Genomic DNA, 144179 nt, shown 5'->3' with positions numbered 1-144179 from the left:
GATAACTGTTAGGGAAAGGATATTGTAGTATCCTTTCTTTGGAAAGGAAATCTCGCCTCGGCCCAAGTGCCATGTTAATTCAACAATCACAAACAAAAGCATACAACGGCTATATTGGAAATCATCCAACGCTCAACTTGTTGACACTTGTCAACATCTTGTTTCTTTATTTTTTTTGCTCTAAAACAGTATAACGGCTATAATTTGTAAACGGTAACTTATTTTAAAAATCCGAAAACACCAACAGTCATAAAATTTTTTTGTCTATAAAATGAGTATAAATTTGCTATATTTTCACAAAGTTTCAGTTTCACTTGTACAATACTCTTAAACACAAATTTACTATAATCTTCTTTTTTTCAAGTTTATTTTTCTCCATTTCACTTCCAATTTCTTAGAGTCTTCAATATGGATCGTAATAATTCTAATTATGGTGGTAACCCGAATTTTCCTAACAATTCAAACTTTCAATTTAACCAATCTAATCCTCCTGTTGACCCTAATCTGTTGAGTAATCCTCAAATTCAAGCTGCATTTTTTCAATGGTGTAGTAGTCAACCAAGACCAACAAATTTCAATAATATTCCACCAATATAACCAAATTTTCCTCATAATTCCCAATCCTATCAACAAGCTTTTGGTAATACCGCTTTTTTCCCTATATCAGAACATTTAACTCAAAATATGAATCAATCTCCAGGTGGAGTTTGTAGTAGCAATGCTACTCCAATAGAGTTAAGTGGTGAACATGTTGAAGAATTAGCGGGAGCACAACATCTTGAAGAGATTGACAATGATGAAGTCGAAATTGTTCCAGAAGTGCAACTCAATACATCTGCACAAAGGAAAAACCAAGCATGGAGTATCGCCGAAGACAAAGCTCTTATATCAGCCTATATAAATGCAGGAGGCGATGTGGAGAGGGGAACCAAGACCAAGAGAAGCGGGTTATGGGCAAAAATTCACAACCAATACGAAAAGGCTAGAGCTGAAAATCTCAATGAGATTAAGGTAAGAAACGTTAAATCTTTGCAAAATCGATGGGATCACATAAATTTACATGTAAGTAAATGGGTTGACGCCTACGGTTATCATTTTCGAACTAAGGGTAGTGGTGAATCTGAGCAAAATTTGGAGAGATTCGCTCACATAGATTACAAAGCAACTAACAATAAGATGTTTTGTTATTTGCATTGTTTTGCAATTATGAGGAAATACCCCAAATGGGATCCCTCCTTGTCCAAAGTTCAGTCCGATATGTTACCGGGTGGTCAAGCATCTACAGATAGTGGGGGGAGCGGTAAAAGATCCCAACCCGATTCACAGTGTGAGGTTGGCGGAAGGGCTAAAAGACCTCTTGGCATAAAACAGACAAAGATGAAAGGTAAAGCATCAAGTACTTCGTCAAGTGTAAATCTTGACTCTTTAAATACAAATTTTAATGACATGGGAGAGAAATTGGGTCAATTGGGAGAGCGACTACTTGATCAGATGAGAGAACGAGATGAAGAACAAAAGGCCCGGGTAGAAGAAAAGAAAAGGCAGAAGGAGGAGGCCATGAAGTTCAGAATGTTAGAAAGGTTAATGCAGAAGCTCGTTCTTGATGACAAGGAATTAGCAATGTATAACAAACTAAGAGACGAATTTAGTAGTAGGTTTTCGCTTTAATTTCATTTTAGTATTTGCAATGTTTGTATTTTAATTAAGTATTGTAAGGTACGCAAGTTATTTTTTTTTAAAATTGTTTGTGCTACTAGTAATGTTGATGTTTATGTAGTGTTGTTATTGTTGTTTATGTATTAAATTAATATTAGTGTATTTTAATTTGTTTTTAAAACTATGATGTCTCTTTTACCTTTTGACAAGACTCATGCATGCATTGGTAAAAAAACTGACCTTACAAAATTCTGCATGCATTGGTCATAATTCTCACCATACAATCCTTATCTTATCCATATCTTATGTGCACCAATTATGTTTTAACAAAATCTTATCTTCTGACCAACAATATCCTATTTTTGTCTATTTAAAGTACATGATTTCTATCTTCTAGTGTCACAAACAAACACACCAAAAATAAAACACCAAACACAATATGAGCTTAGATTCAATCTCTTCAAGTTCTTCAAGCTCTTCCTCCTCAAGTATAACTGATAAAATTTATGATCACATGGTCATGAATTTTATAAATGAGAGTCAACGTTTAGTTGCGATGCAAAATTCAGTGCTTAATTCATTACAACCTGAAAAGCAAAAACGTCCGAGAAAACGAAGGGTAATTGTGCCTAGAAATCGTGAAACGGCTCACGACAATCTAGTTGCAGATTACTTTAGTAATCAACCGGTATACAATGATTCCGTATTTCGAAGGAGGTTTCGTATGAGGAGACCCTTGTTCCTTCGCATTGTGGACACATTAAGTGCAAGTAATCACTATTTCCAACAACGTCCCAATGCTACCATGCGTCTTGGTGCTTCACCCCTTCAAAAATGCACCGCGGCTATACGTATGTTAGCTTATGGTTGTTCAGCTGATCAAGTAGATGAATATCTAAAGCTTGGTGAAAGTACTGCTAGAGAATGTCTTTCACAATTTGTCGATGGAGTTATTGCTCAGTTTGCAACTGAGTACCTCCGCAAGCCAACAATGGAAGATATCCAGCGTCTTCTAAGAGAAGGGGAGGATAGAAACTTCCCCGGCATGCTAGGAAGCATTGATTGCATGCATTGGGTATGGAAAAATTGTCCAGCTGGATGGAAAGGAATGTATCAAGGCCGATCTAAAACGGCCACTGTTATCTTGGAAGCGGTTGCATCTAGGGATTTATGGATTTGGCACGCCTTCTTTGGGACTCCTGGGTCGTGCAACGATATTAATGTACTACAACGTTCTCCTGTGTTTGATGATATAATAAATAATCGTGCTCCACAAGTTCTGTTCACAGTTAATGGAAACACTTACACAAAAGGATACTATCTCACCGATGGGATTTATCCAAAGTGGTCGACATTTATAGATGCGGTTACTGCCCCTCAAACAACTAAGGATACGTTATTTACTGAACGTCAAGAGAGTGCGAGAAAGGATGTTGAGCGTGCTTTTGGTGTGTTACAAGCTCGTTTCGCAATAATCAGGAAGCCTGCTTTGGCTTGGAGTGTAGATCTGTTGTGGAAAATTATGATGACTTGCATCATTATCCACAACATGATTGTTGAAGACGAGCGTGATACATATTTAAATTATAAGGATCCACTCGAGTTTGCCGATGAACAGCCTGAGAATATGCCGGGGTCGTCCTCAACTAGGAATGCAGCAACATTCACCGTAACTCCCGCACAGTATGATCCAGATAATTTCGGTAGATTGATAGCTTCGAGAGGGGAAATTCGTGATAGAGACGTCCATATGGCTTTGAAGAACGACTTGATCGAGCATTTATGGGCACAGTCTATGAGGTCCGATGAAAATTAAACATTTCAGTTATTTTTAAACTTATGTTTGTTATTTTCTTTGCTATTTTTATCAACGTAATTCATATTTTTTTATTCGTGTCGTTTAATCAATGTATTTCATGTTTTTAATCAATGAATTTTATGTTTTTGAATTCATCTCGTTTAATTAATGTGTCGGTTAATAGAACGATCTATTATTAATTATTATTAACAACATTTTCAACAATAATAATAATTAAGTATATTAATAAATATATGTAATTTGAAAAAGGAATAAATGGTGGGGTGTATGTAAGTAGGAGAGAGAAAGTGGGAAAGGATACTCATTGATGTTGGAAATTTTTAAGGGAAAGGATAAGTAAAAGGATGGAAATAGTGGGAAGTGATGTGGAGGAAAGAGAAAGTGATGTGTCAAGTATAGGAAAGGAGAGAGAAACCGGGAAAGGATATAAGTATCCCAACACTAATGATGCTCTAATATAAAGTATTTTTATACATTGTCTCTCACCCAAAGCAAACAGTTTTTCTTCCTCACAAAATTTCTGACTGTCAGTGAGTCAGTTACTGTTACCAACCTGTCACTCAAACTCCCAAAACCCAATAAAAAAAAAAAAAAAAGGTGTTTTTTGGACCCACATTTCTTCTATATTATGTCGACACCTACTCAAAATATTTTCCCGCCTTTCCACTCAAAAACCTAATTAAAATATTATTTCAACCCCAACAAAAAAAAAAAAAAGTAAAATAAATTCCATGAATTTGGGGCTGAGTATTTTTTATTTTTTACTTTGGTAGATAATTTAGAGAGAGAAAAAAATTTGAAGAGAGAGAAAGTGAGAAGAATGTTGAAGAGCTTTGAATGCTCTTCTTCATTTTACTACCATGGATACACCTGATAAGTCAACTGATCAACCTAGTCCTTCATCTTTTCTGTCCAAATTTGAGGTATTTTTATATTTTTACTGTAAATTTATTGTTTTTAATTTCTGGGTTTTGTTTTTTGTTGCATGAATTAAAAAACCCATTATTTATTTTTTGGAATTATTGGGAAATTTTATATGATTTATGTGGTCGTGCTAGAGATAAATTCTTGGTTTCGACCCTGTTGTTTCGGGTTTTATGTGGTTGTTGTTAGGAAAAATAATCATATTATGTATGAATTTGTGGTTGGTTCTTAACTGGGTTTTAGATCTGCATGTAAAATTATATTGTGGGTTTAATTTAATAATTTTTTTTGAAGGGTATGTATTTTCTGCAATTTTCTAGGGTTAATTGAAGAAGGTAAAAGGGAGATTAATCGATTATTATGATTGAGAATATTATTATAAGTGTAATTTAATGCAATTTTCATGTGTAATTCAGTAATTGTAACTACAAAAATTTATTTATGAAATTGGAAAGTATTTTTTTAGCGGACATTGGCTGAGGTGGCCTAGGATTGGTCATCTTTGGCCATGTTCCTGTCCCAAATCATTAAGGCCATGTTTGGGAGAAAGCTTATTGGGGGTATATTAGCTTATTTGACTAACTTTAGCTGATTGACTAGTCAAACAAGCTAATACAAGTGTTTGGTAGTAAGCTTATTGAAAGAGCTTATTCCACTAAATAAGCTCTTTTTGAAAAAGCTCATTTTAGGAGCTTTTTCAATTAGCTTATTCATTAATTATTGTGAAATGACACTTATAACCTCATTTAATTTAAAATCCTATCTAAACTACCTACCCCACAATTAGCTTATTGGTCATTTCACATGCTCAATCACTTTTAAGTTATCAGCTATTTACCAAACACTTTTATAAAATCAGTTAATACAATAAGTTAGTCAAATCAGTTAATAAAATCAGCTAGTCAAAATCAGCTAACTCAATCAGCTTCAGCTTTTAGCTTTCTCCCAAACAAGGCCTAAGTCAAGTTCCTTATTCTTAAATTGACAGGCCGCAAAATGCAAGGAAAATGAAACATTTGTCGGGCAATTTTTTTAATAATAGTAATTTTTTTTTTTGTTGTCTCCTATTCCAAATATTTTTATAATGGCTAGATTGGATACACTACAATTTGATTTTATCCAATAAAATATTTTTTTCAAAAAAAAAAAAAAAAAAAAAAACAATAATATTGTTATTCAATTTTCAAATTGGTTGTGTTTAGCGTGACAAGAAATCTTTTGGGAATTCTTATTGTCGTAAAAGAGTACTTGTGGAATTAACTGGTGGTAAATTTTGATGGGTGGTTTTGATTTGTGGATAAGATGTTGCAAAATGTGTGGTGAGGGAAAGAATTACTCTGTATTGTTATGAATTGAGCTAGATGACTGAGTTTTGATGAAAAAAATGAGTTTTGCTGTCAATTGAAGGGGAATTTGTTAATGTATTTTTGTCGTAGTTTTATGCTCTTTTCTACTGAGATTTTTCATGGACTATGAAGTACAGTAAGAGTCTTTGGCATGTGTTGTTATTACTTTATCCATATATCCGGATTATATTAATAAGAACATTGGAGTGATGCATTATAGGAACTGATTTGCACATCTGCTTTAATTTCTGTCTTCCCTAAAGGGGTCCAAATAAGAGATGATCTGTGTGGTCCTAGCTTGTCATGTCGGAGGATAGCACGTGTAATTCTCCAATGTCAACGTAAGAGCGTTTGTTAAGATTTAAAATTTGAATGATTGGTAGGAAAACATAAAAGCTAAAGACAATCATGATAAGCCACAACTTCTGTTACTGTGCGCCTTACAACAACCGGACTAGGCCCATAAGTTTATTCTATGGTTATTTTGATAGTTTGTTACTCCAGTGTAATGTGCCATACTATGTTTAATTCAATTATGATCATATGATATAGTATGCTTTACAGCTGAAGAAAAGGTTTAGTGTAGCACCTTTAGATAGAATAATCTCCTAGGGTACTCATCACAGTTGGTGTGTTTTGTCAATTATTGATATTTCAAACAGGACATAATGACACTTATTACTTCTTACACCTTTAATTGATTTTTTAAAATCAGGATACTTATTATGGATTGGTACCAATAAATTTTTTTATTTTATTTTTTTAAAAATAAACTAAAGGAAAACACCAAATAAACTTTAATTTCAAAGGTAGATGGTTATAAATGTGTTTGAATTTGTTAGTTTCAGTTAATCATGTTTAATGTCATAAGTAGGTAACATAAAGGGGTAAAAGGTTGAAATTACTTGAGTGGTGTTTTAGATTTTCTCAGAGAAATTATGAAGGGTAAATAAAATGACCAAAATGCCCCTATATGAGTGATAATTGTGAGCTGGAATGATATATATTGTGAGATAATGCTGTTTATGATGACAAAGGTAAAATAGGAAAAGTTGAGTAAATGTTTGTACTGGAAATGTAGATCAATGCTTATTGACAAAAGAAAAGAATTTCTGATGCAATAGTAGATAGAGATGAGTAATATTTGGTATGTAGTGTACCAGTCAAGCCTTGTTTGCCATATTTAACTGTTTTACTTTCAAAAGTCAGAGGTCTGAGGTTGGTGATGTTAGTCTCCGTGTTGTAGGCTTGTCGGAGATTTCAGGTGCTTGTCTATTTCGTGCCAAGTTTCCAAATAGTATTATCCTGTCATCAGTTTGGAATTACTGCAGTGTAGTAAGAGTTTATTCACTATATAGATTCCTTAATATTGACGCTTTTAGGAAATTTGGGCAATTCCTTTTGAATCTTTTCTCCCTTTTTTTCATTCATTTCTGCAAAGAAAAGATTATGATACTTCTTTTGCTCTATATGAATGAAATAAAATTGGATCATCAGACTTTTTACTTATTGTCAAGTAGCAGTTGTTAGTTTGTGGCCTTTTTGCTCCAGATCAAGGGACTTTAATAAAAAAAACCTCTTTGATCTCCTTGATTCCATCGTGCAGCCTTGGGAAGCATCCTCTTTAGAAGCATTGGGCTATATACTTATATTTATATTTGAGATCTGGCTTCTTTCAAACAGAGTAAAAATAAATTTGAGATCTGGCAAAATGGTTAGTTAGACCATTTAGTTTGAGTAACTTAAGGTTTGGCTCCGTATCTGGTCAACTATTAGGTCTAATATGTTGCTGCTGACTTGCATGCACTTTTTTTTTTCCCAGTCATCATGGTCTAGGAAAGTCAGTTTTCTCATATCTGATGGTTCATTGAAGCTCACAATCCTCACATATTATATTTTTGCATCGTACTGTAAATTTCAAATATGAGCTGCTTACAAATTACGTTCATTTGCAGGATTCTCCAGTCTTTAATTACATCAGCACTCTGTCACCTATCAAACCATTTAGCTCGGGTCACAGCACACAGCCATTTCACCTTCTTAATTTTTCTTCTCCTCAAGCCTTTAAGACGCCTCCAACTTGTCCAAGGGAACCCAAGTTTCCAAGGTGATTACATATGCTTCTAATTGATAAATAACCTGTACTGTGTACATACAGGATGGGTGTATTTACATTTTTATTTCCCTCATCTCAGGCCATGTCATGTTTCTGAAGTACCTAAGAATAACTTCTCTCAGAATGGCAGTGAAGGTAAAAACGCAGAAGCCTCATCTGCAATAGAGCCAACTGATTTGCATACTGAAAAGGTGGACAAAATCGACAGTTCGGTGACTGTCAGCACAACTGATGAATCCTCAAAGCTGGTCTCTGGGATTCCGAGATCAATGAAATATGAATGCAGTTCTCCTGAGAATAATGTGGTCAACTGTGATGTTTTGAAGACACATAGTGAGTTTAATGTAGCTGGAACAGAATTATTCACTGCTAAAGTCAAACAAGATAATTCTAAAGAAGCAGACTGTTCATTTGGAAATGAAATGGGACTGCTGGCAAATCCAATGACACAGAATAAGGAAGTATGTGACTGGGAGAAGTTTGTTTGTGAAGCTTCTGGTATGTCAAACTACCATTCACCTACAGATGAAAATTATCAAGATGGGTCAGATGATAGAAATACAGATTCGGGGATGTTGTCTTTTGTTGCAACAGTTTTGCAGCCCCCAAATGAACATATTAATGATCCACAGAAATTGGGCCCTGAATGTCCTATTATATCTGAAAACCATCATATGGATGTTCCTATGAATAAACAAGGAGAAATTGGAAATTTGAATGAAAGAAACCAAGTTACAGCTGGTGATGCTTCTGTACTTGCTGAGGAAGTTGTCCATTATTCAAGGACTGAAATTGGTGACAAGGTATAACTTCTCTTAAGCAGTGGCCATCTCTTTGTTTTGCACTTTTTCAAGTTTTAATATATGATTTCTTAATGTGAGTAGTAGTAACAGCAACTTAAACCAGTGCATTGACATGTAGGGAAGCATAATTATATTCAACTTCAAATTTTTCTGGTACTTAGCTTTATACTCTTTTCTTAGTGGACTTGGGTACTGGCTGGGGAACTAATTACACTAACATATACAGTTCAACAAGTGGAATGGAGGGGACATGTAATAATCTGCATTGATTCATAACTTTACAAGACTACATAGTCTAGTTAATAGATGAACGAACTTGTATAGTCAGCCTCTATCCTGCCTCTCAAGCCATAGAAGAAATCCAGCGGCAACTGCTAAAATACCACATCTGTGTTTGGCTGTAGACTAGTATTTTTGCATCACCCTTCTTATTCTTTACCATTAACTTTTGTCTTTAATGTTATGCATTGTTCCATGTTGTCTTCAGATGTTTCTGACCTTAAGGGATCATTTTCTAGCAAATGGCAAATTTATTTATCTATTTCTAGCTTGTCAATACGAAGTATTATTTTTACTTGTCCACTATCCACTTTTATGCTTATTGCGGGGTATTTTTTTCCTTTTATTTTTCCTCATTTGTTGCTTTGATATATTCCAATAATAATATAATTTCTGTTTTTTATTTTATTTTATTATTTTTTTTTTTTTTTGTGTCTTAAGTCTGGTTCACAACAGCAGCAAACAACAAGAAGGCGTTGCCTAGTATATGAGATGTCTGGATCTCATTACAGGAAACTGTTAGCTGATTCAACAGGCAATTCTCCAACCAAACCGGCTGCTAGTTCTAGCATCTTAAATGATAAGTGTCTGATGGTCAGCAGACCAGGGGGCAATAAATTTTCATCAACACTCCCTGGTATTGGTTTGCATTTGAATACTCTAACTGCTGGTGCTAAAGATAAAATAATTGTCAAGAGACAGACTTTGACTTGTAGAAGGCAATTAATAACCTCCCAATGCACCACATCTGCTATCGGGTCTCTTAATTCTAATACAAAACCCATCACCACCCAAATAACTCCAACTCCAAATGTAGTGAAAAGAGAACCTGAAGAACAAACAGAAGTAGTTCAGGTGTCTGGAGATGGAGATGTGTCTGAGAACTCAATATACGGTGAGGGTATTGAGTTTCCTCAGAATTCTTTCAAGAAGAAACGGTATATACTTCTACTGTGATGTGTGTTTTCCTTCATTGTTTCGTATTAAGATTTAAACATATAAAAGTAGTTACCTGTGGCCCTTGCCCACCACCTCCAAAGCTAAATGCTGCTGAAAAGAGTTGCTAGTATTGTCATCAGTTTAATTTTGTGTTTCAAATTTTACAGGCAGAAGGCTGAAACCATAGGAGAAGCTGATTCTTGCAAGCGCTGTAATTGTAAGAGGTCAAAATGCTTGAAGCTGTGAGTACAGAGATAGATTCCTATAACTTTATTTACATTCTACTTGTTTATTTATTTTGTAATACTATGCATAATTATCAAATGCTAAATACAGATAGGACATAGTTATTCCTTGACATTGGATAAATATTTAGTGAGGGAAAGAACTGGATATTTGAAAACCCTTTATAGTATCGTGCCCACTGTTCATCACATAATAAATACTGAACAAATTCAGCTATATAAAAACAGAGTGTCATTGAAGGTACATTTGTAAATTGGTAATCGGTTTTTCTTGCTTGTTGGGTTTTTGAGCATTTCAACTTTCTTTCTGGATATATTGATTTCCTCAGTTGCTAATTCCTTGATGCAGCTACTGTGAGTGTTTTGCGGCTGGCTTATACTGTGTTGAGCCTTGCAATTGCCAGGATTGCTTTAATAAGCCTGTTCACGAGGAAACTGTGCTTGAAACTCGTCGACAGATTGAATCACGCAATCCTCTTGCTTTTGCTCCGAAAGTGATTAGGTGTTCTGGTACTCCAAACAATGAGGTAAAGGTGCTTTACCAACTTTGTTTCAGTGATTCCACAAAAATATATTATGTAATGAATTTCTGCATTGTCTTCTCACCATAGGAAGAGTTGATCAAAACTCCAGCTTCAGCTAGACATAAAAGAGGGTGTAACTGTAAAAAGTCTGGTTGTCTGAAGAAATACTGTGAATGCTTCCAGGTTTGTTCTCTCATCATTCTCCTTAGTCACTAGTATTCTTGCTGTTTAAAAGAGTTGATGAGGGTATTGGGTTATATGTTTTCAAGGGTGGTGTTGGATGTTCATTCGGCTGCAGATGTGAAGGATGTAAGAACACGTTTGGTCGAAAGGAAGGTAAGTTGCTATCTAAGTTTGTAGGTTTATTTAAATAAGTTTTATGTCTAATGTATCAAATAATCAGATAGGTTCAGGTTGTCCAATTCAGTAATGATTTCAGCTAACTTGAGTTCTGGAGTTTCTGGACTAATAGATCTATACAAGTTCAGGGATATTGATTTCAAATAAGTTCAATATAGGAATAGGAAGATCATATCTTAGTAAAGTGCGATGTGAGTTTGTACTTTGGAAGGACCTTTCTTCTTCAATAGCAGATTGCATTTTCCTTGCTTTCCCCACCTCAGTTCAGGACTCAAAAAGTTCATTCCTAAGCAGATATAAGTTCCATTTAGGGATTAGTCAGGTAGTTTAAGGCTAAAAAGGAAGATAAGTTCAAGACTCGAAGGAATTAGGGGTTTAGTCTAACTTTTATTTTCAACAAGCAAATTTATACTGATGCTACATGTGTTCTTCCTAAATCCTTTTATAAAGATTTGCCTGCACTCTTAAAAAGCTCATCATAAACTCACACGACAGTTCCTTGGTTGTAACGGTAACAGCAAAATGTTGTCTTTGCTGCCTCAAAATCAATGCTTTGCTCATAAACTGAAACAAATTTCTTGATTACTACTTTATAGGAACTGAAAGTATTTTATATCAAGAAACAAGATTCCTCCAAAGGAATGCATCCGATGTAAGTTCGCTTAATGATCTTCCCATAACGAATGAGGAGGATCATGATCAAGAAACACCAGAGATTTCAATGAATGCGAGGTACTGAATTTAATATTTTGGCTGCCATTTAGAACTGTAGAAGTTTAATTTTTTTCCCTGTCACTCACATATCTTTAGAATAATTTCAATCTACTGAACTTTTTTGTGACCAGGCAACCTGTGCGGCAGCCTTTTCACTTTGGTGGAATGGTCCCACGTTTTCCTTCGCTTTCTAGTGGGCCTTTCCTTCAATCATGCACATCCCAGAATATTGACAATCCAGATCAAGCAGCCTTTGATGAAGATATCAAGATAGGAGCTCCAGAAGATGATGCCTCTGAGGCATTGACGGGTGAATATTCGCTTCCTACTACTTGTGTTAAGTCTGCATCTCCTAATTGTAAAAGAATTTCTTCTCCTCACTGTGACTTTGAAACATCTCCTGCTTGGAGGAGCTGTAGGAAGCTGATTCTCCGGTCCATATCATCATTTCCAACATTGACTGCGGAGAAAGAAAGCACACAGCTGCATGGAAAGCTTCAGTGAGATAGTTACAGTTTTTTCGGACATGAGAAATTATGATGCATGGCTTGGCTGCTTGGAGCACTTTATTGCTTGCTCCTTTTTAAGGAGATCATCAAGGAAGTCAATCATAAATGCCTGTCTGCTGTCTCTTGCGTCTCCTTCAGATATACTAGTCCTTATTAGTATAATCTTGTTTTCCTAGATATTATTAGATAAAGTTGTTTCTTTAGGCGTATTGTACAAAATGTTTTGTAGTATACTGTGCTATGTTATGCATTTACTGTGTAGATCAATGTATTATACGTATCGCTGTTAGTGTTGTAGCCATAAGAAAGCTTCTCTAGATGCTTAAGTTTTCCTTAGAAAGTTAGGCTGCCCTGCAGGCTGGAGCTGTTGCTGTCAGCTGGGATATATTTCTATATATCAGGTCATATTTTTTCAATGTCTTATAATGGGTGCTGTGCTCTTTGTGGTTAGCATTTCATAAGCTGAATGCTTCAATAGTGTGAAGCTTAAGATTTCATATAATAATAATAAGCCAACATTGGAAATGAGTTATTTATTTCTTTGTTAATTTTATTTTTTTTGAAAAAGTAAGAAGAAAAAAACATTAGGAAGCTTTCTTTACGAGGGGAATTCCTAATGCATTAGAAGAAAGAATAGAAAACAAACTATAGTTATTACAATTATCAATCAATACTATGTACTAAAAGACACACCGGTAATGACACGTGTCATCTCCTGGTGTGTCTTTAGTTATTATTTTTTATTAAAAAAAATACTTATTAAGGAAACAAATCATTTATAAAAATAATTTTATTTTTGTATACATATTCCATATTAATGTAGTATCTATTATCATTAATATAAAAAGATTTCACAAATCTTTTTAGTTTTGGCAACTACAAACCCAAAAATATATTCTTAAAATAATATATAACTTGTTTTTGAACGAGAAAAAAGATTGCTTGAATTTTTTGCCTACTTTTGTTTTAGTTGTATATTAGAAACTCGTGCAAATACAAATCAACATATCACATACTTTTATTATTCCTCGACTAATATATGATTATAATACTTAGGGCGTGTTCTATTCACCTGATTTTCACTGATTTGAAGTTATCTTAACTTATCTGAACTTATTAAACCTTATTTTAGTTGTAATTTATACTTGAGTAACCCTTATCAGAATTTATTAAACCTGATTTGAACTTAACCGAACTTATCTAAATTTATTACACCTCTAAAATAAGTGAAAATAAGGTGAACAGACCTTTATCAATCAATAATATATAACTACATATAATTATAGATCACCGTGCATGGCACGGGATCTAACCTAGTATCCATACTACTACATACTAAATGGGCTACATTAGCTATCTAATCCGTTGCACGATTTGCCTCTCGATAGACGTGCTAAATACTCCAATTGCGAAACCGAGAAAGGAGAGAGCGAGTGTCTACGATAATATGTTCGATCAGCTAAGGACTGCCCAAATGCCTTTTATTGAGTTGATGACTAATAAATTATCACCTTTAATTTCAATGTACTCAATACCGCATTGAAAATGAGATATAATGTGAAATTCTTTCCACTCTAATTCCACCTTTAATTTCAATGTACACCCTAAGTATATCTGAATTATTTAGAATAGTTAGACAATTATTTTGGAATAAATAGGGATCACAGTACACACATATAGCATTGTACTATGCTATGTGATGTCCATTATAATTGAATCTACAAATCTACAATACACTAATTAAGCTCGATTATCACATAACATATGAATTATAGGCACGCACAAAGTGGTCCATTTTCATGTCCTTTAATTTCTGTCTTGACTTTTTGATGGTCCTTGAAAACCTCTCAACCATGTATGTATGCATCATGATTAATAATATATGTTTAGTTATTTGTCACCTTTCACAAACATCAACTCAAACTTAAGCATCAAATATCTCCATCTTATGAAAGCACGCACAAAAGAAAGAGTACATAATCCATGTGATTAAGTTTTCTTTAAGCATTGAATTTAACAAAGACTTCTTTCACTTTTGCTCCCCACAATTTTAGGGTTAGGCTTTATGACTACTACAAAAGTTTGTTGGCCTTTTTAGGTAAATTACTTTGGCATATGTGTAATCACAAGCAATAACTTTAATTTTTTTAAAAATGAGATTAGGAATCTTTGTCACAAATTGTTATATATGATATCTACCTAGCTAGAAATGTTCATTGATATCATTGTACCTCATATATGTCCCAACAAACTATTTCTCAACATATCAAAGAATTGCGAAGTAATTTCAAAATCCTTTGAAATCAGCTCCTTAAATAATCGCCTCCAAGTTTTCTTATGTTTTAAGAGGTTTGTATTGCCATATAATATAATATATACAACATCTAATTTATTCATCTTAGGAATTTTTTTTCTTAATAACAACTCAAGAATTTGGAAATTAAAAAAATTAAGGGATCTGATCTCTCAAGAGTCAATATCGATAAGGCTAAATCCATGACCTTAAGGCTATATAATTCAATGCACACATCTCATTTGCAAATTACCATTATACCAAGACAAGCTTGGTAATTAGGGATCATTAAAATAAAGATTCATAACTAGACTCAATTGCTTGCTCTACTATATAAAATCTATATACTTGTTTCTTAATTGTAGCAATGTAGGTTTCTTATTTCTTGTTGCTTTAATTTGTCAAAATGTTTGCCGTTTTTTCTACTCATCAAAGTCTTGTGGGCTTGACTACCGACACCATAACGTACATAAAAAACACAATAAAAAAAGCCAAAATTATATATCGAATGTGCCCTTTGCATTAACAAAGAGTTAGGTGGTACGTAGTCTCTATCATTTGTTTTTGATATGTTAAGACGTAAGATATTATAGTACTGTCTTTTATTTTTTAATTTATTACATACAATGCACTTGTATATTTCTTGAAAAGATGGCTAACGTTTTTCTCTTCTTTGTTTTTTTCTTAATCAAATTAGGTCTATAGGAGTATGAGGAAGATTTTATTTATGTCCCTTTCTAGCCTTCTCCCTGAAGATCTAAGAAGAATCATGAATATAGCTAGGTCTATTATTGATATAAGCTAGGAACATTACAATTATATATGATTATATATTACATCACATGATTTAACAAAAAATATACATAACAGTTGTTTGTGTCACAATAATTATAATTAACTAGATAGTACCAAGTCATGCTTGATGTTGTATGAAAAGTAACGATGTATAAGATTGCGTGTGCACATGCACACGTGCTATCTACTCTATTCATACTCATTTACTCTAAATGCGAGCCCAGGCAGGGCATTTAATTAATAGAAATGAGCAATAAGTTATATTAAGAAAAAGAGTTCATGATATATCTATTACGAATTGAAGTAGATAATATTAGGAAAGAGCAAAATAAATAACCTATATAATTTAAAAAGCGTCCTATTATTGTATGTCAGTTTTTATTAGAGTAGGATATGAATAGAGTAACTAATATATGGATTTAGAATCAGAATTGGATACAAAAATTGTGACGACACATTTGTTGTGTTTAAGGGTTGGGGCAATGTTCCTATTCGAGGTAATGTTCTTGTGAATTGGAAGTGCCAAAAAAATCGAAAAATGCCTCTTTTATTATTTGGTTATGCATGATCGGTCGATCACGAGCAAAAAAGTTCATTGAGATAAGTATGTTATTGTAAGTACGATGTAGGTTAAGGTTATTATGTTGGGTTTGACACTTTGAATTGCTACAATTTGCGTGGGAGAGTTGCATGGAGTTTCAAAAGTTGGTTAAATTGGTTAGGTAGTGGAGTTTTGTTCCTTTTACTTTAACGAGTATTTTATCTTTTGCGTGTAAGTAGCTGGATTCGCCAGCATATATACATGTTTTAGCCCTATTAAGTGGTGCCTAATTATTTATTTTTCAGGATAATTAACAACAGTGGATAAATGGATAAGTTTGTGACTCTGAGTGGATCAACACTCTTCGGATCTACTAATTTACATTCAGCTTGTGTTGTGTGTAGGTCACACCGTGTGATCGCTTATAAAAGAACAAAAATGATCCATATAATATTAATCGAGTAACCCCTGTAACACTGATCGAGTAATCTCTTCATCACTGACTGAGTAACTCCTATAACACTAACGAAGTAACTTTTATAATGGTTGGCCACATATAAGAGTTTGTGATTTACATTAAATTGTATCCGTGTTATTACATGGGGAATATTTTCAACAATCTTAGATAAATTAATAGGAAAGTGATTTTTTTTTATTTTTTATTTTTTATTGCTTGTGGTGTTACTTGTCATTGCTAATTGGACATTATTATTTAAAAATAAAAAATAGTGTGTGAAATAGTGAAATTAAAATACAAGTATTGAGAATTTTGAAAGTGTGATTATTAAAAATTACGTATAGTCTATTATTATACAAAGTATATGAAGCTGAAGGGAAAAACATTTAACAATTGTTAGTGATGCATCACATAACCCTACAAGGCTTATAATCTAGCTAGATTGTATACGGAGTAGTAAGTAATTCATCACAATTTTTAATTAAAAACAAAAAAGTAAACCCAAAGGCTTTGCTATATTTGGCATTCCTTGCGCCAAGCTTGTAGATTTTTCACCTTTTTTTCATTTCACTTTATGGCCTCCCAAACCACATTCAATGATATTGTTAATCACAGAATCTTATATATGGCTGGCTACACCGTGTGGTAGAGGTTACTTTATAGTGTAATAGGGGTTATTTGATCAGTATTAAATGGGTTACTTTGCCAGTGTGATAGGGTTACTTGGTTAGTGTTATAAGGGTTACTCAGTCAGTATTATAGGGGTTACTTGATCAGTGTTATATGGGTTACTTTTACTCTTTTATAAGTGATCACACGGTGTAGCTAGGCACACACAAGATGAACTGATTGTTAATTTGTTATTGAGCTTGCTTTCAATTTTCCGGTCCAACTTCATACATTGATACATGGATTGTAGACGAGGAGGATTACATTGACTTATCTTTTCCTATGCTAAAAAATGTAAAAAAAAAATAAAAAAATAAAATACAAGATTAAGTATTTCATTCTTCTCTAAACTCGAACCTAACATATTACGATAAGATCAATCAACCTCATAAAATGTAACATTGGACCGAGCTGTAACAATACATTAATGCATTTATTTGTAACATGATAGTATTTATAAAATCGTAATTACATATCGTATACTTTTACACGTGTTAGTGTGAAAACACAGAAATACTTGCGTGGACCTGGTCCACAATAATATTATTGTGGACCCGAGCTTTATACACATGCAACTGACATTACATTGAACATAGTGACCCTTATTTTCAACATAGTAACCTTATTTTTAACATAGTAACCTTTATTAAAAGTTGTATAACGTTTAATACTATTGTGAACTTGAAGTCCGACGTTATGATCCTAATTTTATCATAGTGACCTTTATTATTTATATTGACCTTATAAAATATATCATTAAAAAAATTAACCTCTTATAGCCTATATATTACAAAAATGACTTTTATTTTCAACATAGTGACCTTCATTTTATCATAGTGACTTTTTTTTTATAAATAAAATAATCATAGTTTCTCTAATGTTAGTGGTCCACAATAAATTAGTGTGAACCAAGTCCATTTAAGAATTTGTAGTGAAAACAAGACCTATTGAAGTCAATTAGATAAACCATACTATACACAAAACACAAGACAAGAAAAAGGATATAAAAGAAAAAACATAAAAGCAAAGTGGCCGAAAAAAAAGACACAATCATATTTCATAAAAGGTTAAAGCCTTAAAGGTAGTGTTTCTTCCTTTCACTCAACATCAAAAAAAACTTTGGCTATATATTAAGCTTTTTTGTCACTTTGGTTTTTATTTTAACAGCTAACAAGCAACAACACAAATTCTTTCACAACTTGTGCTTCCTTAGTTGAAAATTATTGCCTATTTATAATTGATCATAACCTATTATCTTTGTATAATATTGTTTTTCATTATAACTCCCAATTTTCGCCCACTTCAAATTATCCTAAAAAAAAGGTTCATAAAGTTTGATGATTAAATATTAATTAGCTATTATCATCATTAAATAAAGAGAATAATAATTCAGGTGTGCGTGGTACTATTGAAGGAGGACTTCACTACACTAAGCTAGCATCGCTAGCATCAATGTCTGCTAAAAAAGGTACTAAACAGTGTTTTTCTTTTGTTATTTCCTCATTCCTCTTCAATCTAACATTTCCAAACTTTGCTCCTTTCGTTTTATTCCCAAAAATATGAATGCCACCACCACAAAAGGATCAATTTTGAAATCAACTACACAGTCACTCGGTCTGTGATGATATATTTGTCACATTACTCGTTTAATTGATACTGTTGATGTGACTATTTACTTTAATATGTACGGAGGATGAGGAAGTGTAATTGTAATATATAATTGCATAATAATTTTTTTAGATTTACAAACTATTTTATTCATGGTTCTTTATTTATTTATTTATGTATTTATTATTATTTATCAATATCTTAGACATATCTCCCAAGTGTAGACTATGATTGAAGTATATATACATATTAAAGTTTTATATATCACACTAATTATCTAATAACACATGATTGTATGTAATATTTATTTTAGTGCTAGCCCTCCAAACTAATTGATTTTATTTTGAAATCCGATGACAATCATGCCATGTTACATTTAGAAATTAAAAAATTATACTATCTATTTGATTAGGACAAAATTTTGGAAATATAGCTTGTATCTTAAAAAAATATTGTAGAAGTGCATAAATATTATGAAAAGGCGACATGATTATTAATTAAGGTTTATCTTAATTATTACTCATTACTTAGGACCTGTTATTTTCAGCTTAATTTCAATTGAGTTCAATTCCTAATTTCCTTCTCTCATATACAATTCAGTTTATCCCAATTCAGTTCATTTCAGTTCATCTCAGTTCAGTAAATCAGAATAGACCCTTAGTTTCAACAAATTTTTTTGTTGGATAAATTAATATTTCTGTGGAATATATAGGTGATAAGAAGAAGGCATTATACAGTGAAGATTTCCAAGCAATGTTAGAGAGATTAGAAGAGGAAGACAATGCAGATACAAGTCGACAATTGATGAAAAAGAGCAGATTATGCTTAGAAAAAGTTAAGGCTTTAGAGAAGCATTTTGAAGTGGAAAACAAGTTACAACCGGATAGGAAAGTTAAGATAGCTGAAGAAGTAGGGCTTGAGCCAAGGCAGGTAGCCATTTGGTTCCAAAATCGTCGTGCTCGATGGAGGGCTAAGCAATTGGAGAGGGAGTATGGTGATCTTCGCGCTAGTTATGATGCTCTTAAGCATGATTATGGTTCCCTTGAACAAGAAAAGGTTGATCTACTTGGCCAGGTACATGTTTTATATACGTAGTAATTTTACTATTTTAATAATTATACGTCACAAAAAAAATGACAATAAGATTAGGCATGCAATAATAGGTCTAGTCTGATGGCTAAGTTGGTTCAATAAAACCAATAGAACTGCAAATTGGCTGATAGCGGATCTATTAGTTGAACCATGAGCCACCCTAGCCAGTTGGTAATTATACGCAAAATTGACATTGTGTATTAATTAGATATTAGTATGGTATGTATGTGTTTCTACATTCTAATTATAGCAACTCGAGCGAAGTGGACAATACTATTTTTAGTGTGGATAATCAATTATATTCTTTGTATGTTGTGGTACAGTGAACCATAAGTCCGTGCCACATCAAGTCATGATAATTAAGTTGCAAGAGCTTGGGTTATAGTAATACGTATATCTTATGAGCTTAAACTACATGTCTTACATTTAGATATGTAATTAACACAAAGTAGGAGGTTATCTAATCTTCATTCATTTTAATTATAGCAAAATATGAATAAATCACAATATATACGTACATTCCTCAAACTAGCATGTCAAGCTAAGATTTGGTATTATTCATTTAAGACTTGGATATGTAATTCAAAGCCCACATTTTGGAAATTTGTATTAGTTGTCATAAGAAAGGTTATTTTAAAGGACAAATAGAATTTTCCATGAGGAAATATATATGGTTTGTCGCTACTTAACAATGAACATAAATTCCAATTCATTATTATCACCAAGTCAAAACAAACATCCTTTTCTAATTAATGCCAATGAGAAATTGGGGATCCTCATTCATGACTTTATAGTGATTACCATCTACCATGAGAAACATTGGTTGAGCCTTAGCTTTGCTTTGACACCATTGTACATAGGCATGAATAGTAGATTAGACGATTTAATTTGTATGTAGGAACATCGATATACAATCCAATCAATCGATAGACACTCGTGTGGTTGGGAGTATCGTCCTGTAATCAACAAGGTTTGATAGTTTAATTATTTGATTCTTATCTAATTTATGCGGCTTCCTAGCCTTAAAGATGATGTTTGAAAAAAAAAAAAGAAGGTTCACATGAATTTAATTAAGACTCAATGGTTAATATACAAGTAACATGAATTAAGGACGGGTTTGTCAATTACTAAAATTCTTAAAGGTGTCATCAACTAACTAATATACTCCGTATAAGGGCCTGTTCTAATTGACTGAATTAAACCGAACTGAACTAAACTGACTTTATTGGAGCTGAAGTGAACTAAACTGAATATTTTATGAGAGAAAGAAATTAAGAACTGAACTGAACTGAACTAAACTAAACTAAACTAAACTGAACTGAACTGAACTGAATTGAACTGAAAATAATCTGAAGAGAACATACCCTAAGTTTATATAAGAGAGTTATAGGCTAGGTTTTAATTTCGACCAATACCTAAAGATGTAGGAAAATTAGTATAGGCGATTATTGATTTACCGTTATTGTATTATTATTATCCTATATATCGCACATGAAAGTAGAGCAGTTGAAGTTTCTACTTATTTCTTGCAGCTTAACGACTTGAGATCAAAGATTGAATCAAGAAAATCTGAGATGACAACTACTAATACTCTTTCAAATCAAATCACGATAAATTCGACCAATATCATGAATGAAGGCACTTGTATGAATGTCCCATTACAAGCATCTCCAACTCCTTCATGTAGGACGTTGGATCCATATGATATGCCATCATCGACGATGACTGCAACAGCTTTATCATTGGATGGACTTCAGTTATGCAAAGCTTATCAAGACCAAATAACAAAGATGGAAGAAATGGGTCTCCATAATATGAACAATGTCATTTCAGGCAATTTTTTTTCGGTTGATCAAACCCCTACCTTGCATTATTGGTATAATAATAGTGATCAGTTTAACTAGATTAAAGCAAAATATAATGTTTAATTTATATGGTAAGCCATATAAATATTATAGTTAGATATTAGCATGTAAGGTACGATTTTATAAGTTTATGTGTATTGACACCTAGTACAAATCATATAATCTGATACTTTGTATAACGTAAATATTTTGTCGAGTTTTATGTGCATGCATGGTGCATTGGTGCATATGAATGTTTTGACTTGTGGCCTTATTGGTACAAGGCTCGCGTTTGTCTATATATGATTATCAAAAAGCTTTTTGTAAATACATACTAATGTTCAATTTCTATTGGATATTATTTATTATACCTAACTAATCTATACTATATATTAAAAGGCGTTCCTTTTTCCTTTTAAGGGAACAGTGCCATGTGACACTCTTCAAAGTATTTGCGCCATGTCACAATGCTACGTCACTATCTAAATTATGTGCGCCATGCAAACTTGTCACTTCATTTAACAAAATAAAATATGGATTGAGCTAGAATTGAATCCATAACCTCCAATACATAAAGGTAGTACATTTATCATTTCAACCAACTTTTATTAATGTTTCAAATTTCACATAATATTATATATTCCATTCACTTATTTTTCAGAAGATTATATAAATACATATGAGGTTAAAAAAAAAAAAAGGTGACACCCAAGACAACGCCTGAACCACTACACACTAACTATACAAACAATCAAACATGATTACTAAATTAAAGAAGTACAGAAACTAGCAAAGCGGAATTCCGCCCGGGACACACACTAGTTATCAATGAAAAATAGCTTCTCCAGTTTATTACTCCCTACAATTTAATGTTTTTCTCTTTCAAGAGGCAAATTAGCTTCTCAAATTTACGACGATTTAATGTTTTTACCTTTTAAGAGGCCAATTAGGCATCCGATTTAATGATGTAATGGTTTGTTTTTTGTTCCTTCATTCAAAATGATCAGTTAAGTTTATGTTATGTTAGAGGCTAAGCTACTAGCTAGTTTTTATTCCACTAAAAAGAAGAGAAAAACTTCGAAGTAGTAATTTACGAGAATATTTTCATTTACATGTGCTTTTTCTTGTTGTTGTTTACTGTATTAACCTACATGCGTAGCTATTTTTCCAAGAAGGTTATTTCATTCCAATAAAAATCAGGCAAGCAAGAAAATTAAAGTTGTTTAATCTTGATCTCAACCTAATTAACATCTAGATAGAATTATTGTAATTTAAATTGACAATTTTGTAGCAATATTTGTTTTCACTTAAAATAAGTAGTATCTTTGCTGAAATTTGAAAGTTGAGTTCATTTTTTTTTTTTTGTGGTTACATTAGCTTAAAAGTTTAGTTTAAACAAAATAATCGTGGATATTAGATTAAAAAAAAAAAAGATTTAGTAAACCTAATTAATTTTGGATTATCTCAATACTGATTTGATCAACTGATTAAGTATATGCTATTCAAAAAAAAAAAAAAAAAAAAAAACTGATTAAGTATACTATACTATATTCACAATTGTTAAATTTTTCATTCTACTCATTACATTAATCTCTATATTAGCATGTATTTCTTTTAATAGACAAAGGGAGTATTTCTATACCGAAAACAACAACAACTACAATTGCAAAATGATAAAACCTAATTTAGATCTAAGTTTAAAGGATTAGGACAACGAAAACCTTCTCCCTTGAAGGAAACATTATATCATGAGGTCATGTAGTAGTTTAAAATTATCTTGTCGTCACCTACAAAAATATACATTACATCAAATCAAATTTGGTCCAAGCGAAACGTGTGATAATACGATCATTTAAAATTGGACACAAAATTAGAGGTCAAAAAAAGCAACTCCAACCCTTGAAATAATGTTGTTGGCTACTCTTACACTTCTAAGCCGTATTTATTTCTTTGCATTTCTATGAGTTCGATTTAAAATAACCACTTTAAAGTGTGAGGTACATTGTTATTGGTCTCCCTTTATTTTTATGTCATTTTCTCTTAGATGGATAAGCTTACTCATAGCTTCACAACTTAACAAAACACAACCATTGCATCAAGAATATGATCAATAGTTGTCAAGTATACAAGGACATTCATTTATTAATGTGCATATTCTTAATTAAAAGAAACAAATAAGGTTTACCTATATCATCCTTGTTTCTTTCTCTTTATAAAAATGGAAATGGCTAGTTTGTTTAGTTGTTTTTTTTTACTCTGCCTAAAATACCCTTTTATCGAAAAGTGAGTATATAAAAATAATCAAAATAAGAACAAGTTAAATTTTCGCCTGAAATAAGATTTTCTCATTTTTTTTTCCTTTTAATTTCTAATTTGATCTTATATATGTATGGTCCTCTAATTTAATTTGAGTGAGCTTTGATCTTATATATATATGCTAATATAATACGGAGTATATATACAAAGAGATAATGGAATCTTGTGTATCTTAAGGTGTGTTTTAAAAAATCTAACTCCCATCTTTTCTATTAAATATAAATAAAAAAATGTTTATCATAAGACCCCAAAAAAAAAAAAGAATCTACTCTAATCAATAAATTGAAAATTGATAAAAGGGAATAAGACTAGACTACTTTTTATTAATTACAAACTACCTATACAAAACTCAACTTCGATGGCTCGATTCAACATATTAAGTTGCCACAAGTTCAAAGCAGATCAACTCACCTTCTTGTTATTATAAAGTAGGTCGAATCAGGCGGTCACTTGTATTCATTTTTTGTTAGAAAATAACAAAATATACGTTGAATATGTACATTATGTGTGGTTGAAATCTACACCACCAAATTAAAATATAAGTCCTAAAAGATTCGATAAAATATAAATGAATGAATAAAACAAATATTGCCTATTTACAATAAACGAAATACAATACTCCGTACATAATTATACAAAGTACATGCTTCTTTAGTGGATATTGTTGGTAAACTAGTTCAATGGGTCAAGTTAGGGGCGGGGCGGGTCAATTTTTAAATGGTAGGCCAGGTAGGGTTGAGATCTATCATTTTTGCCCCGACCCTTTTATTTTTGAAAAATAATAACATTAATTTTCTTTCTTCTCAATTGATAAACTTTTTTTTTTTGACAAAACTCAATTGAGAAATTTGTATGTGACTCTTTAACTTTCTACGTCCGTCATGTTCTTCCACCATGGAGTGATATAACTACATGTTCTTTACTAATTAACATCATGTTCACTCCGCCTTTTAGATTGTTGATTGGGGTATGCGTTTTACATAATAAAGGTCGTCGTTTTGGGCCGGGTGCACCATGGCACCATTCTCATGATGCACCCGGAGGCACAGATCACTAATTAATAGAAATATGCTACAAATAAGTAAATTCTTAAATTTTAAAAGTATCCAATATAATTGACCCGACCCAACCTGACCCGATCCATTTATTTATTGGACGGATCAGACCCAATTATAACTGAGGTGGTTTACGGAAATGGGGCTCCAACAGTCCAACCCATACAATTGCGAAGAAACAAAAAACAAGGACGGATGAACAATTGAACATAGCCCTGCCTCCTCCTTTCCTCTCTCTCTGAGTTCTCCATTGAAGCGCACTCAACATCGGTAAGCAGTTGTTTCTTTTTGTAATCAATTTCACAATCTTGGGTTTAATTTAATTGTCAGTGCAGTAAGTTTTGGGTTCGAAAATCTCAAGAAAATTATGAGCATAATTTTATAATTGAATCAAAGTTTGTTGCTAATATATATGTATTGCACTACCCTTTTAATGTTAGGATTCAACTCTGAAATTAATTAGATTTCTTCTGATTGAATTCTACCTCTAAAATTGTATTTTGGTACCAGTTTTGTACTACTCAATTCCCAATTTACAACAAACTCAATGGCCAAACCTAGTGTTCTGGAGATAAAATTATCTAAAAAGGTTACAACTTTGAACTAGATTTATAGGCATGTGTATTTTTTATGAGCCAAAAGAGTCTTGGCTTTGATGAATGGCTAGTCTTGTGAGTTATGCAGGCATAAATCTTTGTGAGCTTTCAGGGCTCTAGTATACTTGTCACATCGCTTAACATGAGCCACAATGATTGAGAGTAGTACTAGGATGGGTGACCTTCTGGGAAGTCCTCGTGTTAGTTCATGTAGCCGACCCAACTTATGGGATTAAGGCGTTTAAGCAGCAGAAGAAGAAGAGTATACTTGTGTGACAGGGGTTTTGCTATCAATGATTATTAGACACTCAGACCTACCTTTGTAATACCATCTGTAGCCCCTTATATTTTTCGAGTTCGCCTTCATTCTCCATTTTATTTTTTTCCTTGACAAGAAATTTTTGTTAAGATCTTGAAACTCGGATTCTGTGTTCTCTGAAAGCCAATTTTTTACATGAATTCTCATAATTTGCTGAAAGTCATAGTGGCATTACTTTATGATCTGAATCAGACATTAGTCTGTATTATCAAACTTTGCGGTTTATTAAATTTACTGTGTGTCCTAAAATGATTGTCATTTTAGGGTATGCAAATCTCTTAAATTTTTTCTTGGCACAAAATTGAGTACAGTATAGGATGGTTGATTTGGATAACTAAGTAGCATTTTCATCATGGGATCTAGGTGCAATTAATACTAGAAGAAAGGATGCCTCTGGGATTGTTACTTGGGCTTGGAAGGTCAATGCGCAGGAAGCGTACATCATCACTTGATATCCTTTCTTCAAAGAGGGCGCCAAGGAATTACTATAAGGGAAAGAATTGCAAGCCCACTGGATTTCACACCCGCAAAGGTCTGATCATTCTTTAGTCCTATGTGTTTTTTTGTCCTTGATCATTTGTGTGGAACTTGATTTATTCCCTGCTGTACACAATCATATTCTGGCTTACCTTATCTAAGCTTCCAAATGGATTATTCAGCAACCTGTATTTGTCTGTGTATGGTTCCTTTGGTTGTCGTAGTAACTTGAATTTTGTTACAGGTGGCTATGTTGTGGTGCAAGAAAAGCTGCCCAACTACGTAGTACCTGATCTTACTGATTTCAAGGTACTGTTCGTCTGTATCTAATCTGGACTAGCAAATTTTTTTTTTAATCTTTTATTGAAGAATTTTGATCCTTTCCAATAACAAACCCATGCCCTTGTGGAATGGGGCAGTGGCGGATTTAGTATGGGTTTGTTCTAGATCCGGAAATAATTTGATCATTTTTAAGTTTTTCAGAAATTAGTTAAAAACAATACTGCACGTTTCATTTCTAACAATTCTTTCAGAAGTCTAGCGGGCAGGAAGTCTTACTTTTATACCAAAGGTCTTGTTCGAGTATTCCCAGCATCCATTTACTTTGTTTTCCCCCTTTTTTGGCTTTAACTTTCCTGATGCTCCAATAGTTAACATCCATTACCATGAATTCGTTACCCAATACATCAACAAAACCTAACCATGAATCCATCTCTCACAAACCATGAAAATTTAGTCACATTTATTCAGATTTTTCCCCCAGTTTAGGAAGATGATGTGATAGATCGTTTGCAAAGCTTGAAGACTCATCGAGTTTTTTTAACATGTGCACACCTGTATTTTTTATTGTAATTGTATTATGGCTTATGCTATTTGATTTTGCTGCATGTGTTTAGTGACTCCAAACCCAGAACAAAAATTTTATGGATTCGCCATTGGAATGCAGCAAGGGCATTATATTATAAGGGACCTCATGTCCATCTTGCATGTTATTGATGAGTAGCTTTATCCCGTGATGCTAACTGATATGTGTGTCAAATCGACTCAAATGATGTAGAAATTATGAACTTTCAAAATAGTTTCTGGATTAGTGGTTAGAGATTAATTTGGTGAATTTGTAGATTGAAGGCTAAGATGGGAGCTAAATTAGAAGCTAAGCTCAATCTTTCTTATTGTATAAAATGATAAATTTAATAAGTTGGAATGGTGATTAATCTGATGATGCAGTAGGATTGATGATGATGCCATGAAATATGTGAAACTCCTTTGTAGATCGCTGTACCTTTCTTTTGCCGTATAAGAGTCTGGCAACATTTCTTCCTTTTAACATTGTCAAGTGCCTTGTCTCTCTGATTCATCTGATATTGGCACTATGCCAATAGAAACTGCTACTGTAAAATACAATCCCACAAATCTATACCTCTAATAGAAGTCTCTTAAGTATTAATTGTTATGATGATCTACTCTTCCTATTTTTCTAGCAACCATCTTTACAGTTGCATTAAGGCCCTTGTTTGCATTGATTTTTCTTAAGTGTCTGTAGTGCAGTATTTGACCTCTATCATGTGTTGGCCTGTGCTCATATTAATGAAAAGCCTCTATGGTAGAAAAATATTATTTTGCAAACATAAATTTACTAGTCCTTCTAGAATAGTGAACTTTGTGCTTATATCTGGTTGTTGGAAGTTATTTGCATTATTGATCCAATCTTTGACTATTGTGAATAACTATGTTGTAAAATCAAAACACAAGTTTCCAGCAACTTTTCTTTTCAGATTTCATGTTTCCAGCCTCTCGGCTGAGCTCATAACATTTTTTTTTTAATTTTTTTTTTGCAGCTGAAGCCATATGTTTCTCAGTGCCCACTGAACGCCAAGACAACTGCTAATACTGATGTATCAACATATTGACAACACTAGAATGATCTAAACCTTCATGTTGTTTAGCTACTTCGCAATCAACAATTACTGGATATAATGTTTTCAAGCAAAGACCTCAATGAAGCTGGATGTAGAATTGACTGTCTTGTTTGTTTAGCCATCATTCTTGGTTTAGAAAAACACAAATTGTATGAAAACTGATGGTCTAAAGTGTTCCTGGTTTGGTATTAGAGTAAAAAACATTTCAAAGTTTATTACCCTAATTTCTTAGGATGTGTGCAATAAGGTATTCCATCCATTTAGAATTAATAATTGAATATACCATTTTGAGGCTCTAGCATTGAATATTTTTACTAGCTTGATTTCATAATATTTGCAAATTGCAATTTTGTTTGTCAAAAATAGATGCTACACATTATTTGCAACAAATGTTTTCCTTCCTTTATAGGTTGTCATTTCTCTCTATCTCTTGACTCACTACATGCATCCATATTTTCTCTCTCTATTTTATACTCACAAATAAATTTTACCTAAAAGTCCGTGCGTCTTCGAAAATTGCAAATAAATGCAATAGATCGAGGTAGTACTATTTGCTTGTTTGACTGTCGCACTGGAGTATTTTTGAAAGTAGGAAATTAGTCCCCAACCCACCAAGCTACCCTGTTGAAAGGTCTGTACACAAATGATTTGTTTTCAACACGGTAGCTTGGCTGCTTGGGGACTAGTTTCCAACTCATTGTTACCAGTAAATTGAGAATGAAGCGAATAGGTAAACGGACGACAAGTAGAGGAGACGACGGTGGTGGTGTTTGTGATCTAGGAAGGTAGAAGAATAGAGTATGGAATTCAAAGAAGGGAAGGAAAGGGGGATCTGGGGGGAGAAACCAGCAGAATTGGCAAACCCCTGAGTGTGTTCTACACTTGTAATATTTAGCACATACTATGTAACATGGTACTCCCTTTGTGGGCCTGTCCTGTTTATATATTGTTATTTCAACTTTTAAAAAAACGGAAGTTACTATTTATTTACTTTTTAAAACAAGTTCTTTAGCTAAAGAATTAGCTTTATATAGTAAAGATCGATTGGCTTTAAACGGTATTTTTTTCAACCAGTAGTTTTTTTATATGCATCTTTATTAATGAAAAGACATACGTCAAGTGAAAAAGAAATTTGGATCTTACTCACCAAATTAAGTCTTGGAGAACAATAAAATTTGTTTTGATTTTAACTATGTAAGAATTTTGTTTTATTCATTTATTTAGTCTAAAATTGATATTTGTTTTGATTCTGCAATGATCTTTACCAATGAATCAATTTGCATTGTCATAAACTTATACAAATATGGTAATGCAAGATAGAGAATGGTGAGGGTGTTTATAAACATGTCATTAACGCAAAATGTGTAAGTCTTTATCACTGTTATGTTATTGCGGATGGATAGAGCTGAGACTAGCAAAACGGCCCATTGTTTTTTGTTCCTCAATTCCAGCGGCCAGCAAAACATAACCCCACCCTTGAAAGACAAATAACAAACAAAACAGACTACATGCATAGCTTGTAAAGTTATTATAATTGACAGACAAAATCAATATTAAAACAAGAAAAGAAAATGAAAAAAAGTCTAATTTCAAAATATAGTTGAAACTGTTTTCAGCGTAAAGCGACCAAAGAATTGAAGCCAAAGAGAGAAACGAGGAAGAGGGTGTGGAAGGGAAGGGAGAGAAACAGAAAAAGAAGGGACCGAAAAACTCATGAATATTGAATAGTGTGCGCTACAGTTGTAAACTTTAGCGTATACTCGGTAATTTGGTAGTCCTTTGCAACATGGCATCATCCTATTATTGCATGTGTTTTGCAATTGAAAAAGTAATAATTCCCCAAGTAAAACAAGCTTATTTGGCAAAAATCAGTTGTATTTATAAGATAATTTTAAACAATACTCGTAATAATAAGTGTGTTACAAGCTCGTTTCGCAATAATCAGGAAGCCTGCTTTGGCTTGGAGTGTAGATCTGTTGTGGAAAATTATGATGACTTGCATCATTATCCACAACATGATTGTTGAAGACGAGCGTGATACATATTTAAATTATAAGGATCCACTCGAGTTTGCCGATGAACAGCCTGAGAATATGCTGGGGTCGTCCTCAACTAGGAATGCAACAACATTCACCGTAACTCCCGGACAGTATGATCCAGATAATTTCGGTAGATTGATAGCTTCGAGAGGGGAAATTCGTGATAGAGACGTCCATATGGCTTTGAAGAACGACTTGATCGAGCATTTATGGGCACAGTCTATGAGGTCCGATGAAAATTAAACATTTCAGTTATTTTTAAACTTATGTTTGTTATTTTCTTTGCTATTTTTATCAACGTAATTCATATTTTTTTTTATTCGTGTCGTTTAATCAATGTATTTCATGTTTTTAATCAATGAATTTTATGTTTTTGAATTCATCTCGTTTAATTAATGTGTCGGTTAATAGAACGATCTATTATTAATTATTATTAACAACATTTTCAACAATAATAATAATTAAGTATATTAATAAATATATGTAATTTGAAAAAGGAATAAATGGTGGGGTGTATGTAAGTAGGAGAGAGAAAGTGGGAAAGGATACTCATTGATGTTGGAAATTTTTAAGGGAAAGGATGAGTAAAAGAATGGAAATAGTGGGAAGTGATGTGGAGGAAAGAGAAAGTGATGTGTCAAGTATAGGAAAGGAGACCGGGAAAGGATATAAGTATCCCCAACACTAATGATGCACTAATATAAAGTATTTTTATACATTGTCTCTGACCCAAAGCAAACAGTTTTTCTTCCTCACAAAATTTCTGACTGTCAGTGAGTCAGTTACTGTTACCAACATGTCACTCAAACTCCCAAAACCCAAAAAAAAAAAAAAAAAAAAAAGTGTTTTTTGGACCCACATTTCTTCTATATTATGTCGACACCTACTCAAAATATTTTCCCGCCTTTCCACTCAAAAACCTAATTAAAATATTATTTCAACCCCAACAAAAAAAAAAAAAAGTAAAATAAATTCCATGAATTTGGGGCTGAGTATTTTTTATTTTTTACTTTGGTAGATAATTTAGAGAGAGAAAAAAACTTGAAGAGAGAGAAAGTGAGAAGAATGTTGAAGAGCTTTGAATGCTCTTCTTCATTTTACTACCATGGATACACCTGATAAGTCAACTGATCAACCTAGTCCTTCATCTTTTCTGTCCAAATTTGAGGTATTTTTATATTTTTACTGTAAATTTATTGTTTTTAATTTCTGGGTTTTGTTTTTTGTTGCATGAATTAAAAAACCCATTATTTATTTTTTGGAATTATTGGGAAATTTTATATGATTTATGTGGTCGTGCTAGAGATAAATTCTTGGTTTCGACCCTGTTGTTTCGGGTTTTATGTGGTTGTTGTTAGGAAAAATAATCATATTATGTATGAATTTGTGGTTGGTTCTTAACTGGGTTTTAGATCTGCATGTAAAATTATATTGTGGGTTTAATTTAATAATTTTTTTTGAAGGGTATGTATTTTCTGCAATTTTCTAGGGTTAATTGAAGAAGGTAAAAGGGAGATTAATCGATTATTATGATTGAGAATATTATTATAAGTGTAATTTAATGCAATTTTCATGTGTAATTCAGTAATTGTAACTACAAAAATTTATTTATGAAATTGGAAAGTATTTTTTTAGCGGACATTGGCTGAGGTGGCCTAGGATTGGTCACCTTTGGCCATGTCCCTGTCCCAAATCATTAAGGCCATGTTTGGGAGAAAGCTTATTGGGGGTATATTAGCTTATTTGACTAACTTTAGCTGATTGACTAGTCAAACAAGCTAATACAAGTGTTTGGTAGTAAGCTTATTGAAAGAGCTTATTCCACTAAATAAGCTCTTTTTGAAAAAGCTCATTTTAGGAGCTTTTTCAATTAGCTTATTCATTAATTATTGTGAAATGACACTTATAACCTCATTTAATTTAAAATCCTATCTAAACTACCTACCCCACAATTAGCTTATTGGTCATTTCACATGCTCAATCACTTTTAAGCTATCAGCTATTTACCAAACACTTTTATAAAATCAGTTAATACAATAAGTTAGTCAAATCAGTTAATAAAATCAGCTAGTCAAAATCAGCTAACTCAATCAGCTTCAGCTTTCAGCTTTCTCCCAAACAAGGCCTAAGTCAAGTTCCTTATTCTTAAATTGACAGGCCGCAAAATGCAAGGAAAATGAAACATTTGTCGGGCAATTTTTTTAATAATAGTAATTTTTTTTTTTTGTTGTCTCCTATTCCAAATATTTTTATAATGGCTAGATTGGATACACTACAATTTGATTTTATCCAATAAAATATTTTTTTCAAAAAAAAAAAAAAAAAAAAACAATAATATTGTTATTCAATTTTCAAATTGGTTGTGTTTAGCGTGACAAGAAATCTTTTGGGAATTCTTATTGTCATAAAAGAGTACTTGTGGAATTAACTGGTGGTAAATTTTGATGGGTGGTTTTGATTTGTGGATAAGATGTTGCAAAATGTGTGGTGAGGGAAAGAATTACTCTGTATTGTTATGAATTGAGCTAGATGACTGAGTTTTGATGAAAAAAATGAGTTTTGCTGTCAATTGAAGGGGAATTTGTTAATGTATTTTTGTCTTAGTTTTATGCTCTTTTCTACTGAGATTTTTCATGGACTATGAAGTACAGTAAGAGTCTTTGGCATGTGTTGTTATTACTTTATCCATATATCCGGATTATATTAATAAGAACATTGGAGTGATGCATTATAGGAACTGATTTGCACATCTGCTTTAATTTCTGTCTTCCCTAAAGGGGTCCAAATAAGAGATGATCTGTGTGGTCCTAGCTTGTCATGTCGGAGGATAGCACGTGTAATTCTCCAATGTCAACGTAAGAGCGTTTGTTAAGATTTAAAATTTGAATGATTGGTAGGAAAACATAAAAGCTAAAGACAATCATGATAAGCCACAACTTCTGTTACTGTGCGCCTTACAACAACCGGACTAGGCCCATAAGTTTATTCTATGGTTATTTTGATAGTTTGTTACTCCAGTGTAATGTGCCATACTATGTTTAATTCAATTATGATCATATGATATAGTATGCTTTACAGCTGAAGAAAAGGTTTAGTGTAGCACCTTTAGATAGAATAATCTCCTAGGGTACTCATCACAGTTGGTGTGTTTTGTCAATTATTGATATTTCAAACAGGACATAATGACACTTATTACTTCTTACACCTTTAATTGATTTTTTAAAATCAGGATACTTATTATGGATTGGTACCAATAAATTTTTTTATTTTATTTTTTTAAAAATAAACTAAAGGAAAACACCAAATAAACTTTAATTTCAAAGGTAGATGGTTATAAATGTGTTTGAATTTGTTAGTTTCAGTTAATCATGTTTAATGTCATAAGTAGGTAACATAAAGGGGTAAAAGGTTGAAATTACTTGAGTGGTGTTTTAGATTTTCTCAGAGAAATTATGAAGGGTAAATAAAATGACCAAAATGCCCCTATATGAGTGATAATTGTGAGCTGGAATGATATATATTGTGAGATAATGCTGGTTATGATGACAAAGGTAAAATAGGAAAAGTTGAGTAAATGTTTGTACTGGAAATGTAGATCAATGCTTATTGACAAAAGAAAAGAATTTCTGATGCAATAGTAGATAGAGATGAGTAATATTTGGTATGTAGTGTACCAGTCAAGCCTTGTTTGCCATATTTAACTGTTTTACTTTCAAAAGTCAGAGGTCTGAGGTTGGTGATGTTAGTCTCCGTGTTGTAGGCTTGTCGGAGATTTCAGGTGCTTGTCTATTTCGTGCCAAGTTTCCAAATAGTATTATCCTGTCATCAGTTTGGAATTACTGCAGTGTAGTAAGAGTTTATTCACTATATAGATTCCTTAATATTGACGCTTTTAGGAAATTTGGGCAATTCCTTTTGAATCTTTTCTCCCTTTTTTTCATTCATTTCTGCAAAGAAAAGATTATGATACTTCTTTTGCTCTATATGAATGAAATAAAATTGGATCATCAGACTTTTTACTTATTGTCAAGTAGCAGTTGTTAGTTTGTGGCCTTTTTGCTCCAGATCAAGGGACTTTAATAAAAAAAACCTCTTTGATCTCCTTGATTCCATCGTGCAGCCTTGGGAAGCATCCTCTTTAGAAGCATTGGGCTATATACTTATATTTATATTTGAGATCTGGCTTCTTTCAAACAAAGTAAAAATAAATTTGAGATCTGGCAAAATGGTTAGTTAGACCATTTAGTTTGAGTAACTTAAGGTTTGGCTCCGTATCTGGTCAACTATTAGGTCTAATATGTTGCTGCTGACTTGCATGCACTTTTTTTTTTCCCAGTCATCATGGTCTAGGAAAGTCAGTTTTCTCATATCTGATGGTTCACTGAAGCTCACAATCCTCACATATTATATTTTTGCATCGTACTGTAAATTTCAAATATGAGCTGCTTACAAATTACGTTCATTTGCAGGATTCTCCAGTCTTTAATTACATCAGCACTCTGTCACCTATCAAACCATTTAGCTCGGGTCACAGCACACAGCCATTTCACCTTCTTAATTTTTCTTCTCCTCAAGCCTTTAAGACGCCTCCAACTTGTCCAAGGGAACCCAAGTTTCCAAGGTGATTACATATGCTTCTAATTGATAAATAACCTGTACTGTGTACATACAGGATGGGTGTATTTACATTTTTATTTCCCTCATCTCAGGCCATGTCATGTTTCTGAAGTACCTAAGAATAACTTCTCTCAGAATGGCAGTGAAGGTAAAAACGCAGAAGCCTCATCTGCAATAGAGCCAACTGATTTGCATACTGAAAAGGTGGACAAAATCGACAGTTCGGTGACTGTCAGCACAACTGATGAATCCTCAAAGCTGGTCTCTGGGATTCCGAGATCAATGAAATATGAATGCAGTTCTCCTGAGAATAATGTGGTCAACTGTGATGTTTTGAAGACACATAGTGAGTTTAATGTAGCTGGAACAGAATTATTCACTGCTAAAGTCAAACAAGATAATTCTAAAGAAGCAGACTGTTCATTTGGAAATGAAATGGGACTGCTGGCAAATCCAATGACACAGAATAAGGAAGTATGTGACTGGGAGAAGTTTGTTTGTGAAGCTTCTGGTATGTCAAACTACCATTCACCTACAGATGAAAATTATCAAGATGGGTCAGATGATAGAAATACAGATTCGGGGATGTTGTCTTTTGTTGCAACAGTTTTGCAGCCCCCAAATGAACATATTAATGATCCACAGAAATTGGACCCTGAATGTCCTATTATATCTGAAAACCATCATATGGATGTTCCTATGAATAAACAAGGAGAAATTGGAAATTTGAATGAAAGAAACCAAGTTACAGCTGGTGATGCTTCTGTACTTGCTGAGGAAGTTGTCCATTATTCAAGGACTGAAATTGGTGACAAGGTATAACTTCTCTTAAGCAGTGGCCATCTCTTTGTTTTGCACTTTTTCAAGTTTTAATATATGATTTCTTAATGTGAGTAGTAGTAACAGCAACTTAAACCAGTGCATTGACATGTAGGGAAGCATAATTATATTCAACTTCAAATTTTTCTGGTACTTAGCTTTATACTCTTTTCTTAGTGGACTTGGGTACTGGCTGGGGAACTAATTACACTAACATATACAGTTCAACAAGTGGAATGGAGGGGACATGTAATAATCTGCATTGATTCATAACTTTACAAGACTACATAGTCTAGTTAATAGATGAACGAACTTGTATAGTCAGCCTCTATCCTGCCTCTCAAGCCATAGAAGAAATCCAGCGGCAACTGCTAAAATACCACATCTGTGTTTGGCTGTAGACTAGTATTTTTGCATCACCCTTCTTATTCTTTACCATTAACTTTTGTCTTTAATGTTATGCATTGTTCCATGTTGTCTTCAGATGTTTCTGACCTTAAGGGGTCATTTTCTAGCAAATGGCAAATTTATTTATCTATTTCTAGCTTGTCAATACGAAGTATTATTTTTACTTGTCCACTATCCACTTTTATGCTTATTGCGGGGTATTTTTTTCCTTTTATTTTTCCTCATTTGTTGCTTTGATATATTCCAATAATAATATAATTTCTGTTTTTTATTTTTATTTTTATTTTTTTTTTTTTTTTTTTTTTGTCTTAAGTCTGGTTCACAACAGCAGCAAACAAGGCGTTGCCTAGTATATGAGATGTCTGGATCTCATTACAGGAAACTGTTAGCTGATTCAACAGGCAATTCTCCAACCAAACCGGCTGCTAGTTCTAGCATCTTAAATGATAAGTGTCTGATGGTCAGCAGACCAGGGGGCAATAAATTTTCATCAACACTCCCTGGTATTGGTTTGCATTTGAATACTCTAACTGCTGGTGCTAAAGATAAAATAATTGTCAAGAGACAGACTTTGACTTGTAGAAGGCAATTAATAACCTCCCAATGCACCACATCTGCTATCGGGTCTCTTAATTCTAATACAAAACCCATCACCACCCAAATAACTCCAACTCCAAATGTAGTGAAAAGAGAACCTGAAGAACAAACAGAAGTAGTTCAGGTGTCTGGAGATGGAGATGTGTCTGAGAACTCAATATACGGTGAGGGTATTGAGTTTCCTCAGAATTCTTTCAAGAAGAAACGGTATATACTTCTACTGTGATGTGTGTTTTCCTTCATTGTTTCGTATTAAGATTTAAACATATAAAAGTAGTTACCTGTGGCCCTTGCCCACCACCTCCAAAGCTAAATGCTGCTGAAAAGAGTTGCTAGTATTGTCATCAGTTTAATTTTGTGTTTCAAATTTTACAGGCAGAAGGCTGAAACCATAGGAGAAGCTGATTCTTGCAAGCGCTGTAATTGTAAGAGGTCAAAATGCTTGAAGCTGTGAGTACAGAGATAGATTCCTATAACTTTATTTACATTCTACTTGTTTATTTATTTTGTAATACTATGCATAATTATCAAATGCTAAATACAGATAGGACATAGTTATTCCTTGACATTGGATAAATATTTAGTGAGGGAAAGAACTGGATATTTGAAAACCCTTTATAGTATTGTGCCCACTGTTCATCACATAATAAATACTGAACAAATTCAGCTATATAAAAACAGAGTGTCATTGAAGGTACATTTGTAAATTGGTAATCGGTTTTTCTTGCTTGTTGGGTTTTTGAGCATTTCAACTTTCTTTCTGGATATATTGATTTCCTCAGTTGCTAATTCCTTGATGCAGCTACTGTGAGTGTTTTGCGGCTGGCTTATACTGTGTTGAGCCTTGCAATTGCCAGGATTGCTTTAATAAGCCTGTTCACGAGGAAACTGTGCTTGAAACTCGTCGACAGATTGAATCACGCAATCCTCTTGCTTTTGCTCCGAAAGTGATTAGGTGTTCTGGTACTCCAAACAATGAGGTAAAGGTGCTTTACCAACTTTGTTTCAGTGATTCCACAAAAATATATTATGTAATGAATTTCTGCATTGTCTTCTCACCATAGGAAGAGTTGATCAAAACTCCAGCTTCAGCTAGACATAAAAGAGGGTGTAACTGTAAAAAGTCTGGTTGTCTGAAGAAATACTGTGAATGCTTCCAGGTTTGTTCTCTCATCATTCTCCTTAGTCACTAGTATTCTTGCTGTTTAAAAGAGTTGATGAGGGTATTGGGTTATATGTTTTCAAGGGTGGTGTTGGATGTTCATTCGGCTGCAGATGTGAAGGATGTAAGAACACGTTTGGTCGAAAGGAAGGTAAGTTGCTATCTAAGTTTGTAGGTTTATTTAAATAAGTTTTATGTCTAATGTATCAAATAATCAGATAGGTTCAGGTTGTCCAATTCAGTAATGATTTCAGCTAACTTGAGTTCTGGAGTTTCTGGACTAATAGATCTATACAAGTTCAGGGATATTGATTTCAAATAAGTTCAATATAGGAATAGGAAGATCATATCTTAGTAAAGTGCGATGTGAGTTTGTACTTTGGAAGGACCTTTCTTCTTCAATAGCAGATTGCATTTTCCTTGCTTTCCCCACCTCAGTTCAGGACTCAAAAAGTTCATTCCTAAGCAGATATAAGTTCCATTTAGGGATTAGTCAGGTAGTTTAAGGCTAAAAAGGAAGATAAGTTCAAGACTCGAAGGAATTAGGGGTTTAGTCTAACTTTTATTTTCAACAAGCAAATTTATACTGATGCTACATGTGTTCTTCCTAAATCCTTTTATAAAGATTTGCCTGCACTCTTAAAAAGCTCATCATAAACTCACACGACAGTTCCTTGGTTGTAACGGTAACAGCAAAATGTTGTCTTTGCTGCCTCAAAATCAATGCTTTGCTCATAAACTGAAACAAATTTCTTGATTACTACTTTATAGGAACTGAAAGTATTTTATATCAAGAAACAAGATTCCTCCAAAGGAATGCATCCGATGTAAGTTCGCTTAATGATCTTCCCATAACGAATGAGGAGGATCATGATCAAGAAACACCAGAGATTTCAATGAATGCGAGGTACTGAATTTAATATTTTGGCTGCCATTTAGAACTGTAGAAGTTTAATTTTTTTCCCTGTCACTCACATATCTTTAGAATAATTTCAATCTACTGAACTTTTTTGTGACCAGGCAACCTGTGCGGCAGCCTTTTCACTTTGGTGGAATGGTCCCACGTTTTCCTTCGCTTTCTAGTGGGCCTTTCCTTCAATCATGCACATCCCAGAATATTGACAATCCAGATCAAGCAGCCTTTGATGAAGATATCAAGATAGGAGCTCCAGAAGATGATGCCTCTGAGGCATTGACGGGTGAATATTCGCTTCCTACTACTTGTGTTAAGTCTGCATCTCCTAATTGTAAAAGAATTTCTTCTCCTCACTGTGACTTTGAAACATCTCCTGCTTGGAGGAGCTGTAGGAAGCTGATTCTCCGGTCCATATCATCATTTCCAACATTGACTGCGGAGAAAGAAAGCACACAGCTGCATGGAAAGCTTCAGTGAGATAGTTACAGTTTTTTCGGACATGAGAAATTATGATGCATGGCTTGGCTGCTTGGAGCACTTTATTGCTTGCTCCTTTTTAAGGAGATCATCAAGGAAGTCAATCATAAATGCCTGTCTGCTGTCTCTTGCGTCTCCTTCAGATATACTAGTCCTTATTAGTATAATCTTGTTTTCCTAGATATTATTAGATAAAGTTGTTTCTTTAGGCGTATTGTACAAAATGTTTTGTAGTATACTGTGCTATGTTATGCATTTACTGTGTAGATCAATGTATTATACGTATCGCTGTTAGTGTTGTAGCCATAAGAAAGCTTCTCTAGATGCTTAAGTTTTCCTTAGAAAGTTAGGCTGCCCTGCAGGCTGGAGCTGTTGCTGTCAGCTGGGATATATTTCTATATATCAGGTCATATTTTTTCAATGTCTTATAATGGGTGCTGTGCTCTTTGTGGTTAGCATTTCATAAGCTGAATGCTTCAATAGTGTGAAGCTTAAGATTTCATATAATAATAATAAGCCAACATTGGAAATGAGTTATTTATTTCTTTGTTAATTTTATTTTTTTTGAAAAAGTAAGAAGAAAAAAACATTAGGAAGCTTTCTTTACGAGGGGAATTCCTAATGCATTAGAAGAAAGAATAGAAAACAAACTATAGTTATTACAATTATCAATCAATACTATGTACTAAAAGACACACCGGTAATGACACGTGTCATCTCCTGGTGTGTCTTTAGTTATTATTTTTTATTAAAAAAAATACTTATTAAGGAAACAAATCATTTATAAAAATAATTTTATTTTTGTATACATATTCCATATTAATGTAGTATCTATTATCATTAATATAAAAAGATTTCACAAATCTTTTTAGTTTTGGCAACTACAAACCCAAAAATATATTCTTAAAATAATATATAACTTGTTTTTGAACGAGAAAAAAGATTGCTTGAATTTTTTGCCTACTTTTGTTTTAGTTGTATATTAGAAACTCGTGCAAATACAAATCAACATATCACATACTTTTATTATTCCTCGACTAATATATGATTATAATACTTAGGGCGTGTTCTATTCACCTGATTTTCACTGATTTGAAGTTATCTTAACTTATCTGAACTTATTAAACCTTATTTTAGTTGTAATTTATACTTGAGTAACCCTTATCAGAATTTATTAAACCTGATTTGAACTTAACCGAACTTATCTAAATTTATTACACCTCTAAAATAAGTGAAAATAAGGTGAACAGACCTTTATCAATCAATAATATATAACTACATATAATTATAGATCACCGTGCATGGCACGGGATCTAACCTAGTATCCATACTACTACATACTAAATGGGCTACATTAGCTATCTAATCCGTTGCACGATTTGCCTCTCGATAGACGTGCTAAATACTCCAATTGCGAAACCGAGAAAGGAGAGAGCGAGTGTCTACGATAATATGTTCGATCAGCTAAGGACTGCCCAAATGCCTTTTATTGAGTTGATGACTAATAAATTATCACCTTTAATTTCAATGTACTCAATACCGCATTGAAAATGAGATATAATGTGAAATTCTTTCCACTCTAATTCCACCTTTAATTTCAATGTACACCCTAAGTACAAATTTTTTTATAACATCATATCTGAATTATTTAGAATAGTTAGACAATTATTTTGGAATAAATAGGGATCACAGTACACACATATAGCATTGTACTATGCTATGTGATGTCCATTATAATTGAATCTACAAATCTACAATACACTAATTAAGCTCGATTATCACATAACATATGAATTATAGGCACGCACAAAGTGGTCCATTTTCATGTCCTTTAATTTCTGTCTTGACTTTTTGATGGTCCTTGAAAACCTCTCAACCATGTATGTATGCATCATGATTAATAATATATGTTTAGTTATTTGTCACCTTTCACAAACATCAACTCAAACTTAAGCATCAAATATCTCCATCTTATGAAAGCACGCACAAAAGAAAGAGTACATAATATAATATATACAACATCTAATTTATTCATCTTAGGAATTTTTTTTCTTAATAACAACTCAAGAATTTGAAAATTAAAAAAATTAAGGGATCTGATCTCTCAAGAGTCAATATCGATAAGGCTAAATCCGTGACCTTAAGGCTATATAATTCAATGCACACATCTCATTTGCAAATTACCATTATACCAAGACAAGCTTGGTAATTAGGGATCATTAAAATAAAGATTGATAACTAGACTCAATTGCTTGCTCTACTATATAAAATCTATATACTTGTTTCTTAATTGTAGCAATGTAGGTTTCTTATTTCTTGTTGCTTTAATTTGTCAAAATGTTTGCCGTTTTTTCAACTCATCAAAGTCTTGTGGGCTTGACTACCGACACCATAACGTACATAAAAAACACAATAAAAAAAGCCAAAATTATATATCGAATGTGCCCTTTGCATTAACAAAGAGTTAGGTGGTACGTAGTCTCTATCATTTGTTTTTGATATGTTAAGACGTAAGATATTATAGTACTGTCTTTTATTTTTTAATTTATTACATACAATGCACTTGTATATTTCTTGAAAAGATGGCTAACGTTTTTCTCTTCTTTGTTTTTTTCTTAATCAAATTAGGTCTATAGGAGTATGAGGAAGATTTTATTTATGTCCCTTTCTAGCCTTCTCCCTGAAGATCTAAGAAGAATCATGAATATAGCTAGGTCTATTATTGATATAAGCTAGGAACATTACAATTATATATGATTATATATTACATCACATGATTTAACAAAAAATATACATAACAGTTGTTTGTGTCACAATAATTATAATTAACTAGATAGTACCAAGTCATGCTTGATGTTGTATGAAAAGTAACGATGTATAAGATTGCGTGTGCACATGCACACGTGCTATCTACTCTATTCATACTCATTTACTCTAAATGCGAGCCCAGGCAGGGCATTTAATTAATAGAAATGAGCAATAAGTTATATTAAGAAAAAGAGTTCATGATATATCTATTACGAATTGAAGTAGATATTATTAGGAAAGAGCAAAATAAATAACCTATATAATTTAAAAAGCGTCCTATTATTGTATGTCAGTTTTTATTAGAGTAGGATATGAATAGAGTAACTAATATATGGATTTAGAATCAGAATTGGATACAAAAATTGTGACGACACATTTGTTGTGTTTAAGGGTTGGGGCAATGTTCCTATTCGAGGTAATGTTCTTGTGAATTGGAAGTGCCAAAAAAATCGAAAAATGCCTCTTTTATTATTTGGTTATGCATGATCGGTCGATCACGAGCAAAAAAGTTCATTGAGATAAGTATGTTATTGTAAGTACGATGTAGGTTAAGGTTATTATGTTGGGTTTGACACTTTGAATTGCTACAATTTGCGTGGGAGAGTTGCATGGAGTTTCAAAAGTTGGTTAAATTGGTTAGTTAGTGGAGTTTTGTTCCTTTTACTTTAACGAGTATTTTATCTTTTGCGTGTAAGTAGCTGGATTCGCCAGCATATATACATGTTTTAGCCCTATTAAGTGGTGCCTAATTATTTTTTTTTTCAGGATAATTAACAACAGTGGATAAATGGATAAGTTTGTGACTCTGAGTGGATCAACACTCTTCGGATCTACTAATTTACATTCAGCTTGTGTTGTGTGTAGGTCACACCGTGTGATCGCTTATAAAAGAACAAAAATGATCCATATAACATTAATCGAGTAATCCCTGTAACACTGATCGAGTAACCTCTTCATCACTGACTGAGTAACTCCTATAACACTAACGAAGTAACTTTTATAATGGTTGGCCACATATAAGAGTTTGTGATTTACATTAAATTGTATCCGTGTTATTACATGGGGAATATTTTCAACAATCTTAGATAAACTAATAGGAAAGTGATTTTTTTTTTATTTTTTATTTTTTATTGCTTGTGGTGTTACTTGTCATTGCTAATTGGACATTATTATTTAAAAATAAAAAATAGTGTGTGAAATAGTGAAATTAAAATACAAGTATTGAGAATTTTGAAAGTGTGATTATTAAAAATTACGTATAGTCTATTATTATACAAAGTATATGAAGCTGAAGGGAAAAACATTTAACAATTGTTAGTGATGCATCACATAACCCTACAAGGCTTATAATCTAGCTAGATTGTATACGGAGTAGTAAGTAATTCATCACAATTTTTAATTAAAAACAAAAAAACCTTTTTTTCATTTCACTTTATGGCCTCCCAAACCACATTCAATGATATTGTTAATCACATAATCTTATATATGGCTGGCTACACCGTGTGGCAGAGGTTACTTTATAGTGTAATAGGGGTTATTTGATCAGTATTAAATGGGTTACTTTGCCAATGTGATAGGGTTACTTGGTTAGTGTTATAAGGGTTACTCAGTCAGTATTATAGGGGTTACTTGATCAGTGTTATATGGGTTACTTTTACTCTTTTATAAGTGATCACACGGTGTAGCTAGGCACACACAAGATGAACTGATTGTTAATTTGTTATTGAGCTTGCTTTCAATTTTCCGGTCCAACTTCATACATTGATACATGGATTGTAGACGAGGAGGATTACATTGACTTATCTTTTCCTATGCTAAAAAATGTAAAAAAAAAATAAAAAAATAAAATACAAGATTAAGTATTTCATTCTTCTCTAAACTCGAACCTAACATATTACGATAAGATCAATCAACCTCATAAAATGTAACATTGGACCGAGCTGTAACAATACATTAATGCATTTATTTGTAACATGATAGTATTTATAAAATCGTAATTACATATCGTATACTTTTACACGTGTTAGTGTGAAAACACAGAAATACTTGCGTGGACCTGGTCCACAATAATATTATTGTGGACCCGAGCTTTATACACATGCAACTGACATTACATTGAACATAGTGACCCTTATTTTCAACATAGTAACCTTATTTTTAACATAGTAACCTTTATTAAAAGTTGTATAACGTTTAATACTATTGTGAACTTGAAGTCCGACGTTATGATCCTAATTTTATCATAGTGACCTTTATTATTTATATTGACCTTATAAAATATATCATTAAAAAAATTAACCTCTTATAGCCTATATATTACAAAAATGACTTTTATTTTCAACATAGTGACCTTCATTTTATCATAGTGACTTTTTTTTTATAAATAAAATAATCATAGTTTCTCTAATGTTAGTGGTCCACAATAAATTAGTGTGAACCAAGTCCATTTAAGAATTTGTAGTGAAAACAAGACCTATTGAAGTCAATTAGATAAACCATACTATACACAAAACACAAGACAAGAAAAAGGATATAAAAGAAAAAACATAAAAGCAAAGTGGCCGAAAAAAAAGACACAATCATATTTCATAAAAGGTTAAAGCCTTAAAGGTAGTGTTTCTTCCTTTCACTCAACATCAAAAAAAACTTTGGCTATATATTAAGCTTTTTTGTCACTTTGGTTTTTATTTTAACAGCTAACAAGCAACAACACAAATTCTTTCACAACTTGTGCTTCCTTAGTTGAAAATTATTGCCTATTTATAATTGATCATAACCTATTATCTTTGTATAATATTGTTTTTCATTATAACTCCCAATTTTCGCCCACTTCAAATTATCCTAAAAAAAAGGTTCATAAAGTTTGATGATTAAATATTAATTAGCTATTATCATCATTAAATAAAGAGAATAATAATTCAGGTGTGCGTGGTACTATTGAAGGAGGACTTCACTACACTAAGCTAGCATCGCTAGCATCAATGTCTGCTAAAAAAGGTACTAAACAGTGTTTTTCTTTTGTTATTTCCTCATTCCTCTTCAATCTAACATTTCCAAACTTTGCTCCTTTCGTTTTATTCCCAAAAATATGAATGCCACCACCACAAAAGGATCAATTTTGAAATCAACTACACAGTCACTCGGTCTGTGATGATATATTTGTCACATTACTCGTTTAATTGATACTGTTGATGTGACTATTTACTTTAATATGTACGGAGGATGAGGAAGTGTAATTGTAATATATAATTGCATAATAATTTTTTTAGATTTACAAACTATTTTATTCATGGTTCTTTATTTATTTATTTATGTATTTATTATTATTTATCAATATCTTAGACATATCTCCCAAGTGTAGACTATGATTGAAGTATATATACATATTAAAGTTTTATATATCACACTAATTATCTAATAACACATGATTGTATGTAATATTTATTTTAGTGCTAGCCCTCCAAACTAATTGATTTTATTTTGAAATCCGATGACAATCATGCCATGTTACATTTAGAAATTAAAAAATTATACTATCTATTTGATTAGGACAAAATTTTGGAAATATAGCTTGTATCTTAAAAAAATATTGTAGAAGTGCATAAATATTATGAAAAGGCGACATGATTATTAATTAAGGTTTATCTTAATTATTACTCATTACTTAGGACCTGTTATTTTCAGCTTAATTTCAATTGAGTTCAATTCCTAATTTCCTTCTCTCATATACAATTCAGTTTATCCCAATTCAGTTCATTTCAGTTCATCTCAGTTCAGTAAATCAGAATAGACCCTTAGTTTCAACAAATTTTTTTGTTGGATAAATTAATATTTCTGTGGAATATATAGGTGATAAGAAGAAGGCATTATACAGTGAAGATTTCCAAGCAATGTTAGAGAGATTAGAAGAGGAAGACAATGCAGATACAAGTCGACAATTGATGAAAAAGAGCAGATTATGCTTAGAAAAAGTTAAGGCTTTAGAGAAGCATTTTGAAGTGGAAAACAAGTTACAACCGGATAGGAAAGTTAAGATAGCTGAAGAAGTAGGGCTTGAGCCAAGGCAGGTAGCCATTTGGTTCCAAAATCGTCGTGCTCGATGGAGGGCTAAGCAATTGGAGAGGGAGTATGGTGATCTTCGCGCTAGTTATGATGCTCTTAAGCATGATTATGGTTCCCTTGAACAAGAAAAGGTTGATCTACTTGGCCAGGTACATGTTTTATATACGTAGTAATTTTACTATTTTAATAATTATACGTCACAAAAAAAATGACAATAAGATTAGGCATGCAATAATAGGTCTAGTCTGATGGCTAAGTTGGTTCAATAAAACCAATAGAACTGCAAATTGGCTGATAGCGGATCTATTAGTTGAACCATGAGCCACCCTAGCCAGTTGGTAATTATACGCAAAATTGACATTGTGTATTAATTAGATATTAGTATGGTATGTATGTGTTTCTACATTCTAATTATAGCAACTCGAGCGAAGTGGACAATACTATTTTTAGTGTGGATAATCAATTATATTCTTTGTATGTTGTGGTACAGTGAACCATAAGTCCGTGCCACATCAAGTCATGATAATTAAGTTGCAAGAGCTTGGGTTATAGTAATACGTATATCTTATGAGCTTAAACTACATGTCTTACATTTAGATATGTAATTAACACAAAGTAGGAGGTTATCTAATCTTCATTCATTTTAATTATAGCAAAATATGAATAAATCACAATATATACGTACATTCCTCAAACTAGCATGTCAAGCTAAGATTTGGTATTATTCATTTAAGACTTGGATATGTAATTCAAAGCCCACATTTTGGAAATTTGTATTAGTTGTCATAAGAAAGGTTATTTTAAAGGACAAATAGAATTTTCCATGAGGAAATATATATGGTTTGTCGCTACTTAACAATGAACATAAATTCCAATTCATTATTATCACCAAGTCAAAACAAACATCCTTTTCTAATTAATGCCAATGAGAAATTGGGGATCCTCATTCATGACTTTATAGTGATTACCATCTACCATGAGAAACATTGGTTGAGCCTTAGCTTTGCTTTGACACCATTGTACATAGGCATGAATAGTAGATTAGACGATTTAATTTGTATGTAGGAACATCGATATACAATCCAATCAATCGATAGACACTCGTGTGGTTGGGAGTATCGTCCTGTAATCAACAAGGTTTGATAGTTTAATTATTTGATTCTTATCTAATTTATGCGGCTTCCTAGCCTTAAAGATGATGTTTGAAAAAAAAAAAAGAAGGTTCACATGAATTTAATTAAGACTCAATGGTTAATATACAAGTAACATGAATTAAGGACGGGTTTGTCAATTACTAAAATTCTTAAAGGTGTCATCAACTAACTAATATACTCCGTATAAGGGCCTGTTCTAATTGACTGAATTAAACCGAACTGAACTAAACTGACTTTATTGGAGCTGAAGTGAACTAAACTGAATATTTTATGAGAGAAAGAAATTAAGAACTGAACTGAACTGAACTAAACTAAACTAAACTAAACTGAACTGAACTGAACTGAATTGAACTGAAAATAATCTGAAGAGAACATACCCTAAGTTTATATAAGAGAGTTATAGGCTAGGTTTTAATTTCGACCAATACCTAAAGATGTAGGAAAATTAGTATAGGCGATTATTGATTTACCGTTATTGTATTATTATTATCCTATATATCGCACATGAAAGTAGAGCAGTTGAAGTTTCTACTTATTTCTTGCAGCTTAACGACTTGAGATCAAAGATTGAATCAAGAAAATCTGAGATGACAACTACTAATACTCTTTCAAATCAAATCACGATAAATTCGACCAATATCATGAATGAAGGCACTTGTATGAATGTCCCATTACAAGCATCTCCAACTCCTTCATGTAGGACGTTGGATCCATATGATATGCCATCATCGACGATGACTGCAACAGCTTTATCATTGGATGGACTTCAGTTATGCAAAGCTTATCAAGACCAAATAACAAAGATGGAAGAAATGGGTCTCCATAATATGAACAATGTCATTTCAGGCAATTTTTTTTCGGTTGATCAAACCCCTACCTTGCATTATTGGTATAATAATAGTGATCAGTTTAACTAGATTAAAGCAAAATATAATGTTTAATTTATATGGTAAGCCATATAAATATTATAGTTAGATATTAGCATGTAAGGTACGATTTTATAAGTTTATGTGTATTGACACCTAGTACAAATCATATAATCTGATACTTTGTATAACGTAAATATTTTGTCGAGTTTTATGTGCATGCATGGTGCATTGGTGCATATGAATGTTTTGACTTGTGGCCTTATTGGTACAAGGCTCGCGTTTGTCTATATATGATTATCAAAAAGCTTTTTGTAAATACATACTAATGTTCAATTTCTATTGGATATTATTTATTATACCTAACTAATCTATACTATATATTAAAAGGCGTTCCTTTTTCCTTTTAAGGGAACAGTGCCATGTGACACTCTTCAAAGTATTTGCGCCATGTCACAATGCTACGTCACTATCTAAATTATGTGCGCCATGCAAACTTGTCACTTCATTTAACAAAATAAAATATGGATTGAGCTAGAATTGAATCCATAACCTCCAATACATAAAGGTAGTACATTTATCATTTCAACCAACTTTTATTAATGTTTCAAATTTCACATAATATTATATATTCCATTCACTTATTTTTCAGAAGATTATATAAATACATATGAGGTTAAAAAAAAAAAAAGGTGACACCCAAGACAACGCCTGAACCACTACACACTAACTATACAAACAATCAAACATGATTACTAAATTAAAGAAGTACAGAAACTAGCAAAGCGGAATTCCGCCCGGGACACACACTAGTTATCAATGAAAAATAGCTTCTCCAGTTTATTACTCCCTACAATTTAATGTTTTTCTCTTTCAAGAGGCAAATTAGCTTCTCAAATTTACGACGATTTAATGTTTTTACCTTTTAAGAGGCCAATTAGGCATCCGATTTAATGATGTAATGGTTTGTTTTTTGTTCCTTCATTCAAAATGATCAGTTAAGTTTATGTTATGTTAGAGGCTAAGCTACTAGCTAGTTTTTATTCCACTAAAAAGAAGAGAAAAACTTCGAAGTAGTAATTTACGAGAATATTTTCATTTACATGTGCTTTTTCTTGTTGTTGTTTACTGTATTAACCTACATGCGTAGCTATTTTTCCAAGAAGGTTATTTCATTCCAATAAAAATCAGGCAAGCAAGAAAATTAAAGTTGTTTAATCTTGATCTCAACCTAATTAACATCTAGATAGAATTATTGTAATTTAAATTGACAATTTTGTAGCAATATTTGTTTTCACTTAAAATAAGTAGTATCTTTGCTGAAATTTGAAAGTTGAGTTCATTTTTTTTTTTTTGTGGTTACATTAGCTTAAAAGTTTAGTTTAAACAAAATAATCGTGGATATTAGATTAAAAAAAAAAAAGATTTAGTAAACCTAATTAATTTTGGATTATCTCAATACTGATTTGATCAACTGATTAAGTATATGCTATTCAAAAAAAAAAAAAAAAAAAAACTGATTAAGTATACTATACTATATTCACAATTGTTAAATTTTTCATTCTACTCATTACATTAATCTCTATATTAGCATGTATTTCTTTTAATAGACAAAGGGAGTATTTCTATACCGAAAACAACAACAACTACAATTGCAAAATGATAAAACCTAATTTAGATCTAAGTTTAAAGGATTAGGACAACGAAAACCTTCTCCCTTGAAGGAAACATTATATCATGAGGTCATGTAGTAGTTTAAAATTATCTTGTCGTCACCTACAAAAATATACATTACATCAAATCAAATTTGGTCCAAGCGAAACGTGTGATAATACGATCATTTAAAATTGGACACAAAATTAGAGGTCAAAAAAAGCAACTCCAACCCTTGAAATAATGTTGTTGGCTACTCTTACACTTCTAAGCCGTATTTATTTCTTTGCATTTCTATGAGTTCGATTTAAAATAACCACTTTAAAGTGTGAGGTACATTGTTATTGGTCTCCCTTTATTTTTATGTCATTTTCTCTTAGATGGATAAGCTTACTCATAGCTTCACAACTTAACAAAACACAACCATTGCATCAAGAATATGATCAATAGTTGTCAAGTATACAAGGACATTCATTTATTAATGTGCATATTCTTAATTAAAAGAAACAAATAAGGTTTACCTATATCATCCTTGTTTCTTTCTCTTTATAAAAATGGAAATGGCTAGTTTGTTTAGTTGTTTTTTTTTACTCTGCCTAAAATACCCTTTTATCGAAAAGTGAGTATATAAAAATAATCAAAATAAGAACAAGTTAAATTTTCGCCTGAAATAAGATTTTCTCATTTTTTTTTCCTTTTAATTTCTAATTTGATCTTATATATGTATGGTCCTCTAATTTAATTTGAGTGAGCTTTGATCTTATATATATATGCTAATATAATACGGAGTATATATACAAAGAGATAATGGAATCTTGTGTATCTTAAGGTGTGTTTTAAAAAATCTAACTCCCATCTTTTCTATTAAATATAAATAAAAAAATGTTTATCATAAGACCCCAAAAAAAAAAAAGAATCTACTCTAATCAATAAATTGAAAATTGATAAAAGGGAATAAGACTAGACTACTTTTTATTAATTACAAACTACCTATACAAAACTCAACTTCGATGGCTCGATTCAACATATTAAGTTGCCACAAGTTCAAAGCAGATCAACTCACCTTCTTGTTATTATAAAGTAGGTCGAATCAGGCGGTCACTTGTATTCATTTTTTGTTAGAAAATAACAAAATATACGTTGAATATGTACATTATGTGTGGTTGAAATCTACACCACCAAATTAAAATATAAGTCCTAAAAGATTCGATAAAATATAAATGAATGAATAAAACAAATATTGCCTATTTACAATAAACGAAATACAATACTCCGTACATAATTATACAAAGTACATGCTTCTTTAGTGGATATTGTTGGTAAACTAGTTCAATGGGTCAAGTTAGGGGCGGGGCGGGTCAATTTTTAAATGGTAGGCCAGGTAGGGTTGAGATCTATCATTTTTGCCCCGACCCTTTTATTTTTGAAAAATAATAACATTAATTTTCTTTCTTCTCAATTGATAAACTTTTTTTTTTTGACAAAACTCAATTGAGAAATTTGTATGTGACTCTTTAACTTTCTACGTCCGTCATGTTCTTCCACCATGGAGTGATATAACTACATGTTCTTTACTAATTAACATCATGTTCACTCCGCCTTTTAGATTGTTGATTGGGGTATGCGTTTTACATAATAAAGGTCGTCGTTTTGGGCCGGGTGCACCATGGCACCATTCTCATGATGCACCCGGAGGCACAGATCACTAATTAATAGAAATATGCTACAAATAAGTAAATTCTTAAATTTTAAAAGTATCCAATATAATTGACCCGACCCAACCTGACCCGATCCATTTATTTATTGGACGGATCAGACCCAATTATAACTGAGGTGGTTTACGGAAATGGGGCTCCAACAGTCCAACCCATACAATTGCGAAGAAACAAAAAACAAGGACGGATGAACAATTGAACATAGCCCTGCCTCCTCCTTTCCTCTCTCTCTGAGTTCTCCATTGAAGCGCACTCAACATCGGTAAGCAGTTGTTTCTTTTTGTAATCAATTTCACAATCTTGGGTTTAATTTAATTGTCAGTGCAGTAAGTTTTGGGTTCGAAAATCTCAAGAAAATTATGAGCATAATTTTATAATTGAATCAAAGTTTGTTGCTAATATATATGTATTGCACTACCCTTTTAATGTTAGGATTCAACTCTGAAATTAATTAGATTTCTTCTGATTGAATTCTACCTCTAAAATTGTATTTTGGTACCAGTTTTGTACTACTCAATTCCCAATTTACAACAAACTCAATGGCCAAACCTAGTGTTCTGGAGATAAAATTATCTAAAAAGGTTACAACTTTGAACTAGATTTATAGGCATGTGTATTTTTTATGAGCCAAAAGAGTCTTGGCTTTGATGAATGGCTAGTCTTGTGAGTTATGCAGGCATAAATCTTTGTGAGCTTTCAGGGCTCTAGTATACTTGTCACATCGCTTAACATGAGCCACAATGATTGAGAGTAGTACTAGGATGGGTGACCTTCTGGGAAGTCCTCGTGTTAGTTCATGTAGCCGACCCAACTTATGGGATTAAGGCGTTTAAGCAGCAGAAGAAGAAGAGTATACTTGTGTGACAGGGGTTTTGCTATCAATGATTATTAGACACTCAGACCTACCTTTGTAATACCATCTGTAGCCCCTTATATTTTTCGAGTTCGCCTTCATTCTCCATTTTATTTTTTTCCTTGACAAGAAATTTTTGTTAAGATCTTGAAACTCGGATTCTGTGTTCTCTGAAAGCCAATTTTTTACATGAATTCTCATAATTTGCTGAAAGTCATAGTGGCATTACTTTATGATCTGAATCAGACATTAGTCTGTATTATCAAACTTTGCGGTTTATTAAATTTACTGTGTGTCCTAAAATGATTGTCATTTTAGGGTATGCAAATCTCTTAAATTTTTTCTTGGCACAAAATTGAGTACAGTATAGGATGGTTGATTTGGATAACTAAGTAGCATTTTCATCATGGGATCTAGGTGCAATTAATACTAGAAGAAAGGATGCCTCTGGGATTGTTACTTGGGCTTGGAAGGTCAATGCGCAGGAAGCGTACATCATCACTTGATATCCTTTCTTCAAAGAGGGCGCCAAGGAATTACTATAAGGGAAAGAATTGCAAGCCCACTGGATTTCACACCCGCAAAGGTCTGATCATTCTTTAGTCCTATGTGTTTTTTTGTCCTTGATCATTTGTGTGGAACTTGATTTATTCCCTGCTGTACACAATCATATTCTGGCTTACCTTATCTAAGCTTCCAAATGGATTATTCAGCAACCTGTATTTGTCTGTGTATGGTTCCTTTGGTTGTCGTAGTAACTTGAATTTTGTTACAGGTGGCTATGTTGTGGTGCAAGAAAAGCTGCCCAACTACGTAGTACCTGATCTTACTGATTTCAAGGTACTGTTCGTCTGTATCTAATCTGGACTAGCAAATTTTTTTTTTAATCTTTTATTGAAGAATTTTGATCCTTTCCAATAACAAACCCATGCCGTTGTGGAATGGGGCAGTGGCGGATTTAGTATGGGTTTGTTCTAGATCCGGAAATAATTTGATCATTTTTAAGTTTTTCAGAAATTAGTTAAAAACAATACTGCACGTTTCATTTCTAACAATTCTTTCAGAAGTCTAGCGGGCAGGAAGTCTTACTTTTATACCAAAGGTCTTGTTCGAGTATTCCCAGCATCCATTTACTTTGTTTTCCCCCTTTTTTGGCTTTAACTTTCCTGATGCTCCAATAGTTAACATCCATTACCATGAATTCGTTACCCAATACATCAACAAAACCTAACCATGAATCCATCTCTCACAAACCATGAAAATTTAGTCACATTTATTCAGATTTTTCCCCCAGTTTAGGAAGATGATGTGATAGATCGTTTGCAAAGCTTGAAGACTCATCGAGTTTTTTTAACATGTGCACACCTGTATTTTTTATTGTAATTGTATTATGGCTTATGCTATTTGATTTTGCTGCATGTGTTTAGTGACTCCAAACCCAGAACAAAAATTTTATGGATTCGCCATTGGAATGCAGCAAGGGCATTATATTATAAGGGACCTCATGTCCATCTTGCATGTTATTGATGAGTAGCTTTATCCCGTGATGCTAACTGATATGTGTGTCAAATCGACTCAAATGATGTAGAAATTATGAACTTTCAAAATAGTTTCTGGATTAGTGGTTAGAGATTAATTTGGTGAATTTGTAGATTGAAGGCTAAGATGGGAGCTAAATTAGAAGCTAAGCTCAATCTTTCTTATTGTATAAAATGATAAATTTAATAAGTTGGAATGGTGATTAATCTGATGATGCAGTAGGATTGATGATGATGCCATGAAATATGTGAAACTCCTTTGTAGATCGCTGTACCTTTCTTTTGCCGTATAAGAGTCTGGCAACATTTCTTCCTTTTAACATTGTCAAGTGCCTTGTCTCTCTGATTCATCTGATATTGGCACTATGCCAATAGAAACTGCTACTGTAAAATACAATCCCACAAATCTATACCTCTAATAGAAGTCTCTTAAGTATTAATTGTTATGATGATCTACTCTTCCTATTTTTCTAGCAACCATCTTTACAGTTGCATTAAGGCCCTTGTTTGCATTGATTTTTCTTAAGTGTCTGTAGTGCAGTATTTGACCTCTATCATGTGTTGGCCTGTGCTCATATTAATGAAAAGCCTCTATGGTAGAAAAATATTATTTTGCAAACATAAATTTACTAGTCCTTCTAGAATAGTGAACTTTGTGCTTATATCTGGTTGTTGGAAGTTATTTGCATTATTGATCCAATCTTTGACTATTGTGAATAACTATGTTGTAAAATCAAAACACAAGTTTCCAGCAACTTTTCTTTTCAGATTTCATGTTTCCAGCCTCTCGGCTGAGCTCATAACATTTTTTTTTTAATTTTTTTTTTGCAGCTGAAGCCATATGTTTCTCAGTGCCCACTGAACGCCAAGACAACTGCTAATACTGATGTATCAACATATTGACAACACTAGAATGATCTAAACCTTCATGTTGTTTAGCTACTTCGCAATCAACAATTACTGGATATAATGTTTTCAAGCAAAGACCTCAATGAAGCTGGATGTAGAATTGACTGTCTTGTTTGTTTAGCCATCATTCTTGGTTTAGAAAAACACAAATTGTATGAAAACTGATGGTCTAAAGTGTTCCTGGTTTGGTATTAGAGTAAAAAACATTTCAAAGTTTATTACCCTAATTTCTTAGGATGTGTGCAATAAGGTATTCCATCCATTTAGAATTAATAATTGAATATACCATTTTGAGGCTCTAGCATTGAATATTTTTACTAGCTTGATTTCATAATATTTGCAAATTGCAATTTTGTTTGTCAAAAATAGATGCTACACATTATTTGCAACAAATGTTTTCCTTCCTTTATAGGTTGTCATTTCTCTCTATCTCTTGACTCACTACATGCATCCATATTTTCTCTCTCTATTTTATACTCACAAATAAATTTTACCTAAAAGTCCGTGCGTCTTCGAAAATTGCAAATAAATGCAATAGATCGAGGTAGTACTATTTGCTTGTTTGACTGTCGCACTGGAGTATTTTTGAAAGTAGGAAATTAGTCCCCAACCCACCAAGCTACCCTGTTGAAAGGTCTGTACACAAATGATTTGTTTTCAACACGGTAGCTTGGCTGCTTGGGGACTAGTTTCCAACTCATTGTTACCAGTAAATTGAGAATGAAGCGAATAGGTAAACGGACGACAAGTAGAGGAGACGACGGTGGTGGTGTTTGTGATCTAGGAAGGTAGAAGAATAGAGTATGGAATTCAAAGAAGGGAAGGAAAGGGGGATCTGGGGGGAGAAACCAGCAGAATTGGCAAACCCCTGAGTGTGTTCTACACTTGTAATATTTAGCACATACTATGTAACATGGTACTCCCTTTGTGGGCCTGTCCTGTTTATATATTGTTATTTCAACTTTTAAAAAAACGGAAGTTACTATTTATTTACTTTTTAAAACAAGTTCTTTAGCTAAAGAATTAGCTTTATATAGTAAAGATCGATTGGCTTTAAACGGTATTTTTTTCAACCAGTAGTTTTTTTATATGCATCTTTATTAATGAAAAGACATACGTCAAGTGAAAAAGAAATTTGGATCTTACTCACCAAATTAAGTCTTGGAGAACAATAAAATTTGTTTTGATTTTAACTATGTAAGAATTTTGTTTTATTCATTTATTTAGTCTAAAATTGATATTTGTTTTGATTCTGCAATGATCTTTACCAATGAATCAATTTGCATTGTCATAAACTTATACAAATATGGTAATGCAAGATAGAGAATGGTGAGGGTGTTTATAAACATGTCATTAACGCAAAATGTGTAAGTCTTTATCACTGTTATGTTATTGCGGATGGATAGAGCTGAGACTAGCAAAACGGCCCATTGTTTTTTGTTCCTCAATTCCAGCGGCCAGCAAAACATAACCCCACCCTTGAAAGACAAATAACAAACAAAACAGACTACATGCATAGCTTGTAAAGTTATTATAATTGACAGACAAAATCAATATTAAAACAAGAAAAGAAAATGAAAAAAAGTCTAATTTCAAAATATAGTTGAAACTGTTTTCAGCGTAAAGCGACCAAAGAATTGAAGCCAAAGAGAGAAACGAGGAAGAGGGTGTGGAAGGGAAGGGAGAGAAACAGAAAAAGAAGGGACCGAAAAACTCATGAATATTGAATAGTGTGCGCTACAGTTGTAAACTTTAGCGTATACTCGGTAATTTGGTAGTCCTTTGCAACATGGCATCATCCTATTATTGCATGTGTTTTGCAATTGAAAAAGTAATAATTCCCCAAGTAAAACAAGCTTATTTGGCAAAAATCAGTTGTATTTATAAGATAATTTTAAACAATACTCGTAATAATAAGTGACAAATTGTAGCATGTGTGAATGTGCTTGGCAATCGTTGGAAGATGTGGAATAATTGATATTGAATAATAAGGGACAAAGCACAAGTTCGCCAATATGGTTTTTAAAGAACTTGTAAATCATTCATAGATTTTCAACGAAAGGCGGCACAATTCGTGCAAGACAACCATGATTTTACATATCCATCAAGATTACATCGAATCCATTCACAATCTATGAGATTGCTAACCACGGTATGGTCTTAAACCACTACCGGATATTCGGGGTTATATCAATCAAGGTCTTAATCCCATTATGGGGTCGGCTACATGAACCAGAAGTGATTATTCCGTGTAGTCATCGACAAAAATCTTCCTCCTCCATCCCTTATGATTTAATGCTCATGCAAATCCATATGCTTCATATCCTTCCTAACTGATTTTAACCAAGTTAAGGTCTTCCTCGGGGATAGATGAAGGAACAAAATTGATTTAGGATGTCAAATTTGCCCGTATTGACCACTACTCGGTTCTTATAAAGACATTTATTATTTGCAATTGAAAAGACTTATTACTCAATTTGCTCTAAACTAAATTATGCTAAGTCGGTTGAATACTTGAATATATATTAAATGCATGTGTAATTGCTATTATTGTGATTACTTATTAAACAACATATAATTAATTAATGGGATCCTATCTAACAAATTGTCCTTAATTATCTTATTAGCTAAGGTGTGATATTCAAATATCGATCTTGATTCACATGCAATATTATGATCGATTAAACAAATAAAGAAATAGAAAATATATATAGCTCATAGAATATGTGACAAATCAACATAGGAAGCAACCTAACATAATTTTAATAGTTAAACTAGTGCGTATCCCGGGCGCTGCCCTGCGTTGCTAGTTTGTGTACTTTTTGCTTTAATTTAACAATTATGTTCGACTATTTGTATAGTTAGTGTGTGTAGTGGTTCGAGCGTTGCCTCCGATGTTTTTTTTTTTTTACATCATACGTATTTATATTTTAATCTTGTGAAAAATAAATAAATTATATTACCTCTAATTTACTTAATAAATGAAAGGAATAGATAATATTATGTGAAACTTAAAACATTAATAATAGTTAGTTGAGATGGTAAAAGTATTAACCTATATGCATTGAAGGTTATGAGTTCGAATCTTGTTGAAAGCATATTTTATTTTGTTAAATGAAGTGGCTAGCTTATGTGGCGCATATACTTTGGATGATGATGTGGCGTTGTGACATAGCACACATACTTTGAAGAGTGCCACGTGGCACCGTTCCTTTAAAAGGAACGCCTTTTAATATACTTAGTATAAATAAATCAATTAAAATTTAGATGATTAAAATCTAAAATAAATGTTCTTAAATATCAAATTGCCCATTATAACTATTATATGTTTAATTGATTTCTTTCCCAATATTTCATACTTTTTACTACTAAGTCTATTTATAATATTTATATCTATTATTTTTGGTAAAATTTATTGTCATTAGAATTATTTAACAACCGTGCATTGCACGGGGTTTAATCTAGTTAATAACTAAAAATCAAAAGAATTAAATCAAATTAAATAAATTAAAAAGGTTAGATCACCCTCAAGATTATACCTTCGCGGCTCACGCCTGGTCGAAAGGTAAAACCTACGGATCTTAAGGATTCGAATTGCTTGAATAGGATTAATAATATAGCTAAAAAAAATGGCATGGTTGTTTAACCGTTAGGTTATTGTGAAGCCTTATCTTAAAACTCACCTAGATCTTGGCGAGTAATCTTCAAAGCTTTTGCGATTATGCATGGGGCCTTATCTTAATTCATTCGTCTCTTTTTGTTTGTTCCATTAGAGTCATTATTATACTTCTTAAATTTGTTGGTTGGAAAGAATTGGTTTAATAATTAATAAGGGTGGCTTGGTAAGATCTTTTGGAATGAGTTGGAATGTTTCATTCATTTTATTATTTCGTTAGGCTTTTTAGAGTAGGAAGTTCATATCTAGAGAATTATAATTACACTATTTCCCTAATATTTACCACGTTCCGTTAATGAATGTAGAAACAATTTCAACAACAAACAATTTCAAGCTAGTAATCCATATCTTTTTTGTGTGAAATTTCATATCAATTCATGTTATTTTAACGAACCAAACGACTCCTAATAGAATTGAAATGGTTGTCCTATTTTTTTTTTTATAGAATAATTGAGCTATACTTGACAATCATTCAAATGGCCTGGGGTTGATGGGCAGGTATTTAATCTTTTAAGAGAGAAAAGATGAAGAAGTAATTATTTCATGCCAAAATAGAATTTGTTGCAACCACTAAAACATCAAACAAATGAAAGAAGCAATGTGGTAATATCAGTACTCGTACCATAAATCTTTTTATCCTTATCTTGTCACGATTTAAATAAAAAAATTCACTATTTGTTTCACATTATATTTTCTACTTTATTTATAAGGTTCACCTTATTTTTATTTATAAAGTTAAGGAATTTTACTTAACTTATTTTTATTGAAATGAACAATACCTAAGTTTGAAAACATTTGATTCAATTGATAAATGTAACCTTATTCTATCAGAATTTTAGCGCCATAACACAATCACACAATGTCTAGCATAAGAACAATAGAACCCTTTCAAATTACTAGTTGTCTCAAAACTAGCTAGACATGGGCCTTATTTTCAAACTCGTACGAGAAGGATTGAATCATTGGCTGGGTTGAAACACTCTCCGATGGTTCTGCTGCCTTCGGAGTCGTTGTCGAAGGAGCTACAAACTCTATAGCTGGTTTAAAATAGACCCCGATGGAGTTGATGCGATCAGAGTCACAGGTTCCATGAAAACCGCCGAATTGATTGAACCCTCCTAGATCATACCAGAACCATTTCTTATCATCGGATTCTGATGCTTTTCCGAATAAGTATGTCATCTTGTTTGTTGAAACTGTTAGTTCTTCTACACCCGAGTCGCTGTACCAACCTCGTACCATTGTTATGTACTCATTTGGATAGTCCAACTTAATCTGTAATTCACATAACAAAATCCAATGATTATATTCAACATGAATTCTTGAATTAAATTACAATAATTTGGTTTTAACTTTTTATTCCTTCAAAATATCAATTTAAACAATTTTTACTATAACTTAATAGAGACATTAAGAGTTTTAAGAACTAGCTAGGGTTTTGATACAAATTTTCAACAATCCTAAAACAAGTAGTCGAATCTTGCTCTGGGTCAGTTTGACATTAATATGGTTTTCTATTTACTGGTTTTTGTTTTTCAAAATCATATAATGAATTTAAAATTGATCAAATCTATTATAATAATAATAAAAAATAAAAAATAAATTTTATTTTATATTTTTGGTTTTATTGATTTTTATTTTTCAAAATCATATAATAACATAAATATAGTTTTCCGTGAAACCACTTGTGTTTCATTTTTTTGGTTTTAAAAAAATAAAATAAAAAACGATACTACCAAACAAACCCTAATTTATTACTTATTTTCATATAAGTAGGGTTTAGGTTTATTAATCCAAATATATGTTTCTTCTAGATAAATAAATGTCATGAATATGAATATGATATAGAAAGAATTAAATTAGATGATTCATAGTAAGAGATCGAACTGCGCAAAATCCAGATCCAACGAACTCGGGGTTGCCGAACACCTCAGACAACTTCAACCTCCCATTGTCATCTTCATCAATGTAGTGAAACTGAAGTGAGTTAATCTTTTGAGGTTCGTACGAGACGATGAATTGAACGATGGCATTACAATCTTTAAGGTCCAATACTTTCCCTTGCTTGTTGCCGGATGGTCCAACTTTGTTCATTACTTTTGACGTTTTCATGTTAATCATATAAGAACTCGCGAGATTCTTGAACTCTAGAAGAGCTGAGGTTTTTCTATTACGAGAGATGGAATATGATGGATGGGAACGGGAGAATAATTTTCAACCCCTAGTGTTGTATATATAGACAAATTAGTGGGCTTTTAGATTGGGTTGGTTAAGGAATTAACTCTTTGTGTTAATGAATTTTCGGCCCAACTTGCAATTTTGAATAATCTTTTTTTACGAGAAAAAAAAAATTATTCAAAACTCTTTATCTATATAAAAATAAATTTAACAATTTTTTTTTTTAACTTTTATCCATTAGAATTTGTTATATACACTCGGGTGTACCATACAAGGTTTGGTTTGTTCTTTATTTGATGATTAAATAAAAAACAATCATGAAAAATGAGAACAAAATACTTATGGGTGTACGATACACCCGGATATATATAACAAGTTTTCTTTATCTGTAGCACTAAAAAAAAAATAAACACAACAGAATATGTTTGACTGTCTTTTTATTTTATTTTATTTATGGAAAGATTAGATAGTTTTGTAAGGGTATTTTTGTCAAGAGGATTTTCCCAACCAAAAAGGGGTGTGCTCTTTATAGATTATCATAGATCGTGGAATTATGCATGCCTTGCAAGTATGTATGTTTCTTATTTTTCCAACATTACTGAATTGTAGTTTGATTCAATAATGTCGATTATTGGCTTCAAAAAATTTGTTGTTTGGATTACTTTTGATTTGATTTGACTATGTACTCCTTCTGTATTTTATTACTTGCACCATTTCTCCATGCGCAAAATTTTAGGAGAAATAGTACAAAGTAATAAACGGTTAACAGCTAACCTTATTTAGTTTAGGATCGAATCCAAGTAAAGGAAGTAGGGTTGGTGGAAGAGTGAAGCTAAGTACGATAGCAAATTGGAGAAATAATTTGAAAATTTTAAAGTATGATAGTTGATAGGTGAGAGAATTTGAAAACGTTAAAATATGATAATTTTGGGTCCACTAGAAGAGAATAAATTAGTAAAATATTATGAAAGGTTTTCAAAAAAGGAAAATGGAGCAAATAATAAAATACGGTCGCAATAGAAAAGTAGTGCAAGTAATAAAATACAGAGGGAGTACTATTTAATTTTTATTTTTTAAAGTTAATTATTTTCCTTTTACCAAATTTTGTAAATTTAATGATGTTATATAAAGTATTGATTGTATGTTTTTGGATTCAACTAGTATTTAGCTTTTGTGATGCACGGGTTAATCTTTTTGACTAAGGGCTTCTTCACATTTACAGAATTGAGCTAAACTGAACTGAACTGATTAGAGCTAAACTGAACTGAAATGAATATTTTATGAGAGAAGGAAAGTAGGAGCTGAACTGAATTGAACTGAAATGAATATTTTATGAGAGAAGGAAATTAGGATCTGAACTGATCTGAACTAATTGGAGCTTATCTGAATTGAACTGATTGGAGCTGAACTAAACTGAACTGAAATTAAGTTGAAGTGAACATGCCCTAATTATATGCTTTTAATTGAAGAATTATACTATTGTGTATTTGAATTAGTTTTTAGATTTTTTTTTAAATCAAACATGTAAATATTATTCTTTTTTAAGTAATGGAATTTTTGTCTTTTGATGGGTTAAAGATTATGTGGTTTCTTTAATTAATTATTACTAAAACAAAACATTGCTGATATCATCACCCCTTAAATTATCCTACGTGTCATTCTAACATAAAAAGTTTTCCTCCATTTCTATTGATGATGTCATTATTAAGATATTTTTTTTTTAATTTACACTATACATTTTTAAATAAAAAATAATTGCCGCTCATTCACACAAATGATAAAATTAATAATTTTTATACATGATAACAAAATTATTTCATATACATAATAACAAAATTATTTTAATCGTACAACACACGAGTTTATTCTAGTTTTGTATTTATTTAGGGCCTGTTCACATTTACTTAATTTCAGTTCAGTTCAGCTTCAATCAGTTCAGTTCAGTTCACTTCAGCTCCTAATTTCCCTCTCTCATAAAATATTCATTTCAGCTTACTTCAATTCAGTTCAGTTCAGTTGAGTTCCAATCAGTTCAGTTCAGTTCAGTTTAATAAATGCAAACGGGCTCTTAATGGATGAGAATTGTATCTTTTTACACGTATAAGGTAATATCTTTCCAAACCCACCGCTCCCTCAATCCCTCAGAATTTTTGAGATACACCAATAATAACAGAACTTTTTTTTTTTTTTTCGTTTTTCGTAAAAAAAATAAAAATAAAATCAAAACTTTCCTTTCCTTTTGTTTTATCACCTCACACACTCTCTCCTCATTTTTTTTTTTTTTTAAATACAGCAACATAACCCGCCGCTCCCGTATTACACTTTTCTAAAATTCACCGCCATAAAATATCTTCATTGCTTGTATTCACAATGGAAGATCAAACCATAAATTTTCCCGAAGATTTCTTAATCGGTCCAATAACCAAGAAAAGAACCGGAGAGCAGAAGATTGAAAAGAAGCCTATCATCAACAAAGCAAGCAGACAAGTTACATTTACGAAGCGGCGAGGCGGGTTGTTTAAGAAGGCGGCTGAGTTATGTGCTTTATGCGGTTCCGAGATTGCCGTCATCACTTTCTCCGGCGCTGGGAAACTCTACTCGTTCGGTCATCCCAATGCCAACACGATTGTTAATCGCTATATAAATTATACGGCGGGAATAAATGGCGGTAATAGGAACGAGAATAATTACTTTGGTACGGGTGTACCTCCTGAGCAGTATAAGAGGGTTTTAAGTAATATTGAGGTTGAGAAGAAAAGGACCAATGGGAGTAGTACACGTGGTGATAATTGCGAGGTCGGGTTTTGGTGGGATAAGCCGATTGATAATTTAGGGCTTACGGAGCTTGAACAATTGAAAGTTTCGCTTGAGGGTTTTCGTGATCAAGTTTCTTCTAGGGTTAATTCGATTAATAATAATAATATTAATTGTTCCAATTCAACTAGTCAATTTTCTGACTTGGTTTAATTTTGATCGAAGAAAATTAGGGTTTTATGTAAGATTGCTAGTAGTATTACTATTAGATATTTAGCGGTACAATAAATATTCTATAGTATCTCAATTTTAATGGATCAATTTAAAGTAGTAAATTAGCATTATATTATTACTACTATAAATTTGATCAAATTTTTGTAACCTCGGCAATGAGATACAATTTAGTATGTTATATCTATCTAAATCATTCGATCTATGGTTGCGGTGATATTAATTTCTCGAGTGGTCGTTAGATTTATCATCGTGTAATTGATTGATGTTTCTATTGATACTTTGATTGTGAGTAAAATGGTATATCGATCAGTTTAGCACTTGTATTCCATTTTAATTAATGGTCTGAATTAATACAACAGATGAATAATTTGCTGTTTTTTTTGTTCTCGGACAAATTTACACCAAAAAATTAAAACAAATATTGCCTTGTTTGTTTGTTCTTTTTTTTTTTTTTTTTTTTTTTTTCCCCCTCTTTTTTTAGGGTTGAAATTTTTGTAGGATATTGTGTTCTGCCGCCATTAGTTTTGTGTTTTACGCCGTCATAGATTTATGTAGATCTTTTTTGTTGGTATTTTTGTAGGAAGTATATTTGTAAAGGTCATGTAATAAGGGGTCGTGTGATAAAGAGTCGTGTTATTAAAAATGTTCAAGTGCTAAGAAGCCTAAATTGGAGAGCCTATTTAGTACACTCGGGGTTATATGTTAATTTAACCAACAAATGAGTAACAAAATTAATAAATGAGTAAATGACCCCGGGTGTAAGGTACACTCGGGTGTATATAACAAAATTTATCTAAATTGCCAATTAATAAGAGGTGTTAATTAATTTAGGAAAATATGTCAAGAATAAGCAAACCTTTGCTTGGTCTTCCCAAAATAAGCAAACCTTTTGATTAACCCAGAGTAAGTATCTTCTCAAAATAAGTCATGATCGGTTTGTTTTAAATGTAACTGGTTAATTGGGTTGTTTATGCCACATGTCATTGTGTGGTTGGTCAGTTTTTAAAAATTTAATTAAAATTTATTATTTTAATTAATTTTTGAAATTTTGTTAAAAAAATAATTTTTTTAAAAAACAATTTTTTATGATAAAAAACCCTTAATTTTTTATATACCCCCACTACTACAGCCAGCACCCCTCCCCGCCCTTGCCTCGTTAGCTACCGTCGATACCACCCAGAGCATCAAAATAGCTACACCTCCCATCCCCACCACCGATACCACCATCCCTCTGACCCCCACCCTCAAAATCCCCACCGAATCCACTATCCCTTGCCTTCCCCACCACCAAAAATCGCATCACATCCCCACAATCGAAGTCGCAAATCTACATAACAACAACGAGGTGGATGTTGGGTTTCGAGGTGGGTTTGGTTGGGTTTCAAGGTCGATATGGTAATATTCTGGTGGTTATGGTGGCTAATCGAGGTATGTGGTGGTTTTTGAAAGGGTATCTGTAGGTAAAATGGAGTTTCGAGGTGGGGTGATTCAGGTGGGTTTCGGGCTTTCTGCGCGGGTTAGGATGGGTCGCTGGCGCTCAAGGAGGGGAACAAAGGGGTCAGGGACCCAAGGAGGCCGGAGGGGGAGGTGGTTTGGTTTGGTGGCTGGTGGGGATGGGGGTGGAGTGCTGGTATGTGGTTTTTTTTTTTTTTTTTTTCTTCTTCTTTTAAATACAATGTAATTAATTATTAATTATAAAATAAGAAAAAAATTAATTAGAATTAGGCAAAAAAAGTGACCTATTTGGTAGGTTGTAGGTCATTTGACTTATTTAAAGAAAATAACCCATAAAGGTCAACTTACTCTGGGTTAATCAAAAAGTTTGCTTATCTTGGGAAGACGAGGCAAAGGTTTGCTTATTTTTGACAAATTTTCCATTAATTTATGGTCAACAGATTAAGCTATTTTATAATTAGTGTTGTTTAAAGCCAATTGGTTTTTGATGTAAAAAGCACATATATATATTAAGATGATTGAAATCATATTAATAATAGTACTGATGAAAAGACACAAAATTAGATTATCCTTGTCAACAAAATTAAAGCATCGTCATTAAAATAGTCTCTTAAACTAAAATTGTTTGCAACGTTATTGCTTAGGAACTTTGCGTTAAAATATTGATGTGATTTATATCATCGGGGTTTCAGTAAAAGAAAGAAAAGACCATTTGCAATAATAGTTAAGGCATATGAGTATATATCATTATATCATCTCTTCATGGAAAAGTCAATTGAATAAAAAGACAATTTTGCTCGTACTAGCTTGTACTTGATTATTATAATGATTTGCAACCTAAAACACATGAGGTAAGGTATAAGAAACAATCTTCCTACCATAAATCCTATAGATTTTTCTCGTAAAAAAAATATCAATATAATATCACACGTATATTATTTGATATTTAATTAATTTCATATCTCTAACACAGTACATTTAAACATCCTCTTTACCTTCGTTGCCATCATCATCATCATCATTTTCACCGTTGTTATGAGCGTCAATGTTGTTGTCCTCATCATCAACACCATCATCATTAGTACGAACTCGTTTTCGCTTAGCAACGACGTTGTTTTGAGTACCAAAAGCAATAACCGGCGTAAAAGTAGTAAAAGGCTTGAAATAAACACCGATTGAAGAGAGATATTGATCATCACTGGTGCCATGAAATCCAGCAAATTGATTACGTAGCCCAATGTATATGTTTCTCTCCTAGTAAGGTTCACGATAGATTGTGCCAAACGGTCCGTAAGTGGCTTTGTTTGTATGAATTGATAATCTATTCATGTAAGAGAAGCTGCATTCTACGGTAACTCCAATTATCTTCTCTAATGGAAAATCAAGTTGCACCTAAATTTTCCAAAAAAAATAAAAATTAAAAAGTATAAGAACAAGTGAAAGGCAACTAACTATGTCGTGCAATAGGGGAAAAAAACAGGTATAGTGTTCCTTCAAATTAAGGTTTTCATGTATGTCTAACTTATTTAATAAAGTAGGCTAGATGCAAAATAGAAATAAAAATACAAAGGAAAAATTGTAAATAATAATCCCAACTTTGTTCCATTTTCTTTTAATAATCCCAAATTTGGATTATGCTAGAATAATCCTAACTTTGGAAGTGCTGTTTACTTTCTTCAATCCCAAACCGGTCAACAAAAGTCAATGACCTGTTATCATAAGTTACGTGACATATTGTGATTGGTCCAAAAAAGAAAATAAATTAAAAAAAATGAAGCCCCTACCCAACCCCTCCACCACCGTCTACCGAAATCCCAAACCCTAGCCGCCCCAATCCCCCTTACCCCACCGGAAAACCTACCCTAATCCCCTAGCCATTACCTCACTGGCGAACCCACCCTAACCCTCCTGCCGACCAGCCGCCACCTCCTCCTTTCCCGTAAACCCCTTCCTCTCCTCAAAACAACCACTAAAAACCTCCCTCGTCTAGTGGTTATTTCGAGGAGACAGAGGGGGTATATGGGGATGAGGGTGGTGGTTCATTCAAGGGAAAGGAGGGAGAGGGGCGACGAGAAGGGAGGAGGAGGTGGTTGGCTGGCAGGAGGATTTGGGTGGATTTTCGGTAGGGTAAGGGGGGATTGGGGTAGGGGTGGCTGGGTTTGGGATTCCGGTGGGCAGTAGGGCTGGGTGCCTGGGTGGTTAGGGAAGTGGCGGGGGCTAGGTTAATTTTCTGATTATTTTTGTATTTTTTTTATAAATATTTTGGGCTAATTAGATCTCAACACATGGCATTTATAAAGAAAAAGGAGAGAAATAACCTTTTTCATCGGTAAAAGGGATTGAAGAAAGTAAATAGCCTCCAAAATTGGGATTATTCTAGAATAATCCAAAATTGAAATTATTAAAAGAAAATGGGGCAAAGTTGGATTATTATTTATAATTTTTCCTAAAAAAATTAACTATGAATCTAAGATGCAAGTAAAAAGACTTTCTATATCATATACTCCGTATATCACTAATAAATAAAGCTGAATCTTGCAACCAGGCAACGAGACAGCGACACTTGACATTTCAGTTTTTCGCCAAGCTTTATGCCACATAAACAAAAAATAGTATTATTGTGTCCCATGTGATTTTAAGTAAGCAAATTTTGGATAAATTTGTATGATAAAATTATTGTAGAGTTTTATTATCAATATATTTCTAATATTTCATATATGTACAAAATTAATCAAAACACTTAATAATTTATATATCATATAACTTGGTTCTATTTCCATTATAAAATTCATTTTAATAAAAAAGTTCTTTAAACAAAATAAGATCTGTCGATTCTTACCGGATATTTCCCTTATAAAATTCGTTTTAAAGAGAGTCTTCCAATCAGAGATTCTTGCCAAAAATCTAATAGTTGTTGGCCAAATTTCCTAAAAAATTACAAATTATAAATTGTAAATGTTAAGAATTTTTTTTAGACAGAATAAGATCGATCTAAGTTCTATAATTTTGCCCAAAATGTTTGAACATGAAAAAGGAATGAATAAAATCTCAAATAAGTTAATACGAATAATTGAAAAGGAGAAAGAGATCCAAAAAGAACCGTTTGAAATGAAGATCCATCAAAAGAAGAGCTGTCATATAATGGTGAAAGGACTAAGGCTCCATTTTCAACATGTTGAAAGCAGATGGAGTGTACATACATGCTTCCATAAGATATGAAGATTTGAACAATATCAGAATGACCTCTTAAATCCCATTCTGACCCTGTTATCTGGCCCCTTGGTGGTCCAATTTTGAATATATTTTCTACAAACATGAAAATAATCGTGAGATTTATCGTTAGATTGCCAATAAATCATATACTTCCTTCATTTTTCTTTAATAATATATTGCATTGACTTTTTGGGATAGTAAAACAAAAATAAAATAGAATAGTACAAGGTAAAAAAATATAAGGTATAAAGATAAGTACTACCTCTGTTAAATGTTTTTTGCAACTTTTACTATTTCGGGATGATCAATGTTATTTGCAACTTTCTGTTTTCTTTCTATTTTTGGTATACAAATAATTTGAAAATTACATATTTACCCTTACTTAAAGTTTTTTAACTCTTTAACTTTACCCTTACTTTATTTTAATCCCATTTCATTAAACTTAATCTGATTTCATTAACTTAATGACTCCCTCCATATTAAAGCACAATTCCCCCCAACTTCCTTCATTTACTGATCTTCCCAACCACCCAAAATTAATTGGGATGGCTAGGTTTCTTTATTTCTTCTGGAGAATTCTTCAGAAGAACCCTAGTTCTTGTTATTCCTCTGTCTCTTTCCTCTTCTTCATTCGTCTTCTCAACTTTCTCTCTCTAGATCTGTCCATCCTTTCTCAATTTTTTGAGAAATTGAGTCCCCCTATAACATGGTGAACTTTGACCCCCTTCACGACGCTTTTACATCGCCACTGATGATGATGGTGAGGGGAAGTTGATCCTCTCCCTGATTCAATCAATTGAGATAGGCTCACCGTTTCCTCGTCAATTCTATGAATCCAGTGAGGCAGGCCCCTACTGTACTTCCACCACCTACAAAGCCCTTGGTAAGGTTCTTGAAAGCGTAGAAGAAGAGGAACGTTTGAAGAGACCTGAGAGTGAGGGTGAGTCCAAAGGCAAGAAATCTCTTGATTTTAGTGAGGTTGGTGTAGATCTAATGGCGGAAAGTGGTGAAGGGAGTTCCGTACCAACAAAAATGTCCAGATCTAAGAGGGCTCGTCCTCCGACCAAGATCCGGGCTCATAGGAAAGCGGCGCTGAGGGCCCTAAGGAGGATTTGTGGGTTGCCTGATCATGAGGTGATACTTCTTTCTTCTGATGATGAGAAGGAGAAAGAGGAGGAACCAACTACTTCTTCTAAGAGATCTGCCACCAGCGCTCCTCCCTTGTCCAGATCTGACCAGCCAGGCCCTGCTTACAAGCACTATGTGAGGAGGATGAACCCTAGGGTTTAACCCTCCGAGTGATCCCTTGCATAATGATCACTAACCCTTACTTCTCTTTTTCCTGAATTTTATACAGATTCATTGATTATTACCTTTGATTGATGGCTATTGTCTTCGACTGACTTCTAGCATGCTTAATTGTTTGTTGTGGTGATTTTTTGAGTCCCTGGGTTGATGGATCTGTTGGATATTGTTGGATTTATGAATCTGATTATGGTTGTTGTTGGATATTTGTTGGACTTTGTTGGATATGTCTTGTGGATATTGATGGACTTTGTTGGATATTGTTGGTTTAAACAATTCCCTTAACGGTTGTTGTTGGATAATGTTGGATTTTGTTGAATATTGTTTAATCTTTGAATCTAATTATGTTGCCTTGCGGGGTTTGCATTGGAGACATTGTGATGTATGATTTTTTTTATTTTATTTTATTTTATTTTTTATTTTTTAACAAGGGATTATGATTGATGAATGATGACACTTGAGTATGCTTTGGTGTGTTAGATTGATTGTATGGTGATTGTAAAGTTCTCAGTGATCATATGTTGTAGAGAACTCTGCCTGTCCCTATGGGTTTGTGATAATGTTCATTAAAGAGTCCCAATTTTATGTTCTATGATACAGTCAAGGTGTTGAGTCCCCCTTCTTGTTTATAAAACACTTGATTGCTGTGTTTTTTGTCCATATGATGAAGGGATTCCATTGAATTTCACTTCAAATATGAGTTTTGCTCCAACAATTTCTTGTATGAGATTGTTGTTGAGGTAACAATGTTGTGGAGTGTTGTATTCAACAAACTTTAATAACTTCTGATGGATTTCTTTGTCACACCCAAAAAATACTTTTTCTTTTTTCATTGCATTCATAGTGTGAGTACAAAAGTTCATGAACAAGATCAAAAGACATTACATTTGACTGCCTAACATGTTTGCTCATTATGAATCAACAAAATACACCTAACCACCTATTCAAGAACAGAAAACCTAAACTAAAACTAAGATAAAGAGTTAAGTGGTTATGTGTGGCAGTCCATGTTGTTCATGTGCATTTGCTTTCTTGGTTGGGGTCCCCTAGTCTGCATCAACCTCCATATCTTCTGCTGTTTCTTGAGTCCCCTGATTTGCTAGCCTAAACATGGTGTTTAGATACTCCACACTTCCCAAGACTATTTCCTTTTGTACCTCTACCTTGTCTGGCAGAATACCCAAATTTTCCAGCTTCTTTTTGTTCATGTGAGGAATTTTGTACTTGTTCCCCCCTTCTGTCTGCAGTATCTTGATCATGCACTTTTGCAAAATAATCCAAATGTACTTGTTCACCTCAGGTTTGAATGTGTCAAAAGACTCAATGACCTTCTCAACTAGCTCATCTAGGTTGCTAAGAAATGATTGATACTGTAATGACTGAATAGAGCTAAATAAGTCTAAATCAAGCACATTCAAATCTGGTGACTGTGGTGGTTGGAAAACAAGTTTAATGTTAAATACATTTAATGTTGTTGCTGCAATGAATTCTTCATCTCTAGGTATCTGATGTGGTCTTGCATTTTCCCACTGAATTGTGACATTTTTTGGTAGACTTTCTGGCCATTTAGAGATAATTGCTGGTATGACCTTTGTGAGCAACATCTCCCTAATCACCTCTCTGTTTACATTTTGGACTACCTTGGTTTCCAAGGTTCCTGCAGGTCTGTTTTTGCTTGATTTCTTAGCTCTCTCCTTGACTGTGAATGGGAACATGCCATACTTCCCATCATGTAGCAATGCCCCATTTCTGTCATACAATGGCTTCCCAATAACTACCATAAACATTGCCTTCAGTTTGAATCTTCTTGATTGTTGTACCCTATGTGGATCTTTTTCACTTGGAAGGAGCTAGATAAAATCCTTTTTTATCAGGGTTGAGATAGAACTATTTCTCATCTATGTGGATAACATGGTTCATATCCTCAAAAGTGGGGCCTTCATTTGCCATGATTGGATTTATGTGTGACAATATCCATTTCAGTCTTGCAACTTTGTGGTCTGATGTGAGTGCTGACTTGTTACTGCTTGTATGTGTTCTTAGCCTGCTTTTTTTCTTCAAATTGTGAAGGGTAACATGAGAAATTTTCAGAGCAGCTGCATAACTTCTTTCTGTGTGCCTAAGGTGCAGAGGCACTAACTGTAGGAATTCATCAAAGAATTCCCTTGGTTTAGGACCAGTTTTGCCAAACTTTTTGGACCTGACATCAATCATATTACCTTGTTCCAACTGCTTTTTAATGCCTTTGAATACCCTTGTGATTATTGACTTGTGAACACTGAATTGGAGTAACAGTTGTTGCATGTAACCCCTTGGTAAATTGCCATTTTGCATTTTAAGTAACATTGCATCCACGATTTCCCTCTTCTTTTGCAAAGTAAGTTGTTTTCTACTTGTAACTTCATTGTGGACTTCATTTTCTTGCATTTCTTGATTTTGTTCTTGTGATCCTTGCTGCCCATTATTTTCAAGCTACTCTTCTTGCATTGCTTCTTCATCTGAATCATTTTCATCCATGCCATAATAATCTTGCATCTCTTCTTGGAAGTCATAGTAAAGCTCTGCCAATTGTTCCTCACTTAACAATTGATCAACATCCAAAAACTCACCTTCATCAAATTCAGCCATGTGTTGTTGTGCTTAATTTGTTTTTTTTTTCAGCTTAGGATTGATGTAACAGGGCTGGCTGTTGCTTGTTTTTGTGGAGAAGAAGCTGCCCTGTGGGTTTCTATGGACGGTGGAGGTCTCAAGCCAGTGAAACGTCTGATTTGTGAAGATGTGCAACACTAATTGTAGTTAGGGGATTTTTTTGGGTATTTAAGGGCTAACCAAGTGTATTTAGTGCTAACTTTTGGAAAACTTTGTTATGTTTTGAATATTCTCATAGCTTGTACTTTTGTGAAAACATTGAATGCTTGTACTTAATAGAGGCTGCTTTTATATGCCTCATAAATGAAGAATGTCACTTGATAAAACAAGTGAGAAAAAAAAAAAAAGAAGCAAGCTGTTTTTTTTTTTTAAAAAAAAAAAACAGGTGGGAAATTTAAAACTCCCAAAATTCAAAGTTTTTAAAATTTTGGTGAAATTTGAGAGGAAAAAGGATATCCCTCTTTGTTGACAAATTTCCTCACTAAAATGCAAGTGGAGGGATCTTACATTCTCTCTCCTAAACATTTAATCAATTCCCTTAACTTTCTCTAATATTTGCCCCTTAACTTTTATATCGTAAACCGCAAACCCTTTCAAAGTTGCAGAAACATTTAACGGAGGTAGTAAAAAGTTTGTATTAGGTATAAATGATACCCCTCTCCATTTCATTTTATTTGTTGCATTTGAATTTTATTGTTTGCAATGCTTATCTTAGACAACGAATATTTTCAATTAAGTATATGTAAAATTTTAAACAATTGATATTTTACAAATTTTTATTTTATTTTTTTTTTCTTAAAAAAAAAAAAGATGAATCCAATCTATTATTTGTTTTTATATTAGTGTATTTTTACAGTCAAGTTTTAACAAGTTGATTACAAAAGTCAAATGCGAAATAAAAGAAATCGAGATATTAACAAATTAAAACCAACATTAGTTTGATATTTGTGAAACATATCTTTGAATCTATCATAATCGAAGAAAAGTAATTGTAATGCATCTAACGGAATTAAAATCAAATTATTCAACAAGTTTACATACCTTCGACTACACAATTGTTATGATTAGACGACATACTAAACTATGAGCTTGGATAAATAAAAGATTGATCAATGACTTAATGAAGCTAATTTATAATGAGAATAGCATTAACAAATTATAGTAGATATTGGATCTTCATTTGATGGTTGGTTTCTGAAATCTATATATTAGAGATTTGTAGAGTTTTAGAAGAGTTGGTTGACTTTGGTTGTTTATTTGAAGCATGGTTGACTTTAGTTTTTAGAATATTACTGTTTACGAAGCTTCTCATGGCTTCGGCCTTCGGGATTCCATCAGTTCATGGCACACACGGTAGTATTAACAAAACTTTTATGAAATAAAATATCTCAACTTAGGGTCTGTTCAGTTCATCTTTAGTTCAGTTCAGTTCACTTCAGCTCAGTTTAGTTCAGTTCAGCTCTTAATTTCCTTCTCTCATAAAATATTCATTTCAAGTTAGTTCAGTTCAGTTCAGCTCTAGTCAGTTCAATTCAGCTCCATTCAATTCAGTTCAGTGCAGTTCACTTCAGCTCAATTCAGTAAATGTGAACAAACCCTTACATAATTTTTTATATGCGACCTGTTGTACCGTGCGGTAGGAGTTATTTGAGTTACTCGGTCAAGGGTTACTCGAGTTATCGGGGTTACTCTAATTGCCAGGGTTACTCGAGTTTCTTGGTCAGGGGTTACTCGATCAAGGGTTACTCGAGTTTCTCGATCAGGGGTTACGTACTCAAGTTACTCGATCAGGGGTTACTTGAGTTACTCCTAATCGAGTAACCCCTCGAGTAGCCCCTGACTGAACCCTCAAGTAACCACTGATCGAATTCCTTAAGTAACCCTTAATCGAATTACTCAAGTAAATGACCGAACTCCCCTGACCGAGTAACTTGAGTAACCCCTGACCGAGTAACTCCTCGAGTAAACCCTGACCGAGTAACCTTTCGAGTAACCCTTAACCGAATAACTCGAGTTACCCTTGAAGGATGAACCCCTCGAGTAACCCCTGTCCGAACTCCTCATTTGACCCCTAACTGAATAACTCGGGTAACCCCTAACAAAAAAACTCGGGTAATTCCCTGCCGCATGGTGTGACCTGTTGTATCAAAAAGTTGCTGCTCAACTTATAGGTGCAAGTGGACCAACGACTATTGATAATAAAAGTGGCAAAAACTATATAATTTTAAGACCCGACAATATAAGTTTTGTTCAACGTCTATACTTAGTATTTAAAAACTTAAAATAAGAAAGACACATGTCCTCAAGTTATTGCAATTTCTTATCATTTTTTCTAACCTAATATACCATGTCGTTTTATATTTTTTAATTTGAGCTAGAGGGTCGTTGCATGTTGATGCTACACTTTTGGTTGATGGCTTTGTGGTTTTTCATTATTTGTTTTACGAAAAATTTTAAATTTTTAAATTACCACCCAAAAATGTATCTAGTTTTAAAATAACAATGTGTTTGATTTTTTATTTTATTTTACCATTTCTTAAATTAAAAATTACTCAAATTATCACCCATTTCAAAATTTCGGTGGATTTATGTTATGTGGACCCACCCAACGGCTAGTAACGACTATGTCTAACCATTACAATAAGTCCTGTCTTCACTCTCCCTCCCCCTTAAACTAGTTTATTGATTATAAGACAATTTAAAACCAAAAGAAAACAGCTAAAAAAACCAAAAGCTTGCTATCTGAATTGCCACCAATATTGATCATCTTCTTCTAGTCACCACTAAGAGTCGTTGGGTGGGGCCCACATAAGAGAAATCTACTGAAATTTTGTAATGGGTGGTAATTTGAGTAGTTTTTGAATTTAAGGGGTGGTAAAATAAAATAAAAAATTTAACGGGTGATTATTTTAAAAATGGATACATTTTTGGTAGGTAGTTTAAAAATATTCCTTTGTTTTATTTTATTGAAGATCAATGTTGCTGTTGGTAAAGTCCCTTTGATGCGTCATCACCTGATCACCACCATATACTTAACTAGATGAAACTCGTGCAATGCACAGTTTATTTGAATTTTTTTTTTAATTTATGTGCTAAAATTGGTTATATATCTAGATAAAATTCCTAATATCTAAAGATAATATTTTATATTTAATTAATTTAAATTTAAAAATCTCATTTGCCAATTTTGCTTACGTGGCATTTGAATTATTTAATTATAAAAGATTATAATAATCTCTTATTTAATTGGCTAATACTAAGATTTATAATCCTACGTGGCACATTAAGAAAATTAGATCTTACGTGGCTCTCTAAAAACTCGGAAAAAATTTTAAAATCTCATTTGCCAATTTTGCTTACATGGCATTTGAATTATTTAATTATAAAAGATTATAATAATCTCTTATTTAATTGGCTAATACTAAGATTTATACTCCTACGTGGCGCACTAAGAAAATTAGATCCTACGTGGCTCTCTAAAAACTCGGGAAAAAACTCCCCTTTAAATATATATATTAGATTACATTAACAATCAAAGAATATTAACATATGATCTTTTCACTCTTTATATATATATATATTAGATTTTTTTTTTCCAAAAAACTAAAACTTTAAATTAATTTATCGGTATTATACTCACTCGCAAAAATTGAACATTGATCTACAATTTTGTGTTTGAAAAACAATAAAGCAAAAATTGTGACCAATAATACAACTTTTGGTCCTTTTTTTTAATTATACAACTTTTTTTTATTATTTTTGAATAATATAACCTTTAGGGAATGTTATTTTAAACAAGACCAAATTGAATTTTCGGTGGATTTTGAGGTGGGAGAAGAGGAGGGGATAATCCCCCCTTCCCCATCCCCCCATCAAATACTCATCTCCTCCCCTTTCCTAACCTCAAATTCACCGAAAATTCGATTTTGTCTTGTTTAAAATTAATAGGAGGAGTTAGTATAATATTTAAAAAATTGTTCAAGACAAATTCTATGAATTATCTGCTTTTATATTAGTGTAACTAGGTTAGAACCCGTGCGATGCACGGTTTATATAAAGCCTATTTTTAATTTGTACATTTTAAAAATAAATCGCTATATATTATACATGAATATAAATAAGAATTACGTATATTTTGCAATTTTAATATTTTTAATTTTAATCAAAATTATGATATAGTATCTGTTCAACGTTGTCTAATTCATAGTTCAATGTAGGAGGTCATTTATTAGTGTGCTATTTTCAATTTCCTACGATAAATTGATAAATTTTAGTTGTAATGTAGAAGCTTTCAATATTTAAATTCCAAAAATGTAAATATAATAGCTTTCCAAAAAAAAAAAAAAAAAAAAAAGAAAAAAAGATGACATTATCATTGCATTTAGGCGGGAAATTTTTTATTGAGAAAGCGACACGTGGGCAATGGTGATATCAGCAACTTTTGTTTTAGTAATAGTTAATAGATTTTATAGTCAATGTTTTTAAAAGCTGACCACAAAGTCAAAATGTGAAATGAAAAGAATCAAAATCTGCATTAGTTTGATTAATAATTAATAATTACTCCCTCTGTCCCTAAATTACTTTCCTACTTTCCTTTTTGGGGGTTTTAAAACTAGATTCCTACTTTTCTTTTTTAGTAAGTGAATTTTTATCAAATTAGCCTTATTCTCCTATTTTATTCCCCAAAATGTCCCCAAATTATCCCTAAATCAGTGTGATGTGGCATTACTTTATTCACTTTTCCATTTGGCAATTAGTAGTTGCACAAAAATCATAATTTGATTAGTCTATGTGAACAATAATTGCAATCCATGTGCAGCACAATAAATGAATTTGATTGGTTCTTTTACTTTTCATACACAAATGTGATTGGTCCTTTTTCTTTTCAAAGGATTGATGACATGTGTAGGCATTTAATATCATTCTATTTTATTTTATTAAAATACAGCAATAAATGTCTTGAAATTCCCATTATACTTTCTAATCATGGGTTTCAAGGTTACTCCAAGTTCCTTAATTCCGGTATAAATTTAGAAATCGTAATATAATTTAGGAACGGAGGGAGTAATAATTTAATAATTTATAATTAAGAACTAAGAATTAATGATTAATAATTAATTTAGTAATTAGTAAATACGAGTAGTAATTACTAATTAATAATAATAATTAATTATTAAATTAATAAATAATTAGTAGTAAATAATTAATAATTAGTAATTAATATTTATAATTAATAATCAATAATTAATAATTAATAAATTAGTAATTATTAGTACTTAATAATTAACATTTAGTAGTTAATAATATATACTCCCTCCGTCTCCAAAACTTCGACCATTTTGGGTTGATTTCGCTGTTATTAAGAAACTTAAATAAAAAGAAATAAAAACATATTGGAAAGATAAATTTACATGGGGTTTGTAAAAAAGTAGAGAGATAAAGTATTAAAAATACGTGAAAAAACAAAATTTTATATGGGGAAGCTAATTTTTTATTGTAAATTGGTGGGTATTTTAATGCAAATGGGTCGATTATTTTGGGATTAAAATTAGGCAAAAAAGGTCAAAGTTTTGGGGACGGAGGGAGTACTTTTTAATAATACTACCCTTTTTTTTTTTTTAATGAGTTTTCATCTTTTTCTTTTTCTTTTTCTTTTTTATTGTACAAATTGAACAAAGCCTTTATTTTGACATAAATTCTCAACACTTTTACTCTTCCCCTCTTCAATAATTTCCAACTACTTTTTCTTTTTCTCTTTCTCTTCTTTAACCCCACATGTAAACTCCCAATCATTAATTTTAATTAATCTACAATCTCCTTAATTCCCGTGAAAAAACTCAAATAAGCTTTGTAACATGAGATGGAGGATAAAGTAATAATGTCTCTTACAATTCAATGACATATTCAGGAGAAGTTTATTTTGAAATTATTAACATATTTAAATTGTGTTATGCTACTTTTTTTTTTTTTTTTTTTTTCATTTTATATGTTAAAAAATATGGAACTTACAACAAAATCTGAACCCACAACCTTAAACTTAAATTCTAACATATAATGTTAGCCACTAAGCTATTATCATACTACTTGTCATTCTATCAATCCTATTACTTAGTATTATATAAACTTGGTGGCTCTTTATGCTTAAGTAACATGGATTTTAAGAATATGCTAACTGGTGGGTTGTTGGATTGTGTAGCAGTAGCACATTAAACTTAATCATCCTTCAACAAACACCCTTTAAGCTAATTAAGATCAACTTGTTTGAAAACAAGAAGAGATTGGACAGAATTATAAGAGTTGTATGTAGACCACAAAAAACCAAATAATCTAGCATTCTAGCCAATCACATGACACTACACTATCACCAAAACAAAAATAATCAGGTGTGTGTACAGAGAATTTTGCTCCAAGTATAGAGCTAGGGAAAGATCTGTACAAACACGACACGAATCACACAACTGTGTGTCGCGATTGCTAGAAAGAAGATGGTTGTTCCGATTCATAAATCAGCCCTGCAATAAAAGCATCAAATCCCTTCCTAGAAAAACAATTCAGACAATAATAAGTACCAGCTCAAATAGCAGAAAAGATAGATTGTACTTAAAAGTACATTTCAAATTCCAAACAGTACAGCAAACATAAATAAAAGAAAACACCAAATTAAACAAGTCTGCAGTCTTCTGCTGCGAACATAAAACAGAAATTAAAACACAAATTAAAGGATGCTGATATCCAGATTAAATCCCGATCCTAGAAAGTGCAAGCATTGGGAGGTATTGGCTGATTGACATCATGAAGGCAATAAGTCAGCTCGGCGAGCCTAAGCCACTCCAATCTTCTATGCAGACTGAACCTTTCATCATTCCGATAGTCAATGTGATCAGTTTCCGGGTCTATATAGCTTAATCCATCAGGCGACTCAAATGCGCTATCAGTTGAGAATCTAGCATCTTCATCATCATTTGCAGCATTTTCTTCTGGTATCAGCACAGTTTCTCTAGATGTAACCTCTTCATCTTCTCCCTGTGGTTGATGTGGTTGCTGTGATCCTCCTGGCGCGTTGTCAGCCTGTCGTCTGCGCTCTCTAAAAGCTATTGCTGCTGGTGCTGGTGGTGGTCGGCGAACAAAGTTTGCAATAGACATCAGACTCTCTGTATACCCAAGGATACTCATGTCTCCAGGGACATAAAGTGATCTCATTTCTCTTGTAAGCAAATCATACCAAGTTATTACGTCTAAGTCGGCGTAATTGCTGAACACAATCTTCCTGTTCTTCCACAGCACCATCTGAAGGCTGAAGCTCACCACATCAGGCAGAGTGATATACTCGCGCTTTTCCCAGTACCCTGTCGGACCATACTTCTTCAAGACCCATACATGCATACCTCTTGTATGCTGGATCATGTCATCTAAATAATACAAGGTAGGGTACACATTGTTGGAGCCCTGATCCAAGAACCCATGACAGTACTTTGTGTCATCAGGCAGAGGGGTTTCGACGAACTTCTCATCAACCATGTCAAATGAGAGAAGATTCGCGAATTCATAGGAAAAATCACAAACAATCCAGTGATGTTTGCGGCCATTAGAGGTAGAAGGAGTACCGTAAACCACAGACTTCCTACCAGGTCCAAAGCAAAACCCGGCATCAACATGCCTCCAAGAATTCGCAGCAAGAGAGTACAGCAGTACAATGGCAGTAGTAGTCGCCTCAGTACGATTAAAACACACAACCTTATAATCATTTGTGACATCATCATACCCAAAACCAACATAGAAAAATCGAAAATGTTTTACATCAGGAAGACTAAAGACTTCCCTAGTAGCAGGGTTCCACAGCAAAAGCACATTTTCATAGGCTTTGGTCAATTGTATCAGAAAGAGGCCGTTACAAGGACCGTACACATAGCAATCTGTAATGATATCGCGATGGGAAATACCAAAGCTAGGTGGTTCAGGTTCAACATCAGAAGGACTGAACTTAAACACGGCTTTTAGGGTAAGGTTGTCATAAGATAGGATTGAAATCGAACATGCAGGGAAAAATGTAGTCAACAGGGCATCACATTCTTGATGAGTTTTTGACAATAGACGCAAACGAGTTGCATAATGAATGGTTGCAAAATCAGTTGAACGAATGATGGATAGCCAATACTTACAGACAGTACTAAGGCGAACCAATGATTTTACAGGCAACCGCGAAATTATCTCTATCAACACATCCTGTGACAATTCCATTTCCCCTGTTCAATTGCAGACCTGCAAATTATAAGAGTTCAATTTGTTAGAACCAAAAAAAAAAAAAAAAAAAAAATTCCACAAAAAAAACCATATTGGCTTTTACCACCTACTTTATTATTATTATTTTAGTTTACCACAAAAAAAAAAAAAAAAGTCTTTTTACCACCTGCCGCCAAGAACCTTTTATTAAATCTAACTAGAGGTGATAAAAAAATAAAGCCGAGGCGGGCCTTAACATAATTTCTCGTGCTCAGACCCTCATAAAAGTGGTGGGTTTCTCGGACTAAAGCGGGATTTTTGGGTTTTTTTTTTAACTAAAATTGCGGTTTTAGGCTTGCCCAAACCTGCCCTATTTTCGGGCTGGGATAGCAGGCCGAGCCGATGTTAATCACCTATAAATCTAATATAATTACAAATTTTCTTTTATTTTCGTGTCAAAAACATAGTTTCATGAGATTTTGGGGTTATTTCATCGATGAAGAATTCGATTTGATGTTGAAATTGACAAAAAAAAAAATCGAATGTGCCTCGATTTGCGTGTTTCGCACAAATCGAGATATTTTTAAATAAGCAGAACGAGACACTTTCGATATTTTTTGTCAATCTCGACCTCAAATCGGACCCTTTACAACCAAATTAAAAATGACCCCAAAATTTCTAAAGACCATGTGTTTCACACGAAAATAAAAAAAAAAATTAAATTAAACCATTACATTTAACAGATTTCCTGAAGGATGGTGGTGAAAATCAATTTTTAGATTTTTTATAATTGTAAAATAAAAGAAAAAAAATAGTAGATGGTAAAAGCTAATATAATTTTTATTTATTTATTTTTTTTTTTTTGTGTTTTGTGGTAATAATCAAAATTACCAAAAAAATTACAGAAAAATAAAAAACTGCAAAAACAAAATGCAGTTCTTAAAATGAGATGAATGAGAACTTGGATAGTTACCAGTGAATTGAAAATGAAGCAAATCGGTACACAGAAGACGAATGGAGGAGACGACGGTGGTGGTGTTTAGGATCTAAAAGGAAGAAGAATGAAGGAGTATGGAATTGAGAGAAGGGAAGGAAAGGGGGAGAAACCACCAAAATTGGCAATCCCTCGAGAGTGTGCTCTACACTTGTAATGTTTAGCACATACTCTGTAAGATGGTACTTCCTTTGTGGCTCTGTCCTTTTTATATAGTGTTATTTTCAACTTTAAAAAATACGGAGTTACAACTTATTTATTTTGTAAAATAAGTTTATTAGCTAAGAATTAGCTGTATATAGTAAAGATCAGCTTTAAACAGCATTTTTTTAAACCGGTAAATTTTTTTTAATACATAAATAATTACTTTATTAATGAAAAGACATCCGTCAAGTGAAAAAAAAACTTGGATATTACAAATACACATCCAATTGAGTCTTGGGGAACAATGAATTTGTTTTAACTTAGTAAGATTTTCCTTTTATTCATATATTTAGTCTAAATTTTATATTTGATTCGATCCTGCATAAATCTTTACCAATGAATTAATTTGTCATACAATTGATTCAAATAATCACTAATACAATATGGTAATGCAAGATAGAGAATTAATGGTGAAGATGTTTTTAAACGTGTCATTAACGCAGACAAAACGTGTAAGTCTTATCGATGTTATCTTAATGAGGATGGATAGAGCTGAGATTGGCAAAACCGCCCACAGTTTTCTTCTCCTCAATTCCAGCGGCCAACAAAACATAACTCCACCCTTGAGAGACAAATAACAAACAAAAACAGACTACATGCATGTCTTGTAGATTTATTATAATTGACAGACAAAGGCAATATTGAAACAAGAAAAAGAGTAAGTAAAAAATCTAATTTGAAAATAAACGAAACTGTTTTCAGCGTAAAGAGACCAATGAATTGAAGCTAAAGAGAGAAACGAGGAAGAGGTGTGGAAGGGGAAGGGAGAAAAACCGGAAAAAAGGGACCAAAAAACTCGTGAATGTTGTATAGTGTGCACTACACTTGTAAACTTTAGCGTATACTCGGTAAGCTGGTAGTCCCTGCAACATGGCATCATCCTGTATTTGTATGTATTAATTGCAATTGAAAAAGTAATAATTCACTTAGTAAAATAAGCTTATTTGGCAAAAATCAGTTGTATATGATAAAGATAATTACTTTAAACAATACTTGTAAAAATGAGAGAAAAATTGTAGGTGTTCTAGGAAGTGCGCCTACCTTAGCACATATGAATGCACTTGGAAATCATAGGAAGATGTGGAATATTGACATTGAATCGCGAGAAACAAAAGACGAGTAAGGAGTCACTAACAAGTTTGTAAGGAACTTGTAAATAATCATTCATGAAGTTTAACGAAAGCGACAAAGGAAACTACGATTTTTATTAATCCATGAAGGTTAAACATCATTGTAACACTCTAGAAATTCCTTTATTTAAAAATACCTGTTTGCTCTGTTTAAAACTCAAATTAGGAAAATATAAGATATTACCGCCACCGTGAAAACGGCTAAGGCAACTATCAAAGACACACAGCGGAAGACTCTCCTTGAAAATATTTAAAAACGACTCAAGTTAAAAAGTCAACCAACAAAAGTAAAGTCAAACCTACAACTTGGAACCATTGTAGGCCCTTAACAAAACCAAATCAATTTCAAATTCATTACGTTAGTCTCACAACAATAATATCATAATATAATTAAAGCATTAACACATCATAAACTTGTGGAAACTAACATGATTCGCTCTTCACTCATGCCCATCATGAATATGCTTCATCACCTAAAAAGCTTCTCTCTACCTATCAATACACAACTTACTTTGTTTCACCTGTTTTCAAGCACACAACATACAACAAAACTTCTCAACTAAGTAACTAAATAATTTATTTAGTTTTGATTACACATCGAACGAGTTACCCCCCTAACCTGCCCCAATAAAGGGGTACTAACACGGGAGCTAACCGTGCCAGTATAAAAGAACCACTCGTAATTGGCGGAATTCCTGCGCATAATAATAAAAGAAAATATAGCATCCTGTACTCCCAGTAGAAGTTATGATTAAATATAAAACCCCATAACTCCCCCCATATGTTCATACTCAAGGTATATACGTTTTAAGAGTTTTGGTGCGTAATCTCTTTCACTTTACGTTATTTACATATTATTAAACTTGGTGATGACTCTCAAACCATAATCATACAATCATAATAATTATTCAAACAATAATTAAACACTACAATTTAATTCTTGAATAATTAGTGACCACATAATATTTAATGTTGAACCCTTTTTAAATATACCTCGATGTCAAAGACACCTTAAACGCTTAATGCGCCAAAAATGCTATCCCTCGGTGTTAAAAACACCTTAAGTGCACTAAGTCACCAACATACAATTTATTCCTCGTGTACATAAACACTTACATAGTTCATTTCCCATGCTTATAGCATCAATAAAAATTATATGAACCATAATAAAATTCTCTTTTAATATTCCAAACCAAATTAAACATTTAGTTTAATTAAACATGCTTTCTATCATGCCATAAATAAAAGTGTGGTTCATATTCAACATGCCAAACGATTATTTCCAAATCAGTAATCCATCACAAATAAATCATGCTTCATAACTTAATCACCAATAACAACTAAACCACAATTTCCAATCATAATCTAACATGATACTACTAGGAATTAATTAATCACATCTAGCATGCCACTATATCATCAAAAATATACTAAGTACGCGAACGTACCTTGTATACGATCTTAATATCGCCACGACTAATAGAAATCACTCACTTCAAAGTCTCCTACAAATTAAAATCATAATAGAGCATTAAAATCCACTCTACACAAATTTCCAGCAATATATATATACTCTTATTAAACCACTCATAATTTAATTAAAACAAGCTGAAATTTTATTTAAAACCTCATACTTTAATCCCAATTAATGGGTAATTAAAATTCTTTAAAGAAACTTGATTTTTAGCATATTACCAAAAATTCCAGCAATACATATTAATAAAAACTTGCTGTAATAATGCTTTAAGACCTTTAAATTAAAGGTTTAAACCACCCTAAATCATAATCCTTCAATAATCAATTATTTATGAATCTAGGGTTTTCTCCACTCTAGGCAAATTTTAATTTGCCCAAGTGTTGAATATTTATACCCCTTTCTCTGGAAACCCTTCTTACCTAAACTTTCCCTTTTTACTCTTTCTTAATCCCTTTCCTAATTAAACTTTGTTAAAATAAAACTTTCCTAAATTAAATTCCAACTTAATTAAATAATTAATCAAATAAAACTTTTCTTATATAAAATATTTTCAAACTTGTTTAAAATAAATAATTAAAATATCATAAATAATTCATTTTAAATTATTTAAATACCCCGCAAAATACTTATTTTAAATAAAATACGTATAAAAATACGGGGTATTACAATCATCATTCACAATATATGAGATTGTTAACTCCATAATATTCCTGAACCACAGTACGACTAGATATTCAAGGATTAAGGTATGAAATTGAGTCGGGATGCCAATTATGCCCGTATCAACCTCTACTCGGTTCGTATAACGACATGAATTATTTACAATTGGAAAGACATATAAAAAATTATTCAATTTGCTCTAAGCTAGATTATGCTAAGTCGGTTGGATAATAAATGCAAATGTAATTGCTAGTATTGTGACCACGTGATTAAACATCATATTAATGGGATCCTATAAGTTGTCCGTGATTATCTAAATAGGCGTGATATTCAAACACCAGTCTTGATTAACACGCAACTTATGATAAAACAAATTAAATAATGCAATTAAAAATCATATATACGCAACACTAAGAACGTGACAAATCAATATAGGAAGCAGCCTAATATGATTTTAATACTTCCTCCGTTTTTTAAATATTGCACCACTCACTTGTCTTTTAAGAAAGTTTCACAAATATTGCACCATATCTATTTTAGGAAAAGAAATATCTATGTTCACACTTAAAAAGCCTAAGATACCTTTACTTTTCAACACTTGATTTTATAGCTTATGCATACAATTACATGAACAATTTTGTATATTTACTTTTCTCTCTCATCCTTTTTTCCACTACCAATATTCTTGTGCCCAACACATATGGTGTAATAATAAAATCAACACTTGATTTTATAGCTTATGCATACAATTACATGGGCAATTTTATATATTGGAAAATGATATCGGCTATTTCACCAAATGCCACCGAGTACTTAAAAAATTCACCAAATGCCATCAAGGTTTTCAAAATTCACCAAATGCCATCGAGCTTTTAAAAAATTCACCAAATGCCATTAACGACTAATGGCCGTTAACTCCATTAGTCATTAAGATTAAATCTTGACACATGTCATAATATGATTGGTTCATTTTAATTATTTATTTTAATTAATAAAAATAAATTTTTTTCTTCATTTTCGTGGCAAAAATTGCTCGGGTATAGTTTCGGGGGTCATTTTGACCCTTTATGGGTACAAATTAAGCTCGAAATTGACAAAAAAAATAACGTAAATGCTCCATTTTGTGTGTTGAAAAATATTTCGATTAGCGTGTCCTAATTTTTTAACCATCAAAATTGATCAGGTAAGGTTTTGGGGGTCATTTTGATCCTTTATGGATACAAATTAAGCTCAAAATTGACAAAAAAATAACGTAAATGTTCTGTTTTGTGTGTTGAAAAATATTTCGATTAGCGTGTCGTTATTTTTTTTACCATCAAAATTGATTGGGTAAGATTTTGGGGGTCATTTTAATCATTTATGGGTACAAATTAAGCTCAGAATTGACAAAAAAAATAACGTAAATGCTCCGTTTTGTGTGTTGAAAAATATTCCGATTAGCGTGTCGTTATTTTTTAACCATCAAAATTGATTGGGTAAGGTTTTGGGGGTCATTTTGATCCTTTATGGAAACAAATTAAGCTTGGAATTAACTAAAAAATAACATATATGCCCCGTTTTGTATATCGATATCGTAATTTGTTTTTCGGAAAAAAAATGCAAAACAGGGTATTTACGTTTTTTTTGACAATTTCGAGTTTAATTTGTATCCATAAAGGATCAAAATGACCCCCAAAACCTTACCTGAACAATATTCGTCACGAAAATCGAAAAAAAGTATTATTTTATTCATTAAAATAAATAATTATTGTGTATTAATTTTAAAAAGTAATGGCATTTGGTGAAATAATTTTCCAAAGTAATGGCATTTGGTGAAATAAGAATTGCATTAACAGAAAACTAACGTCCATATGCTATTAGTGGTACGAGGTGTCATTGTATTGTTTGTTAGTGGCATTTGGTGAATTTTGAAAACTTTGATGGCATTTGTTGAATTTTGTAAGTACTCAGTAGCATTTGGTGAAATAGCCGAAATGATATACATAGCCCTAAGGGCTATATATAAGAAGCGAAAAAGGGAAATAATGGGAAAAGACTAACATTAATTACACCGAACTGCGCGTGATTTTGTCATGAATTCCCAACTTAATTCCATTTTAGGAAGTATACTCAATGCTTATATATAGCCCTAAGGGCTACATATATCATTACCCTATTTACCTTTCTCTCTCATCCTCTTTTCCACTACCAATATTCTTGTGTCCAACACATATGGTGCAATAATAATAAAATGAAGGAGATAATTAAATTATCCTTAATTTTATGATACTAACCTTTAGGCCGTCTAGGTTTGAAACGTAATTGTTGCATTCGAAATCCCGTCCCAAATATCAAAAAAATAGGTCGGTATAGATTAGAAGCGAAAAAGGATTAAAAAAAAAGGAAACGTGCCGCAACACATGAAGAAGCACTTCGAGACGATGCAAAGTGGCCTGCCATGCTAGAATGGGCGTGATACGCTGCAATTGGTGCCACGACAAATTTAGGCTGAGACTTTTCAAGTTTTATTTTGTTGTTTTTCTTTTGTTATAAATTTTGATGCCAACTGTTAGATAATGTGAAACTCCTTAGCCTGGAGTGTATTCCATTGATCGTATATAAAGGGTTACAATCATGAGATCTAATTCTGTTAAGAATCTCAAAAGATATTTACAAATGTTCACAAGATATATCTCCTACTATAACAAAATAACTAGAATATCTATCGTAGATTCTATCACATCCCCGCAGTCATAGCAAGAGGACGTACGCTGAGACTGGATCTGAACTCCAAAAATAGTTGTCGAGGTAGGCCTTTCGTGAAGATGTCTGCAAACTGATAACGAGATGGAACATGCAGGACCCGTACTTGCCCCAACGCCACCTTTTCTCGAACAAAATGAATATCCATTTCGACATGCTTGGTGCGTTGGTGCTGTACGGGATTACGAGATAAATATATTGTGCTGACATTATCACAATAAACAATAGTAGCCAGCCGCAAAGGACATTGTAACTCCAGAAGAAGATTACGGAGCCAACAAGCCTCGACAACAACATTTGCGACGCCCCTGTATTTTGCCTTTGCACTTAATTTAGAAAGAGTAGGTTGACGCTTCGAAGACCAGGAAATAAGATTGTCCCCTAGAAAGCAACAATAACCTGAGGTCGAACGACGAGTGTCCGGGCACCCGCCCCAATCAGCATCAGTATAAGTAATCAAGTTTGTAGGAGAAGAAGGATATAAGTGTAACCCGTGATCAATGGTACCCTAAATGTATCGCAGGATGCGTTTCAATGCATCATAATGAGGTTGTCTGGGATCATGCATGAATAGACAAACTTGCTGAACTGCATATGTTATATCAGGGCAAGTAAAAGTGTAACACCCCCAAAGCTCCCTCTACGGAAATACCATTATAGTACATATAATTATACCGTAGAGATAGACTTAGGCGTATTACCGCCGCGTGATTATGCAAGGCTACCCAACTTACTAAAAATAAAACCAACAACTTGCAGCGGAAACTTCAATACTCTTTCTTTATTAATAATAAACCATAAATAATAACTATTGTCATGAGTACTCAAATAAAATATAAAAACCAACATTTCCTAATCTAGGTGAAACCATTCCCGGGACTCCATATGCTCAATCATTGACTTCACCTGAAATTAGTCAACACTGCTTACCATTACGGTAAATAGGGCGAATCAAAACAAAATAAGAAAAGTGGTATCACAAAATATGCTAAGTACGATAAGTGCAAGATAATTAAACTCAACTTATTAGCAAACTTGTTTTTAAAACCAATTCTAATAATAATCCAACAAATTCCAATTCATGATTCCAAATTCCATTCTCAAAATATTTAAAAATACTCAATACTCAATAATAATGATTTATAAAATCAATTATTTTGAAAACTCAATAACCATTCAATTTACTCAATCTCCTCTCTAATTTAAGTGTGCACACCCCCCCTCCCCAAGCTAGTCTCCTAGGCTATTCTTGGAGAAAGAGTAGGTCATACAAAGTTCATAGTCTTCAATGAATCCGCATAGTGGGATTAATGAAATAAACATGCTTGTAAAGCTTGTTAAATAATCAATAACTTCTTTAATTCATAAATTCCAACAAATTTCTCAAACTCCTTTTTAATTAAATTCAGTATACTTTTAAAATCAAACCTTTAAAACATGATAATTAACTCAAATCATGATATAAAAATCAATACTCCAATTTATTTAATAAAACCAATTAATTAAACATGCTTTATTCCATAATTCATATTTCAATTCAATTTAATTCAAACACCAATAAAATCATATCAAACATGTTATTCAAACCAATCACTTTCAAGGTATCTAGCTACCTAAACGTACCTTGATCCTTGCTAGCAAACCACTCAAAAGAACACTTCAAGAACCTTGATTGAAAACACCCTACAATTAAATATAACCTTAATTAATATAAGGTTAACAAATAATCACAACAATTAAATTAAAAACCCCCAACTCTATGTACATGAACCTTTTAAATTATTTTCTCATAAACATCATTAAAAATCTGATTTTATTTAATTAAAACTAGTTATAATAATTTTTATAAATTTCTCATAATAATTATAATTAATTAAATAAGAAAAGAGAAGAAGAAAAGATAGAAAACCAAGGAAAATAGAAGAATTGGATTTGCGTTGGAAAGAATAGACATAACTTACAGAGGCTGTAATTCCTTTGATATAACTCCGAATTGGGTGATTCTTGAGCCTAACCTCAAGGATTTTTTGAGAGAAACAATTTTCCGTGAAATAGAAAAACCCCAAAACTGAACAAAAGTGCCCGAAAATTAGCTCCAAAGATGTACGGGCTGATTTTCTTTAGAAAAGAGGAGAAGAAGAGTAAGAGAAGAAGAGAATTGGTGTGAAGAATGTGAGAGGTATGAAGGGGTATTTATAGGCTAGCTCATGCAAGAATTATGGCAAGAAAATGTGGAAAGAATTATGGTAAAAAGAATTAAGGAATTACTTGGAGAAGAGAATGAAAGAAATATGAAAAGTTTTGATATTAAGGTGATTGTGCATAATAAAAATATGGAAGGTATGTTGTCATAAAAGATAATATGGCAAGGAAGATTACTTGGGGAATAATCAAGAGAAATAAAAGGTAGGTGTAGCCCAAAAGTGTCTCCCCAAAACCAAACCAGGTGATGAATACCTTTCACGTCGAATCAAAATCGAATGAAGTGAAAGTGTGGAAAGTCTAGTGTTGCGGTTAGTTTTTTATTTCTTTTCTTTCTCTCTGTTTTCGAAAACCTATTTTATGAAAACAGCCAATCCAGTTTAGTTTGTTCCATGGCAAGGGTCCAATAATAGTGTAGTTGAATTGGGCTCGAAAAGAGCTTTCCAACAATATATTATAAGCCCAATTCCGATGAATAATGAGTAAGTTATGGCCAAAATACTAAACTGGGCCCGGTTTGACCTTTATATGCGGCCCAATGATCTAGGGGAGGGCCCATTATGATTTATGATTCCTAATGCAATTAGGATTGATTATAGTCTTTTAGAATTTCTAGAAGGTTCTTTTGAATCCTAATGTGATTAGCATTGATAAATGAGTTTTGAATAAAAGAAGTGTTTTAAATAAAATTACAATTTTACCCTCATACGCTAAATTTTATCAGAAATAGGAAAACGTGTGGAAAAACTGCCTGCAGCGCCGCACCACACACCGTCGCCTGGCGACAGGCCTGTCGCGCGGCGACAGAGGCTATTGCGGCGACAACGTCGTGTTTTATTTCTTTTCGAACTCTGATTCTTTTTATCATATCCCGGCTGTTTTCATTATAAATAGGGTCCTTAAACCTCTGTTTTTAATCATCTACAATCAACAATCATCATCTCTCTCTTTCTCTCTCTAAAGCTAGAAGCTTTCCTTGTCTCTCTATTCTTTTTCTAAACCTTCCTTCTTACACAATTCCTCATACATTTGCACTAGACACACCTAGCCAAGTTCGAAATTGCCTTCGCCCTAGACGTGAAAGGTTATAATTTCTGAGGGTTTGGTCACAAATTCCTATTTCAATTATTTAATTTAATTCTTTGATTTTATTATTTTCCTTGAAGTTACTAACACATGTATTTTGTTATTAGAAAGAGATACGAGGTATCAAAGTATGTAGTCTTAATGCTCTATTCTTGTAGAAAGCATGTTTATTATTTATTAATTCCTAGCATCATGCTTAGGATGTTATTATTGCTTTCTAGTATCATGTTTATGGTGCTTCCTATGCTTTCTAATATCATATCAATATCATGTTAGTATCATGTTAGGAATAAAGCTTTGATTTTTATTATTTAGTGACATGCTAGGGTTTGTTATTAATCTTGTTAGTATCATGCCTAGGATCTTGCTAATGATTATTTTAATTATGATTATAATTATTATAATTTATTATCATGTTGCTTGATGTTTGTTATTTATTGTTGTTGCTTGATCACGCCTTTTATGCATGTTTAAAGGGAATTGATACTTGTAATCACGCTTAATAAGATAATTAATAATCTTGTTAGGGTTAATTTGATAATTCAAGTGATCGCCAATAATAGTTTTATTTGTGCATTAAATTCAACCAACATAGATAAACAGGTTAAGGATTAACCTAATGATTGCATGTTAGTCAGAAAGCGCACATGAATACTATAAGAATAAAGTAGAGGCCTATTATTAGGGCAGGTTCTTTCTCTTTTAGGTTGAATTTGTACCTTCATCCCCGAACTTCCAGTCATGGTTTCAGACCTATTGGAGTTGACGATCTCATGGATCGTTAAGGGGTGTAACCTTCACCCTGTGAACGGTTTACAAGTTCCTAAAACTTGTTGGCGACTCTTTTGCTCTAGCTTCCTTCCCTTTGAACGCCACCATGCTTAAGTATATGATCACAGTGTGGTTCAAGTTTGGGGTAATGCTTGAAATATTCCCTACAGTAGGAAAATTTGATGATCAAATATTAAGAAGATGGAAAAATGGAATTAAGGAAAATAATAGATTTTTGGGAGATAAATAAAAATACAATTTACCAAATTAATTTCCCCCAAAATAATACAAGAGGGCTGAAAATCTTGAGCTTCCCATAGCTCAAATTTGGACTTCTTAGTAATATTTAGGAAGATTTTTGCTCGGTTTTAAGGAATAAAAATAATTGTGTAAATAATATAGAATAATTAATTAATTAAATACCAATTATTCACCAATAAATAACTAAGAAAATCAGATTTTCTATACATAGAAAATCCGAAATTCTTAGCTAAATAAATGGGATTTTTCGGACTTCTTAATTCATTAATAAAATATGATTTTTGCTTTAACTAAAATATCCGAAATATATAAATAATCCGATTTTTAAAATAAAATAAATGGATGATAAATCTTATCCAAAATCTAAAAATAATAATTAGGTTTCAAAGTATTTTTGGCGCCAAAAATTCAAATATCATTTTGACTCCAAAATTCAAATAGTAAGTTAATTTACTAAAATACCCTTTTTATGAAAAAATAAATAAATAATTAATTAGGAAAATACGTATGAAAATATGGGGTATTACAAAAAGTGAGGTACTGTAAAGCACCTGTAAGACTGCGATAGAGTGTTGGATCATGAAATGGAGGTCCACAGTCTGCACTAAGTTTGGATTGAGTATCTACTAGAGTTGCCGCAGGTTTACAACTGCCCATACCTGCGCGCTCTACAATTTCCTATGCATATTTTTGCTGAGATAAAAACAAGTATGAAGGAGTACGAGTAACAGCAATTCCCAGAATATAGTTCAAAGGACCTATGTCAGTCATCGGAATACCTTTCCGTAAGTGAGAAATAATGCTTTCACGAAGCCGATATGAGGATGTAACCAACACAATATCGTCAACATATAGTGGTAAATATGCCATATCATTCCCATGTGGGAAAATGAATAAATAATTGTCACTCTTAGCAATGACAAACCCCATCTGCAACTAATAGTTAGCAAATCGCTGATACCAAGCTCGTGGAGCTTGTTTTAGGCCATAAAGAGCCTTGTGAAGTCTGCACACATAACCTGGAAACCTCTTGTCAACAAACCCGGGGGGTTGATGCATATAAACACACTCATTCAAGTCACCATGCAAAAAGGCATTTTTTACATCAAGTTGGTGAATAGACCACTTACAAGCCATAGCCAAACTAAACATCGTTTGAATGGTGGACGGTTTAACAACCGCGCTAAACATGTCATCACAGTCAACACCTTCAACCTGAGACCTGCCATCACAAACTAGACGAGTTTTGTGTCTTTCAAGATCACCATTAGAATTTAATTTGTATCGAAATAACCACATACAATTGACAATATTCACCCCCGTTGGCCTAGGAACCAACTCCCATGTCCCTGTTTCAATTAAAGCACCATATTCATCACGCATCGCTGCATTCCAATTTGGGTCAGAAAGAGCTTGTTTGTGATTTTTGGGTAAAGGAGAACGATCCACTGTGGTGCTAGGAGTGGAGGTGGTTAAGCAATATTTGGGATTTGGTTTGAAAATCCCATGCTTGGATCGTGTTTGCATTTTTGGGGAATTTGGAGGTGGTCTAGTTGGTGAAATTGGTGTGAGGCCTCTAAGGGGAGGTGGAGTATATGTGTTTGGGCTTGTAGGTGGGGAAAGGAGAGTGATGGGTGGGAGATCTAGGCCGAGAAACTGATTGGGTTGAAGAAGAACTAGCAGGCACTAGGTCAGGTAAGTTAGGGGCCTAGTGAGTTTCTGTTTGGGTCGTGTAGGCGTCGTTCGAAGTGCGCCTACATTAAAGCATATGTGAATATGCTTGGCACTCATAGGAAGTGGGAATTGACATAATACGATTAGGGACAAGGAAAGTAGGGAGCCGCCAACAAGTTTTTAAGGAACTTGTAAACCGTTCACGGATCATAAAAGGCAACCACGATAAAGGGACAACGATAGGCAACAACGATTAACCCATGAAAGTTACACCCCATTTATAATCCATGAGATTACTAACTCCATATGGTTTGGAACCACGAAAGGAGGATTGGGGATGATGGTATGAAGTAAGTCATGGAGTCACATTCGTCCGTATTGGCCTCTACTCGATTCTTATAGTGAGAAGTGATTCCTACGATCTCAAAGGCATGCAAACAAAGATTCAATTTGCTCTAAAATATTATTAGGCTAAATTGGTTGAATATTAATGCACCACATATTCTAAAATATTAGTGATCACTTGATTTAATAACAAGATTAAAAAGAAACCTAAACCGGTTGTCCAAATTATCTTATTAGGCGTGATTTTCAATTACATATTCCCTTTAAACATGCAATATGGTGATCAATAAATATAAAATAGAATAAATATTAATATTAGAAGCAATTTAACAATAAATTGTTAGTAAAATCAAATATAAATTAACCTAATCATGATACTAGCAATATAAAAATAAGTAATTAAATTAATTATTCACATTCCGTGTGTTCCTTAAAATTGCTACATCATGAATAAATTTTTAGTAACTTCAATAAAATATAAATCAAATTGAAATTAAATTAAATTAAAAGTAGAGTTGATTTGGTCCAAACCCTCAGTCAATTATACCTTTCACGCCTTGGTTTAAGGACGGAACCTCGGGTTAAGTATGGACTCCTTGGAGTGCTTAAGGAAAGAATAATATAATTAGAAATACATGTTTAAGGTTTAGAATATGAGAGAGAGAAGAGAATGATTTTTGGTGTAGAAGAGAGGAAGAGAGAATGATTTTTTTGTGCCCCCGAACTGTAGAAAGGAGGGGGGTTATTTATAGAAAATATGAGCTGAGGGAACACACGGAACCCTGAAAAGATAAAATCCTAAAAAAGGTTGTCGCGACACATCAGCAGTATGCCGCGACACGGCAAGAAATGTCATGACACGGGGGAATTTAGTGTGACGCGGGAAATATTTGACCTATAGAGGATAAAGCACGTGAAGTCTGACACATGGGAAAACACGGGAATTTCCCGTGTCACGGCATGAGCACTGTGACACGGTATAATTTGCTGTGATGCGGCAAGTTTTCCCGTGGCGCAGCACCTGTTACCGTGACACGGTGGAATTTATTTCCATTTTTATGTCCAGATTCATTAGCGCGTGAGAAAACGTGAAAAAAACACAGAAAAAGCACCGTGACACGTTGAAAATTACCGTGTCATGGCACTAGGCACCGTGCCACGTCAGATTTTGCCGTGACATGGTGTTTTTACACCGTGTGCGCGGTAATTTTAGTTTTTTATGCGTTTTTAAAACTACGATAAATTTTGATCCGTAACTCAGAATAAGGCATATAATATATTATTGGAAATCTTATCAAGTATACTTTCCAACCCAATTAGAATCAGGTCAAAATCATTTTTAGATTTTAAGATATGGTCGTTTTAGTGAAATGGTGTCGGTTTTGGGCCGAGTTCAGTAGTTTGGAAAGCTTAATCAGTTTTTCTCGGTTTTGTGATGTGGACACGAAAAGAGGAAAACAAGTTATGGTGTAGGGAAATGAGCTAGGAAATGGATTGGTTTATGAAATGTATTTAATGGAAACATGGATTTAAGCACTCCAAAGATTAAATACTCAACCCAACCAATAATGGCGGTGAAAGGTTGTTCATCATCGGGTTTGGTTTTGGGGAGACATTTTTAGGTGTCTACAGGCTGCAGGAAGCCCAACGGGTACTTCTTGGCTATGTTGAAGCAGAGGGGTCCGCATGCTAGTTGCGGGGGATTGATTTGGGCCGCGGGTCCCCTGCGGTGTGGGCTGCCCATGGTTTGAATTAGGTATGTGTGTCATGTTTTGAAGGTGAAACAAGGGGGAAGGATCACTATTATCCAAAAAATCATAATCTGAGGTGCGGAATTGTGTGATGTTCCGATATGGAAGAGTTTGCTCATCAAAGGTAACATGACGCGATATTATGATTTTATTGGTAGAAAGATCTAAGCACTTGTAACCCCTATGTTCGGAAGGATAGCCAAGGAATACACAAGGTGTGGATTGAGGTGCTAACTTGTGTATGGCCGTGGCAGAAAGATTAGGAAAATAGAGACACTCGAAAACATGAAGGTGAGTGTATGATGGAACAATGCCAAATAAAGCTTGAGCAGGAGTACGGTTGTTGAGTGTTTTTGTAGGCAAAAGTTTCAACAAGTAAGTAGCCGTTTCATGGGCATGACTCCAAAATGAAGGTGGGAGAGAAGCATGAAATAAGAGAGTACGTTTAATATTATTAATCGTACAAATCATGCGTTCGGCTATGCCATTTTTTGATGATGTGTGTGGACAAGAAAAGCGGAAAACCAATCCATTTTTGACACAAAAAAGTTTGAACGGGTCATTATCAAATTCATGACCATGGTCACTTTGAAACGACTTAATGGGATGTTCAAATTGAGTAAGTACATATTGTCGAAAATTAAGAAAGGTTTGAAAGGCTTAAGACTTGTAAACAAGAGGAATTGTCCACATATAATGAGTGTAATCATCTAATAGCACTAAATAGTATTTATGACCTTTATCACTACAAATGGGAGAAGTCCACAAAATCAGCATGAATAATATCGAACGCAGAAAAGGTAGTACTATTAGAATTATGAAAAGGCAAACGATCATGTTTTCCCAATTGACAACCAGCCCATTGAGGTTAGCCCCGTTGTGGTGGTCGTTGCTGTTGCTAGGGTTGCTACTGCTGGGGCCCTTTACCGCACCCCTGTCGCGGCCACGGCCATGACCACCCGAGCCACCACCACGGCCAGTCGGCTGGGTCTGTTGGTGATGTGATGAAGATGCAGCGGCCTGTTGTGTGGAGCTGCTAGATTGCGCCTCAAAGGATGAAGGTGCAGTGGTATGTCGTTGGCACGACGTGATTCCTCAAGCAAGAGTCTAGTTCTTGCGGTTTCAAACGAAGGTAACGGTTCCATTTATTGAATCATAGCAGCCACTTGTGATCAAAGTCAGTATTCACGAGCCCCGAAACTCCCTCAAATAACTAATTTTTGCTCCGACACGGGTTGATCAACATTGGCAAGTTGATCTTTCGAGTTCTTGAATTCTCGACAGTACGAAGAAATGTCCGAAAAATTGGAGAGATGTAGGGAGTTGAATTGATTTTCAAGATAGACGGCTCTAGTAGTTTTATTATCTTGAAAAATTGCCTTGAGTTTGTCCTAAATCTGCTGAGCCATATCCCCTTTACATAGAACCCTTCCAAGCAAATCCTTGGATATAGCGCCATAGATCCAGTTCTTGACAACAGAGTCAAGATGTTTCCACATGTCATCCGATAAATCTGTCGCTTTAGGTGTTTTAGGGTCAATGTGATCAAGAACATTGTACGCGTGTGCATGACACTCAAATAAGTCAACCCAATTAGAATATTGCACGTTCTCTCGATCAAGAATAAGAGGAATAACATTCTTGATATTATTAACACCTAAAGCGGGGTGATATTCAGAAGAAGAAGAAGTGGAATTGTCGCCATCTTTGCCTATGGTGGCAGCAAGAAAGTAGGTACACCAGAATTAAGTATTAAAGGAATTAGGAACAAATAATTAATTGAGAAACGAATCAATTAAGGGAGTGGAAAGATGACAGGTGCACCAAGGCAATTGTTGCCGAGTAAAAATGGTAGACAAAGAAGGTTAAGATGCCGGCTAGAAAAAAAATAAATAAAATTTACGGAAGCTAGATCGAAACCTAAAGCTGTGATACCTTGTTAGATAATGTGAAACTCCTTAGCCTGGAGTGTATTCCATTGATCGTATATAAAGGGTTACAATCATGAGATCTAATTCCGTTAGGAATGTCAAAAGATATTTACAAATATTCACAAGATATATCTCCTACTATAACAGAATAACTAGAATATCTATCGCAGATTCTATCAACTAGGGGTGTGCAAAAATGGACCTGGACCGAAATACCGGCCGGGACCAGACCGAAATTGGACCGGACCGGCCTGGACCGGTTGATTCCGTTCCGGTCTTCGATCCTCACAAATTGGGGGTTCCGGTCCGGTTCGGGTAAAAATCGGAATTTTTCGGTTCGGACCGGAAAGTGTATTTTTGTAATTTTTTGGGTGAAAATTTTAAATTTTATGTTTAAATTTCTAAAAAAACTTAGGTACAAAACTTGTAATTTATAAATTCTAGGTGCAAAATAGGAAAGCACGCAAACAAAAACAAGACGTTAAAAATGTATGTATATATTTAAGATACTAAAATGAAAATAAATAAATAAATAATGTAACCGGTCCAAAACCAGACCGGTCCGGAATAAACAGGTATGGACTGGAACCCGGACCGGTTGATTACAGTCCGCTCCCGGTCCCCAAAAAAATACGATTTCGGGTTCCGGTCCGGTTTTAGACTGGTGCACAGCCCTACTATCACCAACCTTGAAATGAGGAAAATATATCATTGGAAAGCTCTATGCCTGTTCTCTTCATCTTAATTTCAGTTCAGCTCCAATTAGTTAAGTTAAGTTAAGTTAAGTTCAGTTCCTAATTTCCTTCTCCCATAAAATATTCATTTTAGTTTAGTTCAGTTCAATTCAGTCCAGATCAGCTCCAATCAGTTCAGTTCAACTCAATTCAGTAAATCAGAACATGCCTGTACTTTTAATCCAATTCCAATTAGAATCAGATCAATATCATTTCTAATTCAAAAGATGTATTCAAAATAGTGCAAGGGATGGAGTCGGGTTTGAACGAGTTTATTATTTTATTCATCTCTTTTGCTTTATATTGGAATTGGACTTAAGGTATATCATTGGAAAGTTTTTTCCAAGGAAAATCCAACCATATAGGAATTGCATAAAAATTATGAGGTGTGAAAACCAAATTAGCTCGGTTTCGGACTACGATTATGAGAAGAAAAAATTGAGTTAAGGTTTGAGCTAGGAAAAGTGCTAAGATTATATATTAAGATGGTTTAATTTGCTTATGAAATGATAGTATATATATTAGGATGAAAGGATTATCCAAGTAATTCTTTAACCCTGTTTCAAAAAGAAAAAAGTAGAGTAATTCTTAAACCCATCATGCGAGTGTTCACCCGTATTGACTTAACTAGTTTCATTCTATTATTGACATGTAAAATTAAAAGTATGATTTTAGAATAGAACCACAAACATATTATGTTGGGGACAGAGCAACAAATTAAATAAACACAATATTGAGAAGAATAATATAATACGAAATGACAAAAACACAACACAATTATTACGTGGAAAATCTCTCCACAACATTACAATAAGGGAAAAAACCATAGTCCCCAATCTCTCGGGACAAAAGCAACTTCAATAGCTATGTTTAGGATTACAATGACCACAACCACAAATACAATATCAAATACAATGTATAATAGCATAGTCTACGTTAAGTACCCTTAACATTGGTACTTATGCTGAATCTAAATACCCCTGGCCTCACACTAATATTGTATTGTCTCTCCATCATTGCCTTTGGTAACGGTGCATTAATTTACAAACAAGTTTGCGCTTCCAACACGAAGACATCGATGACTTCAAACAATAATTAAGATCGATAATAGAGAAATTCTGGTACAAGAAGAAACTACAAGACTGTTGAGAAATATGTTAATTAACCAGTCACAAACACTTGTGTAAAACAACAACAATTCTTGCTAGGCAATACATGACATAGTCACAAACCCAAAACATAATACATGCATACAAATTGCCAAAACATTCCAATAGGTAATATACTTCTTGTACTTGGCATATGCATGATTTGTCTCCAAGATAGATTAATAACCATCATCGTATTCAAGCTCATTATCATACGTTCTCTGTCCAAAACTGCGATGATGATCATCTCCTCGAACAGTCATCGTCGGATCGACAGCAACGAGAGGATAAAAATAGACTCCAAGTGATGTAAGAAAGTTGGAATCATGGCTGCCATAGAAACCACCAAACTGATTCTCAGGACCAAATTGGAACTTGAAATCCTTCATCTTCCAGTTGTACTCAAAACATCCTAATTTTCCGTGGCTGCGCTTATTTGTTATAAATTCTATTGCTTCAATACAGGTGGAACTGAACCTCCCTTCAATGCCAGTTATATACTCTGACGGATGATCAAGCTTAATCTGCGAATTAAGTTAAATGCATATTATTATGATTAATCTCGTATTAAATAGCTAATACCGTATTTGTTTTAAAATTTTAATAATTATTTTTTTATGGAAAAGAGTGTAGTTATAATGTCAATAATTATTTTTGAAAGAAGTATTTAATTAGTCTTGGAATTTAGGAGGGAAAAAGTGGATTAAAAAAATGGGAAAATTCCCTATTTCTCATATTGAGAAACGAAATTTGTTTCTTATAGGGACATTTTCGTGAATAAGTGTCTGTTCATATTTATTGAGCTGAGTTAAACTGAACTGATTGGAGCTGAATTGAACTAAACTGAGCTGAAATAAATATTTTATGAGAGAAGGAAATTAGGAGCTGAGCTGAACAGGACTGAATTGATTGGAGCTGAACTGAGCTGACCTGAACTGACATTAAGTTTAAGTGAACAGGCCCTAAATCAACAACTTTTTCATTACTGTGGGCTCCACAATTGAATATAATTGAATCAAGTTGCTGGTTTATTTACAAAAATGCTATGTGAGAAACAAATTTTGTTTCTCACTATGAGAAATCAGGGCATCCCCGAAAGGATGGTGTTAAAAATACGTTAGACGGAAAAATATTTCATAAGAAGTATCAACATGGCCTGTTTAGTAAAAAAATTATGTAATATTTAAGATTGAAAATTTAGGTTAAATTACTACCCGTGCAATGTACTTATAAACTCCATCCATCCGTATTTTGTTGGCATAGTTTAAAAGGCACAATGTTTTATAATCTCTCCGTCCCTTCATTAGATTTCTACTTCCCTTAATTAGATTCCTACTTCTAGTATTTATTCCTCATATAACAGAGAGAAGTAAGAATCTAATTAAGAGACGGAGGGATACTAATTTAAATGTTTTTTTTTATTATTTTGCAATAGTTAATAATCAAGTTCCTTTTTTATCAAACAAACATTATAGTTATTGAATAGTAATGTTATTATTATTATTATAAATAATCAATAAATCAAATAATCATATCACTAATCTATGAACTCGGTCTCGCAATCAGACTAGAGCTGTCAAAAACTGACCCGACTCGAAATACCGACCCGAACCCGATTATTAACCGACCCGAACCCGATTATTAACCGACCCATCTGAACCCAAAAGTTGGTGACCTAAACCCGACCTGACCCGACCTAAAACCAACCTTAGACCCAAGTTGACCCGAGTATGTGAGACCCGAATCCGATCATGAACCAACTTGGAGATAACCCGACCCGAATGTAACCCATAGATTATTAACCTGAACCGAACCCGACTTGAACCGTAATTGACCCAAACCCGTTTTAACCCCGAATTTAACCCGACTTGTTACTAACCCGACCTAAATTCAACCCGACTCGTTCCTAACCTGACCCAAATTTAACCCGACCTGTAAGAAACCCGACCCGAAATCAACCCGACTTGTTATTTACCCGACCCAAATTCAACCCGACTTGTTATCGACCCGACTCGAATTTTACCCGACCTATTACTAACCCGACCCAAAAATTCAATTCGATCTGTTACTAACCCGACTCGAAATCAACACGATTTGTTATTGACCCAACCTAAATTCAACCCAAATTGTTCATGACCCGATTTCAAATCACCTTAAATTCAATTTAGACCACCTTATTATTGTTGATCAAAGCATTTTGTCTAGGGTGACCAAGTCGGTCCATGCCAGCAAAAGAAAGGAACATCATCCCCAAATTTAAGAGTTAAATATAGTATATATTTATTGTATGGTCAAAGGAAATAATTATCTTCCTAAATTATAGACTATAGTTCCCTAGTATGTTTCCATATATATTATAGTCAAAGGAAATAATTAGCTTGATAAAACTGATAATTATCTATCTATAGTTAGTTGAACCCGAATATGACCCCACTTAAAAATGACCTGACTTGATTGTAACCCTCAAATTATTGACTTGAACATAATCCGACTTGAACCCGAGAATAACCGACTTGGAAATGACCCAACCTGATTATAACCCGCAAATTATTGACTTGAACCGAACAAGACTTGAACCCGAGAATGACCCAACTTGAAAATGACCCGACTTGATTATAACCCGCAGATTATTGACTTGAACCGAACCCGACTCAAACCCAAGAATGACCCGACCTGATTCTAACACGCAAATTATTGACTTGAACTGAACCCGGCTCAAAGCCGAGAACCCGACTCGAACCCGAGAATTACCCTAACCCGTGAAAATCCGAATTATACCCGACCTATTGTTCACCCGACCCAAATATAACCCGACCTGTTATTAACCCAACCTAAACCCGATAAGATGTATGACCCGACGTGACCCGACTCAAGCATGACCCAACCCAAAACCGACCCGCATAGGTTACGACATTAACCCGAATTGACCCGACCCGAGTTGACCCGACTCACTCTTACCAGACCCAAACCTGACCCGTTTACCCGAATTGACAGCTCTAAACCAGATTATGAGACAGCAACACTTGGCATTCCAGTTTTTCGCCAAGTGTCACGCTACATAGGCGATAAATAGATATTATTGTGACACATATGATGCTAGGTAAGCGAAGTTTAGATAGATTTTTACAGATAAAAATGTTGTATAGAGTTTTATTATCAATATGCTTCTAATATTATATATATATATATATATATATATATATATATATATATATATAATTAATTAATTAATCATAACTTTTAATAAATATCTTATAACTCAGTATTATTTCCATCCTAAAATTCGTTTTAAAAAGTTCTTTAAAATAAGATCCATTCATAATATATCTAATTTATTTATAAAAATAATAGGGAATCAGTGAAAATAAGTTTAAGTTAGGAAAAATAATTTTAGTTTTGGTATATAAAGTCGGTCTCGCAACCAGACCACGAGACAATGACACTTGACATTCCAGTTTTTCGCCAAGTATCACGCTACTAGGCAATAAATAGGTATTATAGTGACACATATGATGTTAGGTAAGCGAAGTTTAGATATATTTTTAAAGATAATGTATAGAGTTTTATTATTATCGATATGCTTCTTATATTTCATATATACAAAATAAATCATAACTTTTAATAAATATCTTATAACTCGATACTATTTCCATCCTAAAATTTGTTGATAAACTTTTAAATAAATCGCATGTACAATAAGTATTGTACATTCGTTATAAAATTACCTTAAAATAAACAAATGTTACCCTAATATGAATAAAAATTACCCTGCTATAAATAAAAGTTATGAAGTATTTATGCTTTATTGATAAAAGTTACCCAAAAATTGTAAAAGTGACCCTAAATTTGATAAAAGTGATCCCCGATGTACAATAAGTTACTGTACATCGGATGTATACAAAAGTTACTCAAATTCGTTTTAAAAAGTTAAAAATAATAGGAAATCAGTAAAAATAAGTTTTAGTTAGGAAAAATAATTTTAGTTTTGGTAGAAATACTTTCAGTTCTGTACGTCTAAATATCATGCATTATCAAAAGAGATTATATGATAAATTATATGATTGTATTTAACATTCAATCCAAACTTTTATCAACCATCTAGGCATTACCCAGACACAAAACTAGTATATATTAAAAGCTGGTGAAAATCCTGGTTGGAGATGAAACAAACTTTTAAAGAAGTAAAATACTAAGTAAAATGATAGTATGTTATTCTTAATTATATATATATTACCTTATACGCAGTATATGTTTGTTATTTGTTGAAAAAATACCTAGGATAGAATTTTTCCCTCCAAAACTACTCTTTTTGATCTTTTCTTGCCAAAATCTTTTTGGAAATAATTGTATAATATGATTTCCTATTTGGCTTTCTAATTTCTTCATTTTCCGTTTACTAAAACATCATTCTAAATCTTTTAAGCTTCATATTAATTTTTTGGGAAATTCTCAATGGTGACCCCCAATTTGTGCTACACGTCGGAAATGATGGCCCTCTTGAAATTGAATTATACGAAATGATCTTATTTAAAATTTTTATCCCACCTATAACCTTATTTCATTAAATTGTTGATTAAATTTTTTTTAAAAAAGTCAATATTATTAAATATACATAACTATGAATCTAAAATGATCATGTATGACTGTTTTATCATAACTATCGAATATAAATTTCTATAAATCTAGTCAAACTAGCGTTCGTAAAAAGTTTTAAGTCAAAATAGGTCAACTTAAAAAGAATAAGCGAATGACGTAGTAATAATTAAAATCGTATAATCTCTATAACAATAATGGCATGGAAATAATTAAAATTGTATAATCTCTATAACAATAATGGCATGGAAATGGATAAGAGATCGAACCTTTTGGAAGCTATATCCACTGAAGCAGGAATTGCCAAAAATAGGAGACATAACAAGGCGCCCATTATCAACATACTGAAATTGTATGGAACTTATGCCATCTCCATAAGAAATAAAGATCTGAGCTATTTCTGTTTTTCCTTTCAAATCCCATTGCTCCTCTTCAGCTTCATTTCCTGCCGGCCCTAGTTTGTAGCATAAGGTTTCTACAAAGTACAAACACGTGTAGTTAGTCACTTCCTATACTTACTTCCTGTAATGTGTTGTGATGATTTAACTGTCACATTATTAGTTTAAATTACACTATTAGCGACACTTTAAATCTAAATGGAGAGCCGTATATCTTAGAATAAAAGTTAGTGAAATAAATACTAGTAACAAATTTAAACTAACCTTGTGATGGACTACTTGGATCTGCCATTTAGTTGTTGTTTGAGCTCCAACAAGAGTACTCAGTAATGCTTTCAAAGTCAAGAAATGATCTGATGCTCTAAGTTGAACAAGTTAAAGTAAACGGGAGAAAAAAGGGACAAAAGGGGTTGACTTTGACGAAACTTCCCCTAACTTCACATTGCAACTTGAGCCCCTTTTTTTTACTGAAATGGTTTAGAATCTTGCAACTTCTATGTGAAAAGGATTTTGAGTCAACTTTGAAGGCGCAAAAATGCCAAAAATGGGCTAAAATAGTCTAAAGTGTTTAACTTTATCTGATATTATATTTATATACACGCGATCGCGATGGGATTCAAAAAAAATTATGTATATTGAGGTTTGCCCCTCTCTTTCACCCAAAAATAAGAAAAAAATAAAAAAAAATCATGTATACTATACTTTTTTAAATATAAGCAAAATATAATAAAATTTATTTATTTTGAAAAGATATTACTATTTGTTAAGAAATAGTGCCTTGAATTGGGAGCTAGGAAATTCAAGAGCTAGGAAACTTGCGTTACATAGTTGGGACGTTAGAACAAGACACATCCATGTCTTAGGTAGGCATGGGCATGCCTCAACGACGAAGCTGGGAAGATGCAGTGAGACACAGCCATGCCTTAGGGAGACATGGGCGTGCCTCAATGGAGAATATGAGCACTCGCACTGACACGCCCATGTCAAAAGCTGACATGCCCGTGTCGTTTTGTTTTCAAGTTACTGCTTTGCTTCTGATCTAGGACACGCCCATGCCCTGTATGACACGCCCATGCCTGGGGGGTTTTTGCCGATTTTGAGTAGTTTATTCGTGGGCCTTATTTCCTTAATTAAGGCCTTTCTTTCTTAGTGTAGGGGTTATTATAAATACTCTTAGGTTATTTTCTAGCCATGACAATCATTAGTTGAGTGATTATTCAAAAATCTGAGAGTCTTTTGTGTAATTCTCATTTGTGAGTTCTGAGAGAGATAACATTAGAAATCAGAGAGACAATCAATTTGTTTTTTGTGATTGGTCTCAAATATGTTTTGAATCTGTAATCTGTATTCCCCAAGATTAATAAAAACTATTACTGTCGCCTGCCCGTGGACGTACCCAACTCATTATTGGTGAACCACGCACGTAAATCTGTGTGTTATTTATATTGTTTTGCATTCTTTATTTGTTCTTTCTCACATCCGTTACAACACTATCTCGTCCTTGACTTATATAAATATGAAGTAGTGATATTAGTTGACCAAAGGTTATGATTATTGTTAAACACTGCAAGGCACTATTTTTTAGAGCTACTCTGTTATGCTCTGTTGGCACCTGCTTTGCAGAAATTTGTTATGCTCTGCTGAAATCTACTTAAAAGCTCAAAAGAACATAGCCTAATATACTTAACTCCCTTTCTTTTGTTACATTATTAGACAATAGGTGAATGATTGGTAGACCTTGTAAACCACCTTGTGTACACTTTTATGGACGACTGCTTTCCCTGCCTAATCAGCTTCACTATGAAGCGTATTGTATGTCCAAGTAGTAGAAGAGCCATTAAGCACTCCCATACAATCAAAGATAAATAAAAAGTCTTCCAATGTCCTGGTGTTACATCAAATTTTTTCGTTTTATAAAAGTCTACATCAAAGATTAGTAGTATTGCCATAAGGTATGTAAATGTTGTGGCTGAAAGTGTGATCCACATGGTAAACATCAAAATCCCGATGAAGAGTTTCTTGTAGGAGAGGCCGCTTATGAGGAGGATGATCACAGTTAGAGATGAAACAAGGCCGATTGCGTTACTAATGAGTAATACATTGTATCTACCGGGAGCCTTGGTAGTCAATACGGATGTACCAGCAATGTGTAAATTTGTATCATCCTGCCAAAGACCTCCTGGGGGATTTATTCCGACTTGGAAAGCCATTGTTGCTATCAGAGATGCTACCACTAGTAAAGCACTACGTTGGTTCTCCAGCCAATTCAATTTTGATTATTTTTGTTATGAAGTTTCAATGTGTCCTTAGCTTGTAATGCTTTGGCTACTTTGAGGGAGCGCGAAATCTCCTCATCATCTCTTGAATCCTTCGTATTTTGAGTTTGTATATCCATTGCAGTTAGCTTATTTATGTTGAGGGCATTTATTTCGATACTTGTGTTTCTTAGTATACAATCTACCATCTGCATTACAGTGAAGAGCCAAATTGAGATAAGCAAAATGTTGTTACTTCCTTTAGGTCTTGTTTGGCAATTGGTTGTTAGCTGTTGACTACTAGCTATTTAGGCCTTGTTTGGCAATTGGTTGTTAGCTGTTGGCTACTAGCTATTTAGGCCTTGTTTAGCAATTGGCTGTTGGCTGTTGGCTGCTGGCTGTTTAACTTGGCTTGTTTGACTGGCTGTTAGTATTGGCTGTTTGTAGTGGCTGTTTGACTATTTATTGTATGTAAACATGTTTGGTAAAATCAGCTGTTAGATATTGGCTGTAACTATGCAAAACAACCTTAAAGGGCATTATTATGTATTCTTATACATTTATTATCAGTATTATTAATTATTAATTACTAATACAAAATATTAACTACTAATTTATAATTACTTATTATTAATTATAAACTACTAGTTATTAAGTACTAATTACTAATTATTAAGCACTTAATATTAATTACATATTACTAACAATTGTTAATTACTAGTTATTAATAATTAAGTACTAATAATTACTAATTTCGGAGTACTAACTATTAATTTTTAAGTACTTATAACTACTAATTTACTAATTATTAAATAATAATTATTAATTATTAATTACTAATAATAGATTATTAATTACTAATTATAAATTATTAATTACTAATTTTTTATTAATAATTACTAATTATAAATTATTAATTAATAAGTATTGATTATGAATTACTAATTATAAATTATTAACTATTGATTATTGATTATTAATTACTATTTATAAATTATTAATTACTAATTATTAATTACTGATTACTTATTATTAATTACTAATTACTAATTATTAATTATTAATAATTAATTATTAATTACTGATTATTAATTATTAATTATAGATTAATAATTATTAATTATTAATTACTGATTACTGATTATTAATTATCAATTATCAATTACTAATTACAAATTAATAATTAATTATTAATTAATTACCAATTATTAATTACTAATAATTGATTGATAATTATTAATTATTAATTATTAATTACTAATTATTGATTGATAATTATTGATTGATAATTATTGATTGATAATTATTAATTATTAATTATTAATTATTAATTATTAATTATTAATTATTAATTATTAATTATTAATTATTAATTATTAATTATTAATTATTAATTATTAATTATTAATTATTAATTATTAATTATTAATTATTAATTATTAATTATTAATTATTAATTATTAATTATTAATTATTAATTATTAATTATTAATTATTAATTATTAATTATTAATTATTAATTATTAATTATTAATTATTAATTATTAATTATTAATTATTAATTATTAATTATTAATTATTAATTATTAATTATTAATTATTAATTATTAATTATTAATTATTAATTATTAATTATTAATTATTAATTATTAATTATTAATTATTAATTATAAAAAGTAATTTGTTTAATGAAAAGCCAAAAGCCAAAACCAAAAAGCTAGTAACACTAGCTTTTTGTTTTTGGCGGAAAAGCCGGCTTTTTCACCTAGCTGAAAAGCCATTTACCAAACAAGTATTTTGGCTGTTTGACCAAAAGAAAAAGCCAAAAGCCAACCAAAAAGCCAACTAAAAGCCAATTACCAAACAAGGCCTTAATTTGACTTGTTTGACTGACTGTTAGTATTGGCTATTTGACCATTTGTTGAATGTAAATATGTTTGATTAAATCAGTTGTTAGTTGTTGGCTGTAACTATGCAAAATGGCCTTAAAGGACATTATTGTATGTTCTTATTCATTTATTATTGATTACTAATAAAAGTTACTAAATTTTTTATTATTAATTACTAATACAAAATACTAACTATTATTAATTATATATTACTAATTACTAATTTTTAATTACTAACTATTAATTATTAAGTACTAATAATTATCACTGATTACTAACTATTAATTATTAAGTACTAATAATTACTAATTTATTAATTATTAATTACTACTCCGTAATTATTAATTATTAACCACTAATTACTAATTATTAATTACTAATTATGAATTATTAATCACTAACTTTTAATTACAAATTAATTAATTATTAACTATTTATTACAGTATTAATTGATTATAAATTAGTAATTATTAATTATCAATTATTAATTACTAATTACCAATCATCAATTATTAATTAAGGATAAAGAAGTAATTTGTTTGATAAAAAGCCAAAAGCCAAAACCAAAAAGCTAGTCTTACTAGCTGTTTGTTTTTGGCGGAAAAGTCGACAATTTAGTTAACTAAAAAGCCATTTACCAAACATGTATTTTGGTTGTTTGACCAAAAGAAAAAGTCAATAAAAAAAGCTAGCTAAAAGTCATTTACCAAATAAGGCCTAAATCTTCTTTAGTCTTCACATCCACATAAATGTTATTAAGAAATTTATTTAAAAAATAAATAAAAAATAAAAAAGGAGGATAAGTAATTAGTACTTTGATCATACCTCAGGTTGTTTAGTAGCAACAGCAAGGTGCAAAACCGTATTACCATCCATATCCTTGGAGTTAACTAATTGAGCATCCATAGCATCTAACAAGCACTTGAGGGCCTCAACCTGACTAAATTTCACGCACAAATGCAAAATAGTTTCGCCACCATTCGCCCGCTCCCTAGCTGCCTGCAGCCTAGCCCGAACAAGCTCACCAAGGACATGAATCTGACCATTTATGGCTGCGACATGAACCGGGTTCAGTCCATCTTGATCGCGAGCAAAGCACATGTTAGGGTTCTCCGTGTGCAAAGCTTGTGCAATCTCTAGGTAACCTTTCGATGAGGCTATGTGTAAGGGTGACCATCTTTTTGAGAATTCAAGCTCCTCTGCTAGTTCAGGCTTTTGATGTAAAATTTCCTTGGTAAACTCTAGGTGCCCCAAACTAGTTGCTATGTGTAATGGTGATTGTGAGAAACGGCCCGGCTTTTCGAGGATGTATCGATTGAGGATGAATAGATCTTCTCGGAGCAAGTTGAGCAAGGAAGGCAAGTCACCCACAAGGGCTGCTTCATATAACTTTTTTGTAGCTAGTGATTTTCTTGATATCTCTGCTTCTCCTTCCATTTTTATTTTGTATTTTTTCTTTTTGTTTGTTGCTCACAATTTATATAATTTGATAGTGCTCATTTAAATCTCAGTTAAGCAATCCGTATAAATTATGGTTGAATATGACCTGATTGTTTTGGGGCAACCTAGGGCGTGGCCCCAGCAGTATAGAGAAGGTTTCTAATGCGCTCACCATATCTGTCTTCTACCTTCAGTCTAATATAGTCAAAATTGATGCACTTATCAATATATACTACTTCCTCCGTTTCTTATTATTGTATTTGACACATTTCTTTAGTCACGTTTGCCAATGCATAAATCCAAACATTAATATCTTTAATTATTGATAAGCAAAAATTATAAAAAAAATTGATATTTTGAAAATATATACCGTGACGAATCTAACAAAACCCCACATGACTATATTTTTTATTACGTATAAATCACAAAACGCGGTCAAAGGAGAGTGTGTGAATAGTGCTAAAGTAAAAACGTGTCAACTAAAAAAAAACGGAGATAGTATATACTAATTTGACCATTAATATACCTAAAACATTTTATATGATTACATTTTTTTTTAATTGATAAAATTAATAATATCAAAATAAGTGTATAAAAATGTAAAAGTCAAACTGTTGCAATTAAGTTGAAGTAGAGATAAAGCATAATCCAATAGTACTATGATTAAAGAATAACAAAGGGGTAAATAAGTACATTGCCGCAAATTGGACTTTGAATACTCAACATTGATATACAATTCCAAGGACTGTGTAAATAGTTAAATACGGAGTATTGGACTCACTCAACCTTTTTTTTTTTTTTTTTTTTTTTGAATAGAGAGACTCACTCAACCTTAACAAGAAGTGATTTGACCAATTCAATTCCTTCACAACAGAAACTATCCCATGTGATTAATTTAAGGTACACAAGTCAAAAATGATTACTGTTATACACGGTCTACAATTCATGATTTTCCTTCTCTATATATATAAAGCGTACGCTTGCAAATTTCATTATATTGATAAATCTTACGAAATATAAATCACACCAATCTTTAGTGTCATAACAAAAAATTTAAGCAATCGAATATACACTCGTATAATTCGTATAGACAATTTTTAGTTACACAATCGAAAGATATGGAACCTGCTCTAAAGGCCTTCATCATATTATCAAGTGTCATGTTTGCAGTAGTATGCATCTTCGCCATTATACGGGTGTTGTGTTACCGATACTACGGGGTGCCGGATGCCACTATTGTTGTTGAGTCTCGCCCCTCAGGATGGCATGGACATAACAACCACCATCATCACCACGGCCACCATCACGCTATGGCACACGATATGCACATGAATGCTGCACATAGTGCCGCACATATGTCTGCAACCAGTGCTGTCTAAAGAGATCATGTTGAATTCTACTATGTATAGTCTTATTCTTTAATTAATTATTGTTTTCATTAATTTCAATGTAATTATTTAATCTTTATTTTATTTGAACTTGTGTAAATGAAATTAGTACACCTTTTTCAATTCATGTTTGTAATTTTGTTTGAGCATGCAATCTTAATAACGCAATCCCTCTATTTCATAATGTTAGTCTCATTTAGAATCTTTTGACTATTAAAATTAGAGGAAATCTTCTAAATTTCTTTCTCTATATAACAACAAACATAATAATATGATATATAGTATTATTCGTCTCGATTAGTACATTATTAATATCTAAATTTTTTGGATCAAAAAAATTAATATCTTAATTTTATAATTTTTGCTAGTATGAGGTTAAAGATATTTGCGATAAAAAATTTACATTGATATACGTAAAAGGGACTAACATTATGAAACGGAGGGGAATCACTTACATCTTTCATGTTCTCTTACATTACTTTTACTGATTAAAGTTATTTAGCTGAACTAAAACTATTTGTGCTAAACTGAACTTATTGTTACTAAATTGATATTATTTTCATTGATTGTTATTTTAAGGTGAAGAGGACCGGGCTTAACTAATAAAGAAAAGGGTAATTGAAGATAACAAAGTATTATGACTTATTCTCTTCTACCGAAATAAAGTGTGTTCTAATCTGAATTATTCTAGTATGTCATGAACTCATGATATATTGACGTGATTAAACTTTAACCTTGTCTTTAAAATATTGTTCAACTAGATGTAAGCCCGTGCGATGCACAGTTCTAGTGAATTATTTTATTTAATTTAAAATTTTGTATATTTATGAAGATCATTCATTAGATATACGGAAAAAATTCCTAATATCATAAGATAATTTTTTAATTTTAACACTAAAGTTATTATTTGTTGTTTTATTTATTTTACGTGACGCTTGAATTTAAAATCCCAAACCTTATTCATTAATTTTGCTTATGTGACAATTTAAATTTTTAATTCAACAAATTAAAAAAATGACAAATCTCGTTTTTTGATTGATTAAAATAAGTCTTTTGCCTATGCGTTTTTTTAATTACTCATACAGTTTAAAATGTTAGTCTCATTTACAATCTTTTAACTATATATTAAAAATTATAGGGAATTAGTCATATGAGATTTAGTTTTATTCGTCTCGATGAGTACACTATTAAAATCAAACTTTTATAATATTTGCTAGGGAGAATTTAAAGATATTTGTGATAAAAAAATTTGCATCATATATGTAAAAAAAAGATAATTATTACTTTTTTTTTTTTGAGAGAAGATAATAATTAGTTTTTTTAAATAATTTAAATTTTAATTAATCACTATTCGTTGTTTTTACCTATGTGTCAAAATTTTTAAATCTTATTCGTCATTTTTGCTTAGGTGGCGAGTAAATTTTTTAATTCTAAAATAAATCATTAATCTAACTTTTAATTGGACAAAATAATACCTTTTCTTATGTGGCATGTCGAATTCTCCCGAAAAAGGCCTACTTTATTTATATATATTAGATTAAGAAAAAATAATATTACTCGTAAGTCAATTTTGTTGGATTCATCTCAGGATACATACTTTCAAAATATATATATATATATATATATATATATATATATATATATATATATATATATATATATATATATATATATGCAATTCAAGAAATAATTTTTGCTGAATTTAAATTATTTTACTAAACTAAAATTATTTTTACTTAATTTTTTTGTAATAAATTACTGATTTTTACTCAACTGAAATTACTTTTACTGAACTAAATATTTTTTGCTGATTATTTTTTTTTAAGGTGAAGACTAGACATTTAAAATGAGCCAAAAAATATTAAATAAACAAAAACCATTGTATGCACCATACGATTGGATATATATAAAAAATTTCTAAATAAAATAGGGCCTTAGCAATAAGCAAATAAAAATTAGAACATGTAAATTTCTTACCTAAACTAATCTATCTTACTACATAAACCCTCTGTCTTTTTTAGTGCCCCATTGGAACTTGACACACATGTCAATGCAAAATTTTGATTAATAATATTTTTAAATTAAAAATCATTATATATACAATAACTAAATATTGATTAATCTATTCAATGAGATGATTCCAGCAAAATAAGTATTTACAAGACTATATTTTTTCTTGCGTATAATTTCCACACATTGGTCAAAGTTAGTCAAACGAATAGTACAAAAAGTGTAAATGAAACGCTTGTAAAAATTTGATGGGGAGTAGTTGGGCTTGTTTGGTTACATAAAGAAAATGGGGGAAGTAAAAAAATAATGGGAATTTAAAAATGGATGAGTTGTTTGGTTGATAATAAAAAATGTAAATGAGGGAATTTCAAATTCATGGGAATTGTGACTTTCCACATAACATAGAAAGCTATTTACCCGACCTTCCTAGGTAAGTCAAAATTCCCATGATTTGCAATTTATTTCATCTCAATCAAACAACTTAGGCAATTTCTAGGAATTAGATGTAAGTACTTAATTCCCATGAAATACAAATTCTTATGGGAAGTAAATTCTCATATCAAACAAACAACACCTTTGTTTTGACAAAAATACGTACTACGAAGTACTTTTTTTTTTTTTTTTTTTTTTTTTAGGAAACGTACTACAGTACAAAGCACTTAGTAGGGAGTATTAAGTTATTTTATACTCCCTTTGTCACATAACTAGAAACCTGTATTCTATTTCAGGGTAACAAAAATTGCATGCATATTTCCATTTAAAGAATACTTTTTGACAATATTCCACTCTTTTGTCATCATTTTTCTTTTATTTTTTTTTTTTGTACTTTTGACATCATTTTACAATAAATTCTTTCTCCATTTATTCAATATTACCTTTTCAATCACTCTGTCTTTCTTTGTAACCTCGTATGCATATTTGTTCTTCCTAATCGTGTGTTTTAAAAAATTTCCAACTTTCTTAATTCCCGTGAAAAATATGAAATATGCTTTCATTTATGTGATGGATGTAGTAACAAAATGAAACAAGTTGAACCAAACCGTTTCTTAACCTTCAACTTTGCTTAAACCAAGTTCAACTTCAATAGTACTCCCTAATCCCTACAAATCTGCCCCTCGACCCTCGTCCCTAATGGTGGGCACGGGCCGTGCCGGCACGCGGGCGGCACGGGCCCGGCACGACGCCGGCACGGCGGCCCACCAGTGGGCCGTGCCGTGAACATAAAGTTCGGAAAATGGCACGGGCACGGCGGTCAGCACGGTACCCGGCACGTGGGCCGGCACGACGGCACGGCACGGCCCGTGCCTAGCCGTTGGAAGTAGCCGTTTTCCAACAGCTATAAAACGGCTATAAAACGACCATTTTTCCCACCCAAAATCCCTATAAATACCTCATTTCTTTCTCCAAAATTTTCACAATTCATCAACTTATCTCTTCTCTCTTATTCTCTAATTTTCTTATTCTCTAATTCCTACAATCTTACTCTCTTTCTCTTTTGTGCAAAGAAAAAAAAAATTTCTACTCTCTTATAAATTTTACATTTTTACTTTTATTAGTCTACTACTAAAATTATTAAAAAAAAAAAATTCTTATATTTACACTCGGGAAATTATAAATTCGGGATCGGGAAATTATAAATTTGGGAAAGCAATTGAAGCATCATTGTAAGATCTAACTCAACTTTATTTTAATTTGTTATTATTATTATTATTATTATTATTATTATTATTATTATTATTATTATTTATTATTTTATTATTATTATTATTGTTGTTGTTGTTGATGATGATGTTATTATTGTTGTTATTGTTTTCTTGGAAGTTGGAACAACTTAATTATATAAAAACTACTTTTTATTTTTATTGTGGATAATTTAGATTGTTAGTGAAATCTGTCTAAGGCGGGACTTGGGCTCTGGACAACGTCGTTCCTAACCTCTCCTACCTGGGATCTCATTGACCTAAGTAATCTACTATTATTATAATTATTTTTGAAAACTTAATTTATATAAAAACTACTTACTAATTCTTATTGCTATCGTTATTATTATTGTTGTCAATTGTTATTATTATTGTTATTGTTAATTTGTTATTTGTATTATTATTGTTGTTGTTATTATTATTAAATATTATGGCAACAAACCCGAACACTTCCTCCTCCTCTAGAAAAGCCAAGTCAAAACGTAGGGAATCACCAAACCCAAACACTTCAATGCCCCCCAACACCTTTCCCTCCCCTAACATGCCCTTTCACTCCCCTAACATGCCCTTTCCAAACACTTCCATCCCTTTCTTTCATCCCCAAACCACGGGAGGGCACGAACAAATGGATGATATGGCTCCTTGGACTATGCCTAGTTCAGGATTTCAACAAACCCATTTCTCACCTCATTTATACGGATCACAACATGAATTTTCTATTCCTAGTAACCAAGGTAGCCAAACACAAGCCTCCGGGTCGAGTGAACAATCCACCCAAATGCCTAACACCCAAAATCCTAACATATTAGAGTGGTGTACCGAAGAGGAATTTGCTCAAACCAACCGAAAGAGTGAAGTTTGGGTACATTATCAATTGAGTAAAAATGGAACCAAAGCCCGGTGTCGGACTTGTAGTAAAATTTTCTCGGCCGATACCAAGGGAGGGACGGGACACCTTAGTAGACATTCAAAAAGATGTAGTGGACCATCTAATGATCCAGCCCAACCCAAAATTTCTCATTTCCATCCACGAGGCTTCATTTATAGTTATGAGAGAGATAGGGATGAACTTGGGAGAATGATTGTACATGCCGAACAACCTTTTCTTTTCGCCGAAAATGATGCCTTTAACAACTACATTAACCGAGCACTACAACCCAAACAAAAAAAAATCTCCCGAAAAACTGTTCGATCTGCTGCCATGAAGAATTATCAAGAGTATAAATTGAAATTAGTAAATGAATTGGCTAATCTTCCTAGTAGAGTTTCTTTAACTGCCGATGCATGGGATAGTGGATACGGACTTCACTATTTATGTGTTACTTGTCATTGGTTGGATAATGATTGGTTGTTACAAAAACGCATCATTCATTTTAAAATTCTTGAATACCCTCATACCGGTCTTAACATTTCTCATCATTTAATGGAAGCCATTGATGCATATAGTCTTAGGGATAAAATCATGTCTATGACTTTTGATAATGCAACTTCTATGACATATAGTGCGAATTTGGTTAAACCCCAATTGACCGATTTAGTATTAGATGGAGAAGCACTTCATATTAGATGCATTTGTCATGTTCGTAACTTGTGTGTGAAGGATGGAACACAAGCAATTGGTCCATTTTATCACAAAATAAGGAATGCTATTATGTCTATTAATAGCTCTAACTTGAGATATCAAGAATGGAAAGGTTTTTGCAGGCAACAAAGGAGAAAGGCTATAAAAATAGCACCGGATTGTCCAACTAGGTGGAACTCCACCTATGAAATGTTGAGTCGGGCAATCGAGTACAAGGTTGATTTAACATTTTTTTATAATATGAAATTTCCACAATGTGCTTTACTAGAAGATGATTGGGCTAATTGTGAAAAATATATGCAATTTTTACAATTACTATATAGTATGACACATTGTTTTTCTTCTGTATATAATCCTTGTTCCCGTTCTTTTCTTAGCAATGCATGTTTACTTGCACAACTTTTTGCCGAGCATCGATCACAATATGAATATCATGAATATCTTCCATCTATGGAGGAAAATGGGCATAAATATTACACTGATATTCCTATGATTTATATTTTTGCTTCTATTTTAGATCCTAGGCAAAAATAGGATGGCACTTTTATATTAATTAATATTTATTATAGTAACATGAATTTGGAAGATGATGTTGAAACTTTTAAAAATAAGGTGACTAATGAGTTTTTCTCTTTATATAGAGTTTATGAAACTAAATATGGAACCGTGTCTCGATTTGCCCTTTCTCAAACATCCAAAAACGTAAGTAAACGGGCCAAAGGTTTATTTGCACAAGCTGCTAACATGATGTCCAAGTTTTCAGGTACGGAATCATCATCAACTAGGAGAACACAAAGCGATGTTTCGGAGTTGCAAATGTACCTAAGTTACGACTTCATGAAAGGCATGGACGATGAAGAGAAGTTTGGCCTCGACATCCTTGATTGGTGGAAATCACAAACCATGAAACATCCAATTTTGTCGGCAATGGCTCGTGATATTTTTGCTATCCAAGTCTCCTCCGTTGCCTCCGAAAGAGCTTTTAGTGCGTGAGGACGGGTTTTAGACGATAGAAGAACAAGACTAAAACCCGAAACACTTGAAATGTGTGTTTGCTTCAAGGATTGGTTGGATGCCGAAACTCGTTCTCAAGATCGTACTTATGCACAAAACGACGACGATGAAGGAACGTCAACTTCTTTTAGTTCTCATACTTCTCAATCAACTCAATTGGCCGATGACCTTGAACCACAAGAAGACGAAGACGAAGACGAACAATAATAATTACATTATTACATATTTACATTATACACTATTGTACAATTTTTGTATTATCGAACTTCGTATTCCGTATAATAAATGAAGTTATTCACCAAATATTGTACGATTTTTAATTATCATTAATTATTTGTATTATCGATTTATCGTACCGGCTACCGGGATAAAATAAACTAAGTTATTCTTCAATTTTTTGTGTTTTCGAATTATCGCACTCGTAATTTTTTTTTTTATTATATGCATTGTTGTTTTTTGCTAAATTAATACAATTGTTTTTATTTGTTTATTTAAACTTAAACATAATTAGATAAATAATTTATATAACCTTAATTAAAATAAAGTTGTTCAAAACAAAATATATTAACACTAACATAAACATAAATTAATCACATTATTTATAAAAAATTAAGTTGTACTAAAAAATATATATATCGTTTTTATTTACATTTATTATTTAAAAAAAAAGGCACGGTTTGGCCCGCGGCCTGGCACGGCCCGCCAGACACGTGGGCCGTGCCGTGGGCTGGGGTGTGCCAAAATTAGGCACGGCACGCCCCCCATCGCGGCACGGCCCGTTGCCCATGTTTACTCGTCCCTCGTCCCCTTAATCTAACTTCAATTAGGATACACCCTAACCCAATCTTTTTTAAAACAAAAACAACATAAAATACCTTTAACTTGCACTCAATCTCCCCCTCTTCTTTCCTCTCTCTCTCCTCCCCTTCTCCTCTCCTTCCTCTGTATTCTGCAATGAATTTCTTCAAATCTGTCTTCGCAGACGAAGACCCAGAACCCGATCCTCAATCACCACAATCTTCTCCCAAACAACAACAACCCCTTCAACCCGAATCCGAACCCGAACCCGAACCCGAAGATCAATCCACAGCACCACCCACATGGGGTTTCGTCGGCGGCTTAATCAAAACCTTCGCAACAAAATCCGAATCCGTAATCGAAACATACCGTCGTGATTTGCAGGAATTCAGCTCTGGTTTAAAGATTGAAACCCAGGTTTTCAAAGAGGTTGCAAGTTCATCTCTCGAAGTTGGTGCATCTAAAGCTCAAGAATCCCTTGAATCTGTTGGTCAAGCAATTGATAATATTGGATCTGTTGTTTGGAAATCTACTGCTCAGATTATTGCTCAAGGTAGTGATTCGGATCTTGAGAACCCGGATTCGAGCCCGCGATCGAATCCGGGGTTGAATTTGAATCCAATTGATGGGAGGAAGTACAGTAGGTTTGATGCGCAGTTGAGGGGGATTCAATGTGATGTGAATACGTATGTTGAGGAATTTGAGGATTTGGGTGAGTTTGAGAAGTGGAAATCGTCGTTTAATTTGGGGGAAAAGAGTGAAGAAATGGGGAATTTGATGAGGGAAAATGGGGTTATGGAAGGGATTTATAAAAGGGTTGTTCCCAATTTGGTTGATCATGATTTGTTTTGGTATAGGTATTATTTTAGGGTTTATAAATTGGAGCAAGCTGAGAGTGTTAGGGCAAGATTAGTCGAAAGAGCGAATGAGGATGAAGAATTGAGCTGGGATGTTGATGATGAAGAAGAAGAAGATGATGAACTGAAACAACATGATGTTGATGGTGGTGATAATGTAGGGGAGGAGGAGAAGGGAGAGAAGGCGAAAGACGAAGGCGGTGTTGTTGAATCGAATGAAGAGGCGAAAACGGGAGGGAATGAGGAAGAGGAGGTGAAGAAGAAGAATGTGGATGAGAAGACACCCTCGGAGGGGAGTAAGGATAGTGATATAACAGTGGTTTCGACACAACCATCTCGAGGAGAGGAGGAAGAGGAGGAGGATCTTGGTTGGGATGAGATTGAGGATCTTGGTAGTGATGATGATGTTGGTGAGAAGAAAGGGAAGCAAACTGAGGATGGTGGTGGGAGTCCGAGCAACCGGGAGGAATTGCGAAAACGGTTGAGTGTTGCTGAGGATGATGAAGATTTGAGTTGGGATATTGAAGATGATGATGAACCTATTAAGAAAAGTTAGAGAAAGGGTATGTTATAGTGTTATACTTTGTGGTTACATGATCATTTGATTTTTAAGAATGCAATTGTTATTTAAAAGCTTTGATATGCTTATTGTCTATTGTCATGTAATTGTTTAGTTTCAAATATATGCATTAGTTTAATTCTTTTGTGTGGTTTTAGTCCTTGAGTCCATTGTATAAAGTATATGATTTGCTAAGAATGCTTTGTCATAAACGATTCGAAATGAATACGAAGTACATTGCAAGAACAAGTAATAGTATATTGATTCAAAATGTTGGAATTTGAATGAGATAGTAAGGGTTGAATTTATCAGAGAATTGGGAGTTGCTAATATTGCTATCTTAGAGTGCCACATTAATCAATCAATTATTGATTAATAGAAGAATCATGGTACGATCTTTATGACTACAATGTCTACAAATAATGGATTCGTTGTGGATTATAGCTTGGTCGTTGTAATGATTATTGATTAGTAGAAGAATCATATGCAAATCTGTGTAATAACCAAAATGCTACAACTGTATATTGGAGATTGTTTTGGCTATGTTAATTCACTACCTGATGTCGTAGTAAATTTGATGAAATCTTAGCCCAGACCTCACTGCTTTAGTTCATAGTTCTCACGGAATGTTTTTGAATCAGTGCAATGTACCAGAGATTATATAGGGTGATGAATCTGATGATAGGTGAAGCATAAATAAGGGTTATAGCAGAAAGTGTACAAGTGTACAGGGATATAGAAGGTGCATCTTAACTCGTCAAGCGATCATCATTGCTCAGGTTGTGTTATCATTACTCAATGAATCATTTAGCAATATAAACCACTGCTGCTGAAGCCCACCAAGGCACCAAATGCACAGCAACCTGCGGTTAGTCTTATACCAGAAGTCTGTTTGGCCCGTTAATACTAGAATTGACCAGGGATTCACTGTAAATGCTGTCTGTGCTCGTTATTGCCAACATATTGGTCTGCTTCCTTACATTTATATTGTAATGCCTGCAAATCATTGATAGATAAAAGGATTGTGTATGCTCTTTTAGGACTAGCTAAAATGCTACGACTGCACTGGAGAAGGAGAAGATAGATTACCTTTGTGCTGATCTACTTTAAGTTGTTATAGTATTTACTGTACTGAATCGCTCTACATGACAATCTTAGGGGCTGTTTGGTTGGGGTTAATCATCAAAGGTAATGGGAATCATGTGCCCTCATTCCCTTTGTTGTTTGTTAGACCATTTTTCCCATTCCCATTCCCATTCCCTTTACCCTCTTCATTCCCCCAAATCCCTCTAACTTCATTCCCCACCCCACCCCTCCTAGACTTTCCCATTCCCATTCCTTGGCCACCATACAACCACCCTCTTACTACACTCACCACCGGAAAGTCAGCCACCGCACCGCCGCTCTACCTCCGACGGGTCGCCGCACCTCCACCACCCTTCCCCTCCCTCGTAAAACTTCCCCTAGCCCCCCGCAAAACCCTAAAAATCCCCTCCCCGTAAAACCGTCAGACAACCCTCCCACCACCCTCGAAACCCTAGGATTTTTAGGATTTTGCGGGGGGCTGAGGAAGTTTCACGGGGGCGGGAACGACTTTGCGGGGGCAGAGGAGGGTCAGCGAAGGGCGAGGAGGTTGCGGCTAACGGCGGCGAGTGGTGGAGGGAGTGCGGCGAACGGCGAGTTGGCTGGGTGGTGGCTGAAATAGGTGGGATTTGAAAGACATGGATGGTTGTGTGGTGGTTCGGTGGTTGTGTGGATTGGTGGCTTATTTCCCCGTTTACCCTGTGTAAACCAAACAGCCCCTTATTGTTTTAGCCATCAATTATTTCTTAATCAATACAACTATAACTTTCCATATCCTTTTACTAATCTTACCTAATATTAGATGTATAGCAGCTGATATAGGCTAATAGTGCAGCTTGGGTTGTAGCGTTAAGCTAAGAAATATAGAGACCGGAATATCTGCAGTCTGACCTTATCCAGAGTGTCTACAGGTTTGTGTGAAGGGAAGAGAGAAAGAGGATTATGTTAAGGAAAGAGATGAAAAAGAGACGGTAAAGCATTGCTGAAGATTGATTGGTTAATTAATTTGCAAGCTAATTAGTAATTACTATTTACTACCTTTACTAGTACCGTGCAGAAGCATTGTAAACGCTGTTTTTGGTCTAAAACGATATCTACAGTTGTGCTGGAGTGTCTTTGATTCAACATGGATACTTGGATTGTTAGGGCAAAATAATTCGTCAAAATAACTTTATACGTAGTATATTACTAGGTTACTTACTTCATAATGTAGTATGCATTTGTGAATGTGTTTTTTATATTGCCAATAACGATTTTCCACAGTCTAAAAAAAGAGGTATTTTAGAATACCTCATTTTTTTTCTTTTCACATTCCTTTCTTCCTTACCAACCCTTGAACCCTTGTTCAAGTGCAACTAAGCAAATGATTTATGCCAGCAATACACAAGGAGGGTTGGCGTCTTCATGTGAAAATCATTTAGTCTAGACTATTGTCTATGGTCTACAAACACAAATTTTGTACCAAGTAAGGTTTGGCCTATAAGGATTTGGACTTATCACTTAAGCCTTGTTTGGAAAAGTGTTTTTTGAAGAGAAACTTTTTGAAATTAGCTTATTAAACATTTAGGATTTTGGTTATTATATACACTTACAACCAGTCAAATCTAGGGGTGTTCATTATTCAGATAAAAACCGAAATCCAAACCGAATTATCAATTTGGATCGATCCAAACTTTAAATTGGATTAAATTCTTCTGCAAATTCGAATTTTCGAATCGAATCAAATTGACCTTATTCGGATCCAAAAAACCGAAATAGGAAAGCGTTATTTTATAAAAATAAATAAAAAAAAAGTATTTGTAATATAATTATGTTAAACTATGTTTATGATTATATTAGTATTAATTGAGCAAACCTACGTTTTCAATACTTGTATTAATCATGTACAACTATACTATCAAGAATTGAATTTTTATTATTGCATTTTTATTTTTATAATCGCATTAGGCCCAAAAAATTAGCAACATATTTTAATTCGGATTTTTTGGATCCAAAAAATCGAATTATAATTTGGATTGGATTTGGTAAGGAATTTGGATCGGATTGGATTTAATAATTAAAAGCCGAAATTTGTTCCGGATCAGATTGGATTGGATTTGGGCTAAATTCAAACCGAAAACCGAATAAACAATTCTTATTCAAATCTATAATACAATCAAATAGTCAAACCAGTAAAAACAACCCACAATATTAATCAACTACCAACTAATTACCAATCGAGGCCTTAAAAATCTTGGGAACAAACCTCATTAGAGGCTTTTATGGGGTGGGGTTTCACTTTATCCTTATGGCTTACCCCTTCACTTTCGATGAGTTTGATCTGTAAAGCTAGACTAGCATGACCTATGAGATATGCCTGTGAGTAGGGTCCTTTTCCTAACAGTAAAAAGAAAATTTTGTTTTTGCATGACTGTGTACAATATTTCAATCTTTACAATTTTTTGGAAAATTTGCAAATTGCAGCTATTTAAAACTTGTATTTTGCAAATTGCAGCAATTTAGAAAAAAATAAATTGCAAATTGCAGCCCAAAAGTCGTTATAAATTGTGAATTGCAGCCTAATTTAATTTTTTCATCGATTTGCGTGTCAAAAAATGTTCGTTTAAGGTTTTATGGGTCATCTTAGTTCTTAAGGGACCGAATTGAGCTCGGAATTGACAAAAAAAAACGTAAGTGCCTCGTTTTGTGTAACAAAAATATATCGATTTGTGAACAACTATTTTTTTCTTGTAAAAACGAGGCACTTACGTTAATTTTTTGCCAATTTCAAGCTCAATTTGGGCCCTTAATGACTAATGGCCAGTAAAACCTTAACCGAACATTTTTCGACACGCAAACCGATAAAATAATTGAGTTAGGGTATAATTTATAATTTATAACAACTTTTGGACTACAATTTGCAAAATACAAGTTTCAAATGGCTGCAATTTGCAAATTTTTTCAATTTTTTAGTAAAATGTTTGCATATCATAAGTTCATAAACACAAACTTCCAAAGTCAAACTCAATTGACTGATGTGAGGTTTTGATTCAACATGACCTAATTTTGACCCGTTAATATAAATCCAATCTATAAATATAACTAAATTAATTACCGCCGATGTCATTACTTTCCACATGTCAACCTCTTATAAAAAGTTTTCCCCCAAAACTAATAATGACATCATTATTTTTTTTCAACATAAATAAAAATTTGAAAATGGTAAATTAATTATACATTTTCCTAACAGATTTTATATTTAAATTGACTATATGCAATTTCCATTGGAGAAATTAAAGGAAGGTAGGACTGGCTCATTTTCTTATAAACATTATCTTTTTCTCCTACTCCGTATATTTTATACAGATTATATCAATTGGGATTTCAACTCTTTATTAATTTCTCATTTAATTAGATTTTGCTTAAATTATTTGTACTACGTGCATATTACACACAAATAAGCTAAAAATATTGTTAAAATCGTAAAATAATGTTAAAATTGTGCATCGCACGAGCCTAATCTAGTTGAAAAATAATAAGAATCAACAATATTAGTGTCAAATGAATCCTAACGTTAAAAACAACTTTCCTTTCTTTTGGATTTGAAAAGGAGGTAAAAAAGCTTTTCAAAAATAAAAAAAGAGGTAAAAAAGGAGGTATTTTAGAATACCTCTATATTTTTCTCTCTTCTTCCTCCTCTCTCTCTACCAACCTAGGGGTGAAAGTTCGGTGTTCGGTTTGGATTATGGCGCAAACCGAAACCAAACCGAAATAATTCGGTTTTACATTTTTCAATCCAAATCCACACCGAATTTTAATTCGGTCCAAACCAAACCGAACCGAATTTCTGATTAGCAAACCGAAACCGATCCATAAACCGAATTTTTTACCAGATGCAAATTGAAGTATAAGAAAACTAAACAATCTTTATAATTATAAACACAAAATTACACAAACTAAACTGAGAATTAATTTTATACAATCAACCATTATAAATTTGTCCACCGATTAAAAAAGAAATTAAATAAATAAATCAGATCTTCTGCTTCATGCATTCCTTCAATAATTTGGCTCAAAACCTCAGATCTATTCATTTCCTAATATAATTTCCTTTGAGTTATAAAAAAATTAAATAGAAAAATAAAATCTTCTGCTTCTGCACCTCTTTACTAATATCATTTCCTTTGAGTGACTGACCAGAGAGGTGGTGGTGAGGAGACGTGGTGGTGGTCGGCGGTGAAGTGGTGGTGATCTGAGGGAAAACGAACAATGGAACACGAGCGGCCGGCGAACGACTTTGAGATACGTTGAGAGCACAAACACCGAAACAAGAACTGGTGGTGAGATACCTTAAGTGGACTTCTAGACTGGTGGTGGTGGACGGACGGAGTGAGGTGGTGAGGGAGAAAAGAGGGGAAATCTAGGGATTTGGTGAGGAAGGTGCCGAGAGAAAGTGAAAGGGAAATGGGAAAAGAGGGGAACTGTTTAGGGTTTTGGATATATATATGTAGGAAAATGGGTTGGGATTAGTGGGCTTAATAAACTTCGGTTCGGTTTTCGGTTTTCGGTTTTTCGAATCTCAAAACCGAATCCAAACCGATATATTTCGGTTTCCATTTTTTCAAACCGATCCAAACCGAAAACCGAAAAAAACCGAACCGAATTGCTTATTCGGTTTGGTTTGGTTCGGTTTTCGGTTTTTATCCAATTTACTTTCACCCCTATATACAAGTAACCCCTGGAAAAAAAATAAACAATACAAGTAACCTCTGAAAAATACAAATAACCCTGACAAAACCAGTAACCCCGTTATGCGCATGAATAGTAACCCCGTTATGCGCATAAATAGTAACCCCGTTGTACACGCGTCTGGATCCGTTATTTTTGCTTACTTGGCAGCAAGCCACCTGCACAAAAAAGGCTCTGATCTATATATCCATTTTTTAGAAGGTGTATTATGTTACAAGACTTTGTTACATATCACTTTCTTTCCTCTATTACACATTATTTTAATTTTCTAGATAACGTGTCAAAATACTTGATTAGAGTACACAACCACAATCTCATTTTGATATTATGGAAAGATTCCTTTGCACCGGTGCCTTTGTCCAAGACTCAAAAAATCTGAGAAGATAATAAAAATACTTGTCATAGAATGAAACTGACCCTCCTTGTGCCTTGTTGGCAATAATCATTCTATGGTATGCTCAAGGTCAGGGGATCAAGGGGTTACTTGTATATAGGGGTGAAAGTAAATTGGATAAAAACCGAAAACCGAACCAAACCAAACCGAATAAGCAATTCGGTTCGGTTTTTTTCGGTTTTCGGTTTGGATCGGTTTGAAAAAATGGAAACCGAAATATATCGGTTTGGATTCGGTTTTGAGATTCGAAAAACCGAAAACCGAAAACCGAACCGAAGTTTATTAAGCCCACTAATCCCAACCCATTTTCCTACATATATATATCCAAAACCCTAAACAGTTCCCCTCTTTTCCCATTTCCCTTTCACTTTCTCTCGGCACCTTCCTCACCAAATCCCTAGATTTCCCCTCTTTTCTCCCTCACCACCTCACTCCGTCCGTCCACCACCACCAGTCTAGAAGTCCACTTAAGGTATCTCACCACCAGTTCTTGTTTCGGTGTTTGTGCTCTCAACGTATCTCAAAGTCGTTCGCCGGCCGCTCGTGTTCCATTGTTCGTTTTCCCTCAGATCACCACCACTTCACCGCCGACCACCACCACGTCTCCTCACCACCACCTCTCTGGTCAGTCACTCAAAGGAAATGATATTAGTAAAGAGGTGCAGAAGCAGAAGATTTTATTTTTCTATTTAATTTTTTTATAACTCAAAGGAAATTATATTAGGAAATGAATAGATCTGAGGTTTTGAGCCAAATTATTGAAGGAATGCATGAAGCAGAAGATCTGATTTATTTATTTAATTTCTTTTTTAATCGGTGGACAAATTTATAATGGTTGATTGTATAAAATTAATTCTCAGTTTAGTTTGTGTAATTTTGTGTTTATAATTATAAAGATTGTTTAGTTTTCTTATACTTCAATTTGCATCTGGTAAAAAATTCGGTTTATGGATCGGTTTCGGTTTGCTAATCAGAAATTCGGTTCGGTTTGGTTTGGACCGAATTAAAATTCGGTGTGGATTTGGATTGAAAAATGTAAAATCGAATTATTTCGGTTTGGTTTCGGTTTGCGCCATAATCCAAACCGAACACCGAACTTTCACCCCTACTTGTATAGATTACTTATCCTGGGATTACTTGTATTTTTCAAGGGTACTTGTATTTATTTTTCAAGGGTTACTTGTATGGATTACTTATTCAGGGGTTACTTGTATGGGCTAATTTAAGGGTTGCTTGTATGAGTTACTTATTCAAGTGTTACTTATATGAGTTACTTATTCAGGGGATACTTGTATGAGTTACTTATTCAGGGGTTACTTGTATAAGTTACTTATTCAAAGGTTACTTGTAGGCCCCATACCAAACCAGTAACACCCTACAAATATCCCCTGACCAAACCAGTCGCACCCTACAAATATTTTACAATCTGCTCATATTACTATTGTTGTTTCTGTTGCTGAATTTTTTACGAAAAATGTTCGATCTAAGATTCTACGAAGAAAACGAGCTCACATTTCTTCGGTTCTCATTGATTTCACTACTTCAAATGTTGTTGATGATCTTAAGGTTAATTAATCGCAATTTTTCACAACAATTTGACACCCAATTTCTACATTTCGGGCTTTAATTATAACAATTTGGCAAAGAGGAGAGAGAAAATGGGTGGGGTAGAGATATGGTTGCTGGTGATGTGTGGTCTGACTTGGGGAAGAAGCTAAGAAAAGAGGAGAGAGAAAATAGGTGAAGTAGAGATATGTTGTTGGTGATGTGTGGTTTAGCGTGGAAAAATAAAAAATAGAAAATGTGGTGTGGCCAGCCACATACAAAAATTTGTATACATAGATATTCCGTGAATGGGATTCATTGTTTGAAATCAAATAGAAAAACCCGAAAGTAATATTAGTCTTAAACCACTTATTTTAATTACTACTCCCTTTTTTATTCTACTCACTTTTCCAATTAGCTCCACCGAAAGTCCTAAACCAAATAATTGTAAAATTTTCCTTTTTATGACAAGTTATACACACAAAATACACAATTGTGTTTGAAGAAAAAATGATTAGTGCCAATCTTATCATAACAAATTAACAATGCTTACTTTAAAAAGTTTCGTCAACTCTTTAAGGAAACTAAAGTAAAAACGTAACGCAATATCTTAAGCTGTAGATTAGCATACTAAACACTAAAACCAAAAGGCAGAGAGAGTATTTGAGATGCTCACCATTTCCATTTCGTGCCTTCATCCTAAGCATTAGGCAAGACGTTATATGAAACACTTTATGTAGCATATATACAAACCCAATTTCTAGCTCTATATGTGCATATGTTAAATCATTCGTCGACCACTGAGCAAATCTGAAAGCCGAAAGGAGACATGTCTGATGCCTTTGTAGTGCTCCTGATAATGGTGGGTGTAGGGATTGCGGTGGTGTCCATCTATGCTGCTATACGTTCTTGTAGAAGATCCAATAGTCTCACTTGCATTGCCAAGATCTAGCTCGATTTTTTTGCAGGGTGGATCACTGTTTTTTTTTTATGAAGTATAGGGGCGTTTATTTGCAGGGTTAGTATATCATTCAATTTGTGGAACTTTGTATGTTTCATTAACATGTATTAACATATTGTTAAAACTTAGACAACGTAACTTAGATAAGGGGAAATATTTCACACAAGATGTTGTGTCAACACAGGTTAAACACGAAGTAGAATAGCAGCAACAAGCAGCCTAGAAGGCATAGATTTTGGTTGCTAACAGCACCTGATGCAAATTTCTGCAGGTAACATTAATGAAGATGGAAGCAAAACAGATACAATGTAAAATTTGTTGATAGTGTGAAGCATAATACCAATTTTTAATAAAATGAAACACAGGAAATCAAGCACAAACTTATCAACAAATTCCCCATACAACTCTTTTTAATAAAGGCAGATAATCACTAGAGTACATAACTGCAGTCACTCAATCTCATCAGTAAAGCTTCCTAAACATCGACTTTTAACTAGAACATAAACCACGATGAAGTAAACTTTGTTTAGACACCAATAACTTCTGTGGTCTCACCCTCTGCAATGGTTCCCTCAGATGGCCTATAAATATTCACACCTGTTTGATTGCAATAAAAATCACTGACAAGACTGGGATCAAGCTAGCTGGCTATGCTGTGAATTGCTTCACCAGGTTTCTTGGCCTTGACACTACATTCTAGCTAGATCTTGTAGATTCTGGAGCAAATAAAATGTTAAACTGATCAAATCTGATGAAGCCTGCTGTATTTCTGAGCTTCTTGTTCTACATTTTCTACAGGCAAAGTAAGTTTAGCAGAAATGTATATAGAATGATTCATCGCTGTCCTAGTGAACAGCTTCCATAAACCCTGTTGACATACCAAAGCATGATACACTGATAGCGGCCAAGGGCCGTTGCCTTAGTTCATAGTGAAGAGAAAAATTTAAGAATCAACTAAGAGTTATATCATAAGCTCTTCATTATCCAAAGTGAAGGGTAAAAAAAAGAGGAATTACAGAGAGCAGAGGAAAGCCTGTTTTCAAGCAATTATTACCCTCTGATTCTGTTTTCTAGGGGGAAAGAGTGAGAGAGGGAGGGTGGATTGTTAGGAAGGAGAGTAGGGGAAGATCAGTAACGAACATGCATGCTGTGAAATAAAATATTTCACTAAAAAGGTAGCCACAGAACTAATACAGCCTCAAGCCTTAAGTAATAAGAATAAATTAAAGTCTTATAGCAAACATACACTAACATAGATTAGGTTACTAGGATGAAAACTACAAGATATACGCTATTACGTTAAAATCTGTAGGCTCCAGTATACCAAATGCTTATGCACCTGCTTCCGAAGACCTCATCTGTTGCTGCAACTCCTCATCAGCATTCCTCAAAAATTGATCCCAACCACTTCCAGCGCTCATATCTATATAATCATAAGGAACCGCAGTCTTTAATCCTGGACGTACTGTATGCTGGCTTCCCACTATTCTGAAATCAATATCTTCCTCTAACTTTCCAGCTAGCTCCAACTCCTCCCAAGTAAACAGTAATGGCAATGTAAATGCACCCCATGGATTAAAATCAATCAACTTGACCTTATCTTTCGTAACATAAACATCAAACGTGTAATTTTCAGACTTAAATTTCCCTTCAACATTATCAATAAAAAAATCATGGATCATATCTTTGAGCTCGACTTTCCTTTCCAGCACAGTAGGATAATAAGCAGTGACTTCACATTGAGAAATTCCAATAAGCTGCTGAGCATAGACATAGCAACGGAACTCCATCTCTGGTCTCAAAGAGGGGTACCATTTGCGCAGAGCAAGGTAAAAAAGTGGTGGTCTTGACAAAGTCTGGTCACTGCATGAATCATACGGATGGCACAAATCATGCACCACTGAATCAGACGATTTGAGTAAGAGAGCTATGTCACTAAATGATGCGCATCTGAGGGTTCCTGTAGAGCTAATCCAAGCAGCATCTTTTGGCGAACTCCAATTTAACTTGGGAAAGACAGCACCATCAAGGGATTCAATTGATTCTTTGATCTTTAATTCAAGTTCCGGGAAAGAAGGGGGAGATGGTGGTTGCTCTGATTCATCTTCAGATCCTTCTGACAATTGATAGTCCTCCTCATCTTCAGGTTTATGAATCCTATTGGGCAAGGCGTCCTCATTTGAAACTGAAGTGGGAAGCAAAAGGGGGCCATAATCTTCACACAGATACTCAATATAGGATTCTGGGAGTTCATGGACAACAGTCTTTAAAGAGACAGATTTAAATTTCGGATACCATTCTTGTATCTGGCAACAGTTCACTTCTTCTAACTTCATTTTCTGAGACAAAAAAGATAGCACAAGTAAGAGCAGAGAATAAATATAAATAAGGATAAAACAATTACAGCACAAGAACTTGGCAATAAAATAGAATAAGAGTGTTGCACATAGTCATTACTGGTCTGTGTCAATATTAAAATTTAGTCTTTCCTGATACGAAAATCTATTTGGGAGGGCAATTTTTTCTTCTGATATAAATTGCACCAATATCCCATAATGACGATCTTACTTTGTTAATCAACCATCCTATACTATACTCAAATTTTTGCAATGATTAAACTTTCATACACATCATTCATTCTATTTGTTGTAAACTGCAATTATTATGTTAACTAGAAAGATAAACATAAAGTACAATATCATTAAGAACCAACCAAAAAAACAAGGTAAAATCCATCATAATATCTATTTAAACATCAATATGAGTTTGCCCAATTATAACTTTCAACAACCAAAGCTTAGATCATACTTCCATAAAATGACATTTTACACCATCATAAATTCATAACAAATGCAAGTCATTTAAAAAAAAAAAAAAACTCCAATCAGCAAGACATTTTGAAATCCTCTACAAAGCATAGAACCTCAAAGCTCACCAAATAAACACAAAATGAATTGTTCAATTTTTCTAGGCGATCTCTTTCGGGTTAATTAAACAGTAGGTAGACAAATAAATCCTAGACTTTCAGTTTTCAGGGATAATCATTTGCTATGGTTGAGTAAATTATTATTAGTAATGAAACCCAATATTATTATTTTATCATGGTAACAACAAGGAATTCATCAAATAAATAGCAAATGTGTATCAAGAGTCATAAAGCTGGTGAATTTTAATTTTTCGGCTAGTTTGCAAACAAATTGATATTAATCCCAACTAATTCTTAATGAAAGCATAATCAAAATAAACAATTGGATGAGTGTCCTGTTATCTAACCAGCAAAAATCCAACAAGACATATTTCATAATAATAATTATTATATAAAAAAAAAAAGGAGGGTTATTTGAACAATGCCCAGATGAATTTCAGCAAAATTATGTACAATTTGACATTTTTAAGGGCAATAAAATCAAAATTAAAGAGACAGTACCTTTGAAGCAACTATTCGACCACCTGAGGAGAATAATCTTCTTTGTGAATTGTTTTGATGTAACTCTTTTGATTTCAAATTCTAGGGTTAATATAGATATTTTAATAGAGATAATATTAGATTATTAGAGGATACCCAATCCTTAACCACAATCACTGTGGTTATAATCTATTTTACTGTATTCACACCAGACCGAACTAGATCAACCCGGAACGGACCGAAAATTAGAATTTTAAAAATCGAAAAACGAACCGATTAAGTTAGGACCAAACTTGGACCGGACCGAAAGAATCGGTCCAAAACCCGGACTAGACCGCTTTGGACCGATTTAAGAATTTTTTTAAAAAGAATTCTAATTTTTTTAATAATTTTATGAAAAACTCGAAAAAAGTAAAGGAAAATCTGAATTTTAACGTCTTTTTTTTGTATATTTAGTACAAAAAAGCTCATAAATTTAAAGTTTTCAAAACTTATTAAGGATAATCTTAACCACTATTTAAGGTTTCATTAGGGATGGCAATATTAAGTGAGTATCCATTAACCCGCTTCACCCGCAATAAATAAATGGACGAAAACCCAAATTAAATGGATGAGAAGCGGGTGATGGATGAAGTGGATGATGGATCGGATCGGATGTGGATGATACTTTTTTCACCCGATAACCATCCACCCACCCGTTTAACATAAACTAATTTTTTAATCTAAGAATTTTAATAATAAAATATGAAATGTGCAAGAATATTATATGTATTTTTTGTTGCAAATTAATTTTTCAAACAATAAATTGTTATTTTTTTCGTTTTTTATTAATAAAATTAATAAAACTATCGTACAAATAACCGAAAATTAAAGTTTATGTGAGTTTTTACAACTTTAATACTCATCCATTAGTCACCCGCTCCACCCGTTTCATCCGCGGATAATGGACAGACAGATATGGATGATGGGTGAAGCGGATGACGGATGGATGTGGATGAAGCGATCAGGGTAATGGGTGGATGCGGGTGAAGCTCCACCCGATCCAAATCCGATCCATTGCCATCTCTAGGTTTCATGCATATTTTTAATAAAAAATCGGTCTAGTCCAAGACCGGTTTTTATAGGATTTTGGACTGGATCGGACCGAAGATCAGGAAAATAAATTTCAAGACCTGAACACCGGACCAATTAATTCGGTCCGATCTGGTCCGGGGTCGGACCGAGGTGGTCCAGTATATTTTTTCAGTCCGGACCGATTTATGAACACCCTTATCTTCCACCTCATTTGTAACCACTTTTTTAAACCAATATATCCCAATGGTTGCCCATAAATTTTATTCAATAAGTGGAAAATTCTTGCAAAAGAGGGTAAATATTTTATTCAATAACCATGTTATAATAACCTGATTAAAGTTTTAACTAGATTAATGTTTTATCTCTCCTTCTTTTTCTCTCTACAAATATTTATCATACCTCCGGTTCGTATTATATGCAACTTTGGTGTATTATTTATGAGATATAAAAAATTCCAAAGTTGCATATAATATGAGGTAGTAATATTTTTACACTCTCTCACCTAATAACCACCCTAAATCATTAACGGCGAGCTATGCTCTTAAGATGACAAACTTGTAAATAATTAGCTAAAACTATGCATTGTTTATGGTTAAATTGCGAAAAGTGTGTTTGGTAATATAGCGTTTCAGGTAGCGGTTAGTGGTAAAAGTAGCGTTGAATAGCTTTTTGTGATACATTAAAAATGTTACCGTTTATTTTTATTGTATTTTTGACATTTCAACTGTTATTTTTGCCAAATATTCATACAATGAATCGCTACATTGGCAGCTAACCTCTACCCACTACTAATCGACAGCTACTCGATACTCTAACAGGCTAACAGCTACCCGCTACTTTTACCATTAACGGCTACATAAAACAAGGCCTAAATACCAGTAATGGTTCTACGATGAGCAATGCAAATTTTTAGTCATTTATTTACAAGTTCGTCATTTGATAAACAACTCATGTTGGGTTGTTTATCAAAAAGATCAACTGGGGCGGCCTCTTTTTAGAGGGTAGATGATAAGGGTGTCTATATCTTTTGTCAATCTATCCAACCTCTCCTTATTTGTGTTAAATATCTTTATCTATGTTCTCTTTCCCCATTTTACAATTTTCACCATTACCATCCTTATTTCTTATCTCCTCCAATTGCCATTAAAACACTTTGTGAATTCTCCATTGAAGCATGAAGTTTTCTCTACACCATTGAAGTAGCTTATGAGGTAAGATGATTATAATTTTCTATTCATTGGATTGATTAAATTGTCAAACTTCATTCATTACAATTGAACTTCATTTTCACAAATCTAGTACTATCTCCGTTACATATTATTTGCAATGATTAGACATTTTTTCTCTCTAGTTTTTGTTAAATCGTTGCAAATAATATGTAACAGAGGTAGTATTAATTTTTAATTATCGAACTTTAATTTCTTAATCTAGTAATATAGTATTTTCAGTAATAGATGAGGGAAAGCTCACAAGAAAAATTTATCACATTTATCTTTTGGGTTAACCAGCTGCCCTTTATTTCTCCATTTGTTCCTAGGGATTTTGCTGAATTCAGTGGCGAAGTTGCTGGAAATGGACATCGAAAATGGTGCGATTGAGGCTCGTGTGTTGTTGTGGTGTTGGGTCATTGTATGATATCTTGGTGAAAAATTCTTCCATTATTGCTGAGAAAGGAAGGAGCGCACGAGGAGGAGGAAGGAGAAACAATGGTGAGTCAACAACAGAAGAGTAATAAAAAGACGATTAATTTAGAAAACTGTTGCACTTAAAAAAACACAGACTTAATATAAGTTGTCATTACATCATGATGATTTTTTATTTCTATCACTAAGATGCCACAAGATATATCACGTACTTGTAAAGAAAAACTATCTTAATTAAAAGTTACAATATTAGAGAATTTTGGGAAGTTACTATGACATTATTAACAAGTAGTTGTGTGTTCTATGCTCTTCTTTCCATTCTTCAAGATCAACGGTATATGGGATACAAAGATAACAATGGTACCGTTGGGTATCTCATGAAGCATGTTCGAAGACTATTACTTGGGTTTTCAAACCAATTGTTTTTTGCAAGGATGATATTGACCTTGTTTGGTAAATGGCTTTGAGCTAGCTTTTTGATTGACTTTTGGCTTTTTCTTTTGGTCAAACAGCCAAAATACATGTTTGGTAAATGACTTTTCAGCTTGAAAACCCCGCTTTTCCGTCGAAAACCTTACTAGCTTTTTGGTTTTGGCTTTTGGCTTTTCATTAAACAAATTACTTATTTATCCTTAATTAATAATTAATAATTAGTAATTGGTAATTAGTAGTTACTCCCTCCGTCCTTTTATTAGAGTTCCATTTCTCCTTATTATGTGAGTAATAAATGTTAGAAATGAGACTCTAATAAAAGGATGGAGGGAGTAGTAATTAGTATATAATAAATAATAATTGATAATTAATAATTAGAAATTAATAATCAATTAATATTGTATTAAATAGGTAATAATTAGTGGAGTAATTGTTAATTATTTAGTACTAATAATTACTAATTACTAACTATTAATTATTAAGTACTAATTATTACTAATTTATTAATGATTAATTACTAATTATTAATTACTAACTCGTAATTACAAATTATTAATTATTAATTACTACTTTTAGTTACAAATTACTCCGTAGTAATTAACAATTAGTAATTACTCCCTTCGTCCCTTAATGATAGTCTATAGGCAATTTTCCCGAGAATTAATAAACATAAGTAAGAAGTAGTATAAGTACATTGCAAAGATAAATTTACATTGGATATGCAAAAAAGAAGAGAGAGAAAATAATAAAAGTACATGAAAAAACAAATTTACATGAAAAAGTTAAATTTGCACAAATATTGTTGCAAATTGGAAGGAATTTTGGTAAAAAAATTAATATAATGGTTATTGAAAAAAACAAATGGGGTAAATATCTTGGGACTATCAATAAGGGACGGAGGGAGTAGTAATTAGTACTCCCTCCGTCCCTTAATTACATTCTTAATTCTAAATTTACACGGGAATTAAGGAACTTGAAGTAACCTTAAAACCCATGATTAGAAAGTACAATGGAAATTACAAGATATTTATTGATGTCTTTGAATAAAACTAAGATAGAATGATATTAAATGAAGCACATGTCATCAATCCTTTGAAAAGAAAAAGGATCAATCATATTTGTTTATGAAAAATAAAATTAAAGGACTAATCATATTCAATTATAGTGTTGCACATGGATTCAGAATGTTCAAAAGGGTGAATGAAAATTATGGTTTCTGTGCAACCATTAATTGCAAAATAGAAAAATAATTAAAGTAATGTCACATCACACTATTTAGGGATAATTTGGGGATATTTGGTAAAAAGTCACTTACTAAAAAGGGAAAGTAGGAATGTAATTTAAAAACACCCAAAAAAGGAAAGCAGGAATGTAATTAAGGGACGGAGGGAGTAATATATAATTAATAATAGTTAGTATTTTGTATTAGTAATTAATAACTAAAAATTAGTACTCCCTCCGTCTCCAAAAGAATGACCCTTTTGGGTTGATTTCGCGGGTATTAAGAAAATTAAATAAAAAAGAAGTAAAAGTATATTGAAAAGAAAAATATATATGGGGTTTGTAAAAAAGTAGAGAGAGAAAGTATTAAAAATACATGAAAAAACAAAATTTTATATGGGGAAGCTAATTTTGCACTAATATTGTTGTAAATTGGTGGATAATTTAATATAAATGGATCAATCATTTTGGGACTAAAATTAGGCCAAAAAGGTCGAACTTTTGGGGACGGAAGGAGAAACTAGTAATTAGTACTTAATAATAAATGAATAAGAACATACGGAGTAGTGCATAATAATGTCCTTTAAGGTTATTTTGCATAGTTACAAACTTACAACCAACAGCAAACAACTGATTTAACCAAACATATTTACATTCAACAAATAGTCAAATAGCCACTACAAACAGCTAGTGAAACAAGCCAAATTAAATAGCCAGCAGCCAACCGTCAACAACCAATTGCCAAATAAGGCTGTTATGTAGGTTTATTTGTAATGTTTGTATCATTTAAGCTAGTAAAGCTTCTTTGGGTAGTTTACCAAACTTAGGCCCTGTTCACTTTACCTTAAAAAAATAATTTCTATTTAGTAAAAATAAGTTCGATTTAGTAAAATTAATTTCAGTTCAGTAAAAATAGTTTCATTTCAGTAAAAATAAATTCAGTTTAGTAAAATTCAGTTTTCTTAAAGAAGAATTATAATAGAAAATCAATAAAAATAATTTCATTACGGTAATAATAATTTCAAGTTTGTAAAATAATTTAAGTTCAACAAATATAATTTTGTTCCAGTAAAAATAAGTTCAGTTCAGCAAAAATAAGATCAGAAAACGAGTTGGAATCCGACTCGGAGTAAAACAGCTTCTATCGCGGCGCGATAAGTTTATCGCGACTCGATAGATTCCGTACGATGAAATTTCCTACGGAATTCAACTTCCAATCAAATTGGGTTAGCCGAAGTCCATACTTATCTTTATTAAATCAGTTTTAAATCCTTTTAAAACACTTGATTTATCCGATGTAAAATTCTTGATCATTATCTTTTCAAAATAAATACATAATAATAATAATAATTATCAATCCTAATGCCTTTAGAACTTAAAATAACCTTTTAGATCATTTCTAGAAAATTAAGACAAATCCTAATGACTTAAGAAATATAATTACAATTAATGGACCCTCCTCGTGATTATTGGGTTTGCATATAAAGCTCAATTTAGGCCCACTTTAGTATTTTGGCCATAATTTCCTCGTGATAACTTGGAATTGGGCTTATAATATATTGTTGGAAAATTCTTTTCAAACCCCATCCAACTACACAAATTGGACCCATATTATGAACCAAGCTAAGCTGGATTGGACGTTTTTCATAAATATGACACGAAATGAATGATGTTTGAAATACAAAATGAATTATTTTTATTAAAACATTTTAGGAAAAAAAAAAAAAGAAAATTCACGAGACACTTCAACATTTCACCTTGCTCAATAATCAATGACGTGAAAAGTACTCGTCACTGGGTTTGGTTTTTTGGGGAGACATAATTAGGTGTCTACATTGATATATAGGCCTTATGCTAAAAAATATATACAAAGTATTATTATACTTAAACCTTACATCATCAACAAGGACTGTTAAGCATAATCACTCAGAAGTTAAGACGATTGACTTCCTCATAACTACTCATTATTCAATGTCACAGACTGAATTTGAACTATTATAAACTAACTATATTTCAAAGCTACCACTTTGCTTCAAAACTACCCTGGTGTAGAAGTAGTGTAACATATAGTAAGAATCACAACTGTTTATCAAAGGAGTAGAAGGGTATTTAAACAACAAACGACCCAAATAAGAGCTATCATCATCAGAGAACTACCAAAATAAACAATCTAGTAGAATGACTTCTAATTATCACATCTATCATCATAAGGAAGGGAGAAGAGAAGTTATCATGTAGCGTCCCGAATTAGAAAGAAAGAATGAAATACTTCCTCCGTTACTTTTTATAGCAACAAAGAAGATGACTCAAACCTAAAAAACAATAAAAATGTTTCATACCTATCACCTTCTCCTCCTGTAAAGCTTTACAATGGACCACGGTGAAAAATTTGAATGATGGGGTACCTCTTCATCACCATGATAATTATGAATTAAATTATTATAAGCCGCTTCTGGCAGAAGATATTCCTTAATAAACTTGTCAGTCACAGAATGATGAACGTGTCGTGAATGATCGTGCACTAGACAATTGCAGTCTGTAAAATTTGATTATGACGATCACTACACCACTATTAGTGTCACTGATGGTCTTGGTAAATGGATGTTCGTGCCAAATGGAATAATTGATATGATCATAAAATGTTTCCTGACTCGTGTATTTTGAATCATGGGTTGGAAGCCTGCTCTAGCGGTGAAAGAAATATAATGGTCTAGTTCTCAAATCCGCAAATGTAGTTCTATAGTGAAAATCCAAAGTTGAGGTTAAATAATATTTAAAATAGATAGATTGTTGTAGTTAGATAGGGTTTGAAAAGAGCTTTTCAATGATATATTATAAGCCCAAATCCGAGTTATTACAAGGAAGTTATGGCCAAAATACTAAAGTGGGCCCAAATCGAACTTTATATGCGGACCTAATAATCATGTGGAGAGTCCATTAATATTAATTATATTTCTAAAACCATTAGGATTTATCTTAAGCTCTTATGTACATTTTAATTATATATATACATGTGAGAACCTAAGCATAGAATAGGAACTAGGAACTAATCTGAAGCGTTGATCACTCTCAATCCAACTGCCCTTGCTTCACCCGCCTTTTTCATTTCAGTAATGGCATTTTGGTAATTTTTTCACTTTGAATGACCTCCTTTCTTTCTCTCTCTCTTCCTTTCATTTTCTCTCTCTTCGCGTCTTCATTTTCTCTCTCTAACATTGCTTTCTCCGCCGCGCCATCTGTTCTTCGATTTTGTGAATTTTTTTGCCCAGATTTTTTGATTTTGATCTTCAATTACATCGTATTCTTCGATTTTTTTTCATTCATTGAGGTAATTTTCTAATTATATTTGTATTTTCGTTGTTTATTTTGATTTCATTGTTTATCTTATTACGAGTTTTCCTATTTAGGGTTTTTTATCGTAATTTTTATCAATTTTTACTTATTAATTGTTCTTTGAATTATTCTATACAATTTAGTGTTTGATTTTGTGTTTTATTTTTATGATTTTGGTTTTTAATTTCTATTTTATGGTTTTACACTTACGAAATTCATTGTAGATGTTTTTTGCATATAGTTGCTATATTGCTTGCTGTTATTAATCAAGTAGTATAATTTGTTGTTGTTTTAAATTTACATTTTGCATTCAGTCATTGAATTCTCATTATTAGTTTTACTGAATCCTTATAATTTCATGTTTTTTAGTTTCTTCAAGTTTTTTAATTTTTAATTTTTTATTTTTTTTACTTTATGCTCTGACTCATTTACTTTTTAGTATATCTCTAATAGTTTTTATTAGTATATTTTTTTAAAATTTTGTTTACTTTTAGTTATAGTTTATTTACTTTTATTTATTGTTTGTTTACTTTTTCCTTCAATTCATTTACTTTTCAGGAACATGTCTGAAAGTGTAGAGCATTGTTCTTCTTCTGTCACTACTGAAGATAACAATGTAAGAATTTTCAAAACACCCACTCAGCCTTTGCTTCCTAAAATATATTATAATTCTAGAGGTGATAAAGAGTATATTCCAGGTTGTTCTTTGGAAAACAAACCTTTTGTTGGAATGATATTTGATACTCTTCAAGATGGTATTGCCTTTTATTACAAATATGCTAATGAGTGTGGATTTAAAATCCGTTCTAGTACTACTAAATCACAAAAGAATAAGGATGATCCTACTGGTAAAGGAGTTACTGTAATTAAATATTTATTATGTAGCAAAGAAGGGTATGTGACAAATAACAAGAAATCTGGTAAACAAGTTGAAGGTTCTTGTCCTGTTGACCTAACTCTAATAGACCCGACCCATTCTTACTTAACCCAAACTAAACTCGTTCTTACTGAAATAGTGTGGTGCATGACCTTCCAAAAAAACAATATTTTAAAATTTTGTATTTTTTCTAGTGTGACCAAGCATTTAACTACCACCTCCATAACCACCTCACAACCACCTTCACAACCACCTCCACCCATGGATGTGGGGCAGGTCAAGTAGGAAACCCGACCCATCCCCAGTTTGGTGGGGATGGGTCTTGGTTTTGCGGGTGGTGGGGCGGGGATGGATGGATTTTAAGTTGTACCCGCCCCATCCCTGCGTTAGATTCATTTTCTATTACTTTAACAGTATTTTCCTTTACTTTAAAATTGAAAACCCTATTTCAGAAATATTTTTTTTTAAAACTTTTTTTCTTTTACTTTAAACATAGTGTTATTTACTTTAACACTATTTTCATTCACTTATAATCGAATAACATGTTTTTGACTTGAATTTTTTTGTTTGTTTTGACTTTAATACTTTTTCCCATCTCCACCTCTACTTTAGATCCATTTTCTATTAGTTTAACAGTATTTTTGTTTACTTAAAAATCGAACACCATATTTTAGAAAGGTTTTTTTTTTTAAAAATTTTTTTTCTTTTACTTTAAACATAGTGTTATTTACTTTAACACTATTTTCATTTACTTTTTGATTGATTTCTTCTACTTTTACATCTACCACCATTTTTGACACAGAACAATCCCATTAATTCAACTTAGAGATATAATATGTATTCTTCATACAAACATACTACTTAAAAATACTAATATATTCTAATATCTATGATATATTCAAATCTACTGAGATCATTTACAATTGTTCAAATGCTTTCTTCTCTTCCCAATTCTCAACATTTGTAAGCAATGTTTGTTTCATTTGATTGTTATCATTGAGAAGTAGGTCAAGCACTGTTCTTATGTGATGGTGATTCAGTCCTGGAAATTCCTGTAAAAAAAATAAAAGATTAACTTTAGTTTACATAAATTACCAAATAAGTATAGAGTTCAAGGACATCAAAAATAAGTATGGTAACTTACCTCTTTTATTGTTCCTAATCCTATCCCATTTGCACCATCATAAACCTTCATATGCAACAGTAGATAGCTTGCTGAGAAATTATCTTCTTTTTCTTTTTGGAATGGAAGTTCAATTATTCTCAGCTTGTAGGACTACATATCATTTGCTTGTGGATGCTTTCTTTTTTTAAACAACTTATGTACTTGTATCACCTGCAATGCAATGAATATTAATATAATATCAGACATTGAAAAATGAATTTAAAGACATTTTTTTAATCTATTGATTCTTTACCGTTTCTAAGATAAAACTCTGTACAGGCTCATATTCTTCATTGGTCTCGTACAAAGTGTTGTCCAGATGATCAATTGTTTCATCTTTGAAGTTTAACACAGCAAGAAAATAATGATCTTCCATCTTCAAAGGTATAAATACCTGCACATAGGTTTGTTTTACACATATTTACTTTAAACCTGTTTTTTATTGCTTTAAACATATATTGTTCTACTTTAAATATTAATTCTGTCTTACACATTGAGCTGCATCCAAGTCCAATGATTGTGAACTGTTCCAATCAATCCATAGTTTTTTCAGACTTGTTACTCCTTTTTTCCCATGAGCATTCAAACACATTGTTAAAGCATCCTGAAAAAAAAAAAAAAAAAAAAAAAAAAAATCCAAAGATCATTTCTAATATTTGTTTAATGCATAATTTTAAATTATAAAATTAAATCAGAAAAACTTACCATGGACTCAAATCCAAAGAAGAATCTGACCAAGTCATTTTCAGATCTATCTTTTTGCATTTCAATGTTATTGAGGTGGTTTGACCAAGCAGTGATCATATTACTTGAAACTTTCCATTCATTGAGCAAAGCGTTACAATCTTGCCTTACTATTTCAATTGAATCTATAAACCAGCCAACTACTTCGCTGTAATGTTGAATTAAAATTAAAGTTATACTTATGGCAAACAATTTTATATATAATGCAATATGAGTATTTGTTTTTTAGCAAGTATAAAACATACCTCTTGTTTGGGAAGTTTTCATCATCATTGATTGCTAAGTAGTCAATCACTTGGTGACATGTCAAACTCATGTTATCCATTACTTCCTTGTGTTTCTTCAAGAAATCAGAAACACATATCATATCTTCCACCCCTTTCTCCTTCTCTAGTATCCTAACTACCCTGAACCTTGAAAATTTTCCCATAAGTTGTTTTCTTTTGGTGTTTATGTCTACCAAAGCAAGAGTAGCACATATTTCTGCGCGATACACCTTTCTCCTATTTGCTAAATCAAGTTCAGAATCAAAAGTGTCTCCAGAAAAACACAGCATATGGATCATTGCAAAAACACCACAATCAAGAGTATATCTTGGTGTCTTCCACTTGAAGTTAACTTCATCAAACTCATATTCTAGTATTTCATCAGCTTTTTCATGATTAATTCTCTTCAAAAAGTTTGACATTTCCTCCACCTATAACATTTGTAAAGCAATATATAAGTAATACAAATTTATAGTATAAATTACTTTAATAAACATATGATTTACTTTAATCAGAACATCTTTAACTTTATATTTTATATTAATTTTTTACAGGTAATATAATGTATACTTTTAATAGATATTCTTTTACTTTAATAAAAATATTATTTACTTTAATCAAAACATCTTTTACTTTATATTTTATCTTATTTTTTTACAGACATTATAATGTATACTTTTAATACATATTCATTTACTTTAATAATTTACTTTTTATAAAGCAAAAAAATCTTACCACAATAGATCCAAGAATTTTGTAGAAAGGCTTTTTCCTGTCATCATACCCCCTGTTATCCAAGTATTGAATGGTCTGATTCATAAAGTTAACCACTATCAAACTATAGTGGTTACTCAGACAGATTGGAACAAAAATCTGTCACTAAAATTACAGTTATTAGTCTACAAATTCAAAATTATAAAAGCCTACAATGTAGTTTAATATACATGAATAATAAGACATACCAACCGAGCTATAATAATTTTCTCCTTTGCATCACATAGGCACATCCAATCATACCATGCCTGATTCAATTCTTGTGAGTGTACTGAAGGAGACTTCACATGTGTTGTTTTATCTGTTTGTTGGGAAGCATCTTGTGACATGAGAGACAGCTCTAGAAGTCTCTGTGTATTAATGAGCACATAAAACATATTACTTAATGAGATCATACATGTTTAATTATGATTTAGCTTAACATTTTATTTAACTCTTACATTGTGGT

General features: G+C 32.9%; 12 protein-coding genes and 1 pseudogene across 15 annotated transcripts; 8 read left to right on the top strand and 5 right to left on the bottom strand.

Moving 5' to 3' along the window:
- Nucleotides 1-4235: 4235 nt before the first annotated feature.
- Nucleotides 4236-12757, top strand: LOC145576342 (protein tesmin/TSO1-like CXC 3). 2 transcript variants are annotated; one of them, XM_081634113.1, is made up of 11 exons: nt 4236-4398; nt 7701-7852; nt 7941-8664; nt 9385-9881; nt 10050-10124; nt 10477-10654; nt 10739-10834; nt 10921-10987; nt 11608-11743; nt 11857-12035; nt 12145-12757. In XM_081634113.1, the coding sequence occupies exons 1-11, from the start codon at nt 4336-4338 to the stop codon at nt 12150-12152; spliced, it is 2175 nt and encodes a 724-aa protein (XP_081490239.1). In that variant the 5' UTR covers nt 4236-4335; the 3' UTR covers nt 12153-12757. The 2 variants fall into 2 exon arrangements, with proteins under 2 accessions (XP_081490239.1, XP_081490238.1); XM_081634112.1 differs by having other exon boundaries at nt 4237-4398; nt 11857-12757.
- A 5326-nt stretch (nt 12758-18083) lies between these two features.
- On the top strand, nt 18084-21662 carry LOC145576341 (homeobox-leucine zipper protein HAT7-like). Its single transcript, XM_081634111.1, has 3 exons — nt 18084-18457; nt 19310-19671; nt 21222-21662. Exons 1-3 carry the CDS (start codon nt 18442-18444, stop codon nt 21591-21593), a joined length of 750 nt encoding a protein of 249 aa, XP_081490237.1. The 5' UTR covers nt 18084-18441; the 3' UTR covers nt 21594-21662.
- Nucleotides 21663-25038: 3376 nt separating this feature from the next.
- LOC145576340 (uncharacterized) lies at nt 25039-28525 on the top strand. Its single transcript, XM_081634110.1, has 4 exons — nt 25039-25174; nt 26183-26351; nt 26541-26605; nt 28135-28525. Exons 2-4 carry the CDS (start codon nt 26207-26209, stop codon nt 28204-28206), a joined length of 282 nt encoding a protein of 93 aa, XP_081490236.1. The 5' UTR covers nt 25039-25174; nt 26183-26206; the 3' UTR covers nt 28207-28525.
- Nucleotides 28526-31150: 2625 nt separating this feature from the next.
- Nucleotides 31151-39778, top strand: LOC145576338 (protein tesmin/TSO1-like CXC 3). 2 transcript variants are annotated; one of them, XM_081634109.1, is made up of 11 exons: nt 31151-31422; nt 34724-34875; nt 34964-35687; nt 36412-36902; nt 37071-37145; nt 37498-37675; nt 37760-37855; nt 37942-38008; nt 38629-38764; nt 38878-39056; nt 39166-39778. In XM_081634109.1, the coding sequence occupies exons 1-11, from the start codon at nt 31360-31362 to the stop codon at nt 39171-39173; spliced, it is 2169 nt and encodes a 722-aa protein (XP_081490235.1). In that variant the 5' UTR covers nt 31151-31359; the 3' UTR covers nt 39174-39778. The 2 variants fall into 2 exon arrangements, with proteins under 2 accessions (XP_081490235.1, XP_081490234.1); XM_081634108.1 differs by having other exon boundaries at nt 31152-31422; nt 38878-39778.
- A 4903-nt stretch (nt 39779-44681) lies between these two features.
- On the top strand, nt 44682-48260 carry LOC145576337 (homeobox-leucine zipper protein HAT7-like). The gene is made up of 3 exons (XM_081634107.1): nt 44682-45055; nt 45908-46269; nt 47820-48260. The coding sequence occupies exons 1-3, from the start codon at nt 45040-45042 to the stop codon at nt 48189-48191; spliced, it is 750 nt and encodes a 249-aa protein (XP_081490233.1). The 5' UTR covers nt 44682-45039; the 3' UTR covers nt 48192-48260.
- Nucleotides 48261-51634: 3374 nt separating this feature from the next.
- LOC145576336 (uncharacterized) lies at nt 51635-55121 on the top strand. Its single transcript, XM_081634106.1, has 4 exons — nt 51635-51770; nt 52779-52947; nt 53137-53201; nt 54731-55121. Exons 2-4 carry the CDS (start codon nt 52803-52805, stop codon nt 54800-54802), a joined length of 282 nt encoding a protein of 93 aa, XP_081490232.1. The 5' UTR covers nt 51635-51770; nt 52779-52802; the 3' UTR covers nt 54803-55121.
- A 4278-nt stretch (nt 55122-59399) lies between these two features.
- On the bottom strand, nt 59400-60578 carry LOC145575238 (inactive protein RESTRICTED TEV MOVEMENT 1-like). The gene is made up of 2 exons (XM_081633130.1): nt 60414-60578; nt 59400-59759 (listed from the first exon to the last, which is right to left on the bottom strand). The coding sequence occupies exons 1-2, from the start codon at nt 60576-60578 to the stop codon at nt 59400-59402; spliced, it is 525 nt and encodes a 174-aa protein (XP_081489256.1).
- Nucleotides 60579-63032: 2454 nt separating this feature from the next.
- On the top strand, nt 63033-63629 carry LOC145575237 (agamous-like MADS-box protein AGL62). The gene has a single exon (XM_081633129.1). It carries the CDS (start codon nt 63033-63035, stop codon nt 63627-63629), a length of 597 nt encoding a protein of 198 aa, XP_081489255.1.
- Nucleotides 63630-70669: 7040 nt separating this feature from the next.
- Nucleotides 70670-71404, bottom strand: LOC145575236 (uncharacterized). The gene has a single exon (XM_081633128.1). It carries the CDS (start codon nt 71402-71404, stop codon nt 70670-70672), a length of 735 nt encoding a protein of 244 aa, XP_081489254.1.
- Nucleotides 71405-99231: 27827 nt separating this feature from the next.
- LOC145576335 (inactive protein RESTRICTED TEV MOVEMENT 1-like) lies at nt 99232-104986 on the bottom strand. Its single transcript, XM_081634105.1, has 3 exons — nt 104858-104986; nt 104465-104670; nt 99232-100126 (listed from the first exon to the last, which is right to left on the bottom strand). Exons 1-3 carry the CDS (start codon nt 104883-104885, stop codon nt 99782-99784), a joined length of 579 nt encoding a protein of 192 aa, XP_081490231.1. The 5' UTR covers nt 104886-104986; the 3' UTR covers nt 99232-99781.
- A 1873-nt stretch (nt 104987-106859) lies between these two features.
- On the bottom strand, nt 106860-110174 carry LOC145575235 (uncharacterized). The gene is made up of 2 exons (XM_081633126.1): nt 109563-110174; nt 106860-107057 (listed from the first exon to the last, which is right to left on the bottom strand). The coding sequence occupies exons 1-2, from the start codon at nt 110172-110174 to the stop codon at nt 106860-106862; spliced, it is 810 nt and encodes a 269-aa protein (XP_081489252.1).
- An 8556-nt stretch (nt 110175-118730) lies between these two features.
- LOC145574604 (uncharacterized) lies at nt 118731-121167 on the top strand. Its single transcript, XM_081632433.1, has 2 exons — nt 118731-120089; nt 120727-121167. Exon 1 carries the CDS (start codon nt 118826-118828, stop codon nt 120080-120082), a length of 1257 nt encoding a protein of 418 aa, XP_081488559.1. The 5' UTR covers nt 118731-118825; the 3' UTR covers nt 120083-120089; nt 120727-121167.
- An 8834-nt stretch (nt 121168-130001) lies between these two features.
- Nucleotides 130002-132251, bottom strand: LOC145576334 (uncharacterized; annotated as a pseudogene). Its single transcript, XR_014098363.1, has 2 exons — nt 132224-132251; nt 130002-131135 (listed from the first exon to the last, which is right to left on the bottom strand). The product of XR_014098363.1 is annotated as an uncharacterized LOC145576334 (transcript).
- Nucleotides 132252-144179: the final 11928 nt, after the last annotated feature.

The sequence above is a fragment of the Chenopodium album genome, chromosome 13 (assembly GCF_948465745.1).
Source record: "Chenopodium album chromosome 13, dcCheAlbu1.1, whole genome shotgun sequence".
Lineage (NCBI taxonomy): Eukaryota > Viridiplantae > Streptophyta > Magnoliopsida > Caryophyllales > Amaranthaceae > Chenopodium > Chenopodium album.
This window is presented reverse-complemented; position numbering and strand designations above follow the sequence as displayed.

Coding starts and splice junctions, on each gene's coding strand:
- LOC145576342 (XM_081634112.1), top strand. CDS start 4,336: ATGGATACACCTGATAAGTCAACTGATCAACCTAGTCCTTCATCTTTT. Junction 10,125..10,476: donor AGGTCAAAATGCTTGAAGCT/GTGAGTACAGAG, acceptor TCCTTGATGCAG/CTACTGTGAGTGTTTTGCGG. Junction 10,835..10,920: donor AATACTGTGAATGCTTCCAG/GTTTGTTCTCTC, acceptor TATGTTTTCAAG/GGTGGTGTTGGATGTTCATT.
- LOC145576341 (XM_081634111.1), top strand. Junction 19,672..21,221: donor AGGTTGATCTACTTGGCCAG/GTACATGTTTTA, acceptor TATTTCTTGCAG/CTTAACGACTTGAGATCAAA.
- LOC145576340 (XM_081634110.1), top strand. CDS start 26,207: ATGCCTCTGGGATTGTTACTTGGGCTTGGAAGGTCAATGCGCAGGAAG. Junction 26,352..26,540: donor TGGATTTCACACCCGCAAAG/GTCTGATCATTC, acceptor ATTTTGTTACAG/GTGGCTATGTTGTGGTGCAA. Junction 26,606..28,134: donor CTGATCTTACTGATTTCAAG/GTACTGTTCGTC, acceptor TTTTTTTTGCAG/CTGAAGCCATATGTTTCTCA.
- LOC145576338 (XM_081634108.1), top strand. CDS start 31,360: ATGGATACACCTGATAAGTCAACTGATCAACCTAGTCCTTCATCTTTT. Junction 31,423..34,723: donor CTTTTCTGTCCAAATTTGAG/GTATTTTTATAT, acceptor GTTCATTTGCAG/GATTCTCCAGTCTTTAATTA. Junction 37,146..37,497: donor AGGTCAAAATGCTTGAAGCT/GTGAGTACAGAG, acceptor TCCTTGATGCAG/CTACTGTGAGTGTTTTGCGG.
- LOC145576337 (XM_081634107.1), top strand. Junction 46,270..47,819: donor AGGTTGATCTACTTGGCCAG/GTACATGTTTTA, acceptor TATTTCTTGCAG/CTTAACGACTTGAGATCAAA.
- LOC145576336 (XM_081634106.1), top strand. CDS start 52,803: ATGCCTCTGGGATTGTTACTTGGGCTTGGAAGGTCAATGCGCAGGAAG. Junction 52,948..53,136: donor TGGATTTCACACCCGCAAAG/GTCTGATCATTC, acceptor ATTTTGTTACAG/GTGGCTATGTTGTGGTGCAA. Junction 53,202..54,730: donor CTGATCTTACTGATTTCAAG/GTACTGTTCGTC, acceptor TTTTTTTTGCAG/CTGAAGCCATATGTTTCTCA.
- LOC145575238 (XM_081633130.1), bottom strand. CDS start 60,578: ATGAACAAAGTTGGACCATCCGGCAACAAGCAAGGGAAAGTATTGGAC. Junction 59,760..60,413: donor GGAGGTTGAAGTTGTCTGAG/GTGTTCGGCAAC, acceptor TGTGAATTACAG/ATTAAGTTGGACTATCCAAA.
- LOC145575237 (XM_081633129.1), top strand. CDS start 63,033: ATGGAAGATCAAACCATAAATTTTCCCGAAGATTTCTTAATCGGTCCA.
- LOC145575236 (XM_081633128.1), bottom strand. CDS start 71,404: ATGGTAGTTATTGGGAAGCCATTGTATGACAGAAATGGGGCATTGCTA.
- LOC145576335 (XM_081634105.1), bottom strand. CDS start 104,885: ATGGCAGATCCAAGTAGTCCATCACAAG. Junction 104,671..104,857: donor TCCAAGTAGTCCATCACAAG/GTTAGTTTAAAT, acceptor TGTACTTTGTAG/AAACCTTATGCTACAAACTA. Junction 100,127..104,464: donor GTGGATATAGCTTCCAAAAG/GTTCGATCTCTT, acceptor CTTAATTCGCAG/ATTAAGCTTGATCATCCGTC.
- LOC145575235 (XM_081633126.1), bottom strand. CDS start 110,174: ATGGAAGGAGAAGCAGAGATATCAAGAAAATCACTAGCTACAAAAAAG. Junction 107,058..109,562: donor TTGCTACTAAACAACCTGAG/GTATGATCAAAG, acceptor ACTGTAATGCAG/ATGGTAGATTGTATACTAAG.
- LOC145574604 (XM_081632433.1), top strand. CDS start 118,826: ATGAATTTCTTCAAATCTGTCTTCGCAGACGAAGACCCAGAACCCGAT.